At 37.7% G+C, this 121,896-nt stretch overlaps 1 protein-coding gene across 1 annotated transcript; it reads right to left on the bottom strand.

The window, feature by feature from the left end:
• Positions 1–15,359: 15,359 nt before the first annotated feature.
• Positions 15,360–121,433, bottom strand: trdn (triadin). The gene is made up of 15 exons (XM_052024908.1): positions 121,378–121,433; positions 118,797–119,003; positions 105,343–105,486; positions 100,756–100,785; positions 98,329–98,358; positions 96,733–96,762; positions 84,774–84,785; positions 84,358–84,429; positions 82,171–82,470; positions 80,323–80,382; positions 57,236–57,334; positions 29,794–29,838; positions 26,072–26,128; positions 24,147–24,188; positions 15,360–15,457 (listed from the first exon to the last, which is right to left on the bottom strand). The coding sequence occupies exons 2-15, from the start codon at positions 118,945–118,947 to the stop codon at positions 15,360–15,362; spliced, it is 1,170 nt and encodes a 389-aa protein (XP_051880868.1). The 5' UTR covers positions 118,948–119,003; positions 121,378–121,433.
• Positions 121,434–121,896: the final 463 nt, after the last annotated feature.

The raw sequence follows: 121,896 nt of genomic DNA on the forward strand, positions 1-121,896 counted from the left end.
ACCTCTGTAAAGCTATCAGAGATGCCAAGAGACAATATCAGTCCAAAATTGAGTCCCAGACCAGCCACCAGTTGTGGAAGGGTTTACATGCTATAAGCAGCTACAAAGCAAAGTCGGGCAGCATCACCAACAACAGTTCATCCCTTCCTGATGAGCTTAACACATTCCATGCTCATTTTGAATAGAAGGGAATTGGTTTGGCACCACCCACCCCGACAGCCTCCAATGCACCTGAACCTGTAGTCACCATTGAGGACGTAAGATCTGTCTTCCGGAGAGTGAACCCGCGGAAAGCATCTGGCCCAGATGGTGTCCCTGTCTACAGTGCATACAATCTCCCAGTCCTACACTCAACTCTGGAGCATCTGGACAGTAAAGACACCTACATTAGACTGTTGTTTATTGACTACAGTTCTGCTTTCAATACTATAATTTCATGCAAACTCATCACCAAACTCCGAGACTTGGAACTCAACACCTATATCTGCAGATGGATCCTTGACTTTCTGACCAATAGACCCCAATCAGTGAGGATAGGCAGCAACACCTCCAGCATGATTATTCTCAACACTGATGCCCCACAAGACTACGTCCTCAGCCCCCTACTCTACTCCTTATATACTCATGACTGCATGGCCAGATTCTGTTCTAACTCCATCTACAAGTTTGCAGATGATACCACTATAGTGGGCCGCATCTTAAATAACAATGAGTTGGAGTACAGGAAGGAGATAGAGAGCTTAGTGACACGGTGTCATGACAACAACCTTTTCCTCCATGGCAGCAAAACAAAAGAGCTGGTCATTGACTTCAGGAAAGGGGGTAGTGCACATGCAGCTGTCTACATCAATGGTGCTAGGTCAAGTGGGTTTAGATCTTCAAGTTCCTAGGAATGAACATCACCAATAGCCTGTCCTGGTCCAACCACGTAGACGGCATAGCCAAGAAAGCTCACCAGCACCTCTATTCCTCAGGAGGCTAAGGAAATTCGGCATGTCCCCTTTGACACTCACCAATTTCTATCAATGCACCATAGAAAGCATCCTATCTGGATGCATCATGGCTTGGTATGGCTGCTGCTCTGTCTGGGACTGCAAAAAACTGCACAGAGTTGTGGACACAGCTCAGCAAATCATGGAAACTAGTCTCTCCTCCATGGACTCTGTCTATACCTCTCGCTGCCTAGGTGAAGCAGCCAGCATTATCAAAGACCCCACCCACCCAGGACATTCTCTCTTCTCCCCTCTCCCATCAGGCAGAAGATATGGGAGCCTGAGGGCACATACCACCAGGCTCAAGGACAGCATCTATATTACTGTTATAAGACTATTGAATGGTACCCTTATACAATAAGACAGACTCTTGACCTCACAATCTACCTTGTTATGACTTTGCACCTTATTGTCTACCTGCACTTCCTCTATAGCTGTAACACTTTACTCTGTATTCTGTTATTGTTTTACTCTGTACTCCCTCAATGTACTGTGTAATGAATTGATCTGCATGAACAGTATGCAAGACAAGTTTTTCACTCGGTACAAATGAATAATAAACCAACACCAAGACCAATACCAGATGGTTTCCCTGCATAAATCCTAATATTTGGTGGTGTGAAACTTCATTCACAATTCCACAATCTCATTTTCCACATCTGAGGTCTTTAGAAATGCCATAATCATGACCATCTTTAAAAAGGGGACAAGTCTAACTGTGGTAGCTACAGAGGTATCTCCCCATTGTCTTCCACAGGGAAAGTTATCTCCAGGGTCCTCGTCCCACAACCATCTACCAGTGGCCGAAGAGCTGCTCCATGAATCACAGCATGGGCTTTGTCCATATAGAGGCACAGTGGACATAATCTTCACCACTCCAAGAAAAAAGCAGAGTGCAGCATCAGACACAAATCCATGGCCTTCTTCAACCTCACTAGAGTCTTCAACTGTCCGTGCCATGGGAGATCCAACCCCAAATTTGACTGACCACAGAAATCTATTTCCATTTTAGGTATATCCCATGGTGGCATGTGAGCTATGATATTAACCATCGAGTCTACAACAGAACCAAACTTGGTTTAGATCAGTGTCAAACTTATTGCACTGCACTTTCTCTGTAGCTGTGACACTTTACTCTGTGCTGTTATTGTTTTTACCTGTATTACATCAATGCACTCTGTACTAACTCAATGTAACTGCACTGTATAATGAATTGACCTATACGATCGATTTGTAAGACAAGTTTTTCACTGTGCCTTGGTACAAGTGACAATAATAAACCAATACCAATACCAATCATGGCTGCCTTCTTCCAACACTTTTCTCAATCTTTCTCACAGAAATGTTGCATCAAATCTCTAACAAACTTCCTGTGGGAGTAGAACTGATCTTCACATTTCATGGGAAACTATTCAACTTCTGGTGACTACGTTCCATATACAAGATCACCGGAATCTCAGTAGTCAAAGCTCAGTATGCAGATGATGTTTGTGTTTGAGTATGCTCAGAACCCAAGTTCCAAGGCATCATCAGCTTGTACACCAAAGCTAACCATAGGATGAGTTTTAAACTCAACATCTGCAAGACCTGTATCCTCTACTAATCTCTCCCCACTCCACTACAGCACTCCCTGACAATAAAGGTTCCTGGTAAGACCCTGGAAAATGTCGATTACTTCTCATGTCTTGGGAGCCGTCTCTCAGAGAATGAAGACTTTAATGAAGATGGTGAATATCATCAATGTGCCGGCATAGCCTTTGATTAAATAAGGAAAAGGGTATATGAAGATCAAAACCTCAGATCTGGGACAAAACTCATGCTCTACTGGGCATTAGTGATCTCTGCCCACCTCTAAGCTTCTGAGACATGGACTATGTACAGAAGGCATTTCAAGGTACTAGAAAAACACCATAACACTGTCTCCATGAAATCCTCCAATTTAATGGAAATATAAGCAAGTTGATGTTAGCACCCTCTCCCAGGCCAACATCCCCACCATTGATGCCCTAGTTACATCTTATGTTGGGCAGGCTACATCATTCACGTGCCTAAAATGAGACTCAAGAATAAATGATTCTATTGCAAGATCCACTGTGGGAGCAGATTACCAGTTGGACAGCCAAAAAAGTTCAAGAATGCTCTCAAGTGTACCTTGAAAGAATGCAATATTACCACTGATTTCTGGGAACCTCTGGCCCACAACCACTCAAAGTAGAGAAGGAGCATCTGAGATGATGTCAAGAATTTCAAGGCCACGCTTCAGAAGCGCACAGAAGCCCTACATAAGCGGCAGAAGGAGTGCACCACCTCAATGATTATTCATTCATCTGTCTCATTAGCCATGTTCTACCCCATCAATGGAAGTCTCTACAGTTCTTACACTGATCTCATCGGTCACATCAGAAGCCACAAAACCGGAGTTGAAGCAAGTCATCCTTGATCCCAAGGGACTGCCGAAGAAGTTGAAGAATTCCTTGTACTTCTTCACTCTTCCACACCAAAGCAAGGTATGTCTTTTTTTTCTTAATGGAGGTGTCCTTGCAACCAGATACCAAAAAAATTAGCAAGTCATTGGATTGTTTTATATTTATGGTACCTGGTACATGTAGGGATTCCTTTGTTTGCCAAATACAGAGCTGCAAGATTTCAAATGTAGGTTTGAATGTATGGAGTACTCATAAGAGAACTTCAGTGGGATATTTAGTATACGTGTGGCACACAAAAGCCAATCAATTCCTACAAACACTAAACCTATTCAATGCAACAGCTTTCAAAGGTAAAGGAATGTATTTATGTATGCAGTAATGTTAGTTAAATGTATCATATTAGTTCATAGATTTGAACCCTCAATAAATGCACCCATTTGCATGAGTGTTCAAATGTGCAGCATTGCATAACACGAGGCATGCATTCAAGGTTAGCTATCCCTGTGGAGTTGATCAATTCAGCTGTGCCAGGAACATTCAGTGCTAAAGGGAAGCTTCTCAAACAGGACAAAGAGAAATGTAGAGGATCAATAAGTAGCACTGCAATGATACATCTCCAAATCATTAGTTTAAGAGTGACTTTGGCAGATGACTGGAAGTGAACCGCTTGTCTGTGAATGGTAAGTGCCTTAAGGAGAATGCAATTCAAGACGAGCAGTACATGACATCAGGAAACATAAATGAATCAAATAAATTCATGAAAAATAATTTGGCCTGCATGACAGTAGGTAATAGACTTGCATTTGTTCTTCTAATTGAAAACAGTAGCCTAGAAATTCATCTGCACCTTCCTGGCACTGAAGTGGCATTAGCAATCTCCCTAATACCATTTCAAAGAACTCTAAAAGAAAAACAAAACATAGTGTCAGTTCCAAAACAGAATAAGTTGGCTCTCTCATGTAACACTACTCTGTTTCTGACCCTGCAGGCATAGGGGTTAAGTTTCATGCATTAGCAGCACCTTTCCTCACAGCTCGGATATAGGAAGTGACCTTAATAGGTCACACAACACAGGACTTTTCAGCTACTGCGGAGTGTTCACGTGGAATGGATGGATTGTACATTGATGAGATCGAGGTGGCAGGGTACTTGCAGGGGACAGAGGGACCTGCACAGACTTCTGAAGAACAGTATGTGCAGGAGGCAGCCTCCCTGTGCAAAGGGAACTACAGCAGCAGGTTACAAAGGAGGTGTCTGTAAAGGTAGAATCATCCATTGTGAAAGCCTGCACTTCTGGGAATTTTGAAATGCAGCCAAATGCCTCCTCCAGGTGCAAATACAGAAGTTAACTTCTTCAAAAATGGAAGGTTCACCACTTCAATTTATTTTTACAATGAAGGAAAGAGCAAAAAAGTATCGTATCTGGCATGCCTCATTCAAGGCAGCCTGCAAGAATCCTGAGGCATATCTCTAGTGGCAAGCACAGGTGACTATACTGTTGTCACAGTAGAAATTAAACTCGTCCTCATTCTCATAAACATTGCCTCCGGATCTTTGCAAGCTGTCTTTGCTGAGATATGCTACTTATAGTACTCGGCTCTTTGCTGCAGCACTGAAGAACTTGAGAAACATTCTATCAGCAGAGTGGGGAACTTCCCAATTTTGATAAATGCAATTCTTGCATTCACCCTGGAAGGGACTGCATTGCTAAAAGTGGAGAAATTCATGGAGACATTAATATCCTCGCAGACAATTCCCTGGCAACTTCCTGCTATCAGTGGGTCAAATCTTCTGCAGATGTCTTTCTCTAGGTTCTTATTCATTTCTGATCTGTTGAAAATTAAATATTTACAACAACACAGAAGGAGGCCAATCAGCCCCTTGAGTCCATACCAGCTCCCAATAGTCCCAATACCCCTTTCCTCATTTCCCTGTACACTTGCAACTTATTCGCTCTTACACTTGCCCATCCTCCTTGGGTTATCTACACCATCAACATATAAAAGGATAAATTACAATAGCCAATTGGATTTCACATCTTTGGGGTGGGGAAAAAACTTGGAGCACCAAGAGGAAACTCATGGGGTCATGGAGAGAATGTGCAAACTCTGCCCAGGCAGCACCTGAGCTCAAGATTGGACCTGGCTTCCTGGAGCTATGAGACAGCAACATCATTGCCGCTTCACGTCTACCAACTTCATGGTGTGTTGCTTCAGGGAGGCTAATAGTATCTTCAAGGATACCTGCCACCCTGGCAATTCCCTTTTCTCTCTTCTGCCTTCTGGGAGAAGATACAGGAGCTTGAAAGCCCCGACGACTGAACTCAGGTAAAGCTTTTTCCCCATTACTATCAGACTTCTGAACCAATCCCCAATTCCACATCCCTTCCTGGTAGTGCTGCTACGTTCTCCGACTCTTAATTCTACCTCTATTGGTAATTTCATTATTGCCACTTTAGCATTTCATTTTGCACGACTTCAGATTGCACTAATATCTTTGCACCATTCTGTTGTTTTGTGTTCATCACTGTAGTTATTGTTGTGTTTATTATTGTCATGTATGATGTTCACTCTGTGAGTTTCATGTGAGCAAGGAATTCCATTGCAGCCCGGTGTATACGACAATAAACTAATCTGAATCTGAATCATTACTTCTCTCTTTGCAGGATTTCTTCTGGCATTTATGGGCATTTAATTCTGAGGGAAGCCTGGTGAAACTATCTAGTGGTGTGCTGTCTTGGAACTGTCTGCTTGAGCTTGTTTTGGCACAGAGTTGTGCCCATCACTGTATGAGGGGTGTGTCTGCCTTTTTGACTAATATTCACTGTGAGCCTTCAGCATTATTAAAGTCAGTTTTTGTTTTCTTGTGAGAGAAGAGCACCAATTTTGATCCAGAACAAGTTGGTTGAAAATCTCACTAGAAATATATTTTAGGTGTAATACCACTGTTGATACCATTTAGATGAGTTCAATACCGGAGAAGCAGATCTAGGCATCTCAAATATCTTGCACCAAAAAGTCTATTTTAAGTCACATGGAAATATAAGAAGATTGATTAATACCGCACTAATGTGATTTTTATCTATGCAATAACTTTCTTTGGGCATAATGTAAACAAACTTCTAGAACGGCATTTTGAAGCTTCATCAGTTGTATTGTGCATGTAATAATGCAACAAAATGTTCTTCTGGGTTTATAATTAACTGTATTTCAAAATTAATGACTTTTTTTGAAGGAATGTGTGGAATTCAGGAAATTTAGTTGTGAATTTTGCACATTTCTTTTTAAAAAGTGCAGTTGCTGTGATGTTGCTCAGTTGCTAGGCACACAGTGATAGGTGTATGCTGACTGAATTTCCATGGAGACATGAATCTTACTCTTACTGTGGGATTGTGCCCTTCAGCACTGACCTTATCAAAGTAAACAGTGGGAAGCCACCTATAGTGCATAGGATAGCTGACCTCACACATGAATACAGTTCGTCTTTCTGTCCCAGACTCCCACAAAATCCAATGTTATTGCCCTATTGCTGGTTCCAGACTGTTCCCTTAAGACAAGAGAAAGCGGTTCTCAAAAAATTTTCATTTCAATTACTTTGAATTACTTAATTTGAAATCAGACTGCTTCCCTAACTTAGATTCTCCTGTAGATCACTTACTTTATTTTCCCCAGAGTTAGCTCACGCCTTGGCTCTGGATTTCCAGTTTGGGTTTTGCAAAATCTGATCCTTAAAATGTGTCTAAATATAACTTTATAGATTACAAATTTCTCCTCGCTCTCCTTAATGGCATAAAAGAGATAAAATTCCTGAAATGATAGTCTTCAAAATATTCCACTGGAGAATTCCATTGAACAATCGATGCTAATCACTCAGAAGGAAATCATTTAGCCTTTTGTTCTATGCTGTCTATTTATCAAAACTTGGTTCACTGTGTGTTCTCCTTCTCCCTGTGTCCTTAGATAAGCTACTGCTTCAAGTACTTGTCCAATTTTCACTTACAAGTACCCTGCTCTCTACCTCTTCTATTGTCTTTGCCAAAGCAGACACTGCTCCACACTACATCAGAGTGCTTCAAGAAATGCCCCCTAGCATCTCTCTTCACTTCTTAATGATAAATGTAAAATGATAATCTCTTGCCACCGTATTCTTAATCAAAAGAAATAACCTGTTCCAATTAGCACTATTAATAGTTCTTTTTTAAAAGCTCCAGTCATCACCTCTCCAATATAATGGTATTTCAAGCTTCTCCACATCACAATTTCTTCCTATGCTTGACATCATCCAGATGAACCTGCACTGAATGGGAGCATAAATTTGTCTTTATTTGATTTTATTAAATGAACATAATTATTGTACCAGCTGTATATTGTACTCCACCTCTGAAATTTGGTTTCAATGACCTCTGTTACTACTGTATTATATGCCTTGTACAAACAACTAAAGATGTATTTCTACCCATGGTTTCCATGGCAATAAAACCTGTATGATAAAGCTCCCAAAAAATGTAAGCAGTACGCTAAAATGATGGTGAACTAATGTTATGCAGTCATTCCCCTATAATGAAATGAGCTTGTCCTCTCAAATGAGAGAGGTGATTACAGCCTTCTGAAGTGTGCACAACTGTAATTTAGCATAATAATTTCCATCCTGGTGCCAAGAGGTGTTATATTTGCAAAGAAAGTAATGACACTTTATTGCCATCAGGAGATGTCTCATGTTTATGATCTTGATTAACTTACTTTGATGTGAAAGAGAGTGCCATAAATTACAGGGAAACACAATGTGTATTGTGGGTTGGATATATTGATTTCACTACCTTAGTTGTAATCATTAATATATTTCCCTGAATGAGCGTGTAAAGCATTTTTAATTTGTATAAACCTCAAAATAAATGAAGTGTGTCAAAATAATAAATATCAGTTGAAAGAAACAGTTCCTCTACTACAGATTCTTAGAGTATTTTCATTAGAATTATCAAAGATATAACTGAAGTGTTGTTGTAAGACAACCAGATCACAACTACCTGCTTTCAAATCTTTTGCCGGTTTCACTGCTGCTGCAGTTTTGACTGTAAAAAGAAAAAAAAAGTAGCTGCAATTCATTGCAAGCAATAACACAACTTTCCTTTGATTTAGCACAGGAGTTTCAATGTACTGGAGCAATCCTAGAATATTCTTGCAGGTCTAGTATCTCGGTACACACTTTCTTTAAGTAAAGAGAATTTAAAAATATTTGCTCTTAAGAATGTTAAATTCCTCCAGAGAATCGTAGTTGAACCAACCTACTTCTTACTATTTCAAGTTAATTCATTCTTTATGATGGAAAACATAGGAATGTGGCCATTTGGAAGTCTCAATGATATTAGAGAATACATGAGGTGAGACCTCAGGATGAATGTGGTTTCTTCACATATTAATGTGCGTCACCAGAAAGTGCCTGTGAAAATGATGGAGCCTCTTCCTGAGCTGCTGAATCCTGTTGTAAATTTAATGCAAGGAACTTATGAGGCCAATTCAAAACCATGTTAAACATGCTGGAGTTGGACTGAAGTGCCATTCAGGCCAAGCTGGCTAACAATTATTAGTTTACTTCCAAAGGAAATAAACCAGTCAGGCAGCAGCTGTGGAGAAAAATACAGTAAATGTTTCAGCTCAATGACCTTTCATCAGAATCCTGAGTTCACGCTTTTTTTTTCTCCACAGATACTGAACATTTCCAGCAGTTTCAGATTTTGTTTTGGTTTGCCAGCATTTATAGTATCTTGTTTTTAGAAGTGATGAATTATTTGGGATTTAAGACAACCTGACAGTTTTCTTGGTCATTTTTACTGGTACATTTTATATTGCGACAAGACATTGATCTTAATGAAGCAACTCTGCAGTTTACAATTTACAGTTTATTAAGTTCATATTAAGAAATCTATAGATTCTATTTAACAGCAAATTCTTTTATTGAATTCAAATAAGCTTTAGCTTAGGCACTTGTTTCACACAGTGCACAACATAATTACCCAGCACATTGAGAAATGGAACCAAGTGCAAAGATAATCAGAAGAACATTTCTTTTACTTTTACACTTACAAAAGTATTGTTTCTAAATGTCATAATCAGTTTAAAAATATGGCACTAGGAAAACATTACTCACTCTGTTTCTTTTCTTTCACTGTAACAAAAAATATATAATATAGATTTAGATATCTTTAGAGTTTATCAATACAGTTTGCTTATTTATTGTTTTTGCTTGTTAAATAATCTCCACCAATAAATAGATTGATAATTTAGAAGAAATTACCAGTTTTATATGTTTCCCAATTACTGCGACCAGTAGATGGCATAATTGCATTTTAATTCCCAGCCAAGAAAAGCCGGATTGTTCAATATTTACCTGATGCAGCAGCTGGAGTTTTGAGTTTCATCGTAGCAGCTTCCGCTGGTTCCATAAAAGAGAAATCAAATACGTTTAAAGAAAGTAAAATATGTTGAAATATCCTTGTCCTATTTATGTTGTGCCTCAACATCAAATTGATTCCCCAATGCAATATAGATCGTAGTGTGAAATTTTCTAATTTACTCTGTTAGCTGCTTCACCATACATTAATATCAAACCACTTCCGAAATATCTTTTCTGCATTCAGCATAGTTTGTGTTGAGTGACAGGGAAGAAATAGTTTAGAATGGCACCAGGGCTGAGGCAATGCCCTTACATTCTCCCTCCCCCACACCCCTTCCAAGATCATTTTACTATGTGGTACCTTGTCAAATGCACTTTACCTTCTGATTATTAATGCTAAGTTCTTAATCCAGTTAGTCAACTAACCATTACACACTATAAAACCAGGAACTTCTGTAAAAGCCAAGCAAGAGACGTCTTCATTTATTTCAGAGCTCTGGCAAGTTGTTTGAAAAGTAATTGTTCCATTCTGGCACTCATTACTTCACACTGGGCAGGTTCTAGAGCCTGTCCAAGCGTCGCACCAGATCTCATGACATTAGTGCCCAGAAGTTGGACTTTGGGCATTTTGCTGCACTAACATCAAATCAAAAGCTATTAAAAACACCACAATAAAGAGATCCTTGCTTTAAGGAATTCTTATCCTGATTTACTCCCTCTTTAGGCCCCATACTCTATGAGCAGCCCCAGTCCCTCATGATCATGAGCAGCACTGGGCCCACAGATCAAGTGATCTGAGAGCTGCAGTTATCAATTCACAGGTCAGTGAATCTTTACACAGAGCTACTGACACCAACTTTTCTTGTGAAAAATATAATAGCAGATATTTTTGTTTACATATAAGAATCGAGGAGGCTTTAATTCTCATGTAATCTACGCCTTTCAGCTTAATGTAATCGTCAGTTTATTGTGAGGTTGCTAAGTGATTAAAATGATCCTTGTTTGTTGAAGACGTCAACAAATGTGCAAAATACAACAGTCCTATTCAATCAAATTGCCTCAGCAAGTTCCCTGTCCAGAACTTCAATAAGAAATAGGCACTTCAAAACGAGCGCAAAATGCTTTTCATACATGTTTTATACTAAAAACAGATGCAAACAAGTCCAATTTTTGGACATTGGCTCCATTGGACTTTAGAACAATATGATGGAGTGATTGATGATAATGTCCATGTGAGTCCTCTCAGTCATCTATTTGTTATATGTTGAAGTCATTTCACTCACCCAACAGAAATTGAGAAAGTGAGAACCAGCCTTGCATAATGCTAGCTGGAAATATTAATGTTTACCACTTACTTTTGGTCACTTGATCAACATCCTTCTGTTTAACTGAGGGTGACAACAGAAACACAGAATCATAAATCCGTTAAAATTGAAATAGTGTTCAATTTTAAGACCCATTGTTATATGCAAATCAATTCAGTGGTACTTACCAATGTAAAATAATCTTACAGCTGCCATTAATAAATAAAGTGAGGAATGCAAAAAGAAAATCATTCAATTGGATCCTGGAACAGACACTGTATCTTCTCTCTGATAACCTTTGGAGGCTGATATATGAATTGCTATTTGAGAGTGAGTTCTTTTCATTCCACCAACTAAAATTAATTCAACCTTTTCACAGTACTAGTCAGCATTTTCAGGTGAAGAAGAGGGTAAATATGACTGTGCCACCCAAAATAACAGAAGGCAGTAAATTTTATATTAACAAAATTATTAATTAATACAAATTCATTGCAAATAATTTGTGGCTGGACTGTGAAATAGACTGGGAGTGTTGGCATGCTCTAACAACGTGAGAATTCTAGAAGACATCAGGAGCTGGAGAAGGATGCAAATTTTATTACAGAGCAACAACAGTGAAACACGTGGTGCTTTTGTCACGATGAGATCATTACGTTACACTATTTGAAGATGTGTGGTTCCAATGCATACACATCCATTATGGATTCACTGGATTCCATAAACATCTGGACCTCTCACCTGTGTGCAGGTTTCTGACATTACTTTGGCCTTTAGAACTGGAGAACATAACCTACTGCTACTCTATAGTACTTCTACAATAGTTTGTTCCACATCTCCCTCAGGTATAGACATAACATCACATGTTTTTTGGTACCTTCAGGGATGTCTCATGCTGTGATCATTTGATCCACTCCTGGCATTACTTTTACTTTGTACCAAATACCATTTCAAACTACAGAGTTGGTCTGCTTTGTCTATGTCCCAGTTCTACAACTCAGACTTGCTCACTGTTAACATAGCCTGAATTGCTTCCCTTTGCCTTTGCTGTTGACTTTTGTTTCAATTGCAGTCACACCACTGTCTCATCCAATTGGGCTGTGTGATACTCAATTGTGTTTGAAGATGACATTGCTGTGCCAGGTGAAACCAGTAGTAGAATGTAATACGAAAGAAGAAATTGGCTAACTAAATGTTCAGTGTATCATTGGAGGAACCATGGAACACTTATTTCTTCAGGGATTGTTTCAGTACACGTACAGCTTTCTGCTGCATTGTTCAAGGCAGGGAAATATAAAGGATGAATGAATTCTGGTGGTCATGTTTTGAAAAAAAATCCATTGCAGCTCTTCAGTCATACATTTTGCATTGTATAACTACCAGGGTGTCTGACTTCTATCTATTTAAAATGAGAATCAGTAGGAACCAAGAAATTGATAATTCCTCTTTGACAAAAGTTGACATGAACTCTTTGGAATGATTAAGTTGGCCAAAAGCATGATTGTAGTAGTGTCTTAGGTGATGCTACCCAGCATTAGAACATAGAACATAACAGCACAGTAGAGGCCCTTCAGCCCACGATCTTGTGTCAATTTTATCCTGCTCTAAGATCTATCTAACCCTTCCCTTCCGCATAACCCTCCATTTTTCTATCATTCATGTGACGATCTAAGAATCTCTTTAATGTCCCTAATGTATCTGCCCCCACAACCTCTGCCAGCAGTGCATTCCATGCACCCACCATTCTCTGTGTAAAAAACTTACCTCTGACATCCCCCTTATACCTTCCTCCAATCATCTTAAAATTATCCCCCCTCACGTTAGCCATTTTTACCCAGGGAAATCTCTCTGACTGTCCACTCGATCTATGCCTCTTATCATCTTGTACACCTCTATCAAGTCAACTCTCATCCTCCTTCTCTCCAAAGAGAAAAGCCCGAGCTCACTCAACCTATCCTCATAAGACATGCTGTCCAATCCAGGCAGCATTCTGGTAAATCTCCTCTGCACCCTCTCTAAAGCTTCCACATCCTTCCTATAATGAGGCAACCGGAACTGAACACAATACTCCAAGTGTTAACATATTGTACATACTGACTCTGCTTCCTCCATAACCTTATCAGCACATGGGGAGACACAGTGGCACATTTGGTAGAGCTGCTAACTCAAAGGTCCAGCAACCGGGCTCAATCCCAACCTCTGGTTGCTGCCTGTGTGGAGATTGCATGTTCTTCCTGTGACTACGTGGGTTTCCTCTGGATTCACCAGTTTCCTCCCATATCCCAAAAATGTGTGGGTCAGCAGGTTAATTGGCTATTATAAACTATCCCTAATACGTGGGTGAGTGGTAAAACCTGGGGGTGCGGGGTGGGTGGGTGTGGATAACATTGCAATGGTCCCTTATTGAACAACTTTGATCTGCTGGCAGTTTAAATCTTCTTTTGTAAAATAGCTGTAGTTCTTCATTCAGAAGCTTGTGCAAATCACTCAGGGTATGTTCATAGTCTTGCTTCAGGGTTCATCTTGCTGTATCACCATAACAACCCTTATGCTGAAGTTAGAAAGTCCTCATTTACAAATGCAGTGTGAAAATCATTCCCTACACCAGAAGCTTTGTGGCATGCAAGTGGTATTTTTCTCCAAAGAAAACATTTGATTGCATACCATGAGAGGAAACCTGCCTGTATTTGCATTCTGGAAGTGACCAATGTTAGAATTGTTGATTTAGGGCATAGGATCACGAAAATAGTTTGTGTTCCATAACTGGAGATGACAGCCTTTTCTTGCATCAAAGATAATTGCTAACACTTCCATTTCAGTTTGCATATGGTCTTGCTCACTTTTGTTGAGAGTGTGAGAGTGTGAGACAGATGCAATTGCTATTGGCTTTTCCTTTCCATAATCCATAGCATCCTTGCCATTTAGAAATTCACCAATCAAACTCTGCTTACATTAAGCAAATGCTGTATGCTACCATCTATCCACCACCATTTCCCATTCTTCTTTAGACGTTGATGCACTGCGGTCAACACCATAGCCAAATCTGGCAAGAATGTGCGAAAATACTGAATAATTTCCAAAAAGGATTTGAACTCTGTTACATTTAGCAGATGTGCTGGCCTTCATGGTAACCCAAACTTTGTCTTTGATTGACTGTAGCCCACTTGCATCCAACTTCAGACCAAGAAACACCATCTCTGGCTGTACAAAAACATACTCAGAGCAGTTCATATTCATATTCTGGTGGTGGAGGAGCTACTGAATTTCCTCCATAATATATAGATTATCTGTTACTGTGACAATAAAATGATATTCTTGGTTTCAGAGGTAGCCATCAACACATACAAAATTTTGCCATTGAGCATATAGTATTTTTGATTTTCAATAACACAGGTGTTCTTATTTTGAAGCTCTTAGTGTTGCATAGCTACTGTAGTAGTTAGAACTTACCACATATCACACTCACTCCTTGGCCTCAAATAATACCGCTGCCCATTAGCTGTGAGTTGCTTTCACCCGGACTCCATTTCTTTCTAAATTAATGAACTTTTCTTCTATGTGTTTCTTTAAGGAATAAGGTACTGGCTGTGGTTTGCAGTGGACTGGTTTGATTTTGGCATTGATATGCATATGTGTCTAATATTTGATGAATTTTCTGCAGGCATCCTTGAAGACATCATCATACCATCATCACAGGAAATTCATCATCATAGGAAATTCGAGAAGCTTCAGAACAAGCATCTCTATAGAGAGCAACAGCAACAACCAATCGCATGATGCATATATCAAGATGATGTTGTTATTCCATCCTTATATTTGAAATATATACTGTTAATTAACTAAAGATAGTTTTAAGAAGCTCTTAGTTCCTCCTTTTGACCAAAATTATGAAATTATTTGTATCCACTCGAATGATCTTCTGTTAATTAGCAGAAAATTAATTTTTTCTCAGCAAGAGTATCCTTGACCTGGCATTACCATTAAAATATCACATCAGATAATTATGCAGAATTCCAATAGGGAATAATTAGGTTAACATTAGGAAGTCAAAGAAATGCTTGAAGTACATGCCTTGGGTAAAGAAACTGGCAGCTGGACAATAGATTCATTACACATTAGAATCTGCAAAGCTTTCATATTGCCATCACATTAGGCCTTTAGCAAATTTCTAATGAAATACCTGATGTTGCCATTAGAATGCCATCAATCTCAATGCAGAATTTATTGAAGCATTGTTTCAGACATGCAGCCTATTCTTTCAGGTAAATCACTCGTATGTCTGTGCATGTGTATACATTTGTCAAACCTTTTGTTTCTTTGATAGCAGGAGGAGACAATTTCTTCTTTGCTGAATAAGAGAATATAAATAATCTGCTTTTATTAAATGCAATACAGAAGACATATTTACAGGTCAGAGAAAACAAATATGTCACTGAATTACAATTAACACATAGACTGACAGAAAATCCAAGAAAATGTTTATCTCCCTGTCCTGATTAGTTGCTCATGCACTGGGATCTTGAGCCAGCTGCTAGTACTATTGTAATAAAGCTTTACGATTGTTGTATTTATCCTGAACTGAGAAAGAAGCAATTAAATGAAAATTAGGGTTGGATTCATTGCCTGATGCACCTTTGAGTTCATGTGTGCAAAGTGGAGGAAATGGAGTACAAGTCCATGGCACTCAGTTGACACTTGATATATATTACCCATAATACGGTGGGGGGGGGGGGGCGGTGAGGACAGTATATTTGAGCCTGTGAAACAATTGGAGACAAACAGGAACGGTCAGAGAACCCAAGAGGGGAAGTTGCCTGAACTATCCAGAATAGTAGGACAGGGAATAGAGGTGCAGATCCTTTTGCTGCTCTTGTGAAGTGCAGCATTGAACCATTTTGCCAATAGCTTCATTTTCACACTTATTCCAGGTGCAAGGGAGCCCTCAAACAGACCTGTTTAGGTTCATTTCAGATCAGGTACAGCATGCCTCAAGAGAGGTTCACATCACCAGTCTTGGCTACAGCAGAAACAAGATTATTGCTTAATGATTCTTCCCCTCAGTCTTAGTGTAGCAGTTAGCATAACGCTATTGCAGAGCCAGCAACCGGGGTTCCATTCCAGCCACTGTCTGTAAGGAGTTTGTACGTTCTCCCCGTGTCTGCATGGGTTTCCTCCCACATTCCAAAGACATACAGGTTAGGAAGTTGCGGGCATGCTACATTGGCGCTGGAAGCATGGTGACACTTGCGGGTTGCCCCCAGAACACTCTACACAAAAGATACATTTCACTGTGTGTTTCGATGCACATGTGACTAATAAAGATACCTTATCTTATATAGCAGCACAATGAAGGCCACTCAAGTCCAATGACACTGCAAGGAGAGTAGCTGTCTCAGACTTCCACTGACCCAGATTCATTCTGACCACTGATGCTGTCTGTGTGGGGTTTGTATGTCCTTCTGTTACCCAGTAGGGTTCCCCCAAGTTATCTGGTTTTCTCCTATATCACAAAGACGTACTGCATTGTAGGTGAATTGACTGTTAAATTACCACTAGTGTAGGTAGCTGACATGAAAATCAGCAGTGGGCTGGGTTAGTGGGCATGCGAGTTCAAACAGTTTATAAGGAAATAAGTGGGGGAAGGGATTGCTCTGAGAACTGACATAAACTTAATGGGTTGAGATGGCTCCTTCTATGTCATACAAAATATACTCTGAAGGAATCAGAATTGTTGTGGAAAATGCCACTGTTCTTCTGAAAATGAGACTCTGGTGCATCAGTGCAGGCATGTCTTGCAGCTCACACCAGGATGCAGCTGGTGCCAGAGGGGGAGCAACCTACAGACACAGATCATTAAGGACATGAGGTTCAGGCTGAAGAACAGCAGGAGCAGGAGAAGGGGGATGATAAAGTCTATCAAGGGGTCCCAGCAGAATTCCAGCAGCCTCATCTCCCAGCAGAGCAGAGGAAGGAGGCTTAGAGTACTTGGCAATAAGAAACTCTCTGATAGAGTGATGTTTTTATAACGAGCATGCAAAATCATCGTCCACAAATCAGACAATGTACCCCTTCCATTTACAATGCTTTACACATTGTTGAGAGAGAGCCCAGGTAACATCTCATAATTCTTCACAGTCTCCTTTGCAGAACCTTCTGCACTGAACATTACACATCAGTGAATGAATCCCTGATCCCATTATTGTAAGGGCTTGTTACAACTGTTTTCAGTGATGTGCAGCTCACTCAAACATATTATGTGAAATATATTTCTATATTGTCGAATGGCTAGTAAATCTTGGAGGAGACATTTCTTGCTGGGGTCTTCCAATGGTGGGCTGTGGGTTCCTCGACTCTTGGGATACAGAACCTCCTTCCTGGTATTTATCTCACTTACGAATATGTCCAGGTCTTTATTTATAAGAATATAACAAATAGGAGGAGGAGTAGGTCAGTTGGTCACTGTTCTCACTCTAATTAGAACTGTCCCTTCCTGACAGACTTTAGTGATCACGACCCATTTTATTTCTTCCCTTTAACTTTTAAATGCCCTCTTATTGGAACCTACCCCACTGACAACTAATTCTATAAATTCTTCACTGCACACTTTGCCTCCTCTATGGCAACAATAAAAGTGTATGTCTAGCTGCAATGGAGAATGTGCCTTTTAATGCTTGTCACCTTCCCAGATTAGTGCCCATCTGATATCATGCAGCTCCTATTATCACACATGCTTCTGAGTGTAAATTACCATGATTTTTTCCTTCAAAAGTCCTTTTGGCCAATTATAATTTTTTTGCAGGTGATCCTAAATGCAGCACCAGTTTAAACCAGAAAACAGTGAGATCTTATTTCTCACCATCTATCTCCTTAACCATTGAGATTTAAGAATTGAGAAATAAATGTGAGATTGCTTGGGAAGAAAAGCAAATTAGAGGGAAAGAATAATTGGATGAAGGCAGAGGAAACGAGAGACAGAAAGGAAAATTATGAAAATAAAACAATAAATCCTAAATATGACATTTTTTTAAATCTCCAAATATAATACACATCCTGAAGGCACAAAACTAATCACTTTCTGGGGAAGAATTATTCATTGCAGTCATTAACAATCATTATATTATTAAAAAGGTACTTACATAGACTTTCTGTGGTGAGTTCAATGGGAAATTAATGTGAAAATGCAGCAATATGCAAATCTAGAGGAGGTTAAATGTAAAATGTTCTTTTTGTGATACTAATAGCAGGGCAGCACAGATCAGTCAGCAACCAGTGGTAATCCACAATTCATAGGTTAGTTCTCCCTTGCTGCAACTTGCAGGGCAATTTACATATTAATAATGTGATCAAGTGCCATTAATTTCCCTCCCCTTTGTTTTCTGCTGCTTTCTGGGTACATGTACGTATGTGTGTGGCATTTCAAGATGACCCTGTGACTTGGGAAGGATTTAGGATCAATTTATATTGATAGTAAATTAAATTTGTCTGTCCAGAGATTAAATCTCTCATTTACATTTTACAGGAATGTTGATTAGATTAAGTCAAAGCGTACAAAATGATTATTACATTCCATGTATCAATACAGTTTGCAATGGGGATTCATTAAGGCATTCAATTAAATTTTCACTCTTCATTCATCAGAATGGGTTATTTGAGTGAGATCCATCTGGATTGAGTTAGGAAGCTCAAATTTAGGAGGTTGTGCTCATTTTCATGTCAGTTCTACTGACTAACTCCCAGATACAAGAGAACTCATTGATCTAGTCTTAGACTTTCTACCCAGTAAAACAAGTACAATTTGCAAAAGTCTGGTATGGAATTAAAACAGAGAGGTTAGCATAGTGGATGCTAATTATATTTAACAGTGACTGATCCAGAGGAATTTCTCATTAGTAAAACTTACTCAGCCCATTAACATTGATATATATTATGTTTTGCTCTCTCTTCACTTATGAAATACATTGCAACAGGTAATGCTGGCTCTGAGTGGATACCTAGATCTAGATTTTGTGACCATGTGATATGCTTCGCAAGTTGGGTTTTACAATTCATAGGATCCCAGGATACTGCTGAAATGAATAAACTGCTGGCTTAAGAACTGCAATGTTGTTTAATGGAGCTTACTTACGACTATAATGTAACATGGTACAGTGAATTCAACCATATCCTATTTAAAATGAATAGGATAATAACAACCGAGCAAAATAATTGTTTTTTATCGTTCACATTGGGGGTGGTAGTATCTCTCTTTCTTTCTTTCACTCTCTCTCGATAATGCAAGAAAATTGAGCCCATTATTTCTCAGTTACACAGTTGATTACTGATTTGTATAACATTCCACCAGCCTTACCAATTTCAAGTGATTTGGCCTCAGACAATTAATTAAGTGTAAATAATGAATGGAATCAATTATTTGTTAAATAAAGGTCTTTGATTGATTATATAATTTTTAGTTAAATACATGGAGTGCTGGCATGCTATTTATCACAGTAACCTTGGGCAACTAAATCTCGTAATAAACTTGTAAAGCCACTTTTTGTAAGAAAGTGAACCTTGTAATACATAAGTGTAAAAGTGGGAAATGAGACAAATATATAAACCTTGAAGTTGTCTCCATTCTGGAAGTAGAAAATTAGACAATTTGGGTGAGAGAATTTTCAGGAGTGTGGTGATGCCATGTCTATGGTCCTTTTCTCAGTTTGTCATAGAATCTGCTGACGTTGGTGTGTTGGAGCTACTTTGTTCCTTGCAGACATCAGAGGAAAATACAAGACTGGTTGAATGGCAGATTCTGAAGGAACTCTCAACAATTCTGCCTCTATCACTACTAAGGAAGTTATGTGTCTGTCAGCAGGCTTACTTTCTTGCCGGGACCAACCTGAGTCAAGCAGAAAGAAAAGCAAAGCTAGTAGCATTTACAAATGTTGATTTCCATGTTGCAGTCAATCATGGAAAGATCAATTAATATTAACAAAGTAGAACCTTCAAATTCCGGCACAAGTTTCTCCTGTGGGCAGGTTAGAAATATGGGCACTTTGTATCAGGCCCCTCTGCTTGACTCAAGCCATAATTAGTTGTATGCCCCAATCCTTTTAAATGGGATTGCAGACCTTCATTTGTTTATATATTTTTTGTTCATTTATCTTTATTTCTGTCTTTACTAATGTTTTAATTGACAATGATTTAACACACTTCTAATAAGTAAGTGAATTTGTAAAAAAAATATTTAAATCAATTTCAATTGATAATCAAAAACATTTAAAAATAATAAAACAGGGTAAGACCATTAGGGTGGTGACATCGGAAAGGTCTCACAAAGTGTCACCCGGAGGTCTGGATCCACTCACCACCCCTTATATTCATGTGATGGTCATGTTCAGTAGTGGCTGTAGAAGATTAGTGGGATCTTGGTATGAGTTAGAGTGGGGGGAGTGGGGGGAGTGGAGGGAGGATGGAGGTCAAGCATGGGGAACAGATTGGATGGAGTACAATTCAGCCCATTGAAAATGTTTTCATTAAATAAAGTATTGAACTTTTTGCTAGTTAATTGTTATAAACAAATTGGTAAAGGAGTGAATTAAACCATGTTAAACATGTTAGGCTTTTAAAACATGCACCTTCATACTAATGCACCCAAGAAAACAAACCCAATTTGAGATGCCTCCTGGAAAGTTCCATTTGGGTGTAATCAGCTGATGTTTACCAGCCTATGCATTGATTGGTTCCTGATTAGAAGCATTGGGAAGCATTTTGTTTAAGGCCCTGCTGCAGCCAAGAATCAAAAGTATCATAAGTCATTGAATAGGTCTTACACTCTGTAAGGCCTCTCTATTTTGTGTTCCATCATTGCAGAGGACTGGGCACAGCCATCAGCAAGTTGGGGGCTCAAGATCAGTTTCTGGGCATCAGTGTGGGCATTGGGCAGGATGAAGTGCAGTTAGGGTATTTTCTCTCAGGGTCAAGGCGGACGATTTGACCAGATGGGACTAGAGATAAATAGATGGGTTGGAAATAAGAATAGTACGTACAGGAGCAGGAGAAGGCCACTCAACCCCATGATACTGCTCCACAATTTGATAAGATTGCAGCTGAAATATTCTTGGCTTTAACAGCGCTTAACCATTCTGCCCATACCCCTTGACTTCTCTTATAGTTTAAATGTTTTGTCAGTCACCACCTTTAATATATGCATTGACTCCACTTGCACAGGTCTCTGGGGAAGAGAATTCTAAAGATTCACAATCCTCTCAGAGAAGGAATTTTTGCTCACCACCATGTGACATGGGTGGCCTCTTATTTTGAAATTATGTTCACTCATTTTAACTACACCGTTAGGGTAAGTAGGCTCTCAACATCTGCCCTGTCAATTCCCCTCAGAATCATACATGGTTTGTTAAGATTGCCTCTCATTCTTCTGTACCAATGAGTATAAGCCTAATCTGCTCAATCAATCTTCATATGTCTATCCCTTCATGCCAGGAATCAACCTCATGAACTTTCTCCACACTGCCTTCAATGCAAGCACATCCATCATTAAATATGCAAGCACGTACTTGATTGACTCTACTTGATTGCCTTATGATTTTCTGAACGTCGCGTTTTTGCCTCCTTAATAATGGATTCCAGCATTTTCCCAATGACAGATGTTCAGCTAATTAACCCAAGTCTGTTGCTTTCTGTCCTCTGCCTTTCTTGAAAAGTGGTATTACATGAGAAATAAAGGACTGCAGATGCTGGAATCTAGACGAAAAACATGATGATGCTGCTTTTCTCCATGGATGCTACCTGGCCTGCTGAGTTCCTCCAGCATCGTCATGTTTCTCATCAGTGGTATTATATTTACAGTTTTACAATCCTCTGGAACTTCTCCAGAGTCCAGGGAATTTTGGTAGTTTACTACCAAAGTATCCAGTTTCTCTGCAGCCACTTCTTTTGAGACTCATTCACACAGACCATCAGGTCCAGGGGAATTGTCAGTCTATGCCTAATTTTTTTTTGTGTAATAGAGGTAGTTTTAAGGCCATCCTTCCCTATAGCTTCCTACTTATCTATTACTAATGAAATGTTTTTAGTGTCTCATTATTAATTCCCACTCTCATCTTTTAAGGGACCAATGTTTAATTTAGCTATTCTCTTGCTATCTATATACCTGTAGAAGCTCCTGCAGTCTGCTTTTGTATTATTTACTAGTTTACTCACATCCTCTATCTCCCCCTTCTTAATAATCTTTTCCAGTCAACATCTACTGGTTTCTAAAATATTCCTGCCACTCATCTTTCCACCATTGTTTACCTTTACTTTCAATCTGATACTCATTTTAACTTCCTTAGTTAAACATGGATGAAGCATCCTTGTAAAGTCTCTCTTCCCCACCAAAATAATATTTCCTGAGATTGGAACGTAGATGATAGTGAAGAGATCATGTGGAGGGTTGGGACAGGTTTAGTAGCTGGAGGTGGTCTGAATTGGGTAGGGGTGTAAGGGAAGAGCTGATGAGATGGGCAAGACTACGTGGCTTGGGATCTCAGGCAGATTCCCTCTGAACTCCCTTCAGAGCTCACAAATGCAATTCAGGACTTCTGACTGTGGGGCACACAGCAACCATAGGCCACAAATACATGGTCCGTAAAAGATACAAAAGGGAAAGGTGGATGTGGTAGAAATTGTGGCAAGTTCATAATTTTTCTCTGCAGTTGATCTTGCATTGAAATTGAATTGCTAAGTGCATGGGACATGATGCTACACAATCCAGTTTCTAGGCAATCATTATTTCAGTCTTATGTCATGTTCCATTTTATGGGTCAGATTGACTCCAGGCAAAATGATGGACTCTTGACCTCACAATCTACCTCAATATGACCTTGCATCCTATTGTCTACCTGTACTGCACTTTCTCTGTAGCTGTTACACTTTATTCTGCATTTTGTTACTGTTTTACCCTGTACTACCTCAATGCACTGTGTAATGAATTGATCTGTATGAACGGTATGCAAGACAGGTTTTTCACTGTACGTCAGTACATGTGACAATAATAACCCAATTTATCAATTTCTCTGGTTGGCAGGGTGCTTCTCATGTGGCAATAATAAACCGATTCCAATTCCAATTCCAATTCCAATTACTCTTGAAACAAAAATAAACACTGTGGAAACTTTCTTTGCACTTAACACAGTTGATAGCTAACATTTCTGTATCATCTGTGCTGTTTCATTTTATGCTGGTTGTATTGATTTAGTTGACATAAGATGATGGAAACTGTACCTCAAGATCCCTTGAAGCATATTTTGAGATCTTCAACAGCAGTTTGCTTTATGGCTCAGTACCATAGATATATTCCCCCAGCACTCCAACAATGAATTGCTTTAATCAATTGAATTAATAATGGATCAACAAATTGTGCATCAGAATGTTACCCATGCTCACCACCATTGCCATAGTTAATTAAGATCGGAGCAGATTCATGATTTTAAAAATTAAATAGGGGCTGCTCTTTCAGTAGCTTTACAATAATGGTTTCTTTTGTCTGGCTCCCCATTTAACTTTGTTGAGCAGCATTAAGAACTGTATTTGTACAAAATAAGAAAACTTGCCCCAGAAAAATTAAATTAAATTATTCCTAATCTAAGTAATTTTATCAATGAAATAAGTGCTAATTACTCTCTGGGACTGAATATTTATCATTACATAAGTGGTACCTCATTCAATGGACCTTTAGTTGTGAAACGTGAAAAACTGAATATTATTCTTATTTATTTTTCTGTCTTGTTTCTTTTTCACAATCCAGTTTTTTGTACCCTCTCCATTTCTATTCCCTTTTTTCAACACCGTATCTGTCATTGAATTCAGGATTTAACTTGCATATCCTTGTTTGGACTACACTGTTCATTTCACAATCAATGGCAGGCATCAATCACTGCCAAGTTACAGGACATATTTTGTCAATAACTTTTCAAAACTCAGGTATGTAGAAAATTATTTGAACCAAATTGAAAGTTGCTCTGCATATGAATCACAAATTAGGGAATATAAATAATAGTTACCCGTTTCCTTTGGTGGAGTAATTGGCTTTGCTTTAACTGACTCTAAAATGGAAAGACAGAATTAGATACCTTAAAATATAATATTTTTCCAAAAAACACAATTATAAAACACAGCAGACCTCTAAAATAAAAAAAGCTACATTTTTTGCTGAGAGAACGTGGTAATTAGCCATGTAAATTTTGGTATCAGTTTTGTAGTTCCGACAGAGATCCTTGTAAGGTTTTACATCATCCTGCTTTTGTTACATATTCAATGTTTTTTATGTTTGTGCAACAGACGATACATCACAATGGCAAATATCCTGCCAGTAAAATTATCATTAAGTTTAAAAATGAACCTCTGTCACTGATGATATTGTTATATGATATTATACTTGTGTAAATGCTTCCAATGTGTTATTGTTTAGACCGGTCCATGTACTTTTCAAACATTTACATTAAGCCATAATCTAAATTTATGGTAACCTTAAAATATTAGTAATATTTAGCAAATATAGATTGTAAAGAATATTGCTAGTTGTTCAAATGACTTATTTTCAACTAAATCAAATGTACTTCGAACTGTCCTTGAACTTTTATTTAAAATGACATTTTTAACAGCAGCAAATATTCAGATCACATTGGAGCTTTTTCAAGTATGCAATATTTCTTTTATTGAATGAGTCAATGAGAGGCTTAGCATAAAATCACTGTTAATAAATTGGTCCTATGCACTGGTGCAGATTATTACCAACAGTGAGGAACTAACCAAGGAAGATACAACAAGATGGAAAAATGGACAGCGAGTAACTGTGGCTGTTAAGTGCATCAGTCATAGACTAGTGAGGGGATCAATCAGTGCAGTTGGCATCGATGCCCTTCTCAACAAAAACAGAAAGATGGCAGGAATCTTGTGGTAAGACAGAGAAAGAAAAATAAAATATAATTATCCAACAATAAAACTTTATAAAGCATCCATGAGTGGCAAAAAATTAAAAATAACTTGAGCAAAAATTTCCAGTGCCTATGATGTAGATGCCATGTCATTAATATGCAATATTTACTTGCTGCTGATTTTGTAGTTCAATGCTTTCCTTTCTCTATTGTAAACAAAAATGAAGAGATGGAATAGAAATGTCAAACATATGTTATTGTTCTATTAAAGAAAGACAAGAAATCCGATAGAAAAATAGTAGATGCAGATATTATATCTGATAATCAAGGAGTTCATGTTGAAAAAGCATTGTATGTGGTAGATTTCACCAGCAGGTGGTGTCTCCTACTTCTTTGCACACATCACACACACAATGGATAAATTTTACTGCTCCAAACAGAACTGCCAGTACTTACCTGTTTACTAACTGGCCAGGACTTTTGTGTATGCATAGTGGAACAAGGAGTCATTCACTTTTTTTGATAATAGTTGACGACACATCCTTTGTTACCCTGGACTCTACCTCAGGTGACCTTTGCTACTTATTTGATGAGATCCTACTCCCACAGTCACCTGTACCCACCACTGCTTCTGTGGCACTATTATTGTCTTTTCCAAGACATATGAAACCTGTAATATCAGCCAGGCTGCAGTGAGGGCATTTATGTCAGGTGATTGGTCCACTTTATTGAAGAGCAGGGAAATTCACCATCTTTGGAATCTCAGCAAGCCGACAATGGGTATTTTCAGGATTGCTAGTTTTCCCAAGTTCCAGAGCACAATCGATGGCATACATGTTGTTATAAGCCCTCACAAAGGAAAACACTTTTCAGCTTTCTGTACAGAAAAGGTCTTCATTCCCTAATTGTAACAACACCACATGACAACATGCAGGAGATCCTTCATGTCAACATCCATAGTTGCCACTATGTCTTCATCCATTAAAACCTAGCTTTCTCTGGCCTTTTCAGGAATAAATGTCAATGTTCCTTGTGTAGAAACATTTACTTACCCTGTTTTATTGTTGGAGATGGAGAAGCCGCTTTTAACTTGGAAGCCATTTCTGGTTCTAGAGAAGAGAAGCAAAGCACACCTTTTAATTTATCATTAACAACTGGAGCTATAACAGTTCAATGTAATCTGTAACCTTTAGCCCCATGACAAATAAACAACATATTTTTTCCTAAGTAACCAGGTAACCTTCGCTTCAATTTCACTGCTCAACTACAGCTACAGTAATGATGAGTGGTGTTACTATAATCATGTTGAGGAATACTGGTGAAAGTTGTAGATAAATTAATAAAAATGAGCATTCAATCCCCAGAAAATATGCATCCCTAAAATGACCCCTGTGAAACATTAAATATGTTGAACCTTTTAAATGAACTTGTTAACATATTAAGAAATTCAAATACACAGCATGTGTTTGTTAGAGGCATGTGATAGAATGCAAGTAGAAAATTGATTAACAATAAAGGGAACCTGATGTGTATATGACATTAGATTGAGCGTTTCCATGCTAGGTATTTTGCATCCAATAGGCCTGTAAATGTGTTGGTATGCAGAAGTTCATCAATCACCATGCAGTGTGCGTTTTGTGTCACTCGTACAACAGTGGATACATGACCGAGAAACAGGGTGGGTCATGAACAGGAAAGCAGACCTTGACAAATGGGAGCAGGAACAATTTTGTGCTCTGTTTGCTGGTCTATATTAGTTCAAAAAGTGAATATAAAATGGTAAAGGACTAAATATTCCCAGAAAGTTAATCTTAATAGATTCTACAATTGAAGTTTTATTTCTGAAAATAAAATTAGCAGAACAACCTGATTTTTAACAGCACTAACACACGAAGACTAATAAAATTCTCTATTCACTAGTCTAAGTTCTGCATATGTTGGAGGTGGAGCTCAGATAGAATGACCAGCTGCGTGGGCACCTATAAATTGTCACCCTGGTGGGAATATGCAATTGAAGTTACCCATAAGGATTTAAATTGCTTTTTTTAATCCTTGAGCAGAACTTTAGCATGGTGAAAAGGAATGTATTATATCTCATATTCTCTCTTAACTTTCCAGCAGTAAATCTGCGAAGCTTATGTTTACTTTTGTGATTGAACCTCATTTTAGTTTTCAATTGAAGTGCTTTTTCACTAGCTCAAATGATGAAGCCTTCTTTTGTATATCATTTTGATTTAAATTATTAATAACTCATTCTTATTACTACTCTTTGTTAGTATTTTTCTGAACAGCACTTTAATAGCTTTTCTGACTGCAATTTCCAATTATCTTTTTGTTTTCAAGTAATGCTTTTTTAACATTTGTGAGGAGAGGTCCTCCTGTGCCAAGATCCCAAACAGAACATTTTACAAGGTATCACATATTGCTAGTGTAATACCTGTTGCAAGGGAGAAGTGGGAATTGTGATATATACTGTATGACACAGTTTTAAAGGGGATGAGGAAACTGAAATTTGGGTCTGTATATATACCAACCTTTAGATGTGGCAGAGCAGGATGAGAAGTCTGTTACTGAGGCTTATGGTATCTTAAAATATGAAGAGAATACAGAAAGTTGGAAAAATATTTCTAAAGTATTGCCTAGACTTCTGTTTGAGTATTGCTATGGATTCTCCACCTCTAGACATGTTAATATCAGGACTTGCCTGTGTATCCCTATGGAAACCTAGGTTTCCAGATTTGGTGAAATTCTAAGCCAGTGGCAACATCTTCTGCCTTGTCGACTGCAGTTGTCCCTTTGCTGCACTGGTGGACTCCACAAAAGGACCATGCAGAGTTCCACAATTTTCCTTTTCTCAGGCTGGAAAACTTGCCCCAGGTTAAATGACGCAGTGACCTGTAATTTTAGGGTAATGGAAGATCTACTCCTATGGGAATCAGTTATGTGAACCACATTTTAAGCAGAACATCAAAGTATTGCTGAAGATGCAGAAGAAATTAATTGGAACAGTGTCAGAAATGAGAGAAGTCAATAATATAAAGAGCCTGGAGAAGGTGATTAACTGGAGACTTGAAAAAACTATTCAAAATCAGAAACTGCTTTAACAAAGTAAATAAGGAAAAACATTTCCAGTGGCTATAAGTTCAATAACCATTAGACACAAATTTAAGATGATTGTCAAAGGGAACAAAGGCAACACAAGGCAATTCATTCCTATGATCTGGAGTGCACTGCCATAAAGTGTGCTTGTAGCAGATACAAGAGGAGCATTCAAAAGACAATTGGATAAGTAATTGAAAAGGAAAGATATACAAGCCCATGGAAAATAAAATTGGACCAAATTAACAGCTCTCACTTAGAGACAGGGCGGCACGGTAGTGTAGAAGTTAGCGTGACGCTATTACAGCGCCAATGATCAGGGTTCAATTCCCGTCGCTGTCTGTAAGGAGTTTGTACATTCTCCCAGTGTCTGCGTGGGTTTTCTCCAGGTGCCCTGGTTTCCTCCCATATTCCAAAGACATACGGGTAGGTTAACATGGGTTTAATTGGGCGGCGCAAACTCGTTGGGCCGGAAGGGCCTGTTACTATGCTGTATAAGTAAAGTTTTAAAGATGGTACAAGGTCGCTGGGCTGAATGGCCTTCTTCTGTGGTGTATCATTCCAGATATTCTGTGCTTCTTTAATAAATGGTCACAATTTAAGGAAAGGCGGCAAAATGTGTGTTTACTGATTCTTTAATGTTGCGGCGCTCATGGTAAATAATAATGGAAGCAGAAGAATTATTAGTTTGGGTGCTGGTCCTGAAACCCTTTGGTTGTTACTCTCCAAAAAACCCCAACACTCAGGTAAGCAATTATTGAAAATCTAAGATTATTAGAACATAAAAAGCAGGAGTAAACTATTCAGCACTTCTTATCTACTCCACCATTCAATGAGATCATGGCCAATCTTTTATGTTGGTACTTTTTTCCTGCTTTATATTCAGTGGCTTAGCTTCCATGCCTCTCTTTAGTTGTAAATTCTAAAGATTCAATACCCACTTGGTGAAGGAACTTTTTCTTATCTCTGTCTTTAATGGTCAATGCCTGATTTTGAGACTGTGACTCCTAGACACACCAGCTATGGAAAACACCATCTCTGCCTATATCTTGACAAGTCCCTTAGAATACAGCATTCAATACAGTACTTCCTTTAAAAGATTTTAATAAATGGATATGATATACTTCACTCAACTAAATCTATGCACCCCAGGGGGAACCAATTCTCAAATTCTGCATTTATTTTCTCAGAAATGGTATTCTCCAGGCATCGCTTCCCTGATTGATAGGGATCATTTTTACCTCTAGTCAAGATTTTGCTGGAAGTCATTTATAAATAGGAAAATAATTTCTGTGAAGAATTCAAATTATGTAAATTGCAAATGAAGATGAGGTAATATTAGAAAAGAACACAAACTGCATTCAAACATCATCTGATTTTAGCACTGAGCATTATCATTGATCATAAATCTTTGCTAGTCATGCTTTTTATACTCATTTGACACATTACATTTAAAAGAGAGATTAATTGTCTCTTGTTTTGGTCCAGTTAGTTCAAAATCAAAAAAAACACTTGTGTCTAAACCTTGAGGCATTCATGACATTAGGACACAAACATAAATCACTGTCAAGAACTCTATTGCATATTTTAATTAAAATTCTATCAAGATAGTCTTCAGGTAAAGAGGATGATTTCAGATCAAAATTAATTCTGATTATTGAGGTAGAGTACTTACTTTTAATCTCTTTGTGTTTGGTGGCAGTAACGGCATCCTTCTCCTCTGTAAGAAGAATGTGTTAATATACCAGAAAGAAGAAAGTGTATGCATTTGGTAATGACGTGAACATTAGAAAAATCAGACAATGGTTTGTGCTAGATCTTGGGTGCATGGACAACTCTTTGCATAGTTATTTAGCACATGTAGTTCTACATATGAATCGAGTCAAATTGAGACAGTTTTCTCATCATAGTAAAGAATCCAAAGGCCACCAGGTAGTTCAGTAAATGAGCACAAATCAACATTTAGTAAAAACATTAGGATTGACAGGGAAACTAACACATGGGGCATTGTTTAAAATTTGCCCTTACCAACATAGGTTATCACTGGAAAAAAACCATACGAGGTTTGAGGCATATTTAGTCTGCAAAATCTTAGATGAACCTCGTTGAAGATCTTTTGTTATTCAGCTCCTTTTGCATGAGATTAGAGTCAAAAATTCCACTCAACAACTAAGCAGAAGTGTGAGGTACTCCCCAGATATTATTCTGAGAGCAAGTAATCTTTTCCAGAATTCAGCAAATACCCCTATGATTACATTTCAGCTTTGTCTTTATTTATTTTGTTGCTTTATTATGATATTTTGTGATGTATGTTTTGTTCTACAGCACTGACAAGATATTTCACTTAAATTTTAAAAAGACATAAACAACATTTTTTCTTCTGCGGTATTCTACATCTTTATTGAGATCTTACAAAGAATGAAACAGGTTGAACAAGAAGTTCCAAATTCCAACTGATGCCGTTTGGAATCTGGAGTGCACTACCTGAGGGGGTGGTGGAGGCAGGCAGTCTCACAACTTTTAAGAAGTATCGAGATGAGCACTCGAATAGCCAAGGCATAGAAGGCTACAGACCAAGTGCTGGTAAATGGGATTAGTATAGATGTCCGCTTAATGGTTGGCATGGACATGCTTGGTTGATAGGTCTGTTTCTGTGTTCTATGACTCTAAGCAACGTGACATTTAAAATCCATGCTCCAGTAGGGAAAAGAAAATCCATTTTCTGGTGAAATTGGAATTTAATTCACATTACTCTTGGCTCTAAACTTGAACTTGAATTTTCTGGTCTAAATAAGCTTAAATATAATTCAGTCCTTGCAATTGAATGTCCAGCCACATAACACAAATTATATTTCTTATTATTATTATGAAGGAAAAAAACTTTTGTTTGTTCGGTTCTCCTCAACACAAAACAATAACTCACATCCATCATCTGGTATTAAGCTGAAACCCTGGTTTCAATTCTGCTTTGTGTAAAACATTGTCTTGTAAAAGAGTTGAAGCTTACTCTGAGAACAGGCATGATTGTCACTTAGGTTGCCTGCAAATGCTCATTAAGAGAGCTGGATTTTGGAGACCAGCATTTGAACTAATACTATGTCCTAATAGTACCTAATTCAGCCAAATAAGCTATCACTGACAATTTTGAGCACTGCTGAAAGAAATATTAGGTTTTACTCTTCAAGTACTGCTGGAGGTTTGAAGATAACTTTTGAGATACGTTGGAACACTTTCTGGGATACTTGGCCCAATGCTTTAATTACTATCCATCCACTTTTCTTCCGGAAATTGTGCCAAAGTAAGAGAGATTGCTACACTACTTCATCCTCTGGGGCATCTTATAAGGGTCAGCAGAAGAAACATGCAGTTGGTTATCCAGATCTTGCTCATCAACTCCTTTAGTATGCAAGAGGAATCAGAGGAGGTTAGGCAGAACACCACCAGCTGCTGCAGAATTGATGCAGCCTGCAATTATGAGTCATCCCATCTCCTCCTTCAGGGCATCCAGTGTCACAAGTGAGATACTATGCACCCTTTTACTTTGGCCCCTGGCTATTCTGGGTATCTTGAAACATGTTCCTCCATGGCAGCCTCCACATTTTCATTGGAAGTTAGTGCATGAACCTTCATCAAAATAGAGTTTAATAAATTCTTGAATGCTGAACTTGCAAGTGTTTTGTTTTAAATGTTTCCAGGAAGTTCAACAATAAGGAGCAAAATTCTCTGCTAAAACTAAAGTTTCCAATCAGGCACATACAATTAGCAAAGCACAACATCAATGCCTTGTTTCACCTAAAGTAACCTTCCTGTTTATTGTGTTGGGAATACAATGATTTATAACTCGGAGAGGTTATCGACAGTAATGCATAGAAACCTAGATAATGTTCTAACCAGCACCTAGGCATATGTAATATCCCCAGGAAGTTCATAAGTTAATAAATTATTGCAGGTAGAAGCTTGGTTATAAATCTGAGCATTGTCAAAAAAAAATCAATCTATACATAACATTAATACTCAGAAAGGCAGGGCAAACAACATTTTTATAAACTTTATCGAGAATAATTCTCAATATTTTGTGTGTGACTGAAAGAGGAGGAAGAAAGTGATCACTTATTTTGTTCCTCAGTTGAAGTTTTACAATATCGATTCATGCCATTATTGATCATTTTTACTGTTGTAAAGGATCAAGTCATTCCTGAGCAGTTGTGTCAAAAGTCTGCAAGCTCATAAAAGCCATTGGTAAACTTTATTATTGAAGTTGCTTTCAAGAAGCTATTCAAATGATGTATTAATTTATCAATTAAAATTCATATTACAAATTTAATCTAGAATTGTATTTTTATTGTAAATTTAGCTGTTAGATGGATGGGCTTCATCTGATTCAGATGCACAGCACTCTCTTTAATGAGGTTAACTGGATAGTGTTTGAAGGATTTAAACTTACATGACAGGGGCATGGAGAAATAAAGAGTGATGGAATTAGCAAAGATATCAAGATTATTGTTATGGTATAGAGAATGACTGGCAGGTACTGAGGATTTACCAGATACTTTATGTGGAACATTCTTTTTCCTGGTAACTATTTGGTTAACATGAACCTTATTTTCTTCCTAAAGCAGTGTACCTTAAAATTGACAAAATACTGTGGGCTGGCTAATATTAGAGCTAATGTCTTACATAACAGCTTTGTTTTTGTGGCATATGCTTCTTTTTATGTAAAATGTTATAGCTTTCCTTTAGTCTTCTGCCTACTTTCATCACATATTTTACCACATTAAATTACACGCAATAGCAATTTGACAAATCTGCAGGCTCATAAAGGAAACGGTCTCTTTGAAATGCTGAAAGGGGAGAGAAAGGGAAGATGTGTTTGGTAGTGAAATCTCACTGAAAGTGGTTGAAATTGCAAAGGATCATCATTTGAATACAGAGGCCAGTTGAGTGGCAGATGAGGACCAGGGGAACCCTATTCTTGCTCTGGTGAGGAGCTGAGGGGTTGAGAGCTGAGATATAGGAAATAGGAGATGTGGTCGTTATCTGTCAAATATAGTAAAGGGAAAGCGACAATTGGAAGAAAGAAAGATGTTTTGGAAAGCCTCATCATCAGAGAAGATATATGATAGAGGAACTTGGAAAATGGAATGGAGTCCTTACATGAAGCAGGGTGAGAGGGTGTATAGTCTACCTTGATATAAGAGTGTGAGGTCTTCTAATGGATATTGGTCACTAAAATATCCTCAGAGATGGAGGCAGAGAGATCCAGAAAGGGAAAGGGATGCCAGAGATGGATCTTGTTAATGTGAGAGCAGGGTGCAAATTGGTAGCAAAAGTAATTAACTTTTCAATTTGTCAGAAAACAGCACCAATACAGCCATTGATGTGCAGGAAAATGTCTGGGGTGGGGGGGGGGGCTGCTGAGTTGGACTGAAAGAAGGACTGTTCCACATATCCCACAAAGATACAGGCATAGTGAGTTCCCATGGCTGCACCTTGATCTGAAGGAAGTTGTTCAATCCGATAACGAGTTCAGTCATGCAAATGATTATGTTGGTGGAGCGGAGATGATTGGGCTTTCATTCAGGAAGAAGAGTCCCCATATCATCAAAGCAGCCAACAGGATCAGAAGTGTCACAAATTTAAATGGGATGGATTTAGGGTCGAAGGAATAACTTCTCTGGGACAAAAACAGGCTGGAGCAACTGGTTCATCAGGACAGTCCTACTTATGATCCGAAGGAGGAGACCATGGAGGAAGATCTCACAAGGAAATGAGATCAGTGACAGTCTGGGAGACAATGGTTTGAGGTTGGGTATGAGGAGGACTCTGAGAGCTAATGTTTTGCCTCTGCAAGTTAGAGGTTAGTTCACCAAACCACAACAGAACCACCCTTGACTGTGGTTTTTGATGGTATATTAAGGTTGGCTCTTAGTGAGTAGAATGCTACAAGTACAGAAGTGGGTAGATTAAAGTGAGTGAGGGAAGTGAAAAAATTGAGACAGTCAATGTCACATTGATGATTCACAATGAATAGAAGTAGTGATAAGACTAGAGGGAAATGTACAGTGGTATTCCCCAGAGGTCGCTATCAAAACTACCGCTTTTAATATATATTAATACCTTGGACATGGCTGTTCATGCACAACTTTAAGATTAGAAGATGAGACAAAAGTTGGAAGCATAGTAAATGATGATGAGGATAGTAATAAATATCAAAAGGGTATAGGCAGGCAGGCTAGTGGAATGTGTGGATATATTGTAGATGAAATTTAACTAGGTGACATAGCAGCACTGCAGGTGGTGCATCCATCAAAGTTCCTGGTGCACAGGTTCTATTCTGACCTGCTGTGCTGTTTGCATTGAGTTTCTATATTCTCCCTGTGACCAAATGGGTTTCCTTCGGGTGCTCCAGTTTCCTATCATGTCAGAATCAGATTTATCAGATTTATTATCACTGACTTACATGACATGAAATTTGTTGTTTGGGGCAGTAATACAGTGCAAAGATGTCAAATTACTATAAATTACAAAAATAAATAAATAATGCCCAAGAAAAATCCCAAAGGTGTGCTGCATATTAGGTGAATTGGCTAATATGAATTAACCCAAGTGTTGGTTGTAGGAGAATTGTGTGATTGTGTGTGTGTGTGTGGGGGGGGGGGGGGGGGGGGGGGGGAGGGGGTTGGTTCTTGGGTGCTGGTGATATTGATTGACACATGAGAGAGTATAGGTTACAGGATTACAGGGAAATCAATGAGAGAATGGGATTGATCTGAGAGCTGACATGGACTTGACAGACCAAATGGCCTAATCTTATATCATAAGGATATATGAGAAAAAAATAACATAGAAAAATATAAGATGTAATATTTTTAGTGGGAAGAATGAGGAGAGGCAATATAAACCAGAGGTTTAAACCTAAAGGGATTTTGGGCTTTATAAATAAAGGCAGAGAGTACATGAGCAAGGAAATTGTGATGAACCTTAAAACATTGGTTTGGCCACAACAGAAGTACTGTGTTCATTTCTGGTAGGAAATATATTGTAGGGAGGGTCCAGAAGGGATTTACTGGAATGTTTCCAGTGATTAGGAACTTCGGATGAGTTGGTAGACTGGAGAAAATAGGATCATTCTCTTTAGAGTAGAGAAGATTGAGAAGGGATCTGATTTAGTTCTTGAAAATCATGAAGGATCTCGACAGAGGCAAACTGTACCCTTTAGTGAAAGGATCAAGAAATAGAGTGCAGAGAATTGAGATTGCAGTAAGTGTAATGTGGTTATGAACAATAATTGCTTTTAGGGTGTCACTCTGGTAAGGATTCTGTCATGTGACCACTTGGTATCCTGCTTTCAGATATGTTTATTGGAAGTTCTAAGATCAGCCTGTGAAGAGCCTTTCTTCAGTCTGTAGAAAAGACCGTCAAAGCAGCTCATTTCAAATGATTGACCTGCGATCTGTCTATAATTTGTCATGCTGGGATAAGTGGCTGTTGGAAGGGAAGAGAGGTATGGTATGCTTTCAGGATGCATTTCCAAAGCCATTCATGATGTAGGTTATGACCGGTGTAGTGACTTGTATCCAATTTGCGTCGAATCTCCCTTAATTCCTTCACGCTTTTTGACCCTTCCAGCAATCCACCTATTCAGTCCCAACTGCTATTGTTAGGTAGCCTAGATAAATACAGAAAAAAAGATTTGGCCATCTATTATTTATCTTACCTGATGTTCATCTCCTTGAAACTCATTTGCTCATGTTAGGGTCCCAAAAACTTTTAAATGTGTGTAATAGTAAGAAGAAGACAGACCTTGAATTTCAAAAATTAATTCTGTTCTAACATTTTCTATCATGCCCTAATAGTTACTGATCCCAATTTTAATGTGGAAATCCTTCAGTGCTGTGATAAACTTCATAACTACAGATGTGGAAAGGTTAAGTGAGATTTGGCATAGGCCCTGAAATCATAATTAACATTTCAGTTGGCAGTTGGCATTAGCCTTGGCTGCAGCTATCTTTGCTTGAGATCTTCCTCTGCACAACCCACTGGGCAGTATGCATGTCCATGCCAAAGTACCAATTTATCCCTCAGCAAATCTTTGTACCATTAGCATTGCTTCACAAAAATCAGAGCAATAGTTCCCCATCTATCCCTTCGCAACACACCTTGCAACTTAAAACAAACTTATTTTCTCTCTTTCCCGGTTCTGACAAGGATTCGTCAACCTGAACTGTTCAGTCTGTTTCTTGTTCCTGAAATCTTTCCTGGTCTGCCGAGTGTTTCCAGAATTTTCTGTTTTTATTACATCTATTTCCTTAAATATAGTGATTCTGAATTGATATGACATGTTAAAAAATGCATGTTCATTTTCTTAGTATTGATAAACAGATGGAAGTGTACGTTATTGACTGAGTACAGACATATTTGATATTTAAAATAATGCTTTACACGTTTCACTGGTTGAAATTTAAAAATTTACAACTTTACAGTTATATCACAATCAATACTTGCTGAGGACTGAAGCAAGAGGAATTGTCACATACTTCATACATGGTTCTGGCATTGGAGATAGGCAACATAGTGAGTTTCTCTCACAACCTCAGGCTTCCTACCAATTAATGACCAAATGTCAGTATTGATGTGAAACAGCTCAGTGGTAGAAACTATCGCCCCCTTGAGGGTCCAGTTCTGGAACTCCGTACAAACACTGCCTCTATTATCAACTTTACCCCATATTGTGAGCTTTCTTTAAAAGAAATACTTTTTTCCACGAGTTGCTAAGAGATTATCTTGCCAGTACCAATTTTCCCATCACCCTCTTGCAAACACTCAAAATTATACATCACTTACATATAAATCGTGGCACCCTTAACTAACCAACAGGGTCAACAATGAGATCACCTACTGAGGCTCTGCCATACTTTTGTCAGAGGAAAACTACCCTTCCCTACTTTGTGACCTCCGTCCAAAGGATATAATTTACTAAACCCTATCTGCACAGCTGATGGTGTTGATTTGACTGTTTAATGCAGTAGAGCATCATAAGCCTGGCTTTCAATCCAGCAGATCACAGTACTGCTGCATATACTGAAATCCAAACACTAGAAAGGCTATGGACCTGCCATTGGTTAGTCTGAACTGAGAAGAAAAGAACTCAAAAATGTGACAGAGAGTTCAAAAACATTCTCAGTTACAACATCCCTTTGTTATGTCAAGAAGTGGGCTGACTTTTAAATATTGGGCTTCAAAGCTTCATGCAGCAAGAAAGTCAGAACTGTCACTTTGTGCCTAAGTGTGTGAATGTTTCATTGGTAGCTTAAGATCTTTTGAGTTTTGTTTTCCATACACTTTGGACTTTTGCTGACTGAATTAACAAGATAAAAGCTCTACATGCTGGAAATGTCCTTCAACAGCAGTGAAGAGAACAGATAAAATTAAGTTTTGGATTTACTGTATATTTCTGACATTGTTCTTGTTTCCAATATGCAGCATTCACAGTTTATTTTCTCTCTTTTATTTTTGGTTGAATGTCTTATTAGCTACTTCAAAGGTGTTAAAAGACACTACTAGTTGGATTGTATCCCTAATGGCTTCTGTTGAATTGTCATCTACAAGTGTCACTTTAAAACAATGTATTTCCATTATTTCAGTAGAAATTGCAAAGAGAAATAGGCAAGTCATGAGTTATTGACAAAGGAAGGAAACTTATTCCTGGGTATTTTTAGCTGTATCTATAGTAGCAATATACTTAGTAATGTACGATTCCCCACAAACCTAGATTACTGAAATATCTGTCTTTCTTATCTCATTGGCACTTTCTGCAAAAGAACTGAAAATTTCCAGATTAGCATTGGTGGAATTGGGACTCATCAAAAAACAACCTTAGATCTCAAAACAGCTTTCATCATCCAGTACATAACTGTTAATGTCTTGGTAGCTTTTTCCATTACACATACTTATAGAAAAACTAAATTCACTGTGTGAATTCCTAATATTTTGCAGATAAATAAACAACAAATGGACTTTGCAGATCCAGCCCTGGTCAGCCCATGTATAGTAAACTTCAACTATTTCAGATTTTGAAAGGAGTTAGTTTTGCAGTTAGGATTTGTTAATGAAAAACCTTAACTCTTAAAAGGAAAAGAGATTTGCATATATATAGTGCCTTTCATTCCCTTTCCAGGATGTGCTAAAGCAATTTACAGCCAATAAAATAATTTCAAAATGTTGGAATATAGGAAACATGGCAGTCAAATTGGATATTGCATGAATTGTACAAAGTAGCAATGCAATATCAGTCAGGTAATCTAGCATTAGTGATGTTGATTGAGGGATAAATATTAGACAGAACACCAAGGAAAAATTCCTTCCTGTTCTTATTTTCCTACATTTTGCTGAATATATATAGTTTATTACTCTATGAAAAATCCATGTTATCTACGAACATTAATGTTTACTGAAAATATTGTTGAATTTAAGTTACTTTCATACCCTCACTCAGAAAAATAAGTTAAACACAAAAAATTCTACAGATGCTGGAATCTGGAGCAATACATAAAAAGTGCTGGAGGAACTCAGCAGGTCAGGCACCATCCATGGAGGGAAATAAACAGTCGACGTTTCGGGCCCAGACCCTTCATCAGGACAGGGAAGGAAGAGGGCAGAAGCCAGAATAAGAAGGTAGGGGAAGGGGGAGGAGCACACGTAGGCAGGGGATAGGTGAGTTCAGGTGACAGGCATCCAGGTGAGAGGGGGATGATAGGTGGGTGGGGGAGGGGGAGGAAGATGTAATAAACTGAGAGATGATAAGTAGAAGAGGCAAAGGGCTGAAGAAGAAGGAATCTGGTCGGAGAGGGCAGTGGACCATGGAATAAAGGATGGAGGAGGAGAGGAGAGGAGAGGAGAGGAGAGGAGAGGAGAGGAGAGGAGAGGAGAGGAGAGGAGAGGAGAGGAGAGGAGAGGAGAGGAGAGGAGAGGAGAGGAGAGGAGAGGAGAGGAGAGGAGAGGAGAGGAGAGGAGAGGAGAGGAGAGGAGATGGGCAGGTCATCAAGACGGAGGAAGGGAGCCACAGGAATAAGGAAAGACAAAGGATTGGGGGGGGGGGAGGGAAGAAAAAGGGGTGGGGTTACCAGAAGTTCGAGAAATCGATGTTGAGGCCATCAGGTTGGAGACTCCCAAGACGGACTATGAGGTGTTGTTCCTCCAACCTGCGTCTGGCCTCAACGTGGCAGTAGACGAGGCCATGGATAGACATATCAGTATGGGAGTGGGATGTGGAATTGAAGTGGGTGGCCACCGGGAGGTCCTGGCTGTTGCAGTGAATGGAGCGAAGGTGCTCAACGAAGCTTTCACCCGATCTGCATTGGGTCTCACCGATGTACAGGAGGCCACACCGGGAGCATCAGATGCAATAAATGACACCCTCGGACTCACAGGTGAAGTGCTGCCTCACCTGGAAGGATTGTCTGGGACCCTGAATGGTGGTGAGGGAGGAAGTGTAGGGACAGGTGTAGCACTTAGTGTGGTTGCAGGCATAACTGCCGGGGTGTTATCAGTGGGGAGGGACGAGTGGACAAGGGAGTCGCGGAGAGAGCGGTTCCTTCCGAGGGCAGAGAAAGGGGGTGAGGGGAAGATGTGCCTGGTGGTAGGATTCCATTGGAGGTGGTGGAAGTTGAGGAGAATGATGTGTTGGATACGGAGGCTATCCATAAATAAGTTATGTAGTCAAAGACAAAGATTATAGAGTGCATTGTAGTACAGATCAACAAGGTAGATAAATAGTCACTGTAAATTCTGCAAAAGGTCCAAACTATAAGCCTTAAATCAAGTAACAAGCAGAACATATTTCATCAATACCATTGTTAAAAGTAAATGTTGACAGAATAATGCAGAACGTCAATTTTATGCTTGAATACAATCATTTCCAAGGAATTTGAATAACCTTGGAGGGCCAAATCAAAGTAATTAGGATTATTTAAAGACTTTGATCATTGCTTCATCAAGCATGAGGAGTGGCTCAGTGGTTTCAACTTGCCCTCACTGCAACAAAGTAAATTGAAGGGAATATGAATTAAATGCCTAAAATTACAAAGAGAACTGACATGATAGAATTTAAGAAGCTCTTCATGTGAATCTAGGGATTTAGAATAAGAGGTCACTGCTATAATCTTACAAAAGCACAACCCAGAGATTACTTAAAATTCGATCTCCCAGCAGAGCAGTAAACTTGCAGAGCAGAATACTAAGAAGAACTGCAATCTAAAGCATCTGGTATATGGATTCAGGAAGAAAAGCTCTCAGAGGTTTCATCAGAGCAAATGGAACAATCTCATTTATTTTTATCCTTTATTTTTGAGGAACTTGATTCCAATATTACTTCTATTTTTGTCCATTTCAGAACACTCTGCCAAACAAAGATGCAATACAGTTATTGTGGTTGATGTTGTTAGCCATGTGATTAATAGAATGAAGCTTGCTCACGGGGTCAGCAGTTCCTTTCAGACACTGAAACTTTAATAGGTCTGTGGCCTTCACACTTTTGATGCTGAATATGGAAGTCTGAGACTTACTGAGAAACACTACACCATCACCCAAAGGCATTGACTAAACTTGCTGGCATTTCCCAGCACCATACTGGAATGTTGCCACTCAGATCTTGCACCAAATTTGACCCCATTTCTTGATCCCATTGCTTTCAATAAAGAATCTAGGCTAGTGGATTTAGAAGTAAAGATGAAGTTAAATATTTAGTTTTAGTTATTTTACCTTTGTTTAATATTTTAATTATTTCTGTTGTAATAATTTTTAAATTTTATTTTAATAATCTTTTAAATAATTTACCTTAATGTCAGTGTTTTTTAGACGACTGAATATCAGTGTCATTTAAAAATTGTTGAAAACCTTGACAGCTTTGACACACACTGTAAGCCAAAACTTCAGCCCTAGCTTTCTGGAGAGAGGTGGTTCTCTGCTGTACACCATCTGGGGTCCAATAACCTGATTTGGATCTGGAGAGCTGATCTCATTGGCCCTCCATATCTGGACCAGCTGAGTGTAGTCATGCAGAGTGACCCAATATAATGAATTTAAGTTTGCAAAGGTTACTTGATGGTATTGTGTTGTATAGTTCATATTTATTTCTTCTTATCACTGTATATAAAAACATGGGGAATTTGATTGCTTTGAATAATTCAGTTAGCCCATGGCCTTACTGTCCACCATTCTTATTTAAAAAGCGTAATTGATTAAACAGTTAACAGGCATGCCCCTTGTTGTCCTTTTCTAATGGACTGCCATTCGAAGAAAAATAAATATTCAGCAACTCAGGAAGTGATCGGTACTCTTTTAGAATTATAATAATTAACTCATACGTCAAACTCAACAGGCAATGCATGTAGAAGTGGAGAAGCAAGAGACTGCAAATGCTGTAATCTGGAGAAAAAGACAAACTGCTGGAGGAACTCAGTGGGTCAGGCTGCCTGGCCTGCTGAGTTCCTCCAGCTGATTGCTGTATGCATGTTAAGGTGTTAAGTTTTACACTGAAATACACAGGAAGTGCAATACAGAGACAATACTTGTCACATTGGTGCACAATGATGCTTAGAAGTTTATTCATTTGCACCAGAAATAATGATGAAGTACAATATTAGTCCCCAAACTTAGAGCTCCCTTGCAAAACTCCTCTCTCTTATTTTCAAGTGCTCCTTAAAAGTTACATCATGGACCAAGTGTTTCATTACTTCTCTACCCAATTGTCTCATTACATGGCTCAGTATCACTGTGAAGCAATTTAGTATGTGTTACCACATCAAAGGTAAAATATAGATCCATGTTTATTTCAGACATGGAGCTTTACTTTGTCAACTTATTGCAAATGGAGCAGGTGAGCAATTAAAATCGAGTATCTCCAGTTGCACAGATTATTGACTTTTATGCCATTGATTTTGACAACAGTTGATGTATCAACTGAACTGAAGTGGAAGCCTCAATCTCAATAAAATCCTGACAGTGTTTTAATACTGATATGAGTGGAGAACTTGCTCTGGACACTCTCCTCAACAACACCCAATCTAAAAATAGCAAATGTGTACCAAGGTACACTGCAATGATCACTAATTCCTTACTTGCAACGTTGAATCTGTGTGCATAATAAAAACATAAAAACATGAGAAACAGGAGGAAACCAGTTGGTCCCTAAAGCCTGTTCTGCTTTTCATGGCTGATCCGATCTTGACCTAAACGCTCTCTCCCCATACACCTGGTAATGCAAATATCTGCCAATCTCCAGCTTGGATGTATTCTATGACTCCGCCTCTGCATCTCTCTGGGCTAGAGAATTCCAAAGACTTATTATCCTCTGAGAGAAGAAATTTCTCCTCATCTCAGTCTGAAATGGGCAAACCCTTGTTCTGAAACCATGTCCCCCAGCTCTAGATACCTCCACAGGGGAAATATCTTCAGTCTCCATTGTGTAAACCTTCCTTAGAATCTTATATGTTTCAATAAGATCACATTTCATCCTTCTAAATTCTAATAGTATGAGCCCAACCTCCTCATTCTTTTTTCATATGTCAACCACCTCATCTCAGGAATCAACCTCGTGAACCTTCACTACACTGCCGCCAATACAAGTATATCATTCCTTAAATAATACTTCACAATGGAACGCTTATGTTTTGTCAGAGTTTTGTGGAACTATTCCTCATTATTATATTGTCTTGTTTAAATATGCAGAGCTATCGTAACATAACCAATGGCTTTAACAATAATAACATATGATCCAAGCATCTACACAGGGTACATGTCGCACATGGAGTCCTTTCTCTTTAGGATAATGGAAGGCTGACCCTAATTGTATTCTTCATTAATAAGCCTGTCCCGGCAAGCACACCATTAAATTCTCCCTTTCCTTCATCATTTATGACATATGGTAGGGTCTGTGTTGCAAATTCCAACATGAAAGAAGCCACTAATGCTACAAATCAACCTGAAGGTATTTCAGGTAATGCAGTGCAAATGAGGCTTTCTTCTGCTAATCTTACCTGGGAAGGTGTTGCATTGTAGAAAGGAAGGAAAGTTTAGGAAAGTGCATTTTGCAACCAAAGAACAGTATTGATGCCATCCTGCTAACAAAATCTCTGTCCACCATGTCAGGTTTATAATAGAATAGGAAGATTTGAAAAAAAACAAGCAAAGAGAAAGGAAAGCTATTTTAAATAATGTTGGTAAAAACACAAAATCTTCTCATTTGTATTCCAGAAGGAAGTGTGCACCAAGAGAATCAGTAACATTAAATGTATAAATAGTCTTGTTTCTTGCTGATATGTGAAAATGAGTGAACATTCTTCTGACCTTTTGGCTGACCTTCAAGAATCCAGATCATAGGTTGTAACATTTAGCTAAATATGAAGCATAATATTTCTTTCAGAACTGGTTTATTCTGATAAAATGCTACAAAGATCTTGTAACATTTAAATATAGGATATCTTCTGGATGTAAAAAATCAATAAGCAAGAAAGTACAAGGTCATTAGGATTTTTTTTCTTGGTTTCTGGTCTTCTTAATATATTGATAATTTACTTTGCAATGAAATTTAGTTATAATGCTTGGCAAAAAGAATTCCCCAATAACGTTGCAATTTGTAACTATGCTTTAAATAGCAAGCATTCAAATACAACTAGTTTCCAACTGGCAAGAAGAAGAAATTTATGAATAACCAATTAAAGTAAAGTCACTGCACATGAAGCAGTGCAGCTCGAACAGCTACATACTTGGGCATAGAGAGAAATATATAAGGAAACCAAAGAAGGTTCATTGAGTGAAAACCATTGAAGGTTCATTGGCCTGAATTCTCCTGAGTGGGGCCTGCAATCTGCATTCACTGCACAAACAGCCTGGGGGACCAAAGAGCAAAATTCCAAACAGCAACAGGGTTTTGAATAATGCAATGAGGTGATGCAAATGAGCCAGGACATTCCCAAACAATATAAGTCCTTTGAAGACTTTTGACTTTTGACCATGTCTTGCCTCCAGCTTTGTCATCTGTCAAATCAGTCATAAACTTCCAATACTTCTCATTACCTCTGACAATCAAAAGAATATAACCAGTATAAAAAAATCATGAGAAACATTTAAAAACTATCTACATTTTTACAACATAAAATGTGAAACCAACTAAAAGCATTTAAAATACTTTTAAATAAATTAAAAAATTAAACCAAACAGAATTTTGAAAAATATAAGCACAGAGACAGCAGAGACACAAAGATATTCCTAACTCACAAGGGTTGTGAGCTGTGATTTATTTCTTGAATGAAAGCCTGAAAACGCAAGTGTTACTATGACCTTGAATCCCACAGACAATGGAGTCATGGCTGTACTGCAACATCTTATGTCTTCCTTCCACAAAGTCATACGTCTCCATGACAACACTCCTGGTAATGGATATCTTACTTATTCTTTGGTTTTGAGTCATTCAAATGCCAGAATGGTTCTTTCTGAAGATTTGAGGGACACATCCTCCCATGCCCTTTCTCCTTCTTGATGAAGTTTGACAAGGCATACTAGAGTGTCTCCTAATATGCAGCAAACGTCCAAATGCTGTACAGTCAGTCCACCTCCAGAAGGAAGCAAGCAGTGAAAGCTGCGTATGACTCCCAGCAACACTCTAAATTCACAGCAACAGCTTCTTTCCTCCTGCTTATTTGACCGCTGTTGGGAGAAGTCATAAATTGCAGAAGCAGCCAGCAAAATGTCAAGAAATGTTATGAATGGGTGCTTACAAACATTTTAATTGCCAGTCAAAGCCTTAAAAATTATTAGGTTGGCTATTCTTCATACATATTTCATTCACATTTTCAAAATGGCATCTTGCATCATGCAGGGTAAAATAGTGTTACAGCTCAAGATTCTATCTCAGCCACCTTGAGTCCCTACAGTGCTCTCAGTGACATTAAGGTCAATGGGAATAAACAAACCCCAGGGACTATTTTTCACTTCCACATTTTTAGCTGTTTTATTGCCATGTGGCATTGAGTTGGATCTCATTTACTGAAATCCTATCACATGGTTTCTAATCTGCCAGGAAATAAAGCTGTCATTGTCTGAGATTAATATTCCAAGTTCCTTGGCTCTTTCAAAGGTGTCAAACATCATCATTTTTGCTGCCCATAGTTTGTAATTGCGATGCTGACAAGTTGCTTTCTAGCAAGCCACATGAATTAATCAGGAACAACTTTGAAATCAGTATCATGTACCTCAATCTATCTTCAATAATCATATCTACCTCATTTTTTCCCCTATGGATATAGGTCTAACATTTCAGCTAGATACAATCACAACCAAAGTATCCCGATAATTCTTTAAGGTGATCAAGAGGAAGTTAAATAGGTATAACTGTTACCTGTGCCTTATACTACCCGAGATTGTTGACATATTGCTCAAAATAAATAGTTTGACTAAGTCAGTATTTTTGATTTTCTCCTTTTTCCTCCTTTTATAGCCCTAGATGCTTACTTGGTTCAGTTGGTATTATCCATGTTCCAGATCAGAAAGTTAGCACTTAACTTTATAATCCAAGTTGACATTCCCAAGTGCTGCTGCACACTCGACACACTCAATATTGAAAGGGTCAGTATTCACTAGTGGAACTAATGTCAGAATTGATTCATGATTTGCAGAGAATTTTGTTACAAGTAGCAAGGAGTTCTTGGATAAATTTGTCTTTGGTTTCAAGTACTAAATGTATGTGAGAGTTGCAGCCACCAATTATACTCACCTCTTGCTCGTTTATTCCTGAAGTCAAATGAACCAAATGTGTTGAAGTACAAGCAGTGGCAAACACTTCTGCACAAGTTTATCATTAAATTGGGTCCAGAACAGAATCCTTCACATCTTAGTCTTGGGATATTTTCTTGCTGTCAAGTTTGCCATTCATCGAGTAAATTAACAACGTTGTTTGCAGCAGTTTAAAGATCCATGACTTTTGTGGATGGATGCGAGAAGAAGAATTTGAATTCATTCCCTAGGTCATAGACCTCCTTCCTAGGCAGACCCTTGGTACTGAGGATGAGATTGGCAAGACCAATATGGGAACCAGTGACTCTGTGTATGGATTCATTTAGGAAAGATATGACACAGAAAGCCAAGCAGTCCACCTTGGAAAGAACTGTACAATTAATCCTACCTTCCTTATCTTTTTTCAATCATGTGATTTTTGTTATTCAGATTTTTATTTAAATTTCTTTTGCAAGTTTGTATTGAATTTGATTCCATTAGCTCTAACTAACTTTATCAAAAACAATACTCTAAAGAGAACGATCCAGGTTTCTCCATTCTCTCCATCTAACCTTTTTAATCTTGGTATCATTCCGAGAAATCTCACTGCACATTCTCTAAGACTATGACACTCTTCCTAAAATATAGTGCTCAGACCTGGACCTAGGACCGAACCAATGACTTATAAAGATTTGGTGGCACTTACCTGCTTTTATACTCCATACCAGTGTTTATAAAGCCAAGGACCTCATGTGCTTTTTCCTTAATTTATTCTGCCACACTCAAATATTTGTGTATTTCCACACCCATATCTCTTGCTGTCCCATCACCTTCTTTAATATTCTACTAGTTAGTTCATACATTCTCTCCTTATTCCTCCTGTTGAAATGAATCACTTCAGACCTTGCTGCTTACATTTTTATCTGACAAATGTCTTTTGTTTGTTTAACCAATGTTTCTCCATATTTTTGTTACTACTCTGCTCATATTCGAAGTATCCTGATCAAAATTGCTCCCCTGATTAATTCCAAAAATAACTAGACTAATTAAACCCCTTGGGTCATTGTTTCGTTGCTGATATCCATGCATATCAGGTACACAATTACCATTACAATTACTGGTACAAAATACTTTAATATTTTTTAATCTAACTATGCCAAATATAGCTGTTATACAGTCATATAATCATTCTGCACAGAAACAGGCCTTTGACATACCGTGTCTGTGCTGGCCATCAAATACCTATCTAAATAAATCTTGTTTTCCAGAACCTGGCTCATAGCTTTTTTGTACCATGGTGTTTCAAGTGCTCATCTAAATATTACTTAAATGTTGTAAGCGTATCCGCCTCCACCACCCACTTAGTCAGTGCATTCCAAATTTCAACAACCCTCTAGGTGAAAAAAATTCTTCCTCAAGGAACGTATAAGTAATGTGCCCCTTACTTTATAATTATGCCCTGGGTATTGCCGTGTGCAGATTTTCTGTACCTCCAGAAAGGTAAGTGAATATAGCAGTTCTGCTTATTCTATATTAAAACTAAATGCACAAGTCTAATAAACCTGTAGAGAGCTGTCAACTGCAGAAAACTATTCCAGGATCTCCAAGGGAAAATAGTTCCCACTTTGCAATTATTTATTTTAGATAATATTCGGTTTGTCTCACCCTGGCATCATAAACCAGAGGCAATGATTAAAAAATGATGTTTTCACTGAACAAGATGGACTACAATTGACTTTCAAAAACCACCATATGCATAAGTACCATCTGTCACTATCAAGAACCAAAGCAGGAGCTAGCACAGCTGCATGCACTGCAGGACAAATATACAACTGTGAGGATGAGAAAACATGTGTGAAGACAATGTTGAACAAGGGGTCACAGTGATGGTGATTGATGAGTGGCTCACTGGTACAATACAGCAGCCTAAAAAATTGCATTCTATAAACAAGTTGCAAAGAATCCTGGCTGTTACACTGCTACAATGTGAAGCCACTTGCTTCCACTTATACCAAGCTGTCTAGATACCATGGGTTGTGTACAGAGACTGATGTAGGTACTCTACACTGCCAACGAACCCATAATACCTTTTGCTGTATTCATTAAAAAAATGGTAGTTTTTCAAGTCATAAATAAAACAGGAGCATTTCATAACTGTTTTATTTACTTCCAAGGAAATATTAAAATTCAAATTCCCAAAATGTAGATATTGGTGCTTGAAGTTGATTGGAGAATTATGAGAAGGAATGAATAAGATTCTATTGCGGTAGGATCTATAGGACAAAAGACATGTTGAAAAGGTATACTCACTGATGCCATTGTAGCAACAACTCTGCAATGACACACACTTCTACATGACTGGCATTAAATATTGCCCCGTGAAATAAATAATCTACAGTAAAGGGGATTCCTAACACTAAATTAGGTCCTTTGTAATTAGCCAATGAGAGAGGCAAAGGTGTACATTATGTTCTGAAGCAGACTATTTGAGTGTCCTACCAGTGAAACACTTTTGGGTAAGGGAATTCATGGTAGCAGAGCAAACGTAAACATAGGAAAATATACTGTATGACGTACAACAGATGTACGCTGGTGTAAGTATTTTTTATTAATTCCTTTCTGTCACAGTTTCAGTGAAAGCAATCTCATCGCGGTTCAGTTGACAAGTTTGGATTTTCCATACACAATTTCACAATCCTCATTTTGCTGACTTTGTCACAGTGGAATAACTAACTGAAATCCTAGCTAGTGGAACTTTACTTTTTATATGGTCTCATTGATCCACTGGGAAATGTTTACCATCAGTTGTTATATCCACACTCTTGGGCAGAAAACCTCTCACTACTGTTACTGTAATGATGATCATTTTCTCCATTATTAAGCTTCTGGGGTACAATTCCTCTTCCTACTGTAGGTTGTGTGGAAACATTGGATCTCTATCGCATTTATGTTGCCTGCAGATATCCAGGATTTCCTCTAAGGTTATGCAGTTCCCTGGCCTACAATAGGTACCAATGTTCATTTAGTGAAGTGGGGAGTAAATCTTTCATCCCTTGAGCTTCTTATTTCCTCCTCCTTCTTGGAGTGTCTGAATGCAAGTGCACTAGATAAAAAAAGATCATGTGGCTGTATTCCACCTCCTGGCTCAGATCAGGAGATGTGAGGAAAACAACAATCAATGCATATACATCTTAGTCTTCATGACTCTGGACAATTCAAATTGCTTTACAGTGGCACCCTGGGTAAACACAAAAACTAATTGGTACATAAAAAGCTCCTAGAAATAATGGAGTAAACAACCAGATGATCTGATTTAATGATCTTGGTTGAAAGAGAAAATGTTGACTGGAACATTGGAAGAACTCTACTCCACTTCTTCCACATCTCCCTGAGAGAATAATTGGACCTCAGACTAATATGTGATCCAAAGAATAAAACTACTGAGCACCATTTCCTCAATATTACACTGAAGCATCTGCCTAGATTATGCTGTCAAATCTCTGCAGAGGGATTTAAAGTGCATATAGCCCAGAAATCCATCCCCATTTACTGGTGCTAAATGTGCATTCTAGCAGGACGGTGGCTTTCATTCCACCTCTAAATTCAATTCCATAATAGGACTGAACTTAAAAGGAGAGTCTCACTTTTACTGACAGGGATGCGTTTCTACCTTGCAGCTTAAAGATGAAACTATTGCCATCGACTTATCCTTTCAAACGATACCTTGGATGTTAATTCTTGACTCCCTTCATGCGTCCTGAATCTTAGACTTGTCAGAAAATTGGAGTCAGAATGTTTCAAGGTGAATGACCCAACCATCAGCTACGTCTGTGTTCTTGCCTAATTCAAGAGAAAAGGTCTTAGTGGAGCAGACCTGAGGCTAGTATGCCATTGAAGTAACTTGACAAGCCAGACTCAGACTCAGCACTGGCAACACCAAGTACCCTGTCTCCTTGTTTGGTGTTAAAAGCTGTGAACTACTGCCCATATTCTCGACTGATATTTATCTTGGCCTTGACTAACAAAAATCAGACTCTCACAAACTTTAACTTGGAATCAACAGCAGTGCAGCACAAATAATAGCTGAGTCATTCAGTGTAATATCTTTGGGATATGTGTTGCATTCCAGGCATTAGCCTGAACTCCCATTAGCACCACATTTATTTAAGAAGCAAATTAGTTTTCACACAAGTGCTAACGTTAGGGGGAAAACAAAGTAATCTGCCCCCCTCCAAAAGACCGAAATTCAAAATCCCCTTGCTTTTAGCCTTTCACTTATCTCATGCAACTCAGAATGACCAATACCTTAACAGATAAAGGAAAGAGACAAAAATGAGTGGAAGTCCTCACAAACTCAGGGATTTCATCTTAATAAAATTTATAACCTGGCAATAATTCCAATGCTCACATTTTAAAAAATTACCAAAATGAGTGGAAGTAGTAGATATATTTGTAGAAGTATTTGATGCTTGAAGGTATCCTATGAAAGTGCAATGAATTGCATCCTGAAGCATTCACCTCCAGAGTTAATTAGTCCACTGCCTCTATTCTTGCTGGATCACCCATTTAGTTTAATTCAATTAATTAATTGCTGAGATAATTAAAAAGTAGACCGCCCTCAAATACATTTAGTTCTGTGTAACCTTGTGAGGTAAAAATAAGTCAGCTCTTGAAAAACAATGTTTGAGATTAATAGTACCATGAAAGTTAAACACATAATAATATCATGGACCTTGAGGTTCTCTTATTTCAGAATTTGTCATGACAAACCATTGCATCTGAACATTTGGTGCAGGATCCTTTCTTTCCACAGAAGTGAGATTTCATAGTGACAATATGTTATCTTTATTAAACTATCGAAAGTATAGTATATCTATGAATCAGGAGTTAATAATCAACAATAATTCATACATAACACTTAACACTTTGAGCAATGTGGGCTGAATACTTTATGCCTATTTATTATATTCAATGATTTCTTACTATATATCTCTTATATATAAACACGATTGGCCAGAGTCAACATAGATATATAAAGGGCAATCACATTCGACAAATTTGTTTGGCAATTTTTGGGGTTGTAAGTGGTGGAATACATAAAGGAAAATCAGTTGATGAGCTGTAGTTGGATATTAAGAAAGCCTTCAATAAGGTGCCACACAAGGAATTATTAAACAGAATTAGAGTGCACATATTGGGTGTAACATACTGCTCTGGACTCAGATTGGTTAATGGACAAAAAACAGAGAGCTGGAGTAACCAGTTATTTTTGAGTTGGAAAGATGTGACCAGTGGGGTACCACAGGGATTGTTGCTGGTGGCCCAACAGTTCACATTTTATTTCAATAACTTGGTTGTGGGGTTCAAGTGTAATATATCCAACTTTGTTGATGATACAGGGAAGAGCTCTTGAACCTCCTTATCATTAAGACTGAGACAATTTTTCGTCTGTGTCTTCACTTCCTCTCTATTCCCCTAACCCAGCAAAGTAAACTTCCCCTGAGATTTCCTCTTCTCCATTCTTGAACTCACATTTTTCCTTAGTTTCTCTCCCACTTCATTTTGACCCCGAGATCCACTTCCTGCTACCTTGACCCTATTCCCGACAAACCGCTGACAGCCCAAATAACCTTCAGGACCTCACATTAGCTGATATTGTCCCTGATTCATTCCTTTCAAATTTAGTCCCCTCTTCTTCCTAAAATCCGTCATCATCAGCTCCTCCTCAGTAATTCCCCACAAATCCCCTCTGTTTTGTATTCTACGTACTGCTCCAGTTCCAACCTCCCTTTCCTCTCTAGGGTGCTTGAAGTGTGTCATTGCTTCTCAAATCTATCCCCATTCTAATTGTGCCTAGCAACTGTAACCCTTATCAAAATCACAAATGTGACTGGAACCTGGGTTAATCATACCTCCTCACCCTTCTCTACCAGCCTACAGCCTTCAAGGCATTTGACCATTCCACTTCCTCCAAAGCCTTGCTTCCTTCATGCAGCCCTATTCCAACCCTATCTACCCAGTCACAGCTACAGAACTACCTGGAATGTATTTTTCTTCTCATCACTCTCAAACTATAGAATCCCAAAGGATCTATCCTTAGCCTTCACTCGTATCTCATTTGCACAAATTGTTCCTCAGCAACATCGTCCAAAAAAATGTCAAGTTCTAAAGATATAACACTCAACATCACCAAAATCCCTTTCTGACCCCTTCACTGTTTCTGAATTGTTAATTGCTTTCTGATATTCAGTCATGAATGAGAGAATTCAGTCCAAGTACTGGGAAAACTGAACATTAGCTGGGGGGAAGGAGTAGTTTTAAACCCCAAGAATACACATGGGGAAGGCAAATTAGAAGTACAAACAATGGGAAGCCTAACCCCATCAGTCTTCAAGTCAGTTTTCAGTTTAAGGCAACTCTAATTCCAGCTCAGCATGTCTCCCAGCTTTGAATACTCTGCCATCGTTGGCAAAACCCTCTGATGCCTGTCCAAACAGTTCCTACCTACCTAAACCTTGGCTTCTTTCTCTTTGTAGCTGCTTTAAAATGCTTCTAAAAAAGCTAGCATTTCACCTGCGTGTTTTTTTTCTTGTACCTTAGTGTCACGTTGGGCTTGGTCATGCAGCTGTGAAATGCTTTGAGATATTTTTCTGACTGAAATGAACAAAGTTGTTTTCACTTAATTTCACCAGCCAAAACCATTTATATAATTAAGTAGTCTGTCAAAGAGTAATATAGACAGGTGCAATATTTTTTTCTTATTCGTATCCGGGATGTGAATGTCAATAGCGATGCCAGCATTTACTGCCCATCTTTAATTGGCCTGAACTGGGTGGCTTGCATGGCCATTCTAGAAGCCAATAAAGAGTTAACCATATCTGGATTCATGTATAGCCCATACAGAACAGATTTCCTCCTAGTTAGGATAATAACCAGATGGGTTCTAAGGACAACACGATAATTTCATGGTTATCATTAGTGATACAAGTACCTTAATTCCAAATTTACCTAATTACTTGAATTTAAATTCTATTTCTGCAATAACAAGATTCAATTAGAATAGCTATCAAGAATACAAATTAGAAAAAATAAGCATCACTTACCAACTAATGGATCAACAATTTATTGTTAATGTATCATAATTGCAATGAGGTGCTGTCATAAAGGATTCTGCATAGGACAGAAAGTATGCAGAAAGCTGTAAACAGCGTTAACTAAATCATATAGTTCCTCAGTGTTACGTAATTCCACCTCTACAATGATTGCTGAGAGAATTTGAATTGTGGATGTCCCTGGCAAGGCCAGCATTAATTGTCCATCTTTAATTAGCATGAACAAAAAGGCTTCATCAGCCATTTTAGAGGGCAGCAGAGTCAACCACATTGCTGTGTCTGGAGTCACGTATAATCCAGGCATGGCATATCACTTTCCCAGAAGGATTTTAATTAACCAGATAGATTCTGATGACAGCCTGGTAATTTCATGGTTATCATTACTGAAGCATGCATTTTAGTATCATATTTTCCTAATTACTCTGCAGCTGCCAGAATTTAATTACTTGTCTATGGGTCAACTGGGACTTCAAGCCTCATCCTGCTCCCATTTCATATGTTAGGGCTATGGTGGTGTCGTGAAAGCCAGAGTTCTGAACCAATCATTCAAAAATGGATGTTTGACCTGCATCTTGTTAGCTGAGAAATTTAAACTCAAGGCTTCTGCCGTCTTCCTTTTCATTCCTGATGAAGGGTCTTGACCCAAAACGTCGACTGTTTATTTCCCTCTATAGATGATGCCTGACCTGCTGAGTTCCTCCAGTATTTTGTGTGTGTTGAATTAAATCAATATGATTTTTTTAAATAAAGCTAGTCTCAGTAACAGTAACTGTAAAACCACCAGATTCCCACAAAACCCAGCCAGTTAATTAATGTCCTTCAGGGAAGGAGTTCTGACATCTTTATCCAGTCTAGCCTCCATGCGACTTCAGATCCACCGACATGATAGACTTCTAAAAGCCTCCAGTTCTGGGGCAATAAAATATAGACAATAAATTCTGGCATTGCCAGTGATGTCCAGATCCTATCAATGAATTAATTTTATAAGAACATTTTTATTTGAGATCAAGACTGGATCAGCCATGATCCATGGAGAAGAAAGTCTGTGAGGCCATATAGCCTACCCCTTCTACTATGTGCGGTGTTCAAATATTCCAGACCTCTGGATGCTAGGCAAATAACAATCCTATCATACCCATCTTTAATCATAGATCGAATAAATATCAAGTGTACAAAATGGAAACAGCAAACATCACTAAACAACTAATGGATCAACCAATGGGTCATAACTTCAAAGAGGTGCTGTCAAAATGTTTTAACCAAAGAGAAATATTAAAAATTAAGGATTTTCTATGCAAGAAGCTGAAAACAACTTCTAAAACATCTAAATTATATAGGCTCTGGACATACTATACCACCAATACCATGATGCTGAGAAAATTTGAATTGATACATTTTTCTTCCCAGCTTCAGGTTTTATTGTATCGAATATTAAGTGAAAATTTTCTTAGCAATCATACGATTTCTGGTCACAAGCACATGAAAAATAGCTTCCAATTAAAAAGTAAGCGTCTTCTGTCATATATGGATTGAAAAGAACTATCTTTATTTTGTTTCCTGGTAGTGCTTTACCACCAAATAATTACCATGGCAACATAGCATGTCGACAAAACAAAATATCTCATTGTCAGCGTTAAAGAGAGCATCAGCTAAAACAGCATCAGAGAGCCTGAAAGTACACATTAGCAATAAAGCTAAAAAAGATATTTCCACCATTACCCATACAAAAAAACTTTAGAAAAAACAGCAAGTACTCTATAGCTAAAATTAACAAGACACTGTATGAAAACCTGGCAATTAAACCTCCACAAAACCCTTACTAAACTTAGGTAAAGAACTCTTACTAAAACAATTAAAATTAATTAACTTTTTGTTCATCTGTTACTTTTACACCTGGAACAGTGACAGAGTATTCCCAGTTACCACCAAATCAACAATGAGGTGGATAGTGCTGCCTGTTACACACTGGTTCTGTAGAGAACCAGCAGCAAGCTGCAGAGTGCAGGTCAGTCCAATCCTCACTCATTCAGAAATTAGCTGGAAATCAAACGTCAGTGCATACGACCTCCCATTACACTGCTTGATTAAACCATGAGCCTTGGGATGGAGCACAAACACCAGACTGAGATGCTGGAATGCAATTCACATCTGGCCCTTTAGTTTTATATAAGGAATGGTTAGAGTATGTAGTGGAACCTCATTCATTTGAATGAGATCACTAATCTTGATGGAAAAGAAATGCCAAGGGAAGTGGTTTGTTTTTCTTTTCTTTATTTGATTACCTTTACCCTAATTTTTTAATTATTTCATTACTAAACATGTAAATGTATTTTAGGTACTTTTTTTTTAATTGTAGAACAATTTTTATTTTTGCAAATTATGTAGTTCTCAAACTGCTTTTAAATGTTTCTGATCATTGGTCTCTGACCATCAGAAATCATTATACTGTGAAACACTTATGTGAAAGAATTACAATATATATATATTAACTTTATGTACCAGATAGTCTGCATAGCTGTAATTATGTTTAGTATATCATTAAAAAGAATTTAGACCTCCTGCTGCAAGGCATAACATTTCATGATATTTTACAGTGGGACTACTTTGTAGATATCTTAAACCCATATCATTTCTAGTGATTTCCAGTGACTGCTTTGCAGAAAACTGAATTACTGAGAGTAATGTGGGATTTTCACATTAAATTACGCATTTGTTGTTGGTTTCATAACATAATGACAGCAAATGCAAATAGTTTCACTGTTGTTTGTATCACTATATCTTGGTTATCAATTACCTGTTTCTCTTTAAAGAAGTCGTCTCACTTGTTAAATGGTTCCAGCATTTCCAGTTTCTAATCTGTAGTTTAGTGATCTTTCAATCACTTTTTATTTCCCTTCCCACCAAGTAGAAGCAATGGCTGTACCTACTGGTAAAAGTTATTTCATAATCTGAGGTCAGGATGTACATGTGTGGTTGTTCACTGGGAGCATCACAAAGGGATTGTTAATACTTAATTATAGAATAAATATCAAGAGTACAAATAGGAAACAGCAACACATTGTATATGCACTAAAACCCTGAAAGGACACTGACTGCATGAAGTCTGAAAGTATCAGCATGCCTTTCACACAAAGTATGTGAGTTATTGCTAGAGTGAAGAGCAGTTGTTACTGATTAAAGGTAACATTATGGGCTTCTTTACTGGGCTTTTTAAGAATGTTTTCAAAAGAATTGTTTGGTAATGGATTGAAGGAAAATCTGCTTATAGGCCTTCCTTATCTGTGGGTTGATCTGTCACAGTATGGTGGCTGTCAGTGGTTGCGGAAAACTGACACAAACATAAAGAACATATGAAATGAAGTATTTTCTCAGTGAATGGAATGTTTTGACCAACCAATATCTGATGCGCTCAATGGATAAATTATATACCTTACTACAGATTCCAAATAAATTTCCACATGCATTATATTGAATGAACAACAATGCATCCTCATTGATTCTCTTAATCTTAAAACTTTCTCATTCATATACTTGCATTCTCTTTGTCCTATTAGTAGAAGTTTTTCTCTGTATGTATTATCCCACCATAATAGTGATGATGTCTTATCTGAATGTAAGAAGCTGCAGAGAGTAATGGACTCTGCCCAATACAACACAGGCACATCTCTCCCACCATTGGGAATATCTGCAGGAGGCAAAGCACCAAGAAGGCAACATCCATCATCAATGATCCCCACCATCCTGGCCCTGCCACCTTCTCACAGCTACCATTGGGCAGGAGGTACAGAAGCCTGAAGTCCCACACCACCAGGTTCAAGAATAGCTACTTCCTCTCAACCATTCAGTTCTTGAACCAACTGACACAACTCTTATCACTACAACACTATGACCACTTTGATCACTTTGCACTAAAATGGATTTGTTTTTTTTTGCTCCAATTGTGTCCTTTCTTGTAAAAGTTGTGTTTATTTTTTTTTGTGTGAATGCTACTTGTATGATGCTGTGTGCCTGTGATGCTGCTGCAAGTGAGTTTTTCATTGCACTTGTGCATACATGTACTTGTGCATATGACAATAAAACTCAATTTTGACTTTGACTTTGAAATTTATTTCCAAAAGTCACAAAGGCTTTCACCAGTAACGTGGAAACAACATAAGATTTTAAAGTAACCACCAAAAGCCATTATCATTTACACTATTTATTACATGACACATAAGTCATAGAACATAGACTTGCCTTGATGAGATGTTCCAGTAGGTTTCCTGGTGGGAAGTTTCTTTGCAGGAGGTTTTACAAGTTCTGGAGCTGGAGTAACTGCAGGAGCTGCCAAATGTCCTGGATTGAAAAGATTTGTTCCATTACTCAAGAATGAATGAACTAATATAATTATGTTTACAACGTTAAAATATCCAATGGAAGGCTGTTTACATTACGGCATAATTTAAAGGTTAACCAAGGTCTTATACTGGAGAAATGTAGTGACCATCCTTGCATTATCATCACGGTTCTTTCAAAGGCAGGCAACTGGTACAAGTAACACATGCAAGGGCAGATCAGAGTTTTCTAAAAGGATTAGAATGCACAACATAAGAAACATGAAATTACCATCTGAGTACAGTGTTATGTGAAAAACAGAGAAACAAAGATCCACAGCCATAAAAGTAGGCAGGCAAGGATGTTTAACCAGCGGTTTTTCCACTGCTTTTTGCGATGTTTTGCTGCTAATTTCAAATAGAAGTTTTTCTCAATAGATAATAGATGAGGTCCATATCACCATTTCACAGTAACCCAAGCTCCTATTGATGCCATGTGGTGGGGGGGGGGGGGGTGGTTGGGGGAGGGAGAGGGGGTAAGGGAGAGAGAAGGAGAGAAGCAAATGTATTGAAGTATTAACAAGGGATAATTGACCCCTCTGCATGTATCCTTTGATCACGTGATCATATGGAAGAACTGTTGTAAGTGTGATTGTTGTAATTGTTGCACATTGCTAATGAGAAAGCAGCAGATCTTCACCCCCACCCCATCAAATTCAGACAGCCGGTCCTTAGAGCCAGTGGTTTCAAAGGATTCTTCTGATCTTCTCAGATGAATATGACAAGGAAGCATTCAAGGAGACAAAACAAAAAGATGGTACTAATTAAAAATTTCATCTTAAGATCTCCAATTGTGGAGTTCGATGAAGCTCTACATTTAGTGTTTGTGATTTCAAATGTAAGTAGCTGAAGATAATCCTTTAGTTCATCAGTGCTCCTCAGGTAGAAGAAATTATCATTGGAAGAACAATATGAATCGGATTCCCATGAGGGAGCAAAATTATCTAGAACTACAATTTTGTAAAATTATTTAGTTTGCTTGTTGTGCACTTAATAAACAAGATTACAATAAAGAAATTAGTTGATTTTAAAAGAAAACCGCCAATGACATAACTGAATTGCAGTATGTCCACTCAAAAAACAAGACAGCATTAGTGTAAGGCAATTCCCCTTCATGCTGCTGATTCAGTCAAACCTGGATCCAATGGTCAGCCTGATTTAAACTAGAATGAAGCAGAATAAAACTCCTGGCACCAGTGGTCTCTCTCAGCTTCACTTTGAATTTTGGTATTCAACTTGCATTCCAAAAGGAATGTGCACTGTGAATTTAATAGCCCAGTAAAAGAGCAAGTTTAGCAATGCAATGCAATGTCATACCAATGCTGAATTGGAGGATACTGAATCTATGAGGTTAATTCGGAACCAAAATAAAACTTAGTCAAAATGAAAAGAAATAATTTACATTTATACTGTCCCTTTCATGACCTCCGATGTTGTAATGCCTTTTACAATCAGTTCAAAACTTATTGAAATTTAGTCATTGTTGTGATATAGGAAACACAGCAGCCAATTTAAATATCCATTTTAGGAATGTGTTAACTAATTGTTAATAAAAAGTTTACTAGACAGGACAAAGGGCAAAAGAAGACAGAGCAATAGGTAACCATTTTAAGTAATAAAAAATTATGAAGTGACAAAGTAAGAAAGAAGAGGGATTGTATTTATAATTACGATAACATTTATGGGAATGGAGAAGACAAGGTAATTAATCTCCAGGTGGAGCTTAGAATTTTTAATTGATTTTCTTTTCTCATTAAGGTTCATTAAAGAAATATGCAAGATGTTACTTCAGGTATGGTAAGCAAATTACCAAGAAAACTGTCACAAGCAAGAATACAATTGTCAAAAAATTAAAATTTAAAATAAGGAAAGCACAATCTTCTTGAAACATGCACACAATAGTCAAAGGAGCAAAGCAAAAAGAAAATAGTATGATTCTTTGCAAAACTTTTGAATAATTAATTAGTGAATATGAAATGCACTGAGGGACAGAAATTAAGAAATGCCACATGAAATTTCAAATTAAGAATTGAGTTAAAAACTGAACATTAATGATAAATAAAGTCATTATTAAGTGTCAGATAAACTCCAAAAACCATTAAATTAGTGGAATTTTAAAGTGTTTCTTTTAATAGGAATTTGTGTCCTGGAAGTGCAGCATTTTTGATATTAGAGTAGATGCATAACAGCATTCTGGCAGGTTATTTTTATAGCTTTTTTTTAAAGAAGAGATAGCATAACCAGCTTGAAAGAAAAGCGGGTCATGAAATTCAGGGTGAGATTTTAAGTTTTAAAAATTATTTGGTCAATGGAAAATGGCTGTTCATGACATTTCTCTCAAGAGATCCACAGTGAATAATGGAATTGCTCTGGACTAAGTCCTTGTGCCTTTACTGTTTTGATCTTATCACTAGCCAAAATTAAAAATGGATCAGGAAAATTTCCAAGTACATCTTTGGCAATATAATTTGCAAATCCACTCAATTTTGATTAGTGTCACATAATCCAAATATTAAATAATGACCTGTATTTAACTACCAATTTATCACAAGTGTCAAAAACCGCCCAGAGCACTGTATAGACAGTTAACTTTGAAGTGCTGACTGTTGTTATGTTGCAAATACAATAATCATTTTGCACACTCTGGCAATGAAGTAAATGATGAGTTAATCTATCTTGAGAGTGCTTGTTGAGGGAAATGCATCAGGAGAACTGTTCTATTTGACTACTTTGAACTATTCAACATTTTTAGCTTCCACCTAAATTAGAACACATGGCTTTAGATTTGTGCCTCGGCTAAAGTAAAAGTCATTATGTGTTCAAGTTTCAAACTAAGTATTCAATTTAGGGTCAAAATCATCAACCACTCCCTTACACCAAATTTGTATCTCCTATGATACAAAGCGCACACAGATGCAAGGAAGGTGTGCCAGTGTCTTTACTTTCTTAGGAAGTTAAGGAGGTTCGGCTTGTCACCAAACACTCTCACAAATTTCCACAGATATACAATTGAAAGTATCCTGACTGGTTGCATCCTGGTCTGGTACAGCAAATCGAAAGTGCAGGGACATAAGAAACTGCAGAGAGTAGTGGACTCAGTCCAATATATCACAGCCACATCCCTTCCCACCATTGATAGTATCTACAGGAGGCGATGCTTCAAGAAGGCAACATCCATCATCAAAGATTCCCACCATCTGGGCCATGCCATCTTCTTGCAGCTACCATCAGGCAGGAGGTATAGAAGCCTGAAATCCCACATCACCAGGTTCAAGAACAGTTACTTCCCTTCGACCATTCAGTTCTTGATCCAACCGACACAACCATAATCATTACAACACTATGACCACTTTGATTACTTTGCACTAAAATGGACTTTGTCCTTTTTTGCACTATTTGGGTTCTTTCTTGTAAAAATGGTGTTTAATTCATATTTTTTTTGTGTGAATGCTACTTGCATGATGCTATGTGCCTGTGATGCTGCTGCAAGTAAGTTTTTCATTGCACCTATGCATACATGCACTTGTGCATATGACAATAAATTAGACTTTGACTTTGAATGGGCTGAACTGAAGGCTAAGCTCCAAGCCGTCATCAATTTATTCATTGAAGTATATGAGGGAATGGACCTGAGACTCGATACATGCAAAACAACGGTCTGCTACCAACCTGTCCCCCTGTACAACTCCTCCATCAGACAATTAAAGTTCACGGCAAGACCCTTCTCATACATTGGGAACCAACACTCAACAAAGGCAGACATCCATATTGAAATTCACCATCACCTTCAATGCATCAGCACAGCCTTTGGTTGCTTGAAGAAGAGGATTTGAAGATCAAGACCTCAGACCTGACACAAAACCAGTGTTCTACCAGGCAGCAGTGAACTCCTACATGCTTCTGATCAGGGAGGTTAGGACACTTTAAAGAAACCATCAGAACCATTTCCACAAATCTTCCAAATTCACTGGAAGGATAAGCAACCCAATGCCAATATCCTTTCCCAGACTAACATCTCCAGGATTGAGGCCCTTGTGGCATTCAGTCCACTCACATGCATGAGACCAGTTCTCTGAAATAAACAGTCTATTCTGAACTTTGTCATAGGTAGAGATTACCAGGTGGATAGAGGAAAAGAATAAAAGATGCACCCAAAGCCTCCTTAAAAAAATGTAGCATCCATGCCAACACCTGGAAATCCCAGGCTCATGACCAGTCAAAGTGAAAGTATGGTATTGAGAACCTTGAGTCCATGCATCATGAGCTCACAGCAGCCCTTCATAAACAGCAGAAGGAATACACCACCTCACAAACTACCCAGCAAGCAATCCTGTCAGGCATCTTCTTCCCCCTCTGTTGAAGAGTCTGGGATTCCTACATTGACCTTAACAGTCACTTCACAGAACTGGAATGGAAACAAGTGATTCTTGATCCCAAAGGAATGCCTGAGAAAAGAGAGCCCAAGAAAAAATGAGAACAAACAACCCACTTACTTTGTTACCAGTGTTTTAAAATATACTGCATGCTATCATGTGAATTTCCATATCTTCTTCAGGCAAATTAATATATACATATTTACACGAAGACTCAGATGAAAACTCCCTGTCCTTCACAATGCATTAAAACAATAATAATGCTTCCTCTAGATCTCTGCTGGCTCTAAATTGCAGGCTGCTTAAATGGCTTCAAGCCATCTTCCACAGCAGAGGTTTCTCCTTCAACATGTCCTTCAACAACATTGCCTCCTCTTGCAGACTTCACATGGAACAACAAATGAAAACCTCCTCCGATGCTTGACACACTGCTTGATGGAGGATTTCACTGACCAATTTTAAGATCAGGTGCAATGTGTCCAAACAAAATATATCAGTATGTTGTAGAAAAACTGAATTACATGGATGAGCTTTTATTCCATAAACATGGAGGAAGAGGTTTTATTTCCCACAGACTGCCAATCAGTTAAATATAACATACCTGACAGTGTATATTTTTGCTTTGATTTTAATCTGTTCTTCTACCTTTAACACACAACATCTTTGGTTAAAATGTGGACTGTGTTTGGATTACATCATGGATTACATCATTAGGTTACGACTGCATTGATCTGATGGCTCATGTGGTGATACTGGCAGGCAAAGAGGATCTTGTGCCAGACAAGAGTGAGACAGGTAGATAGCTCACTTCCAGGCTGACAAGAGGGGGTAAGCAGATGAGGTCCAGGAGTGAAAATCAATTAGGGCTCATGTTGCTGAAATCCAGGGGGATTTTAGGGCATAGAAAATAGAACAATTCAGCACAGAATAGGCCCCTTCGCCCACCATGTCTGTGCCAACCCTAATGCCTCTAACTAATTCCATCTACCTGCCCATCCCTCAGTCCCCTACCTGTTCATGTGCCTGTCTAAATGTCTCTTAAATATTGTTATCACATCTGCTTCTACCACCTCCCCTCGCAACGCATTCCAGGCACCTACTATTCTCTGTGTAAAATATTTGTCCCACACATCTCCTTTAAACTTCCCACCCTCCCACCTTAATCCAATGTCCTCTAGTATTTGACATTTCCACCCTGAGAAAAAAACTCTGATTATCTATCCTATCTATGCATCTCATAATTTTATATACTTCAATCAGATCACCCTTTTAACCCAAGACACTCCAGAGAAAGCAATCCAAGTTTGTCCAACCTCTTCTTATAGCTAAACCCCTCCAATCCAGGCAATATCCTGGTAAACCTCTTCTGTACCCTCTCCAAAGCCTCCACATCCTTCCTCTAATGTGATGACCAGAACTGCACACAATCCTCCAAATGTGGCCAAATCAAAATTTTATACAACTGCAACAGGACTTCCCAACTTTTACACTCAGTGCCCTGACTGATGAAGGCAAACATACCTTCTTTACCTCCCTATCCATGTGTGTTGCCACTTCCATGGACTTCCACCCTAAGACTCCTTGGTTTATCAATGCTCCCATACTTACCTCTTTCATTTGACCTCCCAAAATGCCTCATCTCACACTTGTGCAGACTAAACTCCATCTGTCACTTCTCCACCCAAATGATGCAGGACTTTCAGAAGAAGGGTCCTGACCCGAAACATTGACCGCCTGCTTTTCTCCACGGATGCTGCCTGGCCTGCTGAGTTCCTCCAGCATCATCGTATTAAAACCGTGAACCTGGTCTCTCACCAGCTCACGAATAGCACAAGAACACACAGACAAGTGTAATCCAATCAGCCACTTGCATCTGGACAGCCATTCAGTTAAATCATGGGAATCTATACCTCAATTTCCACAGCTTTACTTTTTATCCCTTGTACTCTTGCCCAAAACAAAGTCAATTGACCTCAGTTTGAAACTTACAATTTATTTCATGCTTTGTAAATTTCTTACAATTTTACTTCCTGGTTTGCTGCCTGTGAGTGTGTAGCAGTGTGATTGGTCACTTGATGGCATCACTGTTGCTTTACACCCTTGAAATAACACAACAAGTACGATGCTGGAGGAAATCAATGGGTCAGGCAGCATCTGTGGACGGAAGTGGACAGTCAACATTTCGGTCAATACCCTTCACCTGTACTGAAAGATGGAGAGGAGATAGCCAGTATAAAAAGGTGAGGGGAAGGGGTGGAGCAAGAACCGGCAAGTGATAGGTGGATCCAGGTGAGGAAGGGTGATAGGCAAATGGAGGAGGGGAGAGTGGAAATAGCAACAGAGGCTGGGAGGTGACAGGTGGAGGCAATGAAGGGCAGCAGGTGATGAAATCTGATAGGAGAGGAAGGTGGAGCACGGAATCAGGTAAGGGAGGTGGGGAAGGCATGTGGGAACAGTGGGGGAGGGGAAGCAGTGGAAGGGATGTGTGGGTGATGGACAGATGGAGTGGGTAACGGAGGGGAAAGAAACGGGGTAATGGAGGTCTGGAGTGAGTGTAAGAAGAACTAGGTAGATCAGGATGAATCCTTTACATCAGCGAGACCAGGCGCATAGTAGGCGAACTCTTTGCCAAGCACCTGTGCTGCATCCACCATGGCAGTCTGAAGCTCCCAGCTGCTAGCCATTTTAATTCTCCTCCCCATTCCTACATCAACTTTTCTTGGCCTCCTCCACTTCCAGGTTGATGCAAACTTAGAGGAACAGCACCTCATATTCCAGTTGGGTAGTCTATATGAACATTGAATTCTTCAGCCAGATAAACTGCTCCCCCTCTGTCCCTTTGCTCTCTTCTCCTGATCAAGCCAGTTCTTCCTACACTCACCACAACCCCCACCACCGTTACTTTTCACTCCTCCACTTATCTCTTCCCATCTCACTTTTAAAATCCTCCTATTTGCCAGATGGCCCTTTACCTGCAAACAGCCTCTCCCAATCAGCTTTTGTGACTCCTGTCTGATGCCATCAAAATTAGCCTTCCCCCAATTTAGGACTTTAACTTGAGGACCAGTCCTACCTTTTTCCATAACTATCTTGAAACTAATAAAGTTATGGTGACTGGTTCCAATGTCAACCATTTCTCCAGCCTCATTTCCAAAGAGCAAGTTGAGTGTAGCCCCTTCTCCATTAGGGCCATCTACATATTGCTTACAAATTCTGTTCCATCTAATCCCATAGCACTATGTCTGTCCCTGTCAATATTAAGGACATTAAAATCACCCATTATTATAACCTTAATCTTCCTACATCTACCTGTGATTTCCCTATGCATTTGCTCTCTAAATCCTGCTAACTACTGGGGGGGGGGGGGGCAGGGGGAACTACAGCAATAATAACATCAAAGTGATCACCCCTTTCTTACTTCTAAGTTCTACCCACCCCCTCGGATATCCTTTCGAAGTACTGCCATGATGTTCTCCCTAACCAATAGTGAACTCCCCCTCCTCTCTTATCTTCACCCCTGTCATACCAGAAGCATTAATAACCCAGGGACATTGAGCTGCTAGTTCTGCCCATGCCTCATCAATGTTTCCATCCTTGATATAATATCTCAATCCCATGTGACCATCCCCATGCCCTGAGTTCATCTGCCCTACCTGTAAGCTTTCTTGCATAAAAGTAAATGCAGTTTAGCCTATCAGACCTTCAGCCCTCCCTGTCCTGCCCCTGCCTTCGAGACTTGCTTGCTCTAATCTCTTTATCCGATTCAACTTTCTCATCTGTTGCACTGCTACATTGGGTCCCACCCCACCTGCCAGACAAGTTTAAATCCTCTCAAGTAGCACTACCAAATTCCCCCCTCCAGTTCAGATGCAACCCATCACTCTTATACAGGTCACCTCTGCTGCAGAAGAGATCCCAATGGTCCAAGTAGCTGAAGCCCTTGGTTTGCACCAGCTCTTCAGCCACACATTCATTTGTCCTATCCTCCTTTTTCCTACCCTCACTAGCACATGTGCTCTAATGTGATAAGACTGCCAAGGGCTCACAGGAAAACCTCATTTGTGGTTTTCAAATCTGACTTAATATGTCCCCTTTGAAAATAAAATTATAATGATAGAGAGCTGTACATCCTACAGGACAATTAAGCTAGAAATGTAAGACATGGATGAGCACCTGCACTGCTAGCCCGAGAAAGTAAGTAGTTCCGTCTCAACAATCATTATTTCTTAAGTTTCTCTCACATTGCATCACACTGAACATTTCTGAGAACAGAAATCATTGCTGTCACAGTGGTACAGCAATGTGACAGGAATATTCAGTGGTCTCATAAAATTATATTCATTTTATCAATCTCTACAATGATCATATAAAACTATAGAGTGACTCCTTGCAATATTCATAATGACACTGTAATTTAATACCCTTTCCGGAATTTCTTCTTTATTTTCCACTTATACTCCTTGTAGTTTTGGAACAGCACACACAATGTCCTGGCCTGAGTAGTAGGATGCACCAATGGTCTCTAGCCTAAAGCAATCCAATTAAATGGGGAGGTTGCATCATTTAAATAACGCTGATGAATGGCTGAGGCACTCAGGTGCTATCTGACCAGAAGACCAGAGCTTTAGTGGTGCATCAGGTCTGGGAAGAGAATCCAGTGCTGAGAATTATTTGCTGCCATCCACTCCATAAACATATTTTAACAATTCCCATCTGCCTCTTGTAAATGTTGAAAAAAATCACAAGAATTGTTTCAATATTTGCAGTTCTACCGTGGACCTAAAGATCCCTAAATACATTGACCTTTTAGCATATTTCACTCAACCATTCATATCTCCAGATCAGGAAACCTAGTTTCTGAATCTCATATACAGATTGTGTCATCTCTGACACCACAGTCCATATCTAAGACGGTCAGAGGCAGCATGTCAAAGAAGGTTCCATGGCAAGTGGTGAGGAGGGTGAATAGTTGATACAGCAAAGGCTGACTAATAACTACCCTCTACCACTCTCCAGGAGGAATGATAGTGGAAATGCAATGAAAGAGTGACAGGTTGTTGATCCATTTGAATCTTCGTGCTTTTACTGTTTCCATTTATTTTGTTTTCCGTCTGCTTTTTTGTTTCCTTGTTAATCCTCCCTTTGCACCTTTCCAATTGATCTCACTTTTCTTTCTTACGTTATTTTATGGTTATCCAGCCCAAAAAAAAAAGAATTCTCATAATGGGTTTAGTATCAGAGCTTTAGTCTTTATTCAAATTTCTTCAAAATGACAATGTTATCTTAAACTGAGAGTTCAAGTTCCCCCAGTCTAACTAGCCTTGCTGCATTGCAATAGTATGAATTACCACCAGGCTTTTTCTCCTCACAGAAAAAAATGCAGCAATGAAAACTGAATACAAGTCAGGATTTGAATCCCTGGCTGATTTTTAAATCCCAGTTGTTCTGCAGTCAATTTGCATCGGGACTGCTTACCAGGATTGTCAGCCAAGATCTGTAACATCTCCATCCTTTCTACACATTTCAAGTACAGGAAACTCACACCTAATACGGTTAAACAGTTGGAAGCTTCAAACTAACAAGAGCAAATAGAATAGTCAAGTAGTGCTATTACAGTAACTTTGCTTGAGCCTATTATGCCACTACAGTATCTCTTTGCGTTTCAACGTGCATGCATAGTAACATTCACGCCACACAAGTACCAAATACTGACGATATCCAACAAATGAAAATCTAGCTATCATAACTTGACATTCAATGACAAGACTATCACTGAATCCCCCACTATCAATATCCTGGAGGTTACCCTAAACCAGAAACTGAACTGGAGTAGCCATATACACAATGAGGCTACAAGAGAAGGTCAGAGGCTAGGAATCCTATGGCAAGTAACTCACATCCTAACTCTCCAAAGCCTATCCACCATCTACAAGGTCCAAGTGTGATGGAATACTGTCTTTTTGCCTGGATGAGTGCAGCTTCAAAAACACTCAAGAAGCTTTACAGCATACAGGACATAGCAGCCCAGTTGATAAGCACCCCATCTACAACCATTCACTCACTCCACAACCAACACACAGTAACAGCAATTTGTACCCTCTACAGGCGCACTGTAGCAACTCACCAAGACTCGTTAGACAACACCTTCAACACCCACGACCTCTACCAAAGGACAAGGGCAGCAAAAGCATGGGGATACCACCACCTGGAAGTTGCCCACCATGACTTGGAAATGTATCATTGTTCCTTCACCGCCGCTGGGTCAAATCCTGGAACCCACCCAAACAGCATGGTTGGTATACCCACATCTAAAGGACTGCAGTTCAAGAAGGCAGCTCACCATCACTTTCTCAAGGACAGTTAGGTATGGGCAATTAAATGTTGAATCAGCCTGCAAATCCCACATCCTTGAATGAATAAAAAAAAACATTGGGTACTGACCATTGTTAGATTAAAAAATTGCTGAAAAAGAATTCACAAAATAATGTTGTGACTTAAATCATGCGTCTTGCCCTGTGGATTGAGTTTTTGGGATATTTTAGATTTTTCTTCAACTCTCCCTTGTCAATGAAGGTATTTTTAGGCAGCTTTGGAACCAGGTCTTATTACTGTCAACAAACCTCCTCAGACAATAGGTTTCTGTATGAAAAACCTAACAATGCTTCCTGTTGATGGAAGATAAAGCAAACAAGAAGAAATGCATAGATTGAAAGGAAATCAGGTTACATCACAAGAAGATTCTTTCTGGGATTACTCTTCCAAATACATCTATCTACCACAACAAATGTATTTGGGTTTCTCAAAGAAATAACTTATGCAGAGGCTTAGACTTCCTGGGGAGCATTCACAATGTTGTGACAGTAGTGTGCTTGAAGATTTATGAATGACACTCATTATTGCCTTTGTTTTCACTGAGACATAGACACAAGAAAAGATCAGACACCTGATTGGCTGCAAGTGAATCTCAATTTAAATATTTCTTCTAATTGCTGTTTAAAACCCTATTCAGTGGGTCCATCACTGAGCAGAATTTACACGTTTCCATTCCAAAATGGGATGAGAAAACTCATGATATTTCTGATGTAAATATATTAATAAACCTCCCACCTGCCTGACAGTAGTGTTACAGGTGTTCTACAAACATTGGGTATCAATCAGGAGTGGACATCAAGTCTTTTAATGCAATTTTAACTTTACAACAGCCCCATTTCAGCTAAGTGGAAGGATCCCTCACATTGTATTTTCCTAAATATACAGTGAAACTCTGCTGTAGTTTAAGTAGCACCTTATTTTGTTAACCAAATGGTGAAATATTTTGGCTCTATTTGTTGAGGTGTAATCTTCTTAACATTCTGCCTTGTTTTGCATCATATAATCTTGCACTCCCATTCTGATTTGTCCCCAGTAGCTGGAACCAGTGAGGCAGGATAGCACTTAAGGAACAATTTAATTCTGGGCAGACTGGCCTGAGATGGTTCAGATGTAGAGTGCAATACTTCTACATTCTTGGTTAAATTTGGCCCAATACACCTACTACACATGCAGTCTTGTAAAAGATGACTGGATGATGCAGGTGTATTGTTAGTAGCAGGCACAGCTATATTATTAATTGCCTTCTTATTCCTGCCATTAATTCATAGCTGTGTCATTGCACTAGCTGGGCCATAGGCCGGCAAAACACAAGGCTAGAGCAAAACTGTCCAAGCAACAGCTGTGGGCTGGTATGATAGCACCTGAAATATCATAAGAGATGCAAAAAACAGCATTGGATCTAGCTAATCTTATGCTGAATTCAGAGGAATTTGCATTGTTTAATGATAACCAAAAGTTGGAGAAATTAATGGGGCAGCTAATTCACAGTATTGCAGTTTTTTTTATGTCAATCCTAACAATTATATAATATAATATATTTTAAGAAGTGTTATATTTCTGTACTTTAATTTCTAAAGCAAACAAACAGAAACTGAAGAAGCTGTACTATATACAAAAATGATATCCAGCTCAAAGACAGGTGGCAAGTTTAGCTATCAGATTATATAGAGCCCGTCATGTAATGTTAAGGGCCAGTTTTCTGGAAAAACAAGATGACTTAAGCATATCATTACCTGGTCAGAAATACAATCCCTCAATCAGCTGGATGCATACTGCTTATCATTTTAATGGCCTCATGAAAATGTAGGAATGCTTGCATAATTGGGAGACCAGATATCTCAAGCCATCTAAACAAGCCACTGGTTGTTCTGGGCCAGGCTGAAAGGGGCAGTGAAGTAAAATACCAAATGTGTGACAAGTTGTCTTGTAAGCCAAGCTGACTGGATTGTACTTCTGACCAAGTAACCAGTTTCTTAAGTCATCTTGGTTTTTTTATCTGCCCAGAAAACTGTCCCTTAGTATTAAATGACAAAGCCATGTATAATCTTTTGCATTCATGTGGCATCATAATGAGAATCTAGGAACTGTGGAAGAGCAGAAATGTTCGTGAGTTCAAATACAAAGGTCACTAGAGCAGCTGGGCAGATACAAAAAAAATTTTAAAATCTAATGAAACATCAATCTTTATCCCAAGGGGGATTGAATATGAAAGAGAGGAATTTGTCTTATAGCTGTCTAGTTTTCCACTCTAGTAGATCCACTCCTGCCTAGCAGATGCACTCATGAGTGTTGTATTCAGTTCTGGGCATGATCCCTCAAGAAGGTTATTGGACAAGGTTGAGCACTGAATCACCAGAATGATATCAGGGCTGTAAAGGATCATCATCACGTCTGATGGCTTTGGTCCCAATACTGGACTAGAATCCAGATGCTGGACGATTGATCCAGAAACATTCCTACCTTCACCTTGATAGCCAAGAAACCTAAAGTTTGTGCAAAATCCCAACTGGTGTCATTTAGGTAAGCAAACACATTTTTATTTCCTTATCTTTGACAACAGATCAATCAAACTGTTTGGCTCGACAGTTGACCAAACTCTTAAATGAATTCTATAATTCCAAGCAAACTCATCTCTAAACTCCAAGACCTGGGACTCAATCACCTTCCTCTGCAACTGGATCCTTGACTTTCTGACCAACAGACCACAATCAGTGAGGATAGGCAGCACCATCTGTGGTACAATTATTCTGAACACTGATGCCCCACAAGGCTGCATTCTCAGCCCCTTATTCTACTCCCTATATACTCATTACTGCATGATCAGATTCTGCTCTAACTCCATCTACAAGCTTGCAGATGATACCACCATAGTGGGCCATATCTCAAATAATGATGAGTCATAGTACAGGAAGGAGATAGAGACCTTAGTGACATGGTGTCATGACAACAACCATTCCCTCAATTTCAACAAAACAAAAGAGCTGGTTATTGACTTCAGGAAGGGGGTGGTACACATGCAGTTGTCTACATCAATTGTGCTGAGGTCGAGAGGGTGGAGACCTTCAAGTTCCTAGGAATGAACATCACAAATAGGCTGTCCTGGTCCAACCATGTAGACACCACGGCCAAGAAAGCTCACCAGCACCTCTACTTCCTCAGAAGGCTAAAGAAATTTGGAATGTCCCCTTTGACACACACTAAGTTTTATTGATGCACCATAGAAAGCATCCTATCTGGCTTGGGATGGCAACTGCTCTGCCCATGACCACAAGAAACTGCAGAGAGTTGTGGACACAGCCCAGCACATCACAGAAACCAGCCTCCTCTCCATGGACTCTGTTTATACCTCTTGCTGCCTCAGTGAAGCAGCCAGCATAATCAGAGACCCCACCCACCCAGGACATTCTCTCTTCTCCCCTCTCCCATCAGGCAGAAGATACAGGAGCCCAAAGGCATACACCACCAGGCTGAAGGACAGCTTCTATCCCACTGTGATAAGACTATTGAACAGTTTCCTGATATGATAAGATGGACTCTTGACCTTACCATCTAGCTTGTTATGACCTTGCACCTTATTGCCTACATGCACTGCACTTCCTCTGTAGTTGTAACACTTTACTCTATTGACACTTTATTGTTTTACCCTGTACTACATCAGTGCACAGTGCAATGAATTGATCTGTGCGAACAGTATGCAAGACAAGTTTTTCACTGTACCTTGGTACAAGTGACAATAATAAAACAATACCAATACCCAATGTCCTATCAAACCTTTCAATTCAATTAGGGATGGACAATAACTGGATAATTTGGTTTGATCATGTTTAAGGCAATCAAAATATCAGATGGTATAGATATAAGGAGGTTATTTTGACTGGTGAAAGGGGCCAGGATGAAAGGGTTTAACACATTTTCACACAGTGTGTAGTGGAAATCTGGAACATTCTGCTCCAAACAGCTGTTGTGGATAAGGCAATTGAACATCCAAACACTGAGGCTGATGGATTTTTATTGGGCAAGAAGAGAGATGATTATGGAATCAAGGATTCCTTGGCATGGAAAAGAAGTCTGCATGGCATGCAAATGAAATCTGTATGGATGATTTGCAAAACAAAGATTTTCATTGTACCTTGTTACCTGTGACAGTAATAAACCAATTTACAAATTTAATTTACCAGTTTACCAAGGTTGGTTTAAAGAATTCAGATACTCCTTAATTATAATGTAATTGAATGGTAGAATTAGATCAAGAGCTGAATGGCCTCCTGCTGTTTCTGTGATCCTTTCTTTAAACCAGAAGGCTATGTGGGCTTTTAAGATATGTACTGTACAACAGTGAGTTCTTCAGCAACCACCTATTTTATGTGCATCAAAGGTTGCTTTGAAGATTGCAAGTTAGGTCACTCAGTGCTTGGAACACATAAGTAGAGCACTTATGCTGCACTCTGAATTCAATTACTCTTCAAAATGATTACAGAAGTGAAATTCACAGCCTTTCTTCCACAACAGTTGGACTTTCTGGATCCCCATTTACAGGACCTGCCGATAATTGCATCACATTGGCCTTTGGGTAGAGACTCCCCTTAATATTCCATTGCCAGCTGCCACCTTTCCAGTTTATCCAGTGAAATATAGCTGACTGCCAAATGAAAATTACTCTCCTGTGATTGTAGTGAAGTGTGGAAATGTATCCACGTTTCATACCTCCAACTTAAATTATTGAGACATCCAGCTTTATAAGTTTCAGTGGGAGACAAATGGATTTGTTTGGAATTCATCAGCACAGAAGATTGCGAATTCAGATGTGTGTTGTGTATATTTCATCTGAAATAATTTGACTAAAACTGAGTTACTTGTACCTATTTACAAGAATTAATTCCAAAAGCTGCACAAGGCTAGCCATTGCATCACTGACATGACTGATGGAAATTGCACTATTTTCAATAAATTGATATTACTGCAATTTCAGGAATGAATTAGAAGCAAGGAATGCTGGAAATACTCAGCATGTAAGGCAGCATCTGTGCAGATAGAAACAGAGTTAACAGTACAGGTCAAGGGTCTTTCCTCAGAACTGGTAAAATTAGAAATCAAATGTGTTTCAAGTTGCAAAGGAATAGGGTCAGAAAGAAGAAAGGGAACATTTGTGAACTTCTAGTTACATTTCCTAAAGGATCAACTATGATTAACAAATCCTTAGCAAACTCCTCCACAGCACTACTCCCTCTTGACTATCTTGAGTCTTAAATTTGAGGAAAGCTGACTGCAATAGTACAAGATCCCACACGGTAGGGTGATCCAGAAAATTAAGGTGCATGAAATCCAAGGTGTTTTGGAAAATTGGGCCCAAAATTAGTTTGGTAACAGGATACAGAGAGTAGTGACGGAGAGCTGTTTCTTCTGACTGGAAGTCTGTAACCAATGGTACTGAGACTTTTATTGTTTGTCATGACTTGGATGAGAACATTTGTGATCTGATAAGTAAGTTTGCTGATGACAGGAAGATTGGTGGAGTTGTAGATAGCCTAAGGATACAGAGAGACATAGATCAGCCAGAAAGTTGGGCAGAGTGATGGCAGATAGAATTTAATCGAGGCAAGTTGTATTTGTAAGTTGCAGTGTATTTCATCTAATATTGGGGAAATATTTAAAGGAGATCTGAGTGGCAAGCTTTTCACACAGAGGGTGGTGGATATATGGAACAAGCTGCCAGAAGAGGTGGTAGAGGCAGGTACAATCACAGCCTTTAAAAATCGTATGGACAAGTACATGGCTAGGAAAGGGACAGAAGGATATGGGCCACATGCAGGAAAATAGAATTAGCATAGATAATCATCTCCATTGGCATGGACAAATCGGGCAGAAGGGCCTGTTTCTGTGCTGTACAATTCTGTAACTCCATTATAACTCTCTCAAGGTCTCCAACATACCACAAACATTCCATTATTCTCTCGATCCTTCCCCCTATACAGCAAACTAAAGCATGATTTCTACCTTTTTCAAGTTCTGATGAAAGGTCAACAACAAGAAATGTTGACTGTGTTTCTCCCTCTATAGATGTTGCCTGATCTAATGAATATTTCAACATTTTCTGTTTTAATTTCAGATTTACACCATCTGCAGTTTCATTTTTTTTTGTTGCAGGACTGATTTCTTGTCTTGGTAAACTGCTTCACCAGATGCATTTTGTTTATGCTATGAATTTATGCTTCATTACACAAGGATCTATTCAGTGTTCAAATGACCCACATGGTGAAACAGAGCCACACACATACTTGGAAGATTCCAGAATTGACAAATGTTCAATGGTAAATTAACCACCAAGGAGAGTTATAATTCACCAGTGTTCCCAATCTGCACCTTATCATTTTTATGAGCGTGGTGTGTGCGTATGTTACACTGGGACTATCATTAACACTTCAGTCAATTTGCCCACCAGCTATTACACTTTTAATTGCCCCAATAATGGAAGGCATGCTTTCATCTGCCTCTCTAATCCCCTAGTATCCTTTAACATGTTCCTTAAAACCTACCCCTCATCTGTCCTAATTTCTCCTTGTGTTGCTGGAGAAAATCTTATTTGTTAATGCTTCTGTGAAGCGTTTGATGATGTTTTATTTCATTAAGGGGCCAATGTAATAGCAAAATAGTTGTGTTGCTTAGTTGTGCTCTTGGGGAGCCATGCTTGCCTTTTGTTTCTAATCCTTACATACACTGATTCCACGGAACATTGGAGTAGGTTTACTTCCAGAAAATGAATTCTACAAACAATGAGGCTACAATTTTTTCTGGTTTCTTTGTCTCTTTTTTGACTTAATCTTACTCTTCTAGAGCTGGAAGCATATGTTATAGCATGCTCATTAGCAAGGATTACCATACATCATCATTGAAAAAGTCTCTCCTTCAGACGGCAGGCTTAAGTAATTTAAACCAATTTTTAATTCAGCATGTCATTTTACTGCCTGTGTTAAGTTAAAATGTTTTCTCCAGGGAGATAAGTCAAGGTTTTACTGCAGCATAATTGTCTGCATCACATTCAACCATCCAGGCCTGAATAATCATTATGATGAGACCAAAACGAAAGTGGTCAATTATAAACCCCTGACCAAACTTTGCTTTCATCTATCTTTTCTCAGGTACTTTGCAATCATCAAGGAACCATATCCGTAAGACTTGCTTGTCAGGCCAATTACTTTCAGATGCTGAAGCAATCATATTGCAAGTGAAGTGGCCTTCCATAAAGGTGAGTCACAGTGGATGCTGAAACCATAATTCAAACCAACCTGGTCATTTTTCAAAAGTCCTTCAGCTGGAAATTTTTGACAAATATTCAGGGAATCAAATTTGCTTATTAGTGTTACTGTACTTATTTTTAAATACTGCTGTGACAAATGACTGGGATGAATTCTAAATATATTTTTGAAACTATTTGAAAATAAAATTTCAGAAAATAAAATTTGCTATAGATGATTTAAACTGGCATAGCTTCAAATCCCAATTTCCTGGCCTGAAGATTTATTTTTGTAACTTATTTTGTATTGTACTTTTTAGTTAAATCTGTCACTGATATCTGTATTTATCCTTAGGTATGATAAATACTTGGCCTTGGCCATGAGTAGTTAATTGTTTTGTCCCTTGATCCCAAGAATTAGTTAGTGACACTCTCATTCATGTCAGAGGTTTGTAGGTTCATGTCTTTCAAAGACTTAGACACAAAATCTTAGCTGCTGATCTAATGCAGTAGTGAGGAAGTGCTCCAATGTCACAGATGCGTCATTCAGATGACCTATTAAACCAGAGCCCGTTCTGGTCAGATGCAAGAAATCCTATGGAACTACTTCAAAGAAGAGCAGGGAAGTAACCCCTAATGTCCTGATGAATATTCATCCCTCAATCAATACCACCAAAGCAAATTATCTATACAACGTCACATCCCTGTTTGTGGGAGTGACTACACTTCATTTGTTGTATGGTACTTAGGAATGACCTGAGAACATTTTAGGTGAAACGTTAGTACAGATCTGCCTTTCTACGAACAGTATGAAGGAAAATAATGTATAGGTTAAAATGAGGAGAAGTGTGCTTCCTTTATATGACTTGACCTGTCACCTCCCAAGTTTTTTTTCATTTGATGTAGGTTTTAGTTAAATGGACTAGCAGTTAAATGTACATCCCTCTTGCTCCCTGATGCAGCCCCTCTCAACAAGCTATCACTGTATTCTGATCTTTACCCCACTTTTAGGTGGATCCAATCCAAGCCACACCATTTCCCCCATATAGCCTGCACATCTGTGCTTCTTGGATGTAATTGAAATCCTCTTCACTAATTACACAGAGGTCTCTCATAAAGTGGACAAAGTTTAGTAATTGGCTTGTCTCAGGCATACTTGCATGGTGCAGAGAAAGCTCCTAATTTTGAAGCCATTAAATTTAAAATAATTGGTGTTGAGCCAATTTTTTTTAGGTTCTAGCAATTTTTTTTGTTAACATCTGTTAATAACATTCCATTTCCTTCAAATATTGTCAGCCAGTTCTTACTTGTTCACTTACATTATTCTAAATTTAATCAAATTATGGGTTGGATGCATTATACTGCATAATGTAACTAGGAAAAGAGAGTGAGGGTGGAAGCAGCTTATCATCTGGTTTATAAATGATTAGTTGCTCAATGTTATTTGTGAACAATCGAGAAAACATACAGGTTAATGGAGACATGCAGCAGAACACATCATCATGAACCGTATGAACATGATTTGAACAATGCAGATGCAGCAGTTACACAAGTTAATATATTTTGTTTCCAGATTGTTGCATGAGAACCAGAACATATGGAAAAAAGTGACTATTTTGGTGATTTAAGTAAAGAAATAAAACAAACATCAAATCATGTTCATATTCAAACTTTATTGGTAGCTGAAGCTAATTACAAAGCTTGTCATTATTAGAAAGAAACTCCAATGGTTTACAAAAGTCTGAATAAATAATATCAGTGGCGATATCATTGTAATTATTAAGAGAACCGACCACTGGTGCCTAGAAACTATTGGATGTTTAGTAAAACATTTATGTACAAAAGCACGCAGAAGATATAGAGAAATAAAGTGTCGATTTGGGTATAAAGCAGAGCCTTCATAATTCAGTATTGGTGATAAACTAAAGCTCCTCCTCTACTCACAACAAGCTTTAAACCTTCTCTCATTATCAGATCAAATTCCCACTCATTGATCAAGCAAAAGGCAATTTTAAGAGAAAATAGTCAGGGTGTCCATGGAATCTTTGTCCATTTTAACTCCCTGTCCTCACTGATTTGACTGCACTGTGTTTGCCCAAAGCCAGATGGACTGATGGAAGAGCTAATTGTGGAACAGCGAAAAGTGTAGAGGGTTGACAGTGCTAAAGGGAACCATATGGGTATAAGGATAAATAAAAGATGGAGTTATTCAAAGAGTTGCCAGTGGTAAGAAGGAGAGTGAAAGCCAGGGTAGGGGAGGGCCAAGAGTTGCTTGTGTGGTCCATTGGAATAACCTTGCTCCTCCAATCTTTATGGAAAGCTTAAAAATAAAGCTAACTTTGCCAAACAGGTAAAAATTAAAATAAAGAGATTGAGCTGTGACTTTTCCATGTAAAATAGAGCTTCTGGCTGTGCATGATGTCAATTACAATGATAGAGGGTGTGAATACACAAGGGCACAGTCCAATCATCTCCCCCTATTCCACATCTTAATGTTCACTTATCTCTAGTTATAAAGTATTCCCACTTGGTTGTTGCTAAGAATATATATTTATAAATATATGGAGATTGGATACACACAACAGGAGCATGTGCTAGACCCATGCCTTCATATTTACAGAACATAATTCCAAATCCAGAATAGATTTAAGCCAATTATAAATCTGATTACCATATGCCCAAGTACGTCCATTATTTTTGCCGTAACATTATCTAACATTGCAAAATAACTAAAATCCAAAGCACCACTGAGCAAATATGCATTGATAATCCTTTCTCTGCCACAAAAGTGTATGAAATCAAGGCCTGTGGGCAAACACAACTGTCTGCAATATAGATCCAAAGATCTAGAGGATAATTCTACAGTCTGGATCATCCCTTATATTTGCATCCAGTCACAGATAAATATAACAGATGATCACCTTTTGACAAGTAGCAAGACTTCTTGCCAACTTTCTGTTCTGATGGTTAAAAGTAAGTATTAACATAACTCATTTTGATACCCCTAATTGCTTAAGGCAAATTCAAAATTCAATGCAATAGAAAAGGCATCAAACTTGATGTTCATATATATTTCATAGTATTAATAAAATGTGCTGTTCCAGACTCAGATTTATTGCTTAAGATATATTTTTAGCATTAATGCTATTATTATTTCATTCACCAATAACTAAAAATGTGGATTTCTGAGAAAAATAGAAATTCTGGTGCACCCAAATGAATGCAATAGATCGTTGTACCAGTGGCATGCTTGTTAGGGACTGTTAGACATGGGACACCTTTCAGGAGTTATGGGATGGGGGTAGCAGCCAGTTAATACAAACAAGAATCAGACTTCAGTTGAGGACATGGATAGCTGCATGAGTACACACCATAGTCTTCAGAGAGCACCATCTCTCAATACAGTGGTAATGGAAGACTGTTTTTGGTGCTTTGAATCCCATCAAAGCTTCTCTTGTTAGTTCAGATGTGCTCCTAATGTGAATATGTAATTCTACCAAGCCATTTACCCACACCCAAAATGTTGAAGTTGAAACTGTATTTAATCAAGTTAATACTCTTTGTGCTTAAAGAGTATAAAACCTCAATGTACTTTGACTTCTGTGAGATTTTCCAGAGACTTCCAAAGAGGGATTCTTCTAGAATGCCTGCCTGCCATGCTGAATAAAGACCTTCTACATCTACGGCTCTAGTCTCTGTGTGGCTCATTCAAAGTCACAACAATATTTACAACTGTTTTGGTGGTGGAGCAGGTGTGTGATAACTGCAAGAAAGATTGGGGCCAAGTAGAGGAGGATTCTGAGCAAGTGACAGAGATCAGTAAAAAGATCAGGTGGTCCACTGTGGGCCTCAGGAGCAAGATTGGGGTTGGGGAGGACATATGGTGTGAGATGCCCGAAGGATCAAGAATAAACATAGCACTTACTTGACTACGAAGAACTAATTGACCCTGGAATCTCCAACAATGGTAACACTTGGTCTAATTTACCCCACAATGCACCAAAAAGTGAGTTGAGTGGTAAATGATGTCATCCCTTGATTAGTTTGTAAACTGCATCAGACCCATACAGACAAATTACTTTGGCATGTGCCTGATCAAATGTCTGGAGTATTACAAATTGACCATGGGAAATGGTCATTATCACATTTCACCCTGAATAAAGACAATTTTCCATTACTTAATGCTGAAAAAAGCTGCATTACATGGTTGAATTTCAAGATCTGCATTTCGAGATTTTAATCTATGTTATAATCTGTATAATAAAGAAATTAAGTAATGTATTGTCTCATGTTTTTTTGGAAATCATTAATTAGGCAAACTGTATTTACTCAGCCAAATGTGCTACTGCTGCCTTTATACTGTGGAGCAAAAATTAGCGCTCCATATTTTACTGCCCAGTGACAGTTTTAATAAGTACAAATGATAGTGCAGAACAGAATAACTTTCTCTTTGCATCTGTTTCTATGTGTGAGTTGGTGATAATAGTTGAATTATGGATAAACACTGAATGTCGAGTGACTTCATGCTTCAATTGTTTAGAATAGACCAACCATTTTTTTTAAAGTATTCAAATTCCTGCTGTGTTAGATCTCCTATTTTGTTTGCTAATTAACCAAAAGCTTATTAACCATTATTTAACAATGTTGTGTATAAGTAGCAAGACCTTTCTACAATTCATATATCAATCCATTTTGCTTCCACTAATATTTGGTTAAAAATGTGACTAAACTTTCATGCAGAGCTGATCTTCCTAATTAATTTTTTTTCTACAGTAAATTCTTTTAACCTAGTGAAGGTAAATTGACATGTGGATCCATCATTCAGCCAGATCCTTCGGACAATTTGAAATTGAAATATTTCCAATGCTGATCATCAGTTGAGTATTAGAGATTTTCAAGTTAAACAATGACAACAAACTATACAAAGGGAAGAAGTCAGGTTTTGTTAGAAAGGTTATGAGGACATAAATGTACCTGGATAAATATTCCCAAGAGTGTACATGTCAATCACATAGCGACAGAACTGATACTGATCTGTCAGGGCAGAAGGAAAAGAACAGCAGTGAAGACAATGCACAATGAACAGAGTGAAACTAAAGGGGAGGGCTGATTGGCTTCCATCAGCTCCAGCTGTAAAGGTCAAATGGAACAAGCAGTTCCAAGAACCACCAGTACCGCTGTGCAAACAAAATACTTACACTTCCATTAACTTAGCATCAAAGGTCTACTTGTGTTTCATTTTCTCTGACTCATTTTTTTTCCTTTGGGATTGAAAGTTTCACAGAGTTTTCATTTCATATAAAAAAGAAAACGTGAAACTAGAGAATAATTCTTCATTTGGGTTGTGATCAATAAAGAAAAAAATATATCAATCAGGAATGTGATCACAGTTTTACAGTGTTAATTATTGGCATTTTTGTGCTATTTCTTAAATGCAGGGAAATAAAAAATAAATTGTAAAAATATATAATGACAAGCTTAAAAGAGATTTTTTATAAATTTTGTTGTGACCAAGGGTAATTACAGCAACCAGTATCAGATCACATGTGGTTGTTACGTGAAGTCATTCTATTGGGATTCTGCTTGACACTGGATGACAATGCAGTCACACTCAGATTAATCTTAAAGTGGATCTGTATGTGCATTCTTGGTTGCATAGAAAGAGTCACCTTTTAATGGCTAATTTTCATATCAGTGTTTGTTGGCATTTTCGATCATTGTTGAAACATTCCTTAGAAACATTCCTTAGTGTTAAGTTTCCAAGGGATTCAATGTGAATTTTACACTGTACTCAGCTGCAGCCAGGAAATTGCTTCTAAGAACCATTCATTTCAGCAAGATTGAAATTCATATTGAGAGCTGATTCCGAATTTACATGTCCAGCTCTGCACTCAAAAATTCTTACTATTGGAAAATTGCCAGAAACGTGGCACATATTACTTCTTTCTCAGCAATGTTGCAAGACTTTTTCTTCACTACAGAGTGCCTTTCCAGATGTTTCAAAATGCAGAATAAATTCAGGCATTACGAAAAGTATAAACTATTATTCCAACAAAGAATCAGGTACTTTCAGGAGATACCTTGAATTTGATGAGATTAATGATGAGCTTTACGAAATTAATCAGCAGGCTATTTTGGTAGCTAGCAATAGCATATTTTGATTGAAAAATCATATTTCGAATGGCCAGAAATGTTAGGATGAATTAAATGTTCTTTCCATTTCAATAGCAGTACATAAGCCCTCTGCAAAATAATGACAATGCTTATTATTGGTTTCACTGAATAGATTTCATGCTAGTTGAATAGATGTGCTGGCAATATGAGCTGAAAAGGAGATTTTCTCTTTCTTTTTGATCTATGATAGCTGGAACTAAGAGGCTATGCATCATGCCATACTTAATATACGTGATGAGTTATACCCCAAAATCTTTTTCATGGCATTCACAATGAAAGGCACAAATAGACCCTACTACAAGCTGTCAGTTCACTCTGCTTTTTGGGAGTTTGAGTTATATAGATGAGGCTAAAATGAAATTTGATATTTAGTGCAAAGAACCAATTGGAAAGAAAGCACTATTCCTTCACAGTTAGATTAATCATTACTTATGATTTTGGTGTAATATTGTGAAAAGATAATTGATTTTATCTTATATCACAAAATCAAAGTAAAGCCAACAGAAACATCAAACTTTTTTTTGTTTTGGACAGTTATCATCTATAACAACTGCTCTTATGCCCCATACTTTTTCTTTTGATGTCTCTCTGATGCCTTACTTTGGTTTTTATTACGAACATTCCTTTTGTGATTACTTGTCTTTTCACCTTTATCCTTTGATTTTTGCTTCACTTCTTTGGTATCTTTCACTTTTACTTCCTTCTTGCTTGCTTTCTCAGACTTCCGTTCACTGGGCTCCTTCCTGTCTCTCTTCTTAGCTCTCTGTTCTGTTTCGATCTTGAGTTTCTCACGCTCTTTCTTCACTTGGATCTTTGTCTTCACTTTGTCCTCTTCTTGGGGTTTTCTTTCGGGTTTCTTAACTTTTTCTACCTTTTTCTCCAGCTTTGTAACTTTAAGCTGTTTCTTCACTTTTTCTTCAACTTTAGGTACTTTAATTTTTTTATCTACTGGAAAAAACAATGTTTTTTTTGAGTAACCTTTCTCAGTTAAGCTTCCTAGTCTTCAAAAGAAATTATTTGCAAGCAATTGAGATGTCAAAGTACCTTTCCAGAAATACTGTTAATGTAAAAGCAAATCCCCTATGGTATTGCTCAGGTTACAATGTTCTGCCCTTGTCTTGGAAAATACTGGGGTAGGCACAGTAGTGCAGTGGTTAGCATAACGCTATTACAGCACCAGTGACCCAGGTTCAATTCTGGCCTCTGTCTATAAGGAGTTTGTACATTCTCCCTGTGTCTGCATGGGTTTCCTCCAGGTGCACCGGTTTCCTCCCACATTTCAAGGACGTACGGGTTAGGAAGTTGTGGGCATGCTATGTTGGCGCCGGAAGCGTGGCGACACTTGCGGGCTGCCCCCAGAACACTCTATGCAAAAGACGCATTTCACTGTGTGTTTCGATGTACATGTGACTAATAAAGAAATCTTATCTTAATGTTTCATGTATGCTTGAAATCTCACTTAATAGCGACTCACTTAATCGGTAAATTGATAAAATGTTGATGGACATATTTGATTCTTAATGCTCATTCGATAATTTCAGATATCTCATTTAGAAGGCCAGCAACCACTCAAATGAGGCACACTGACACTTGCATCTTATTCTCCATCAGGGCAAGTTTCTAAAGGCAATTCTAAAGCTATTTATTGGATTGTGTCCAGTTCCTTCATCATTTTAAAACCTTAACCACATTCTCTGTCTTCTTTCTTAAAAGAAATAATCCTACCTCAAGTTCATTCTTATCGGCACTATTCAAGGAAAATTCAACCCCTTGAGCCTGTTCTGCCACTTCACTCAATTAAATTTTGGCTGAATTAAATTTACCTGCTTTTGTTCCGAATCCCTTGAGAGCCTTCACCTAAAACAAATCTATTGATCTCAGTCATGAACATCTTAATCAGCCCTGCATTCACGAGCTGTTAAGGGAGAGAGTTCCAAATCCATATCACCTGATTTCACTCCTAAACACCCACACTCTAATTTTACAAGTGCACCACGTTGTTCTGAATTAATTTTTGGTAGTTGCCAAACAAAGAAATTTTAAAAGACCTTTAATTCTCAAATGACTTAATTTGCACCATTACTATTACGTTATAAAATCACATCATTACTTTAAACATACAACTTCAATGGAAGAAAAGCTAAGCATTTGTAATGAGACTCATAGGTTTTCCTTTCAAGTTTCCTTTTAAGTATGCTTTACCCCTTCCAAGACCTGTGTTTCTTTCCTATGTTTGGTGATCAAAATTGATGGGGAAATAGGTAAATCTATGGGTGAAACTGTGACTGTTTTGTGAGTATGCAATGTTTTTTACATGTTAATTATATGATAAAATGTATGAATTTAGTAATATTATGTACTGAAGGTTAATAAGGAGCTGCTACAAACATATTATACCAAGGACTTCGGTGGATTGATTGGGCTAGGACATTTTTGTGGCTGAATTATTAAGAAAAAGCTCACCTCAATCAACTCCACAACTGAGCAGAGCAATCAGCTGCAATGTGGATATTACCCTTATCATAAAATTGTTAAGTGGTCCTCTTGATGCAACCTTGGAATCTTGTGACCTACTATCTAGGGATGTTTGCAGCTCTTTGTTGACAGAAAGAAATTAATGTTCTTGCCTTTTGCCTAAACTACAGCTGCCAGTAGGTACAGCGTTCATGCATCCCCATGTAACATTTGGAGTCAAATACAGACAAGTTATATTCTTAGAATTTGAACAAAATTACTTAATCAAAAGAATGAATAATGAAATTGTTATTTTTATTTCTCTACACAAAGATAACTACAAACGTTTCTTTGCCTTTAAAAGTCATGGTTGGTGTTTACCTTTCGTTGGAGCTTTTTGTTTCACTTCTTCTTTTACTTTTATCTTCTTTTCAGGTTTCATCCTTTTACTCTCTGTGAGCAAAAGCGCAAAACATTGAGGTTGAGAAAACGATGGAAAAGCAACTAAAGCAGTATGGTAAAAGGATGTTGTTCAGCAAGGTCCTTTCTCAAGGAAAGCCAAGTCTGTTAATAATGGTGCACCAACTATCCTTGTATTCATCAAAATCTGGTTTAATTTCACCATAAGTAGAGAACAGTTATTTAAATGGATATCCAATAAAATGCCTTAATAGTAAAGTGCAAATACAATTATTTTGCTGTATTGCCTACATTATCATGTGTTCTTATCAATCAATACTGTCAGATTTGCATCAAAGTTAAAGAACAAGTGAAATACATCGACAGTTTATTCTTACCTAGTGGTGGAGCTGAAAAAAAGACAAAAAAAGAAAAATGATTATTTTACAAGTAATTAATCTGCTCCTTATTTTATCCTTAATTAAAACACAGAAATAACCAAGTTCACATGGCTGGTTTCTACTTAACTTTTTTTCTATTAGGTGTGTTATAGGAGTGGGGATGATAACTGTCAATACAACATATAAAAATGACCATAAAAATTCATTCATCCCTCTGAACTTCTGTCATTTGAACATTGTCCTTGTGAAGGACAGTGTCTAATTTGGATTTCAATGCATTTTATTTAATCTGTTTATAAAATGAAACAATATTGGCTGCTCACCTCCATCACCAGAATGTTCAGGTGAGGGGCAGTCAACCTGAATACTTATTCCCAGTGTAAGGTTACAGATTAGATCAGTAGCCCCTTTCCCTTACAGTAACAGTTTCCACTGAATACCACCTGCTTAGTAGCTCCCACTTTGGCTTCCAGCACAACATCTGAAATAATACTGAGTTACTGTGCCTAACTGTGCTAAAGACTGGGGAATTATCCTGTTTGTTTGCAAAAAGGCCTTGCATATTATGTGTGAATGAAAACCTCTGGAAGAAACAGTTATGAAACCCCTGAGCAGCATAATTTCAGTATATGTTTCAACAATTTTGACTCTACACTGTAAAATGATGTTGGCCAATATCACATTTAAGTCTTGTATAACTGGCCTCAGTGTATCCTGGGGATAGGCAAGGAAACAAAAGCAAACAGATCTCTCTTCCAGGTTGCTATCCAATCTCTAATCAGATGATCAGTGAGAGATTGTGACATAAAAACAGAAGATGGTGGAAACAATCAGCAGGTCAAACAACATCTGTGGAAAGGGAATCAGTTAATGTTTTAGGTCTGAGACCCTTTGTTCCGGTAACCATGGTTCTGATGTATAGTCACCATAGGTTGAACATGTTCCCATTAGTTTTGAAGAGTTCTGAACTATACAGTTGCTTGCCTAATTCACATTAGTTCTGTCTCTTGCAGAGGGTGCCACATTGAAATGGATTTCTAATTACTGCATGTTCTAGTGTGCAATACAAGGTAAATCAAGAAGCAAGTGCAAGGGTAAAAGTGATTAATACCATTTGTTTACTGCTGACTGCCAAATACTGGCTGTTTTATTAGTTTCATGCATTGCTTATTTTTGGCTGCCTAGAACAAAGGACTCTTTTTAACAAAGAGCTTGAACATACATGACACACAGTCTTCTGTTCTGTAAATGCCTATGATTCTATAGCCTCAGTCTTTTCAAGGTTTAATGATTTAAGGATAAACTATGAATGATTGACAGTTTCCTCAGATTTGCTGCCAATGACAAGAAAACATTCTTCTGTTACTCTTGTGGTTTCTTAGCTGACATTATGGAAGTGAAGTTCCTTGAGATTTTTTTCTACTTTGGCACTGAAATCCTGTTGACACACAAAAGCAACTGACTTCTAACAATTTTTCTTGTTGTTATAAGTAAACTTTTGATCTATACAGTATATGACTTTCATAGTGAAAGTGCATCATTTCTGACCATTATGATTTTATCTTTGAACCCACATCAGTTATTCATTTTTTCTGATAAACTAGATGATGATTTCTGCATCTCTCATAACATATACTGTTCATACAAACAGTGACAGTGTATCACAATTTATGGCTTAATATTGTCTGAGTTTTTGTAAAATAAGAACAGATTTCATTTATACAATACTTAAAATATGCTTGCCAGAAATGTCTCACCTCACTACGCAAAATACTTTGGTTCACGATTACTATAATGTATGCAATCATGGCAAGTATTTTGCACATGGGAAAACCACAAGTGCAGAAGGATTAAGGGTCTATCTGCATTTGGTTGAAGAACAAATATTTTTCAGTACTTGCCCTATCTAATTAGTGTAATGAGAATTTTAATAAACTACCAATGTAAGAAGATTGAGTCCACTGTTTGACATCTCCACCAATAGTAAGATAATGGTTCCTCAGTACTGCAATAGAGTATCATATGCTTAAACCTGAAATGGACCAAGAACCCAGAGGTCTGACCCAGACTGAAGGTGCTGGTACTAATACAGGTTGCCTCAAGTATTTTGAAAATTTATATTTGTATTATATACAAATATAGTGCTAACTCTACCATTAATAACTGTGCACACCAGGTGGTCTGTCTTTTGAGGCATTGTTGTTTTTGACACTGCTGTTAGTTGAGTGTTTTGCCATGAGTAAAGAATGTTTGGTCAAAAACTCTGTCCTTATTATTTACCTCTTTAAACAGCAATACAAATCACATATAAAGACTATGATGGCAACAAGGATGAAATGTCGCTACAGAAGAAGCAAGGCAGTTACCAATTTTGAGGTAAAAGAGAACAAAAAATCAGCCACCCCCCATTAAATTCAGTGCTGCAAAGCCCAACTCCTGGCTATAGACTGTTTGTTGCAAAGTTTTGTGCAGTGAGCCAACGACCATATTGGTCTATGATCCCCCACACCTGCACCATTAGGTGCAGTTAACTGTTATTAGGCAGTTAACTGTCAGATTATGTTTTTCAGTCTGATATGCCAACGGCAGCTTGTGCATCCAGAATGAAGGGTTTAGTATTGGCCTTCCAAGGATAGGTAAAAGAATTTTACAATTCTGAATAATCTAGTCTGACAGTAAGAATCTCTGCACTCCCACAATGCTGCAATGATCCAGAATTATATATTTTACAGTGTGTCTGAATGATGCATTTGTGTCATAAGTAATTTTCCAGTTGCTGAAAGGTTTTCTTCTATGTATCACCCCTTTGAAATTTTGTGCCTCTATTCATTTTTAAAATAGCTCTTCAACGAGAGTGAGATTGCAGATGAAAATTCAAACTGCATATCAGCTCTAATTGGCCTATCTCAATAACACACTGTAGTGTTCTTACATTCTGGATTGTGCACTTCCTTTGGTTAAGCAATATACTATCTTTTCTAAATACTGAATCATGAAAGCCAAACTTCTTTTTATCAAGACTCTATCAAATGTTGGTAGAAGTTGTCTTCAGTTATTTTCATTAAATGTGCAACATGGTAGTGACTACACATTGTATCCAGCTTTTGAAATTCTGCAGCCTCATTTGGCTGCATGGTCCATAGTGCGGCAGGTCTTACTGTAGCGCAGGAAGTGCCCATAGTTCTCAGCATTTATGTTGACAGAGATTCTGCTTCATCAAATTTAAATCTTGATTTACATCACCAACATATTCTTGTTAACTCTGATCTGACTCACAGCATTCTGTGATAATCAGCTACTCTGAGATGTGAAGAAAAGTTCAAGCTAGTTTAGAGACTGAAGAATGACCAAAAAGATTTAAAAATTCATTCATATGAAATCACTGAAGGCAAAGAAAGGCTTAGATTTCATTCCCATCTGTTCTGTTATTTATATGATGTAATTTTTATCTTTACTTTTCTGTTAGATTATTAAACATCTTACAGCATTCCTAAGTATTCTTTGAAATTATGGAAATGTCATAGAATCCTCCAACTGCACAACCTGTGCAACACTCTGTGGTAATCCCAGATTCTCCACATACTTTCAGATATTCCAGATATTTCAACAACTTTTGGGAAGTTGTATAGTAGAACTCACAATCATCTGAAAATATTAGCACCTCACCTTTTCCCCATTGAGCTGCATTTGATTTAGTCCCTCTACAAGAATCTACTCAGCTCTTTAACCAGAGATTACACCCTTGCTCAGACCCCTTACCAAATACATAGGCTTTTATGGTTATTTGGCTCTCCAATGATGGGACATCGGGACTAGGCCCACTAGAGTTCTTTAAGTTAGCCAACATTGAAATTTCTGACTGGATCGTCCATTTTGGGAGGCATATTTATCTCCACATTTACACTGATGAAGCAGGATCCCAGTCTGCAAACTATTGATAACATTTGAATGTAACACATTGCTTCATGGGTACATATATTGTCCACGCCAGGAAAGAGTGCAGCCGGCATTAAGACAGATAGCCTTAATTTGGCAGCAATCTTACTATGACTTATTGCAGACCACAAAAAGGATATAATTGCACTGAAGGACGGTTCAAATTCAGTGATTTATCTTAATCTCTCTCCTTTATTCATTATGATAGATTGTTGATAAAGTCTGGGTATAAAAGATGCATGACCAATAGATGTACTACACAAGAAATAATGAACATCATTCCATGTTTCCATAACAACCAATCTTGTTCTTTATCACAAGACAATCAAGTTTATTAAAAAGCCCAATGAACTTGACAATGTCTTTATGTAAAGTAACTACTCTCATTATGACGAATAGGACTCCTATCTGCTCTTTGCTGCAACACATGCTGATTTCATCTTGATTTATTAACGTAAGATATCACAAATGCTATTAATTATTATTCACTTTTGTAGCAAATGATGAAACCAAGATGCAGAATTTTTCATAATGACTTTCTCTTACTTCTTGAATCAGTTTGTAATGATAACAATGTCCTTCAAGTCAACAATACCATTTTGGCAATTAGCATAAAATGTTTGGTTTTAGCTATAGGCAATTAACCTTCAGAACATTAGTCAGTCACAGTCTGTTCCAAAGCATATTTTTCATGTCCCTTTTATTTTCTCCAACAACATCTCTGGGTACCAGCCACTGTCCTGCACTCATCAATGCAGGGCACTTTTCCATGACCTCCATAAAAGTCATTGTCAATTGCAAACCACTATAGACAAGTCAAAGAAACCATGTCTTTCAAATGACCATTGAATAATTGCTCACCATGAGCCAAATGAAACCAGTTTGTTTTGAGTTGCACATCATGCATCAATGTCATTGTCTTTAGCTCAGATTTTGTTTAACGAACTTTGTTACTCACACTCTCAGGCAAAAGCCCCATTTAGCAAGATCCTCAGATTTACCTGATCTGGATCCATATGGTCAATCTTGCTGGCTGAGAGAGTCCTGAGCATAAGCCTATGTGATGCATGGACCTCAAACCATGTGATCAAATCACCTGTGTGGGCCAGAACAAACCCAGCACACAAAACTCCACTGGAAACCTTTGAAAGAAGGTAAATTCTGGCCTTCAGCTTTGCTCTTTGTCAAAGCTGTCAAGTTAGTTTTTCAATGCATATGAATGTCTCTCCCATTCAGATGCATTGAAAGACGATTGAAGAAGAAATAAAGAATTTAAAAAGCTGAAAAATTAACATTTTTAGAAATAAAATAACCTAAAACTTTTCTGAACAACCTAAATATATAAAGCAATCAAAACTAATTAAAACAAAACGTTATTTACTTTATACTTACCTTTCCTTCTTGCACCTATACAACTACCATTTAGACTTTAGCTAGGATCTAAGAGCAATTTTAAGTAGTGAGGAATCTCTGCAAATTCCTATGCCATTGTTAGACTCCATCACAGTAATGGAATGGAAACACAAGAGACTGCAGATGTTGAAATCTGGACCAACAAACAATCTGCTGGAGGAACTCAGTGGGTCGAGCAGTATCTGTGGGAGGAAAGGAATTGTCAACGTTTCGGGTCAAAACCCTGCATTAAGACCAAGAGTGGAGAGGCGAGATGGCCAGCAGGTGCGACCTGAAATGTCGACAATTTCTTTCCTGAAATTCCTGGGCCTGAAATTTACAATTGAAGCATTGCAAATAAGGGTATCTGTTTTCCACTGTTTGCAAACAATGGTGAGAATAAAGTAGCAAGAAGCTCAGTCATGCAAATTTTTTTGCAGAATTCAAAAGGCCATGAACAAAATACACACAAAAACAGCACATGCCTTAGCCATGAAAATCTTAAGGCCTGCTCCATCACAGAGGAAGCAGATTCACTTCATGTTTCACTGTGGTACATGGTATCAATGGATGTATCCTTCTTTCCCTGGAAACAATGAACACATCTGCATCCTTATTGGCAAGTTTTGGTTGCCTACTCAGTTGAGGCCTTGTGAAAAGCAGCAGTGGCCATCCTGGAAGATATTATGTTGTTTTCCCAATTGATTCTCCATAGCAGGAGAGTTATGACCCAGGCCTACATTCCACAGGTAGTTCCACTATTCAAAAGATTAATATACCAGGACCCTTTTCATATACAAGACACTGAGCAAAGGAATGGAAGGAACCCAGAACATTCAAAAAGTAGTCATTCTATTCCTTTGCCACTGCTCCCACAACAGAGAATGGAGGCTTTGTCACAATCACCAGTGTCAACCTACAACCTGGGCCAGGACCCAGCATTTGCAATTCCTACCCAATTTCCTGCCTGTATTAATTAATAATAGAGCCCACATGGGCTTCTAGTTGACTTCTCCTGCTGCCCTTTAAATTGTGGGCTCTATTATTAATTAATATGGAATAAAGTACATTTATTTTCCTTTCTTTTCCCTTACAACCCAAGTAGTCAATGCTGGCTCAAAGTAATTCCCTTCTCCAGCTTATTTCCCCCTGATCTATTCTCTCTCACATATGCATAAACAGCCCCATGATTTTTCAACCAGCCGCCTACACTAGGGGTAATCTAGCGCAGCCATTCAACCAAGCAACCGGTATGTCTTTAGGATGGGGGAGGAACCTGGACCACTTGGGAAAACCCATGCAATCACAGGAGGAATCTGTAAACCCAATGCAGGTTGCTGGAGCTGTAAGGGGCTACATCACCTGCGGCACCACTTTGCTGCCCTTAAAATATATCCCTGATTAATACAAGTCAAGTTCAATGATATGTATATCCCATGAAGTCAGCCTTAGCAAGTTTAAGGGGAATGTTGATTGCTGTGCAGTTGTCACTTGGGACCTTACTTCCTTGTGTTTTGATATTCTAAGTATTTTGTTAATTTATCTGTGCACACCTCAGTAGCTGGAAGAAATATGCAGTGTTACCCATTTATAAATCCACATCAAAAGTCCTGAATATTAAATGTTACATTAAAACTCACAGTATTCTTCAGAAACAATACAAGTATATATTGATGCAATATAAATAACTCCAGTACTTCAAATTTAATAAATAAGGTGAGGTATTTTCTATCTTGTTATCTGTAAGTGCTGATATAGTTTTCAACTCATGTTATGCTTATGTTCCCCTCCTTCTTAAGCTTTATGTTTTAAGTCAATTATATTCTATCCAGTGAGACATTCAGAAAGTAACAGTTACCAAGCAGCGTAAATAATAAAACACAACTGTATCTCAACCGGAGTTAATTGTAGCTATTGAAAGCCAAGCACATGAAAGGATGCTTCATGAAATATAACAAGCTTACTAATAATTTCAAATAACAAAAACAAACCATCAAAATAGGGCTTTAAAACTCAGCCAGGCAATGATGTTGACACCTAATAATTGAATATTTGTCATAATATGGATGAATATTTGACATGATGACAATTTGAATAGATATTGATACTTTGCCCCTCTTTTTCTGAAAGTGAAGAGTTGAGTTCACTTGCCTCCATCTATCATCCAATGTTTCAACAATGTGGCTGTCCTAAATGAAGCAACTGAACACATAGTATTGGCAGGATATTCTTCCTTCATACCCCTCTCACCTTTGAAGTCCCTCAAGGATATTTTTTGACTGCCTCCTTATATTTAGCTAAATGCTGAAATGGAAACACCTTCACACCTTGCATCAGCTTACACGGCTATGTCTATTCATCCAGCTAACTAAAATTGGACATGTTTCAGGAAAGATCATTTCATGTCCTGTTACTCTGTGAATTCCCACCTTCACCCTCATGTTCCTGCTACTTATAACACATACATCTAGGGGACACTGGAAATACAAACATGAATCAGGAGAGGAGGAGGACATATGGCCCTTGAGCCTGACCCACCATTGGATCATGCATGATCTTATTGAAATTTTCCATTACCTTTCTTACCAAAACTCAATCTACTACTGTCTTAAAAATATTCCAAATGTTTGCTTTCATCGCCTTCTGAGGAAGAGAGTTCTAAAGACTCATAGTCCGCTGAGAGAAAACAAAATTGTTTCATCTCTGTCTTAAATTGTCAACGTCTTAGTTTTAAACAGTGACCCTGGTTCTTGATTCTCCCACATGAAGAAACTTTGTCTCCACATCCACCCTATCACGGCTCCTCAGGATCTTAACATATTTCAATCAAGTCCATCCCTCACTCTTCTAAGTGCAAGCAGATACAAGCCTAGCCCATCCATCATCTTTCCTTTTAGCTCAGGTAGGCAACATGGTCAGCATGGTCAGTTGGGCCAAAGGGCCTGTTTCCATGCTGTATAACTCTATGACAACCTGTCTAATTCATGTCCAGTAAAGCTTGTCTGAGCTCATTTTTACTCTTCTTTCAATAATTTAAATTTTCAATGAAGGGAGTTTATTGATGCCATAGTTTACAGAGCCTGGCAGCATCCTTCTGTTGCTTCCTTTCTTCTGCAACATTTCTCACCTAAACTTTGTTACAACACTAGGCAGCAGCTGATCACAAGAAACAAGCTGTAAAGAGGTGATTGCATTGCAGGAACTATTATTGTTCTCAGACTGAAATTGCATATAGCACATAGGTTATATCTACTCCACTGCCTCCCTGAACCGGATGAAAGGAAAATAGATATTTTGTTACCTCATTTGACTGACAGATAAACTGTTTTCTACATTTCAAATACATTTTTCAATGGAAAATAAACAGGTTTAATTATTCCACTGCACTTCTAGCAGGCCTCCCACTTTATACAATCAAAATCTCTGACATCTATAACTTTTCTTGCAACAGTTTTGACTCATCCATTATTACTATCCTCATTGAATAACATGCTCTTTCAATTTCTCTGGACTTCAAACTTCAAATCTACATGTTTATGTTTAAATCTTTTCATGTCGCAAATTATCTCTGTTACCTCTTCCACCCTGATCTATTTTTCATTCTACCATTTTCAGCTGCACATTTAGACACGTCAGCCCATGTTCTAATGTTCAGTCCCTAAGTCTGCCGCCTCTCCATTTATTTCTTTAAGCCTCTGGAAACAACAGTTCAATCAGTCCCTCAGGCCCCCTGTTGTTCTTTGAAAAGGCTGGAATAAATATTGGAACAAACTTGTCCTCACCCATCTTCCACAGATAAGATTTCAACTGGGCCAATGGGGATGGAGTGGTGATGATAGAGGTGGTGGTGGGTCACTTGATATTAACTTAGGACCAGGAAACATGGTTAACTTAAACCTTCTCACTTCATTTCCAAAGGTCTTACCACATCATGTGACCAGCAGCTTTGACGGGGTAACCATTAAAGACAGAGACTTCCCCCTTGCAATAGTTCAGATATACTCAAAGATAAGTACCCCAATCTAACCCAAGTATCAAGACAACCAATGTCACTGAAATGCAGTTTTTTTTAGATATTGTTAACAATGCCAAGGTCTCACTTATCATTCTCTAACTAAGTCTGAGCTGGTAAGATTGTTGTATGATGGCACTCATGCAATATTGTTGGGAAGTGAATTTCAGGACATTATTTTCAAGGCATATCTGATCTTATTCTTCTCAGTGACAGGTGTAATCTTGGCAAGTTGTATATAATTACATCCAGCAGCCATGATATGCTGGTGCATCACCTGGAGTCATGGTGAAATAGCATAGAAACAGGCTATTTCTAGACTAATCCCATTTTGATCTCTCCACATTCCCCTCAGATTCTACTGCTCTTTGACATGCTAGGGGCAATTTACAGTGGCCAATGAACCTACCAACCCACATGTCTTTTTGGATGTGGAAGAAAACTGCTGCACCTGGAGGAAACCTTTGAGGTCATGGAAAGAACATACAAACTCCATACAGACAGTGTCAGCTGGAGCTGTGAGACAGCAGCTCTACCAACTGCACCACTGTAACAGAAAGGATAGATAATGTCTAGTGGGAAAGATGATCAGCTTCATTTCTTCAAGATTTTTGAAATTTCTCTCCCTTAAATGCTACTGTTCTACCCATCCAGACAAGTGCTCAAATTTTCATCACAGTTCTGATGAGAAGTAGTGGACACATTTTCAAGGTTCACAGGGCAAGCAATTCATTCTGACATACTCATTCTCTGCCCTGCCCCTTGTTTATATAGTTAAGGCAGTTCTGTTTGCATCTGAAATGTTGGTAGTCTGGGCCTTAACAATTCTGGTATCATTACCGCTCAAGTGTGAGTGATGAAGGTTTCTCTTCTTCAAGATAATCGTTGTTTAGAACTGAAGGAGTGTGAGTATTAGCTGCTATTTGCCAGACCCTGTCTCGATGATATCCAATGTTACAGGATATGTTGTTGTTGGAGAAATTGTAAGTGGAGGTGAACACCTTGGAATTGTCAGAAAATTACTCTTTTGACCTAGTTACAGAGAGAAAGTCACAAATGTTAGAACAAACCAGAGTAGCCAAACAAGAATGTTTCCCTGAGAAACTCTTCCAGTAATGTCCTGGGGCTGGAATGATTGGTCCCTTGACAACCACAACATTTTTTTTCAGGTATGATTGTAGCTTCTGGTTAAAGTCAGTTCCTTTTCAGCTCAGTTATGCTCAGGTCTGTTGGTACTACTGTGCATTTAATGTCAAAGGACAACTAATTCATATCATAGAGCATTTAATTCACATTCACAACTGGATCAAACCTGCACTCAGATCTGAAGCTGAGTATTGTGACATGGGAGATCAGGCAAGATCGTACTTTTGTTAGCAAGACCGATGATTGGCAAGAGGTTGGGGGGCTGTAATTGGATGGTTAGTTTAATCGTGTTTTATCACCAGAGCATATCTGGGCAATCTTCCATATTGTCAGGCAGCTGTTAAATTCACAGCTGAACTCATACAGCTTGACTAGGGAATCAACCAGGACTAGCATGCAGTTCTTTAATGGTTCACAAAATTGAGTTCACCTTTGATGTTGTCAAGTGGAGTGAACGTTTACTGTTTGGTCTGTGAATTGTCCACCTCATTTTGGTCATAACTCTTCTGGAGTAATATTAAAAATATAATTCAATGATATTCTTTAAGAATGGGGAAAATTGTGGTTCATGTTCAACCCATCTAGGTTATTAAACAGACGATCTGATGCTTGTTACAGAAATAACCAATAGAAATAGGGTGGCTTCTTGCAGTATAGCCCATCAAATAAAGTTAGTTTTATAGTGAGTTGGTAAGTTCACAATAATGCATTAAGTAACAAGAGTCAAACATGAAGCTCCTTGAAAACAAATCACTTTCTGCACTTGTACAAGCAATACAAAATAACAAATTCAAGTAATTCTTTTTTTCAGTCTAATAATGCTGAATTGTATCATCAATTGTAGAGCTTATTGATTTAGTGAAATTGATCAATATCAGACTTAAGAGCAGGCACTCCACAGAGGAAGAGACATTCCAAAATGCTCTGTTGCTCAAACTGAATTGAATCAGTGTGAATTGCAGAAGTTATTTATCTAAATTGTTTCATGGAAAATATTCAGTTATAGATCCTCTACTGAATAATAGACTTAATCAAATATGAGATCCCTTCAACTGTTCAATTGCAAATTGACCATTTGGAAATTGAAAGGCCCTGGAGATATTGAGTAAATTTTGGAATAGTTTAAATCTGAAGAGTGAAAATGCTGTAACATTTGCATGTAAGAAAATAACAGCTTTTGAAATATTCTGTAAAAACACAGAATTGAGAAAGCTGAATTATTACTCTATATTTCACATATACTTAAGCACAAAATACATAATTTAAACATGTTTAATCATTGAAGACCAGAAAAAAGACAACAATAATGTCATCAAAGCCAGAATCCTACAAACCGATGAATACAAGATTGAGAGATATACAAAATAAGTACAAGTATCTTTTATTTTCAAATTGGCAATATTTGATTTGCCTTCCAATCTATTAAAAAAAACCTTCATTGCACAATATTAAAGATGAGAAATCACTAACCTTTTCTTTTAGATGGAGGACGAGTTTCACCTGAAGAAAAGAGATTTTTGTTTTTTTGAAATGACATTTCTGAAAAAATCACAGTTCTACTCATGAGAAAGGGCTCTTGTGGAGTCATTTTAAAATTTAGCAAATACTAGTATATGGAAAATTTTTAAAACTCCAGATGCTGGAAATCTCAAACAAAAACTGAAAATGCTGATAAAACCTAGCCAATTAGGCAGCATCTATGGTAAAAGAATCAGTCAACATTTTGGGTCTGTGACCCTTCATTAGAACTGAAAATGCCAGAAATACTAGTATATATTGACAAACATTTTTGTTCTGGCATATTTAAACCTATTCTATAGCTCTTTTAGTTCAATTTTCCAAATCTCTATAAATCTCATGCAATTCTAGCCTTTCTCCAGATATACCAAAACAGAATTTTTACTTGCTCTTAATAAAATCCATAAATTTCCACTATTTCTAAACTTAAGTCGAAATATATCAAATTATTCAAAAATGTACTAGATTTAAGTAATTCCCTAAGTGGTTATCTTCAGGTAATTATTTATCCTGGGAGATGTGAGGTAACATAAAACTATGGGGAGGAGGAAATCATCATTGTTTAAATTTCAAGAAATAGAAGAGCTGATGAATTAGATTTGCAGAAGCATAATTCCCAAAGATTGCCAAATGCTTTCTGATAAACTCCATTCAACTGTAAAGTAATTATCCTTAAAGAGAAACAAAGAAATGCTGGAAACACTCAGCAGGTCAGATTGCATCTGTGGAAAGAGAAATAGTTAACATTTCAGGTTAAAGGCAGGATCTTCATCAGGATCTTTCAGGTTCTGCATCAGAAATGGGGAAGAGAGAAAACAAGTTAGTTTTAAGTTGCAGAAAGAGTAAGAGACAGATGGATAAAACAAAGGGAGTAACTACTGCACCATTCATCAGATGAGATTAAACATAATTGTATCCTTTGGATTCTTTAGCAATCAAACCTGACCCAAGATAGGTCTCTTGTCCCCATTTGCCATTATGTGCTCCTTCGCCTTAGTTGGTAATGGTGAGAAAATTTGTATCAACATTAATCTTTTTTTTCTACAATTAGCCAAGCTACCAGTAGAATGTGATATGAGCTGGCAACTCTTTCAAATAATGTTAATGAGTTCAATTCCTTCATCCCAGTTAGAAATGCATATTCCTTTTGAATTCATTAGAAAAGTGAAAATGAGCCATATATAATTTCAGCTTTTCTTGCTCAGACAATGTGAAGGTTTTAGGGGCAAAATCAAATGAGATGATTAAAAGAACACATACTGTCTATGCATGTGAGGATATAACGAAAAATGGAGAAAGGGCACATACCATGATTTTGCAGAAAAGATCTGAACAAAACTCATATTTATGTTACTTCTAATTAACGTGCATTCACATAAATTTAAGAAATGAGATCCAAAATGGTACATTAGGTGCAATTCCATCCTAATCCAGTATGTCCACATATGGCTTTCTTTCAGGAATTAACGACTAATAATTCAAATCATAGGTACTGAGATTAATTTTACCATTAAGACCAGTAAGTTTTTCCACAGTGAGAATACCAACCTTTTTGTTTAGCTGGGGGGTGATGAACTCCTATAATGGATGAAGGAAAAAAAGGAAATAAACATCTATTAATATCACAAATAAATATATTAGACCATTACATTGTTTGTAATTTTAAAAACATTGTTTCAAAATTCATCTATATGAAGCAAAATAATGTGAGTTATGACGTTGCAACATTGTAATTTATGAAATTCAATTCAAGAGATTAGAATGGGGCAAGTTTATCTTTAAACAGAATAAAGTTGGCACATGGAACACCCGGGAATAGCATCTCCAAGCAACACCAAAACATGCAACAAAATCTATTTGGAATCTAAAAAATTAATCAGACAGCTAAAATTAATCAAAATGGAATGTTATACTTTACAAATAGAGGGCTTGAATATAAAGATGAATAACTTTTTTCTCCAACTATACAAATTTCACACGCCCATATCTAGATTAATATGCACATTAATATGTACTGCACTTATAAAAGATTGGGTTCAGCAGAAAATTTTCAAGGTTTCAGTACCTAGATTATAAGAGAGAATGCATTGACTAGTTGAGTGTTACCTGGAAAGTTAAGGTATGGATCAATAAATATTTCTTTTAGAATTTTGAGTGGTGTTGAATGAGGAATGAAGAGCAACCATTTCCACTGGTGGGAATGGACTAGAACAAGGGTTCAGAGAGAATTACTAAGATGAAACCCCATGCTCTGTCTCTAGAAGTGAATATAAAAGCTATTAGAAGATCTCCTGTATTGTGTATAACCTTTCTCCATCAACCAACACAAAAAAAGATTAATTGATCCGCCATTAATTTATTGTCTTTGAATTTTTGGTATGTGTAAATCAATTGGTGTGATCATCCTTAACAGTCAAGCGCAAGCATGATTTTGTCTCTGCAATCTTCCACCTTGGAAAGACCTTCCAATATGATGAATCCCGAGAGGATGATTCCAACCATTGAACTCTTTTCTCTTTGATGCCCATTGAATTTTACAGGTTTTCTTGATATCACATTTGGTCAAGTACTACCTTTTATATCAAGGACAGTTACTATCACCTCACACTCCTGTTGCCTGTTCTATATATTCATGGAACATTGTATAGCACAGCACAGGAACTGGACCTTCAGCCCACAATGACTGTGCTGACCATAATGCCAATTTTAACTACATGTCTGCCTCCATTTTCTGATGGTCGATGTGTCTGTCTAAATGCCTCTTAAACATTGCTTTCATATGTGCTTCCACCACCACCCCTGGCAGTGCACTCTAGGCATCTACCACTCGCTGTGTAAAAAACCTGCCTCATAAATCTCCTTCAAAGTTTCTCCCTCTAACCTACACCTGTGCCCTCTAGTATTTGACATTTCCACCCTGGGAAAAAGTCTCAGGCAATCTACCCTATCTATGCCTCTCATAATTTCATATACTTCTATCCGGTTGCCCCTCAGCCTCCAGTGTTCCAGGGGAAACAATCCAAGTCTGTCCCAACTCTCCTTATAGCTAATAGTCTCTAATTGAGCCAACATCCTGGTGAACATCTTCTGTACCATCTTCAAAGCCTCTACATCCTTCCTGTAATGCGGTGACCAGAACTGCACACAATTCGTGTATTTTGTGTTAAATTGCAAAAATTAACGTCTGTTTATTTAAAAAAAAGATTAAGAAGAGTTTAAGAATTAATCTTCCTCCTCTAAGCTACTCAGCATTTTTTAAATTAAAGCTGTATAAATAATATTGCAAATGCTAAAAATAATTCTGGGATAGATTCCACTAACTTGACAATAAAGCTAATAAACAATGCATTACTGTGTTCTGCTGAGAAAAAGTCACACCCAGCAAAGGCAGGATCAAAGGATCTTAGAAATCTCATTTGGAAATAGTCATCATTGCTACTTCTGTTTCTTTTCTTTCAATATTGATACAGTCTGTGGATAATATCTTAATGAACGAGTCATATCTTTCATATACTAAAACACAAATATGCCCCTATTTTATGTAATTTTATATTTTGGAAAAATCATCATTTTCCTATGATATAGTTATTTCATCCTGTCTCATTTTAAATATACAAAGTATTAGAGACTTCTTCAGCACCATTATTTAATATAATTAATTATAGCTTGGAAGATCTCACTAGCAGCGCACTAAGAATCTGGACTACCCATGTGTTACAAAGCAGTGATTTTAGGTATTTTGGATTTCCTCTGGCCTGTGAAAGCATTGTGCTTTATGATTACCAAAACATTAAGGGTCTGTTAGCTAATTATTACAAGTACAATATAGTTAAAATTGAATTGTCCCATGATGATCGTATGTCACACATCCAATGCAGAGCTGACTGTCACATGAAATTTGAAAGCGACTCCACTAACAACATTCTTAGTTTTACCTGTATTCAATGTGCACATGTAACACTGTAAATCACCCACCTTTCTTTTTTGTCTGAGGTTCAATTTCACCTAAACCAGAAAAAATCAAAATGAGCTGGAATAATTGTGTAGTGCAGACAAGCACAAGCTTGAAGTATGGAAAATGCCACACAAGCCTATAATCATCCAACAAAACAAAATGTTAAAAATAACAATGGCTTGGTACAGTTAAGATTAGAATTCCAAAGTATTATTAAATGCTCTCCATTTTCTGCTATTTCCACAGAATGAGCATGCAACACAAAAGCATTTAAACATCTCAACGTTTCCTCCTCAGAAAAGAATGGATTAAAATAATTAATGTAAGAAATCTATCTTTTCATGCCCACTTTAGATTGTTATTAAAGATTAAGACAACTATTTTTCGTAATATTACATATTCTCAGATTTGAAAAAGGAACTCAAATTTCTTTTGTTAACTTCAAAGTTTAAAACAATTTATATCAATAGAAAATTAAGAGACCATTGTTTTAAAATAACATCTTTTGAAAATTCTAGAGTTCTAATCTATGTATTAACCATTTAACACCTCCTGTTGTTATAATTCACAAGAATGTAATCAATCTATTTTGGGCATTGCAGCAGTACAATTTGTGAGTATGATCCCCATCTCCCTCCACAGTGCATTGAAAATGCAAGCAGTGAAGACACCTTCAGTAGGAATCTCACAACTCCTAGCCTTCCCAACAAATGTAAAGTATCTCCTAAGCAGTGTGAAGCAATATTCATAAACAACCCAGATGGTTCTTGAACTTGCTGGGAATTTTATAAACTTAGTTTAGAACCTTTAAACTTCATTGGAAAAAGAATGTGAGATATATTCTATTTGTTTGCTTCTGAAGTATAACAAGAGCCAATGCAGTTGTCTGTATTCAGATACATTGAAAGCTAATAGCTTAGAATTGGATAGAATGTAATATAAGTGCATACGAGTTAAAGGCAGTCATGGGTTAACTACTGAAGAGAGTTACATAGAGTGCAATGTGAATAAACAGCCTGAGATAGATAAGAAAGCTGGGATACTAGCAATGAACACTCTTCATGCTGAAATGAGTTCAATGAACAAATTCCAAAATGAATGTTTATGTTTAAGACAGTTAAGTAAGGAGTGCTGTGGAAAGAAATCTTTAGTGGAATATTGGATTAACAAGATGACAATCCAAAGTAACAATATTTTAGGGATTTTTCAGAATTATATACTGTAAACGTGGACAAATTTGGTTTGAGTCAGTTTTCAGACACAGGGATCACACACCATTATATTTTATGAGGAAAGGCACATGAGCCAGAGAAAAGGTATAAAAATAGAATGCAGGATACCTTCGGAAGAGTCCCTAATCTGGAGTGAACTGTGTTGCTTACATTCCTGGTTACTGATGATATTTAACTCGTGAATGTTGCAGTCATATCAGAATGCTTGAATTCTCATACAGGTTCAATATATTTTCATATTGTTTTCCATACACATACAGATTAAGGTTTTTCTTCTTACAGTTTAAGTTGGCAGAGTCAGCAGCATATCTTGGAATCTTCTTGCTGCGTCTCACAAGCCACAGACACTGCTCCAAAATGAAAATCTATTGCTTAACAGAAGCTAAAGAGTAATTTAGTTTTACGGTCTCTGTCTAACTATATTTTAATGATTCCAAGCTGATTAGCCAATCGTGCCAGTCTCATTTAGAAATAATCACATTTTCAGGCACTTTCCAATTTGGCAAAAATCCCATTTATTTTTATTGCTGCTGTGGCCACGGGAATGGAAGTTACCGATTTCCTGCTGCAGCAGAGGAACACTGAGCAGTTTTACTGAGTACTTCAATCAGTTCAAAGCCCACTGTTGCAGCTTAGACTCTGCTTCCTTGCACAGTACCTATTAGTGATTCACACAGTCTCATGGTACCACTTTGAAATATTCAATAATGTTCTAAGAATTCTGCTCCACTGCATATTACAGTCATTTTCTGCCACCAAACCCATCAAATTGCTCAATAACAATAATCTGCAATGATCCAAGGAACCAAAAGAGAAGCCAAACAAGGAATTTTTTTTGAGGAAGGATTTTCTTCATGGTGTATTGGGGTAGAGTATATAGTGTGCTGGGGTATTTCTATCTCCTGATCGAACTGAACATCAAGCAGAGGGTGTAATGGATGGTTGATGTGATTCTGCTCATTTTATGTCTTGCGGCAAATTTTAATCACAAATTCTGACGATAAGCCATTCCTTTTCATAATATCCACCATATTTCTTTTACTATTTAAAATGTTTTAATTAACATTAAATATATTCAGTCATTGCTCTCTGTTTGGATCTCTGTTTTTGTAGAGAAACAGAGCAACACAGGGGGATATCAATACATTATCAAGCCTAATGATGCCAGAACCTTCATCAATTACTGAACCTATTCGATGGAATACCTCTCAGCTATACACAACAGTTTAAACCTAACAAATAAATTGAGTGACCTAATCTAAAGAGAATTAAGGGTTAAGGACACAAAGCAGTAAAGTGTTGAGTTGGACAATCAAACCTGATCATACTGAATGGTGGAGCAGGCTCAAGGGGCTACAAGGCCTGCTATTTTCTATTTCATATATCATGTTTCCTGCATTCAAATAGATAAATAAGTAAATAGACATATTGACTTAGGAATTCTTCAGCATTGTTAAAAAGACTGCTTTGTTAAAAAGACTAAAAGGTTGTTGAGGGACATACCAATAATGATGTCATTCATAAGCCTATCAATGCAAAATTGTCTAATGCCCAAGGCCTGAGGTACCAAGTACAGTGGAATATCTGTTGCATACTTATCTTCACACTCTACAGAGATTACAAAAAAGAATACAGGAAATCTGGTTCTAGGACAGGGCTGAGAGATTCATTGGGCGTAGAGAGGGCAGGAAACATGGGTCCTAATCAGAGCACAGCAGCATAATGCTTGAAGTCTTTGGGAGTGGGTCAATGGAGATCTAAGGTTGGGTGTGCAAGTCCAAAGGTGAGTACTAAGGAGAGGATAGGGTTGCAGTTGGTTAGTGAGGGGAGGTAGCAAGATCAGGACCTGTGTCCAGAGATCAGTGTTGAAGGCTTGTTGGCAGAGATTAGAAGGTGTAGGAGTCAGCATAATGGGGAGCAGATAATTTAATAAAAAGTGTTGGACACTTGGTCTGGTTTTCCACACTGGCTTAGGACTTGCTCTAGGAAAGCCCCCTTTAAAACACACTGCTTCTCCTGAAGAAGGGTCCTGACCAGAAATGTTGACCGCCTGCTTTTCTCCACGGATGCTGCCTGGCCTGCCGAGTTCCTCCAGCATCATTGTGTTTTGCACTATCACATTCACCCATCATCCCTTTGTTTGCTCTCACTTTCTTTTTCATCCCTGATCTTTCTTGGTTCTATTTTTGCTTCTCTATACAACTCATTCATCCAATTCTGTCCACTTTCTTATCCCCACACTTCTATTCCCTGAAAATGGGGACTGTGGCTTGACTAATGTAAGCTTGAGAAAACTGAAACTACCGCACCTCAAATTTATCTTTTATCATAGCCTTAGAAATCAACTTCATCTTGTTGATACTTCTGTAAGGTGCCTTGGAACAGTTTACACTTTTGGAAGTATGGAAAGGGACACTGGTTAGAAGTACATTTTCTGACTGATATTCACTGAATCCTGTTGGAGACTGTGAATGTACAGACACCAATATAGGATTGGATTGGGGTTAACAAAGATGTTCCCAACAACAAATCTGAGGGCCAGTATTAGTATATAAGGACTAATCAAATGAGTAAGTGAAGCATAATATGAAATGAAAGGCATTTTACAGCATAAAACTACCCACTTGCTGTGCTAAATTTCTTCTGTGACTTTCACGATTACATTCAAAGATTTCATTTTAGCCACAGCATCTTTAGTCATAGCACATTTTTAGCAAACTTTACTTTTATAAGGAGTTATAGATCAAAGTTCAAAATGCATGCTACATTTATCATATACATATGTTTGTCACTGAATCTTACAAGGCACCAAAATAGACAAAATGCATTTGTTTTTCATTTCCACTCAAAACACTGACTAAACACTGGCTATTTAGAAAGAGAATATGGCATTCAAAAGGAAGAATGATAACTATAATCAGCAACTTCAAAATGCACAATGGCATTTTAACCAAAAATCACTCCAAACATAATTGTTCTATTCACAGCATGTCTCAATTTCCGTTCCCAATTTCAAGGAATATTGTGGCAAAAAAACATGCTTTTGTGATTATGTTAAAACATGTTAAAACAAAATAGAATTATGGCTTATCTGGCATTACTATCTCAGTAATCCAAACATGTTAATAGGGTTTTGGAACTGTCAGATCTGTTAATGCAGTTTCAGGAAATAGAGCATTAGATCATTTTCTTCTTGCAGTGGTGGGTGTAATGGGAAATAATTTGAAAACATATTTTTGCAAAAACTATGTGCCTTATTCCATTTAGATTAGAAAAAAAGTATCACTTTTGTTTTATCCAGTGCTCAAATAATTTAATCATCCTAAACTTTTGCATTGTACAATGTGCATCTGCTACAATTCAAGTTCCCAATACCTTCATCCATATCGTCATCGGGGTATTCTTTTGTTGATAATATATCAGACAGTAAAGATATAAAGCCATAGATCCAATTTGAGGTATCCTCCACAGCCTCATCTATGACTTTCATAGGATCTGAGCTTAAATCTTTAAAACCTCCTGAATGCATATAAGGAAAGAGCAGTAAGAAATAAAGAACATGGTACAGAGATTAAAAGGAGAAATCAAACATAAACAATACCATTTATTGTGTGAACTTTCCTTTAGAGAGATGAACAAGTTATTTATTTTTACTCATAAGAATTGTATGTACATTTCATAACAATACTGGGGAAATCTCTTTGAACTAGTTTACCAGATGCAATGGTAGAAATTAAAAAGCATCAGGCAATTATTTTTATCTCCTGGTACATGTAAGTATGAATATGCACTCAATGAGTGAAGCCATAGTTTTTGATGAGAAATCTAATAATTTCACCAAGTAGCACAAAAGTCCTATATTTATTTTGAAAACATATGTATTATATAGATTATCTTTAAATTGATTAGAAAACCAGTCAGAAGTATTTTAAAATAATAGAAAATACCATCCATCAATTGGGAACTGACAGAAATATCAGCATTGTTTTTATTCAAACTTGAAATTCATATCACTTTGATTACACCAATGTAAATCCATTTATCCAGTGTTAATTTGTGTGAATATCTGCAAACATGACACAAATTTTAATTCTTGAAATTCCATGGAGTATCTCTCTCCAAGTGCATTTTAGAAGTGAATTGATTTGCTCGAGAATTTTCATAGGTACAAATAAAAATCTGGAAGTTCAATTGATTTGGCCACAGTTGCTTTTCACTGCTTGTTGTTTTGTGATATTCTCTATATGATTTGGATAATTTGGTAAATGAAGGAAGGTTTAAGTCTAGAATGAGAAAACAGACCCTACAATTTACTGCAATAAGAAGTAATGGCATCATGGGGTAGATTTGCATTGTCACCACTGGACAGTAACCTATGTAGTGGATCAACATGGTATAGAACATTCACACACCTCTCATCCTTCCCCCAGTCCCGCCCATGCTCATTTTTGTTCCACTGATATCAGCTGAAAAGTTCTATGACCAGTGAGTGATCTGTTACTCAGGCATTTAAAATGAAAATCCACTCCCATATACTTTGAATCCATAGTGTTCACAGAACATGCACAGAAGAACTTATTGAAGGATTGAGGCCATTGCTACCTTCAGGGAAATGTAAAAATAACAACTTCCCTGATATTCTGTGTGAAGCCTGTACATATTTTTGCAAGCAAGCAAAGGCACTGCAAGGCAAAAGCAGCAAAGCAAACACTGAGATGCAATTCATTTGCAGGACGTGCATTGAACATTCACAAAACCAAAAACATTATTTGTTAGTTTTTAAACATGCTAAGAACAAAGCAAAAATTCCTTATTTCTCTGATCAGTCAAAGGGAACTGCCTAGAAATTCTGCCCCAGTCAGTAGTGCTAAATGCACTATACAATATCATCAGTATATTGTAATCTATTTTGGAAATTCATTATCTTAACTTCACTAATTTCTGTTTCATTTCCAATTAGCCCATTTTCATGGAATGTAGGGGTACTTCAGTACAGTCCACCCTGTCAAAATAACCAGTCTGGAGAACATTTAACAATAAAATTAGACATAGATTGAGGAATAAAATGCTTGCATGTCACAATTGATGAAACTCATAGTGCAAACACTTTAAGTTCACATAATTCATGTTCAATCCACTGCAAAAATACTTCCCTTCAAGGAATACAAATACTTATTGATTACACCTTTTTGTTAATGGTATGCCACAATATGTTATAAATGCTTTACTATTTACCACTTTGATTTGGGATGGAAGCTCAAGTGATAGAATTCCTTGAAGGCAATGGCAAAATTCTAATGAACAACATGAAACCAGTCCTTGCCTCTTGGGCTCTGTGCTTCCTTTAGTACTTTGCCGACACCAACTTGCTGTTTTCCTGTTAGGATGAGATGTATTAAGAAAAGGGAAAGCAAAGAGTAATACAAACATGCACCACAGGAAAAATCAAGAGAGATCATTTAGTCTCCTTGGTACCAAACTCGTGGTGTCAGTGACAGCAGCTGATAATGCAAAAAATACATAGCAAGCACATAGCCAACACTTTAGAGAAAACATTAGGTCAAAGAAGGATAAAACTGAGATTTTAAAATTCAGTTCTACTTAGTTGATCAATCATAGAGACCTCACTGTGTTATTCATTAGACTCATTCTGGGGCTTGCTAACAACTCAGATGCAACTCTTTAAAAAAAATTGATAGATGCAGTAATGGTGCAGAGTTCCTGTTCTCAAGTTTAAGTAGCATGTGACATTTTATTTAATGAAGCAAATAAAAATACTTAATTTTATATTTCTGCATAAATTGTTAATTTTGTCTTTCAGCAAAACAGTGGGATGTCAGGTTCATATGTTTAACATTAATTATAGAATAATTAGAGAATACATTTAAAATTACACTTTCATTTGCCATGTAAGGTTATAAATAATATTTAGTAATATGTGAAAGATTGGATACCTCAGCCTGCTAAAGATTGTGAAAGATCCATGAGCATAAACCACAAACGAGGCACGTGCAGATCAGCACCCTCTGGTCCTGATTCTGACAATCTATGATGATTGCGTCTACACCTAATTGTGATACTTTCCACAACAGCACAAGCTCAAGTAATTTCAAATATCCTATGCGCAAATAAACTAACTTATGTTAATTCAAATCATGCTGTCATTTCTTAAAGAGCAGATGAGCATTGAATCCAACCACTGCTAATAGTTTTTATGCAGTTTGGGGAGCATTGTCTAGAGTCATGGGTGTGCTGAATCACTTTCACTGAAGACGACAATCATCTTAGCCAGTGAGGTGGACAGCACTGCACTCAAGAGGCCAGGAAGATTCTGAGGGCCAAACTGAAGCAGCAAAATGAACCTGAGAAAATAATGTCCACCTCTAGCTTCTTTGGGAGAAGATTCAGCCCTTTCTATATTTGGTGCATTTTGAGGACTTTTAAGATGAGTGATTTTTTTTTCATCAAGAAGGGAATATTACTGTCTGATTCTTTAGCAAGAGTGACAAGCAATGCCTGGAAATATAATAGCCTAGAATTTAGTTGATGCTTGAAAGGACATGCTAGATTGTTGTTGTGTACTGGACCAACATTTTTCCTGAGGTGTCACTAAGGAATTAAGCAATGCACTACTCGAGACATGGTCTTTTCGATGGCAGTTCACCAATGCAGAGGACACAAAGGAATTCTGGTACATCTGGGCATGGATGTATATGTCAGACTGCATGGGTGACTAGCTTGAGGGTAAGGAGGATTGGTGAGCCAGCATGTTGTCAGGTCAGGCAAGTGTTGTAGTGGTGTCAGAGTAAGGTTTGGACATTGCAGATTGTGGGGGAGGTTTTGTTGCATCGGGGGTCAAGTCAGGGGTTGTATTGGCAGCAGAAGGGACTGGAGTCAATAGTTGAGGGGTAAAGGATTGCAATCATGGGAGTGGGGTCAGTAATCAGGGGTTGTGATTGACCATTGGGCAGTGGAGGATTGCAGTCAGGGATTTGACTGATAGACAAGGCATCAAAAAGGGGGTAGAAGATAAATTTCCAAACAAATCTCTCCTAGGTAAATTTGAGAACTACCTGTGATCAGTCCAGATGTTGCCAAGTAAGTTGGCTCAGATCAGATCGAGATCACAGGGTGGAGGATGGGGCAAGAGTTGCAAGCTTGAGAGGGAGTGATGGAGATGGATACCGAGAGAGCAAAGAAGACAAAGTTCCAGTGGAGCACCTTTAAGTCAAACTGAGGTAAGCTTCGCAGGGACTGTGAAAATTTGCTTTATCATGAGTGACCCACAGAGGGCATGCGCCATGCACGCTTATCTGAAGTGGTATCCAGACATGTGTGGCACATCATTTGATTCTACTATGCGTGTCCAGGGTTCCCTATACATTTTGGTGCCAAAAGCATAGACGACACAAATTGATAATTGTGGGTTTTGTGATCAACTTGGTAAATCATCAGTTTTGATAACACTTAATTTTTAGAGAAATTGGATCACCCAGCATGCCAGAAAATTGGTAGTAATCAATACTGTTTCAGATCCTGCAGATCCCTCCAAGGTGAATTTACAAAACATATTATTTTTGTGGAATCATTTTGTACAAGAACTCCTCAGCTGGCCTAATAAACTGGCAATCACTTAGAATAGAGACCATTCTATTAACCCATATATATGATATCATATTTCTGTATGTTTAATAGAAAATCAAAAACAACAAAGATAAATGGTTATTCTGAAGTTGCTTTTAGGAGTAAAATAGGAATTATAATAATCACATAAAATTTTCAAAACTTGTTTCCAAATGTTTGCAGAAACACAATTTTCTGTTTTATTTTTCATGTATATTGATTATTAGGATCTGATGAAGGTGCGTTTCTCCCCATATGATAACCCAACTTAGCTGAAAGAATTTTAACAAATTTAAAATTTATCCCTCTTAATGGAATTTATGCACTTACATAGATCTAAAAAAACTGATTCAATGAATAGCATTGGATATGATAATAATGAGATGAATACAAAATCTGTGAAAATATTTTAATAACTACTTTTTTAATAACTTATTCAAGAGCCAAAACTAATGTAAGAATAAGGAATAAAAATATAATTCATAAAGTAATCTTGCATCAATAGTATTGATGTTGTAAAGCCTAATAAAACTATAGTTCCTTTGTTTTTGCCCAATCAGTTCACTGTGCTCAATATGCTGTAGTTCAGAATTACTTCTGACAACACCAATAGAAAAAACTTATCAGAACTTTAAGAGTTAGTGACAGTAACAAGACAAATAACACTAACATGATGCATCACTTTTGAAGTCAAAGGTAAACAACCAGTTTGTGTGAAATCAAATGCATTTGCATTTCAAAGAGGTGCTGAGAAAATACTATTTTTTTTCCATTTTCTGTGCTTTTTATATACTTTAACATGTTGACACTCCTCAGGGCAAAAAAGGTAGCAGATTTCAAATGTATGTGCCATAATTTTGTGGCCCATCTTTGAGATTATTTTTATAACTGAAGTATGATTTCAGAAAGCATTAGTAGCAACTGAAGTAACAAAGCAGATTGCTCTGCAATTTACAGAATCCCTTTCTTCTAAGCTCTTTGTTGAACTGGAAGCAATATTTTTCATAAAAAGATGAAACTTCAACTTCAATTGACTTTTCTGAGTGGGAATACACCGTCACCTTTCTGACATTATAACAGTGACTATATTTCGTTGACTGTAAAGTGCTTTTGGATGTTCTGAGCTCATGACAACCACCATATAAATGTGATGATTCAATCAATCAATTAATTAATTGATTAAATTAGTATGGATTGACAGCCAAAATAGATTAATCAATGTCATACCTTCATCCATTCATCAGAGATGAATATGATGGGATATTAAAGCATTAGAGGTCTTTCATAATTCTGGTAGCCTGAACAAGGAACACCATCAAATAAAGGTTATAGTTTCCTATAAGCAGCCATGATAAGTGACTTAGAGTTTGGCTGGCAGCCATAATAAGTGACTTAGAGTTTGGCTGGGAGAGTTTGATTATACTGCGTTATGAAAATAGGATTTATAACTTTCACTGTTCAGGGTTTTAATTTGTTAATTGCAATAATACAGAGATAGTACGAAACAACTTAGAAGAGACAACTTATTGATCTGGGAAATCATTTGCAGATTTTGCTGATTAATAAATGAGTCTAAGGCTGAAAACAGTTGAAGAAACTCAGAAGTATAAGGTGTTTTCAGGTTTGTTCATCAGTCCCATGGATCAAGGAGGAAGGCGAGTCTGCAATACATGGCATAGCAAAGGATGTATCACAGAAGATTCACAGTTCATGGCTGGTACTAAGCAAGAGCATAATGGCGGACATGGAAATAAATAACCACACATCAGTGCTCAGGAAAGCACTGAGGAAAAATGTTAATTCCCCACATAAACTAAATTTATAAATGCACAATATCCTGCTTAGTCATATTGGATGTTTAGGGAGCAGGTCTGCACCATCCCTCGTGTGGAATCAGCTGGTGCTATGCATCTTATATTCATATAAGATGGGAATATGGGTGACAAAGTTTTGGGGGAATGAAAAGCCATTGACCGAAGAACAAAATTATGGCATCTGAGGTAATTCATATGTTATAGGAGTAGGTTTACTCAGAGTCTAAACATATACATTGTTAGCTTTTTGCACCAAAATAAAGCCTCACTGCCACAGTTGAAAAGTTCTTTGATCTTTACCTATGAAAAGATAAATTATAAGAAGACAGACGATTTTTAGTTGAAATAGTTATGCATACTTTTAAAAAGAAAATGTTTGAGTGTTTTCACAGACAGGAATAGTTTAGAAATGTTGCAAAAAACTCTCAAGCCATCTGATTTCACATGACTCAGATGGATGGGCTCAATTTCTGCAAATTGAACAAAGCGATCTAGCCAGAAGGTCTGCCTATGTGGCCACCTTAAGCAGCTGTGTGATTCATAACTGCCTTCATATCAGCAAATGTTTGCTTGGTCCTTTCAATATTTGGTTCAGGTCACAAGTGGATGCCAGTGGATTGTTCAAGCAGATAGGGGAAAGCATAAATGGAGAATATTGGGATTAGTGATGGATTAGTGTAGATGGGTGCTGACAGCATAATTATGGTGGGTTGTGCTACATTTCAAATTCTTTTATACTATAGTTTGTTTCATATTTTCCTTAAGACATGGAAGAAGGCTGTTTGGCCCTTCAAGTCTATGCTGGCTCTCAGAGAAATCCCATCAATCCCAATCCTCCTATATATTCTCCCAGCATTGCATTCTCTCCATGCCCATCAATTCCTCCCCTGATTTTCCTGCCACTGCCTACATAGGGACAATTTACAGAAGTCATTTAACCTACCAGTACATCTTTTGTGATATGAGAGGAAATTGGAACAGCCACATGGAGAACTCCACGCAGACAGCACCAGGGATCAGGATTGAATCTAGGTCACTGGAGCTGTGAGGCAGAAGCTTAACTGGCTGCATTTCTGCTAGTGCTGCTCTATGGCTCTATGGTTCTATTAATCAATTCCTACAAAAAGAAGAGACTTTGTTAATAGCAACAGCTGACACTTTGAGAAAGTATCTATGCACAAATCTGAATTCATACAGAAATATTTTATCGACCATGGACATTCATAGTTATGTTGGATTAATCTATAATTCTGAAATCTTGTAGAAAGCAATTACTCATACTTTAACAAAGAAATAATAATGCTGTCAAATCTTTTTTGCCCTGAGTGCATTGCTTTTGCAATGCTACAGATGATAGAATTGGTTAACAGTGCAATAATTTTATTAGAATATCCAGTGTCAATATATTTTTTATTTTTGTTTGTTGTGATGAGGGTTCACCTTTGACTTTATGTACCACAAGACCATCAGAAAATATGAAGCTGGCACAACCACAGCCTGAAACACTTAAAAATGTGGCAATAGCACTTTGAAAACTATCTTAGCTTAGATTTTAGAAGTTCTACTGAGTGAGTAAATACCATTTTATGGAAGCTATATTCAGATATCTTATTTATTTGTACCTATTGTGGATATCCTAAAAAAAAAGGGCTCCAGTAATGTCTGTTGTTTTAAATATCCAGTTATTTCATTCACTGTTGTGCATTACCTTAGATCTGTTCTGGGCTACCTTTAACAAGCAATCTAGAACTAGGTATTGTTAGTTTTTAATAAAGAAATCAGGCATTAAGCCTTTCTGATAGCTGTGATTTTAAATATATACAATAAAGAGATCAGTGTTAAACTTTAAAACACCACTGCCTTCAATAACATGGACAACAACTTTTTAAATTTTGAAATGCAATTTGTTGCATTATATATAATAACACAGATGGCAGTTGGGGTGACACAGATGAATTTAAGAGTTAGTCATAATTTGACTTCTTCTCTCCTTCCTCCTAATAAACCTTGGTTAAATCCAATGTATAAATAAAAAATCAAATTCATGCCATGATTTTTCTTAAATAAAGGCTAGGGAATTAGATCCCTAATCTCAAGAAAGTTAAATAAGCTTTCATTTTTCTCATGAGCATAGTAAGGCTGTGTTGAGTCATATGTGTTAACCATCCTGCTACAGGCATCTGGAGACATATTGAGAATCATTCAGTACATTGCTGGCATAATACGTTAATTATTTATAGATCATCTCCATAATTGGGGAGGTAGAAAGGTATGATTATTTTTGGATAAATCAGCTATGTTGGATTAGGATCAATTCACTAGCTGGACCTAAATGTATTTTCAAACACTCCAGAATTAAAGCAATCAAAGCAGTTTCAACACCACCACTGCATGCAGTATGTCTTTACCAGGTGGCAAACAGGGCTCATCACAGTACAGAGAATAGGCAGGATCTATGTCAGCTTTAGAAACCAGGATGCCAACGAGATGAAGTGTGTCATGATCGATCGAGAGAGGAGGAAAAGCATTAAAAATAATGAGGACCCAGGAATGACTCAAATGCCAATGGAATTCAGAGAAACATTCATCACTTCAATAAAAGGTGACAGTAAAAACATTAGGAAATTACTGCATTGCAATGTGTTTGGGAATGTATACATTGTAGGCTATGGCCTACTGGAACCAAGTGTCATTTTTAACATGTGAAAGTCTTAAAATACTACCTACTGCAGTAGTACTTTAAAAGTATAAGCAATTTATATTTTTGTTGTTTAGACCTGCAGCAAAAATGAAAATATTCAATATACACTACAGATTTAGATTTAATTATTTTTGATAGCCAATCAGCTTTACTCTGCATTCTGTATTGTTTTACCTTATACAACCTCAATGCACTGCGTAGTGAATTGATCTGTATGAAGGGTATGCAAGACAAGTTTTTCACTGTACCTCGGTACAAGTGACAATAATAATGAACCAATTCCAAAATTTTGATTAGGTTGCTTAATTTTCTGACTTCAAAATCCTATTGTGGAACATGGATTGCTCAAATGAAATGTAAAAATCTTTGAATTAGTTGACAAACCTGTGGAAAAGGGTAAATGTTGGTATAGTTTGAATTATTTTACTTTGTTTTACATGGTTTTAATTAATTTGGTTTTGTTTTTTTTATTAAAATCTATTTGAGTCTAGCCAGTGAAGACTTGTCAAAGGGCATCAGGGTAATGCGGAGGTGGGCTGCACCAAATATCACTAGAGAGTGTCTTGAGCTGCTTGAAGGCCACATGGCATTGCATGCAACTCTTGGATGTGACAGGTTAGGTCTTTTGAACAGCTGCACATGGAAAAAGTGCAGGCATTAATGACCGTTGTTTCCAATGAACCTTCATCAACAGTAAAGATCCCTTATCATGTGCAACTTTTCCCCTATTCCTCACATTAATCACTAGACTGGTGGGAGATGTTGTTCCATCATGGTATCAGAAGAGGGTAGGGACAGCTCAGCAGTGCAGCTAGCAGAGTTTCTGACTCATGACCTCAGTGATCCAGGTTCAATCCTGACCTCTGCTGCTGTCAGTGCAGAGTATATGCATTCTGTGACCACGTGAATTTCCTTTAGATGCTCCATTTTCCTCCCACATCCCAAAGACATGCTGGTTAGTTGGACTGTAAATTGTCCATAGTGTGCAGGTGAATGGTAGAATCTGTGGGACCGGATGGGAATGTGAGGAAAGTAAATTGGGATTAATGTGGGACTAGTGAAAGTGAATTGTTAGTAGGTGGCATGGATATAGTGGGCTGAAGGGCCTGTTTTCATGCTTTACAATTCTCTGACACTATGAGGGAGGTTACATATTCTATACACGTCTCATTGAAAACAATGGTGCCTAGTAATTCATCCAAGGCTGGTAGTGCTAAGCATAATATAAAGTTGCATCTGCCTATCATTCCATTGACTTAATTAGAATGAATTTTAGCAACAGTGTACAATTCCTTGATGTGACTACACTTCATCTTTAGTCTGTCTAACTGGCGATAAGTTTCAAAGCAAAAAGAGGTAAAATATATTTCTGAAAAGTCTGCTTTCTCATTCAATAGTTTATCACTGGGAGCATCCACATATGTGTTTGAAAAGTTGTTGTCATGGTAACAATTTATCTGTATGGAGGTTTACAATGCAAAATTATAAATTAAAGAGAAAATTGGTATTTCACAAAACAGGACAAAATAGGCCAGTGAAATAGAGCTGCATTTGCTGTAATGAGATGGGGTTGATACAAATCTCCATGTATTATAGATAAATGAAAACAAGTTGACTTCAATATGTGTTACTATATCAGTCACTCGTATTTCCATTCCTGCAGTGTCTCAAAGAAGCAGTTAAAATCACCTGAGTGTGGTCTAATTAGCTATTAGTTATTTAGAATGTCTTCAAAACTCTCAAGCATAATAAGTTGAAATTAAGCTCAATGTTTTCTATAAATAAATTGACTACACAGCTAATACGTAAATAGAAACATGTCAATTAGTAAGACAGCTTCCCTCACACTTAATTATCCTATTAAGTGAAATGTGCTAATCTATTAAAGACAGTCTTATAATTAGCAACAATGCCCTTTAAAGCATCATTGCCTGATAGCTGTATAAATTGTTGATTATACCTTCAACTCCCAGTTTGGCTCACTTCCATTTAAACTGGCTCAAAAATCATTTGCTGGGAAGATTAGTGTGCCATGGAATGATGTTAACAGAAAAGCCTTTCAAATTGCCATCTCTATCCTCATCAACACCCACAGGGATGATCTATTCCTTTTAATTACGATTATGTGATCCTGACTTTGACCTCTCTGTCATAAGAGCACAGATTTCCTTTTGAGAACTCTATTAGAATTTTTCACTTTCTAAATTTATCCATTGAACACAGTATCTTGTGGGCTCAAAATGGACCATTTCTGACTGGGGGACAGAATATTTACTATCAACGGAATCATTTCTGCAGACCCTTTTTTGGGCAAGAGCCATTCTATGATGTATATTATAGTTTTTGTATGACAGAGAGGGAGATGCAATTTGTTAATAAATATTTATGACTGCAATTACCTAGTGTGCTGTTTAAAATCATGAAGAATATTTTTTTTATAAAAATAAATAATATTTTTTGAATTATAAATCTAATTTGCTGATACTGATTTTCTGGTGACATACCACAAAGATAAACTAGAATTAAATCAGACTAAATAAACATTAATTTTACTGTACAGAATGATGGCTATGACATCATCCATTTTAGATAGTGAGTGTTATACACGTCAAAGCAAGAGAGAAAGAAAAAATTGTCTTTGACATATAGTAGCAGATGCATGTTGTTCCAAAATTCATTTCAATATGTAGCTGGTGCTACATAACACACTTAACATGAATGATAGGTCAATTTTCAATCCTGTCTTTGCAACAGTTAACTTTTTTAAAAACTAACTCTGATTATTATGCAATCTGTCCAAAGACAAGTTTCCAGCTGTTGTAATATACAATTTTAGTGCAGTTTCAATTCCAATAGAACAAAATTTCCACTGCAACAAGCTCCTTATTTGGAACAAAGAAGTGAATAATTTTTACTTTCAAGGAGCTAGATACCTTGAAGCCAAATTATTCCTATTTGCTGTCTAGTATGAATTATTATTGGAAATATTTTGCTTTGTCATTCATTTTAATAAGACCTCCCAGCTAATGCCTTCTTGCAGTTTCTGCAAGTGTTTGCTGCATATCCTGCTACTGTTCTTCCTCCTGATCTGGTTGATTTTTGGATCAGACCAACATCATCCTCATGTTCACCAATTCTTAAGGAGTAAGTCCTGGAAATTCTCTGAAAACTTTCTCTCTAGAAGAGTTTCCGAGCCAAGCAAAGCTACCAGTAAATGGGCCCAAGGTCACCCTAGAATGTTAAAATGAGAAACGTTTGGAATATCATATCATCTGTGCAGGCTATGTGACCAGTCAGGCTAGGTTTAGGGAGTGACTCTTCAGGGAGTGTCAGCACCATTTTAGAAAATATTTTCTGATTTAGACAAAGTATGCTTTTCAATGTATTTTAATGATATCTCCTTTAATATAGGTGGCCACCAGCAGTCCTTAATAACCAGGACCTTAATGATATTGTCTGGTGCCATAAAACCACAGGAGACTGCAGTGCAAAATCCCACATTGTGAACCCAGCAAATGAGCAAAATGATTCCAATGCATGGAAAGCAGGAAAGAACTAATTATTTTTAGATTGTCATGTAAGAGCATCCATTCCCTAAAATCAATGTATTACAATGACAGCAATGGTCACCATCTGAAAATAAAGATATCTGGAAATGAGCTGCTAGCACATCTAGTCTATTTTCTGGCATCAAAGTTTAGAGAGTAAGAGTGCCTGGCAGTGCATTTCTGAGGATAAGACTGAGGTTCTAGACCAATTGAGTTTAAGAGGTCACACATTCTTGCTAAACTACATTACACCTCAAGCAGTAAATGTAAGTCTCGGCAAAATACCTCACGAAAAACCATAAACAGGAGTGATAATGGTTCTCAATTATACATCATGATATTCATAAAACAAAAAGTAAATGAATTTGCATGACCAAATTGAATTTTTTTTCTGCTGATTTTTTGAAACAGTGAAGATTTTTTCAGGAATCTTCAGTTGCAAGTCTATTAATGGTAAACAATAAGCACCTGTTGGCTCTAAGGTAACTTAATTATGACAAGAACAATATTCACACCTGATGCTTTTTTTTGTTCATAGGTTGGAGGAGGGGATATTTCCGCCATTGCATTAGCAAACTAGTGAAACACAACCCAGTGTTATAATATTTGATATTCCCATTTTTGTGCTTTGTATTTTCAATGAGAAAAATGCTTATTTCCAATTTATTATTCCTATAGAATGTCTCACCAGACAAGAGTGCATATCATAAATATTGGCCTGAGTTTAGACTATTAATTTGAATTCCTATTATGCACTGTTGGCAAATGAAGTTCATCACCAGTAATACTGAATTGGAGAATTATCTTATTTAATGAGCATCTGGTAAACTCCTGCAAGGTACTGAAAATAATCAGCTCCAGCATTGAAAGTATTCAGTCCAATATCAAGAATGTAAATCTTGGTCTGTCTGTTTTGACTAGCTCTGGTAATATAATGCTGTTCTAGACAAGTTCTCAATTCAAAGCTACCTTCAAGAGTTAAATGAAAATAGTTAATCCCCATCTTGAACAATGTTTAAAGACATTGAAGACATTTTCACCCACTTTTATCATAATATACAACAATCAACCTATGATTTTTACATTTCTTCTATTTTTATCTGCAAATATGATGCAATATTTCTTAGGGATTGTTTTACATACCAACAAGGCTCTTGTAGTCCATCAAGTCAAACATCACAATAGCCACTGCTGACCAAGTTACAATCAAAGCCACGACTAGGAACCATGCTGCTGGAGAGCTGAAAGTTGTGGCCAGATCGTCAGACACAGATTTTTTTGACATCTTTGCCATAGGTGTTGAAACAGCTCCATTTTTGTCATCAAAGCCAGCGGTGTTCACTGGGTAACCTGGATAATTAATGTTATAATCAAGATTATAATTCAATATCTTTGAAAAGTAATCGATAATGTATAGATAACATGAATTAGACTAAAATCTTTTAATTGTGTTTCAGAATATATTCTTACTATTATCATCTAACATCATTTATAAATGCCCCAAACAAGTGATGACTTTAATCCATTCCACATAGGAACATGGGAACAGTTGGAGAACATTTAAAAGTGAGTTATGTTGTTATAAAAATTAATTGCACAGAAGACATCATGCCAAAAGTGAACTACTCAGGTTATTTCCATTTCCCAGCTTCAGATGTAGAACTTCATAGGTTCCGACTTGTCTAGTCCTCTTCGAAGTACTTCCTAAGTGTGGTGAAACCTTCTGCCTCCACTATCCTTTCAGGCAGAGAAGTCCAGATCTGTCCTGAACGCCCCCCACCCCCACGTCTCATTGCTCAACTCACTTCTGATAATTTGACAACTCAAACTTGTGACCCTTAGCTATTTTCCTCTCTGCTATGGGAAAATGGTCCACTATGTTTAGGTCTCTCTCTCATAATTCTATATCCCTCAATTACATATTCCCTCAGTTTCCTTTGTTCCAAAGAAATCAACCACAGCTAGCTTCTCCTTGGCAACATTCTAAAAGAGCTCCTCTGGACCCTCCCTCATGCTGTCACAACCTTCTTGTACTTAATAACCAGACTGACTCAGAATTCCAGCTGTGACCTTTTAATCAGTTCTAGCATGGCCTCTCTGCTCTTGTATCCAAAGCCTGTCCTGCAGGCTTCAAGGATTTCTGGATATGTATTCCAAGATCCTTTTTTCACTCACATACCTTTTACTATATTACCATTTTCTGGGTATTCCCTTGGAAAATGGTGTTGCTGAATTTTCTCCACAATCATGTCATTTGTAATGCATTAGTAGTACCATGTAACTACAACCTAACTGATATTGTGTACCCCTTAAAAAGACAGTGGCACGAGATCAATCACTTTAGAAAGATTTTAGAACATGGAATTGAAGCTGGAAACTCCTAATTATTACTGCCATAAATCAATGAAATGCCAATAGTAATATTCCAATAATGTCAGTGATTACTGGCAAAATAAATCTGACTGGCAACTATTATTAGTGATATAAATGGATAACTACTTAAGCTGTTAAGCTATTTCTTTAGTCTGACCTTAATTTCTCTTCCAACCACATCAAGATGTATATTGGTCACTTTTTGACCATCCACTACCTGCAAATGCCACTGCGGAGGTTGAAATTGTTTCCAGACAACTTATTTTTCAAAGGTTGATTTATATACTTTGCTCCATTCAGCAGAGAGAAGGAAGCTTAGCCTAGAATTGTAGAAGCCAAAAAAAGAATGGCTTTTGGGAAAGGGGGATATAACAGATGCAGCTAAGGTGCAAACAGCATTTGCACAGTGTTTCTGCAGCAGGTTGTGAACAAGAATAAAACATAAGAAATAGAAGCAGGAGCAGGCCATATGTCCCTTCGAGCCTGCTCCACTATTTATCAAGAACTTCTACCTCAAGGCCATTTTTCTGCACTATCCTTAAAGCTCTTGATACCTTTAATAACCAGAAATCTATCTGTCTCTGTTTTGAATAAACTCAATAGCTGAGCTTCCACAGTCCTGTAGATTGAGAATTCCAAAGATTCGCTACTCTATGCATTACACATTGCAGTCCTAAATGGGCTCCTCCATATTCTGGGACGGTGACCCCTGCGCTTCTAAACTCCTCAGCCAGGGGAAACATTCACCTTGCAATCAGCCTGTTAAGTCCTGTAAGACTTTTATAAGTTTTGATGAGATCTCCTTTCATTCCTCTAAATTCGAGAAAATATAGACCTAGTCTGTTCAATCTCTTCTCATAAATCAAACTCACCATTCCTGGAATCAGTCTAGTGAATATTAGCTGCACTCCTTTATCGGTAAGGGGATCAAAATGTACACAATACTCCAAAAGCAGTCTCACCAAAGGCTTAAACAGTTGCAGTAAAATATCTTCACTCCTGTATTCCATTCTCTTGTAAATAAAGGCCACCCTAATAGCTTGCTGCACCTAAAAATATTGACTTTCACTTACTTGTGTACAAGGACACCTCGGTCCCTTTGAACATCAATATTACACATTCTCTTACCACATAAAAAGTATTCTACTTTTCCATAGGGAAACCCACAGAAATTCACCTCATCTAGCATCCAATGCCCCGACTCTATACTCTCCCAGACTCTTAATCTATCATAATGCACTGTAATCATTTCAATTTCCCTTTTGACTAAAGGACTTGCATTTCTCTGGCTGCTCTTTAAGGTTTTCCTCTGAACCCAAAATACACTTGAGGCAGAAGTATTTTGACTTACGTAAGGTTGCCAAGTGATGTATACAATGACATTTTTATAGCCACCTTCAATATTTCTTCTGTTAAATAGGTTCCACCATCACAGAAGACGAACACAGAGAACAAAACCAACTGCTGATCTATTTATAAATGCACATACAGGATTATTTCTGTCTATCCTACTATGGTATGTTTCCCTGGTCACCAACTAAATATCGAACACCAAGCACTCTGCCAGCACAAAGTTCAATGACTTCTGTATGCTCACGGACAAATAAAAAGTCTGATGTCCATGACATTTCAGTGTAGGTCATCCAATGTTGCCTTTCCAACAGATTTCCTTCTTATATCAATTTGCAGAAGAAAACTGCATCTAGCACAAGAAGAGTGACCGAAACAGTGAGCTCTGACTCCTTGTCAGGAAATGATCTTCAAAATTATTGATATGGAGATAATAGAGGAAGCATTGTGGGAAGGTGGTCAGAGACCTCAGCAATATCTTGACTGTTAGTTCTTGCTTTTCACTGCTTATCATTGATTC

This window comes from Pristis pectinata, chromosome 10, assembly GCF_009764475.1.
Source record: "Pristis pectinata isolate sPriPec2 chromosome 10, sPriPec2.1.pri, whole genome shotgun sequence".
Lineage (NCBI taxonomy): Eukaryota > Metazoa > Chordata > Chondrichthyes > Rhinopristiformes > Pristidae > Pristis > Pristis pectinata.

What these genes read in the sequence shown, in the direction of transcription:
- trdn (XM_052024908.1), bottom strand. Translation starts at nt 118,947, where the DNA reads ATGGCAAAGATGTCAAAAAAATCTGTGTCTGACGATCTGGCCACAACT. An exon ending in ACAAAAAGCTCCAACGAAAG is followed by an intron (nt 82,471 to 84,357) that starts GTAAACACCAAC and finishes TGTTTTTTCCAG; the next exon opens with TAGATAAAAAAATTAAAGTA. An exon ending in TACTGGAACATCTCATCAAG is followed by an intron (nt 29,839 to 57,235) that starts GCAAGTCTATGT and finishes TTCTTCTTACAG; the next exon opens with AGGAGAAGGATGCCGTTACT.